The 107,606-nt window shown below is 35.6% G+C and overlaps 10 protein-coding genes across 15 annotated transcripts; 4 read left to right on the plus strand and 6 right to left on the minus strand.

Annotated features, from left to right (window-relative positions):
* Positions 1-13,378: 13,378 nt before the first annotated feature.
* LOC110377183 (4-galactosyl-N-acetylglucosaminide 3-alpha-L-fucosyltransferase 9) lies at positions 13,379-19,957 on the minus strand. Its single transcript, XM_021335904.3, has 5 exons — positions 19,123-19,957; positions 16,088-16,239; positions 14,800-15,057; positions 14,344-14,595; positions 13,379-14,176 (listed from the first exon to the last, which is right to left on the minus strand). Exons 1-5 carry the CDS (start codon positions 19,321-19,323, stop codon positions 13,681-13,683), a joined length of 1,359 nt encoding a protein of 452 aa, XP_021191579.3. The 5' UTR covers positions 19,324-19,957; the 3' UTR covers positions 13,379-13,680.
* A 3,899-nt stretch (positions 19,958-23,856) lies between these two features.
* On the plus strand, positions 23,857-32,671 carry LOC110376441 (uncharacterized). Of its 2 annotated transcripts, none has more exons than XM_021334914.3 (10): positions 23,857-24,022; positions 24,460-24,653; positions 24,991-25,169; positions 25,270-25,461; positions 26,063-26,199; positions 26,806-27,060; positions 27,678-27,809; positions 29,879-29,980; positions 30,427-30,599; positions 30,835-32,671. In XM_021334914.3, the coding sequence occupies exons 2-10, from the start codon at positions 24,466-24,468 to the stop codon at positions 31,670-31,672; spliced, it is 2,196 nt and encodes a 731-aa protein (XP_021190589.3). In that variant the 5' UTR covers positions 23,857-24,022; positions 24,460-24,465; the 3' UTR covers positions 31,673-32,671. The 2 variants fall into 2 exon arrangements, with proteins under 2 accessions (XP_021190589.3, XP_021190607.3); XM_021334932.3 differs by lacking the exon at positions 23,857-24,022 and adding an exon at positions 24,233-24,363.
* LOC126055272 (histone-lysine N-methyltransferase SETMAR) lies at positions 28,192-29,712 on the minus strand. Its single transcript, XM_049843859.2, has one exon. It carries the CDS (start codon positions 29,341-29,343, stop codon positions 28,315-28,317), a length of 1,029 nt encoding a protein of 342 aa, XP_049699816.2. The 5' UTR covers positions 29,344-29,712; the 3' UTR covers positions 28,192-28,314.
* A 156-nt stretch (positions 32,672-32,827) lies between the features above and the next one.
* Positions 32,828-39,836, plus strand: LOC110376562 (uncharacterized). 3 transcript variants are annotated; one of them, XM_021335066.3, is made up of 11 exons: positions 32,828-32,983; positions 33,459-33,576; positions 34,368-34,552; positions 34,890-35,090; positions 35,181-35,317; positions 35,470-35,566; positions 35,722-35,885; positions 36,156-36,284; positions 37,002-37,094; positions 37,493-37,665; positions 38,151-39,836. In XM_021335066.3, exons 2-11 carry the CDS (start codon positions 33,479-33,481, stop codon positions 39,352-39,354), a joined length of 2,481 nt encoding a protein of 826 aa, XP_021190741.3. In that variant the 5' UTR covers positions 32,828-32,983; positions 33,459-33,478; the 3' UTR covers positions 39,355-39,836. The 3 variants fall into 3 exon arrangements, with proteins under 3 accessions (XP_021190741.3, XP_063894527.1, XP_049699736.2); XM_064038457.1 differs by lacking the exon at positions 32,828-32,983 and adding an exon at positions 33,032-33,153; XM_049843779.2 differs by lacking the exon at positions 32,828-32,983 and adding an exon at positions 33,185-33,339.
* Positions 39,837-40,099: 263 nt separating this feature from the next.
* On the minus strand, positions 40,100-42,761 carry LOC110376569 (uncharacterized). The gene is made up of 5 exons (XM_064038489.1): positions 42,499-42,761; positions 41,902-42,077; positions 41,422-41,524; positions 40,698-40,885; positions 40,100-40,258 (listed from the first exon to the last, which is right to left on the minus strand). Exons 1-5 carry the CDS (start codon positions 42,562-42,564, stop codon positions 40,168-40,170), a joined length of 624 nt encoding a protein of 207 aa, XP_063894559.1. The 5' UTR covers positions 42,565-42,761; the 3' UTR covers positions 40,100-40,167.
* A 495-nt stretch (positions 42,762-43,256) lies between these two features.
* LOC135117931 (uncharacterized) lies at positions 43,257-44,501 on the minus strand. Its single transcript, XM_064038492.1, has 3 exons — positions 44,257-44,501; positions 43,837-44,010; positions 43,257-43,488 (listed from the first exon to the last, which is right to left on the minus strand). The coding sequence occupies exons 1-3, from the start codon at positions 44,386-44,388 to the stop codon at positions 43,279-43,281; spliced, it is 516 nt and encodes a 171-aa protein (XP_063894562.1). The 5' UTR covers positions 44,389-44,501; the 3' UTR covers positions 43,257-43,278.
* A 642-nt stretch (positions 44,502-45,143) lies between these two features.
* Positions 45,144-47,529, minus strand: LOC110376926 (uncharacterized). Its single transcript, XM_021335583.3, has 3 exons — positions 47,380-47,529; positions 46,932-47,103; positions 45,144-46,744 (listed from the first exon to the last, which is right to left on the minus strand). The coding sequence occupies exons 2-3, from the start codon at positions 47,095-47,097 to the stop codon at positions 45,279-45,281; spliced, it is 1,632 nt and encodes a 543-aa protein (XP_021191258.3). The 5' UTR covers positions 47,098-47,103; positions 47,380-47,529; the 3' UTR covers positions 45,144-45,278.
* A 146-nt stretch (positions 47,530-47,675) lies between these two features.
* LOC110376907 (uncharacterized) lies at positions 47,676-50,576 on the plus strand. 3 transcript variants are annotated; one of them, XM_021335564.3, is made up of 3 exons: positions 47,676-48,109; positions 48,665-48,845; positions 49,008-50,576. In XM_021335564.3, exons 2-3 carry the CDS (start codon positions 48,683-48,685, stop codon positions 50,513-50,515), a joined length of 1,671 nt encoding a protein of 556 aa, XP_021191239.3. In that variant the 5' UTR covers positions 47,676-48,109; positions 48,665-48,682; the 3' UTR covers positions 50,516-50,576. The 3 variants fall into 3 exon arrangements, with proteins under 3 accessions (XP_021191239.3, XP_021191230.3, XP_021191247.3); XM_021335555.3 differs by having other exon boundaries at positions 48,668-48,845; XM_021335572.3 differs by having other exon boundaries at positions 48,668-48,815.
* A 63-nt stretch (positions 50,577-50,639) lies between these two features.
* On the minus strand, positions 50,640-76,838 carry LOC110375653 (mucin-22). Its single transcript, XM_021333866.3, has 5 exons — positions 76,440-76,838; positions 57,759-57,905; positions 57,471-57,646; positions 51,576-57,389; positions 50,640-51,445 (listed from the first exon to the last, which is right to left on the minus strand). Exons 2-5 carry the CDS (start codon positions 57,844-57,846, stop codon positions 51,164-51,166), a joined length of 6,360 nt encoding a protein of 2,119 aa, XP_021189541.3. The 5' UTR covers positions 57,847-57,905; positions 76,440-76,838; the 3' UTR covers positions 50,640-51,163.
* Positions 76,839-88,651: 11,813 nt separating this feature from the next.
* LOC110376715 (28 kDa heat- and acid-stable phosphoprotein) lies at positions 88,652-92,972 on the plus strand. Its single transcript, XM_021335289.3, has 6 exons — positions 88,652-88,823; positions 89,068-89,158; positions 90,594-90,693; positions 91,380-91,507; positions 91,935-92,120; positions 92,492-92,972. Exons 1-6 carry the CDS (start codon positions 88,814-88,816, stop codon positions 92,493-92,495), a joined length of 519 nt encoding a protein of 172 aa, XP_021190964.1. The 5' UTR covers positions 88,652-88,813; the 3' UTR covers positions 92,496-92,972.
* Positions 92,973-107,606: the final 14,634 nt, after the last annotated feature.

Raw genomic sequence — 107,606 nt, forward strand, 5'->3', positions numbered from 1 at the left:
TGATAGACAAAACCGACATTGATTTATTTTTAAGATATGTTAATTATAAAGCATCTGTATGTACCAAAGGCCGTATTATTGTAGGAATGAATGACTTTTATTTTTCAGATGTGGACCCATCCCGCTGTGAGAAAGAGAGAGTTAACATTTTACTGAATGAATCGCAAAGTTAATCTAGTTTTTTTAATTTATTTATTTTAAAAGCGAATATTATTTTTCAATTTCAGTAGCGATTTTTATCCATCGGGATGGATACATACATAATGTGTGTCTGATAGATGATCTAATACTTTGGGGGGAAAATCAACTTCACTATGACCAAAAGATGTCGGTTTGTAGACACGGGACCAATACAAGCGGCGGACCGAGCACTTAGTTACTAAGCTATTTCGGGCGTTTGTTCAGAAAATATTAAGAGAACCCTTCTTATTATTCGTGGCGACGGTCTAAAGCGTTATTCGAGATAATCCCCAAGCCTTCAATGTGAAAATTTAATTAAAACGAAATACCTAGCGAGTCTATGTCACGTTACTAAATTCTTAGTTAGTCTGCGTAATTTCATTATGATGTCAAAAAAGACACAAAATTCTCTAAGTTTCAAAAAATAATTAAGAACCTACGCAAATTTTGGTTTGGCTGTCTATTTTGTTTCTTTACAGAAAATTGAACATATTAAAAATCAAAAAATGACTCCGAAACTGCCTCGGTAAAATGCCTGTTCCATTTAAATTCTTATAGCCAAAGGAGTTTTCTATTTTAATTTTCAATAAACTAAATGTTCTTACAAACAGCAAAGTGCAATTTAAACTGGATATAACTTTAATAATGTGGCTTTAAGAGGACATCTACTACTAACCTAACGTGACAAGAAATTTTTCATTAAACTGTCTCGGTTTCTAGTGAATAGACAATGCTCTGTCTTATTAGCAATTCTAGTTGTTGCATTGTTCACTGAAAAATATTCTCAATCTTGTAAGTAGCGGTTTGTTTAAGGTCGTCTCCCCAAAGTGGCCTAAATTGAAGGAATATAATAACTACTAATACAAATCGACTAGTTTTATTCTTCATTTATTAGGTATTTTTATTTATCTTATATATTAATTCAACCCTAAAGTACCTATTTGTGTACGTATGCATTCTTAAAATTCCTTAACTTTTATAAGTAAACCAGTCGTTTGCCTTGTTATCAAGATATGACGGTAATATCCGGGCACGGATTCAAAACTAAAATTAAATCACCTGTTCGTGTATTAACACATTTAGCGGTATTCTCGCAACCCTATTCGACCGAGAGGCAATATGTGCTATTAGATTAATAGAGGTAATTCAATTTTATAACGTGCTAGAGTTCGTACGAAGCACCGCGGAAGAACGAACTTAATTAACCATCTTATGAATTATTTGCTCTTGCAACGGCGGTGGAGTACGCCAATCCAAAGCTTTAATTATATAAAAGTTAGCCTGAAACAGATTTCCAAGGAAATAGAGTTTATTGTTCCGCCGATCCAAATAGGAAGCGAACTTATTAAAAAGTTTATTTGAAAATGTTCAGACATTGTTTTTCTAAGTTTTATGCTGGGAAATAATTGTTTGATTTGAATATCGAATGAACCGCTCGCAGAATAAAGTGAAAGAGTGTGTTTCTGAGTGTTCGAGAGTGATGTTTCTCCTAACATTTCTATTTTTTTATTATCTACCACAACATTTCCAATATTAATCAAATATACATCAAACTTGCAAGAATTTTTTTACTTAAGCAAAAATAACCTTCATTTTCAAAAGGTAAGTCCTTATCTGTTCCTGGTTTTGCTTCTACCTATGGCCTTTTCCTAAACACACATTATATTTATCATTGTTGCAACCTACGCATTAGAAAATGTCGGACTTACTTTGACGCAATTCAGGTTAGGTACCTCTATCGTTTTGATAGAAGACACGAATTCACCTATTAAAGTTGGTTTTTATTCAGAAACGCAAGTCCATCACTACGAAGCCGTATGCTCGGAATGCTGATGGCAAACATTTGCATTGCAGATATGTAGGAACCACGCTATCTACTCGCATACCGCACACACGACATACAGGATTTAGCACTCACAGATTATAGTAGCAAATTAGCATGAACCCTAAACAAGCTGGGCCGTTACCGTAAAATGGCTTTAAACTATTTGCATAATTGAGTGTTTGGTCAGGCTGTTATTGTAATTATCTTTTCTAAATAAAGGCGTGATTGGGTGTCATCGGTTTTCAGGTGGTGTCATTGTTTTCATAGCAAATACGCTTTTACATGTTACTATGATAATGAAAATAAGATAGTGATGCTTCACCGAGCACACACAAGCAATAAGTTATGACAAAGTTCATACAAATTACTTCAGTTTCCAGTAGAATTCAACTTCCAGTACCTAAAACTTATTGTAAATCCAAAAACATAAATAAAGTTATAATATAATTATGGTAATGAACAAATAATGATTGAACTGTCAAACCATCACCTTAAATTGGCAAACGCGAGTACTGTTATAACTGCCCATCTGGATATGAGCATCATATCCAAGTCAAACAGAAGGGAGAATCAACGGTGTCTTCTTAATTAGTCCTAAATGTTAATGTGGTATCCAGTTTTCACGTTGATTTCCCAATAGGACAGGCGCTCTCAATTGAACCAATGGGCAGATGGTGTTTCTATTTGAAAGTCTATGTGTGGTATGCATATGTATGGATTCCTGGTCAGCTTGAAATATCTGGTGCATTTCGGCCGGAGGGATTTCTACCTTTGTTCAAATAGGTTGCTTTTATTATATTTTTCTTCTATTATGTGCAAAATATTCTACTAGATTATAAATTATAAACATTAATTTTAGATCGTAGAACCCACGTTTTTATAGCAGGATATTTTAGGGTTCCGTACCTCAAAAGGAAAAAACGGAACCCTTATAGGATCACTTTGTTGTCCGTCTGTCTGTCTGTCTGTCTGTCTGTCTGTCTGTCTGTCTGTCTGTCTGTCTGTCAAGACCCTTTATCTCAAGAACGCGTGGACGTATCAAGCTGAAATTCACATGAAATACTCAGGTCTGTTGTCCCTTTAAGCTGTGAAAATATCAAACTTCTAAGCCAAGCCAATCAAAAGATACAGCCGATTATGTCGATATTTTCAACAAATTTTCGACACTCGCAAAGGAATCAAAACCTACAGGATACTTCCCGTAAACTCAGAGTCTTGAAATTTGGCATGAAGCATTGTCATATAATGCTAATATAGGAAAAATTACGAAAATCTCATTTTTAGGGTTCCGTACCTCAAAAGGAAAAAACGGAATCCTTATAGGATCACTTTGTTGTCCGTCTGTCTGTCTGTCTGTCTGTCTGTCTGTCTGTCTGTCTGTCAAGACCCTTTATCTCAAGAACGCGTGGACGTATCAAGCTGAAATTCACATGAAATACTCAGGTCTGTTGTCCCTTTAAGCTGTGAAAATATCAAACTTCTAAGCCAAGCCAATCAAAAGATACAGCCGATTATGTCGATATTTTCAACAAATTTTCGACACTCGCAAAGGAATCAAAACCTACAGGATACTTCCCGTAAACTCAGAGTCTTGAAATTTGGCATGAAGCATTGTCATATAATGCTAATATAGGAAAAATTACGAAAATCTCATTTTTTTAGTTATATAATGTAAAAAAAATATTTTAATAAAATGAAACTTACTACCTTATTTCTCACGAACGAATAAAGGTATCAAATTGAAATTTATACCAAATACCTAGGTCTATTGTCCCTTTAGGCAGTGAAAAAATCAAACTTCTAAGTTAACGCGATCAAAAGATACAGTAGTTATACCGACACCTTAGACGAATTTCCGTCACACGCTAGGGAATCAAAACCTACAAGGTACTTCCCGTGAACTCAGAATCTTGAAATTCGGCAAGAAGCACCGTTATATAGTACAGATAAAGGAAAAATTGCGAAAATGATAAATTTGAAGTTACATAAAATATTAAAATATTATCAAATCAAATCAAATATTTTCCTCATTTCAATGGGGAATTTAAACGACCAAGTTTGACGGATTTGAGAAAACATTTCTTTGTAGTAAAAGAGTAGACTCGCCGTTTATTTCCATTGTCATCAGGTCAGGATCTGATGATGGAAATCCTGAGAAATCGAGGGCAACTATCAGAAATTGTAGGCATGCATAGGATTAAAACTTGATTCTCAGATGTATGTCTGGTGATACTATCAAACAGTGAAGGTTTAGAGCTTACCTGATGATGGAGATGTGAGAAAGTCGAGAGAACTCCTCAACGGTATGTTTTAGTAACGTCGTGTTTGGGCTTATATTATTCGTATTGACGAGAACTTTTCACAAAAGTTAAAAATAAAAACTTTTTACAAAAAAAAACAACTTCTAAAAACAACAAGAAAACTGTTTATATGCATCGGTCTAGATCTCGGTGTTTAAATAAATATAGATGCATTCTCTAGACACCGACTTCTAGACCGATGCACCTATCATCTTTTTAATTTATTTCTTGCTTTTGGTTTCTTGTTGCTTTTTTATATGTTTGAAGTTGGATTTGTTTGAAAAATGCTACAAAATAAAATAAAGCCGACTTTATAAAACAAAGAAAAGGACAGAATTACACTTTTGTCAAGGCTCTAGAAACGTAAAGCCAGCAGCCCCGAATCCTACACTCTAGCAGTCGTTGTTACAATTCGACAGTTACAAGTCGTCAGGCAGTTTTGAAAAAAACCTGAAACTGGGGCTCGTTAGGTGATTAATCCCTCAAAAATAAAAGATCCTATTAGTACTGAATTCTCATCACCTAAAACAAAATAAGCTCCAACACGGTTACGTTATAAATTGTAAAGGAGTTCCCATAACTATATCTGATCTTTGCTATCGATCCCACAATGGCAGTCAAACTTATCTATGTGGAAAGTCTTCGCCAATACGAATAAAATAAGCCCAAACACGTGGTAGTTGCAACATACCGTTCAGGAAATCCCTCGACTCTCTGTAGTCTCCATTATCAAATCAGCTAAAAACCTTCACTGTTTACCAGTACCCTCAAAAATACACTCCCATGACTGGTTGTGACTCGATGCGTGCCTACAATATTCAAGAGTTGCCCACGATTTCTCAGGGTTTCCAGATCCTCATCAGATCCTGGTCATCCGAATTGACATCCTCCTTCTTTATGAAAAGTTTTAACAATAAAAACTAGCATTGCAACCTGTACAATCCTCTGAAACTGCTTGTCTTTTATATTTTTCAAACGATCCTGGACCTTCTCCATGGAATTTTGATAAAATATTTATATTCAAAGAATCGTCATACCATTCTCCACGATTTAAAACTACTTTGATTCATGTCCGCCAGTTTTTACAAAATGGGTCAGATATGCCCAATGACCTTAATTAGCTATTTTCAATCAGATTTCTGAATGATGACTACAAAATGTTGTATATAAATAACTTTAATAAAATAACTTTTACAAGGTACTGGCCTACTATTTTAGTTATATTATAAAATAAAAAATATTAACTATTTTGGTCTCACAAAATAATCATAACTATGATTGTTCTAAACTGAACGGTTGGCGCGAGACTCACTTTTTATCTATACAGGATTTGTACGGAACCCTCGGTGCGCGAGTCCGACTCGCACTTGGCCGGTTTATTTTTGTTACCTTTTATTATCAAAGGCGGATTGGTTATTAACTTGCATACTATTAAGTTTTTTATTTCCTATTTTCTTTACTCCTATTTCCTTTACTCACTCCTTTCAAATTAATTAATGTTGTACATCGTATTAGCTTATAGAAAAACCGTAACACATTAATAATTGCCATTCCGTATTACACACAATATATAAATGAGTTGAGTCTCTTCCTACATACTTACTTCAATTTGTCTGTCATACCAATCAAGTTATATTTTAAAGCGTATACTTACATAAGTGGGAATCCTCAGATGTACGTTCGATGTAACTAGCAGTTCACCTTCTTCCCCGCTAAGCTGATTACTTGCTTCTAACAAAAAGCTTTGTGCTCCATACCTTGGTAGTACCGAGACCTGCGCCTATTGCGGGAATTTTAAGTAGTTAAGTACTTCTAAGGAGATTACTAGAGATTACTAGAGAGATAAGTGTTACAGTTTTCTTTATATTGTGAATTATTCGATAGTTGTGACGTGTGGTACTTATAGATTTTTACAATTTTAATTCGAATGTATGTACCTGCTACCTATTTATTACATCGACTGATTTTTAAACTCTTTCAATCAGACGACGACCATTACCTGATATCATTTTTACTCGTTCAAGGACAGATTCTCAATTTGGTCCAATTCATTTCTCCTTTATGACTTTCAAGCAGTTTCTTTGAAAACATATATCAACATTACATACATAAAGCATTTTCTAATGCCAAGCATTACAGTAGATCGATCACCGCACAAGAAAATCGTAAAGAATAAAAATTCATTGTATTCAAAAATCGTTCTTCGTACGTAGTATAAATCACGGGATTAAAAAGCTGAAAACGGCAAGAGGATCGGGTCAGCTATACATTATCATGGCGAAGCGTGATCGCCTATTGAGAAACAGGAATAAACTGCAGAAACTGTCTTGTGGTGCCATCTGTTGGTTACGTGACTGACTTATTAAATGTAAGGAAAACGGCCTATTTTTACGTGGCTTCCAAGGAAGGATTTTCCTTTAATATTGTCCAAGTAACAATGTAAAAAATATATACTTATCTGTTTCGCGGAGCACTCCAAAATACCTACTTAAACATACATAATTATATTTAAATGAGAAAACTCCATGACACTTTTCAAAAATCAAACTCAGTGCGTAAAACTGAGTTACTTTTAATAAAAATTGCGGTTTTCACGCCAATATCTAATCTGAAAAGCCAAGGTCAAAGATGCTTTGTCATTACAGTTATCAAAGCAAACTCCCTCAGACTATGAGGCATTGTGTAGTAATGTCTCACGAAGGAAAAGTTATACGAAATCTAATCTCCTTTATTGTTATAAGAAAGTATAAGGCCTCGAGATAAGATGGCTAGTTTTGAGAGAACAACACGCACGCTACGAGTACACACCTAATCATTTACCCTCTGCGATATAAGTGTAGGTTCTGTAATTCAGTCTCGCAACCGTCCTATATAAGTTGACCCCACGACGTCTTCGCAGACTCAACATTCTCTGTGTATCTCATATTTCAACATAAACTGGCTCCTTGGTCCGCCTGTTTCGGAAACTATAACTATGTTACGACTACTTTTTATTGAAGCAGTGAAGAAAAACAGTCACAATTTGCTACCATGAGTGAAATTGTATGGAGTATTGAATTTATTTATCGATGTACAGATTAGATAGTGTTGATAATTATTGAATGACGATTAATGTGCGATAAGTGTTATTATCTAGTTATTTCGCAACAGAAAAACCAAAACAGAACATGCTTTAATTTTAAATCGATAGTAGATAAGTAGGCGTAAAATAAAATCGATGTTGATACAGGTACGATAATTTCGGAATTAATTATGATGTACTTAATCAAATGCAAAATTCCTTTTGAATAAAAATGTTATAATGCATAAAAAATAGGCAGTCAAAACAAAAAAAAAAAAAAACAATAATTGTTTTCTTACCCGCTCATAATAAAGCGAATAAAATAAATAGAAGTCTGAAAAGAGAGCCGTTAGCCATCGAACAACAAACAAGTTTTCGCGATCGTTCAAAAGTTATGAACTTTTCCAAATCTTGAGCATAACAAGTGAAGTTCGGCCAGGTATCCCGCAAGAACTCGAAACTTGGATATAAGAGCAATTTTGTAAATCGCTTCAACGAATACGCATGGCTCGTAAGTTAGCGAGAAGTTTGGTTCAACGGTGTTTTAATGCCCATTTAGCGAGAAATTGATCGCAAACGTTCGTGTTGAGGAGCTGGGATAGCAAATAAATAGGCCTAATGCAACTTGGTGTGAAAGAAAATCCATTACGCCTTAAGTGGTGGTAACAAGATCGGCCCGGGGTCAATAAAGGGGATTGGAGCGTTTATGGTGCAATGACGAGGACCATTTGAATGAAAATACATTTCATGACCATCCTATCCGGCTGTAAGCAGTAAAATCATGTCGCTGCTATCTTTATTAGGGTAGTTATGACCCACACTGTAATAACAGGAATTTATAAGAAGTTTCCAACAGTTCTTCTATAGTTCCGGTGCAAACTATAGCTAAACCCATAATGCGTCATCATTAACTTAGACATATAGATAACTAGCTTCTGCCCGCGACTTCGTACGCGGATCCTGTCCCTTATGCCAGCGACTACGGGGTCAGCAAAATCAAAGATCTAAATAGTCTGATATTGAATTTTAAGGGACCGAAGAGAAACGTTCTATATACTTCATTTTTGTACTTTAACAGCAAAAGCACAGCAGACTAAACAAAATGCTGAGAACTGAACCGCAATAGACGTGACCATAGGGATAAAAGTAGTGATTCTAATTAGTCCGCATTTGTGTGTGGCAAAAATATTACACAAGTATTATTCCGTAAAAAAACATTAAATAGATGACAAAGTCGTGGTGACTTAGTGGAAGTCATGGTGGTTTAGTGGGTAGAGAACCAATCTCTCAAGTATGAGCGTACGTCTTTGATTCCAGGTCTGGCAAGTGCCTGCCAATGCAACTTTTCTAAGTTCATATGTACTTTGTACGTATATTTTGGATACCAATGACCGTCATTTGGAGGGGATGTTAAACTGTAGGTTCCGGCTGTCATTGAACATTCTTGGCATCCTATAGTCTCGAGGTCTGGAAGAGACATACAATATAATAATGAGATATAACGCAACAAAGTCGGAGTGGGGGCTCGTGACGCCACGTCTAGGTATGTAAAATTTTTACTAAGCAGTGAATTCAAGCGTTGTTGTATCTTCGTTATTATTTGTTTGTGAGAGAGAGAAAAGAAAAATACGTGTCTAAAAGACGGACTAATTACTTTTTTGATTCACCATACCTATTTCATAATGTTCATTTCTATTCATTTCAAGTGTAGTATTGCTCCTGAAGTTCCACATCAGGTGTTCCAGATTTTCGATGTTTATACGTCAATAGAGAGTACATCAGATTGAACCACTTTTGCTAAAACGTCATATCTTCATATGCTATAGTCTAGCTGGGCTCCTGGAGTTTCACATCAGGTGTAGGTGTGGTTCAATTTTTATAAGTCAACAGAGAGTGCTTATCAGATTGAACAACTTTTGCTAAAACGTCATACCTCTATATGCTATAGTCTAGCTGGGCCCCTGGAGTTCCACATCAGGTGTTTTAGATCTTCAATTTGTGTAAGTCAATAGAAAGTGCTTATCAAATTGAACAACTTTTGCTAAAACGTCATACCTGTATATGGTATAGAGAAGCTGGGCTCTTGGGGTTCCACATCAGGTGTTCCAGATCTTAAAATTTATTATCTCATCTGAAAATGCTCATCACATGAAACAATTTTTGCCATGGCACCATTGTTGTATCTCTAATAGTTTTGTTGGTCTGTAGGAGTTCTGCATCAGGTCTTCAAGTTTCGAAGATAAATTATAGCCTATATGTTGACCAGGCTTAATACTGATACAACAAAGAAAAAATCATTGAAATCCGTTCAGTAGTTCGGAAGATTAGCGTGTACAAATCTAAGAAGATGTATACAAACTTTCATCCCCTATTTTATCCCCTTAGGGATAGAAATTATCAAAATCCTTTCTTAAGGGTTGCCTACGCCATAGTAGCTTTATGCATGCAAAGTCTCAGTCCGATCGGTTTAAAATTGACAAAGTTTCATACAAACTTTCATCCCCTATTTTATCCCCTTGGGGGTAGAATTGATCAAAATCCTTTCTTAGCGGATGCCTACGTCATAACATCTACCTGCATGCCAAATTTCAGCCCGATCCGTCCAGTGGTTTCAGCTGTGCGTTGATAGATCACTATGTCAGTCAGTCACCTTTGAGTTTTATATATTTAGATTGTTTGCTAACCTAGGCAACATAAATTCTTGCAATTTTGAAAACTAACTCTAGTCGTGATTTTACACAAAGGAAAGCAGTTAGATACCATTAGTATCATTTCCTAAAACTTAAAACTCCCAATTACTAGAATCTAAGTACCTATCATACGCGCTTTTATATCTAAAACTATAAACCGAAAGAAATAAAATTGAATTTAAGCTAGCCCCCGTATTACGTGTGTTCACAACTATTATGTATCAAGAGGGTTTGGGTTTGATTACCGAGCATTGTTATTCGGATTTATGGCGACAGGGTCACCCTGTATCATGTGGAAAATGTCACGTGTTCGAAATTGTATTTCTTCGTCGATTTTTGAGATAGATAGTGTGAAAAGAAAATTTGTAGGTATTATTTATTATTCAATGCCTTTTATATAGGGAACCGTAAAGTAAATTATCTTAAGAAAATAAAATCATAATCTGACCAAAATTGCTACAGAAATATGAATTAATTACCCCCAAATCACCATGCAAAAAAAAACTTGAAAATAGTTGCAGCCGTTTTCGAGATTCAGATTACAAGTAAGTAATATAATTACAAGAATTGCTCCTTTTAAAGTAGTAGATTAAATTTATTCCATTTGGAAGTCATAATAATTTTTAATAAATAGTACCGCAGTAACGTTACCTTATAAAGTTTCACGTTACCCTCAGATCTAAGAGCATGCACTAAGGAAACACGGAATTTGCGAAATGAACTAATCGCACAAACTTGGCTGGAGTATTAAGCTAACGTTGTTGGAAACTTTAATGCAATGTTTGTATGGAGCACTACGAAGTACCTACATTTTTCAAGCTTATTTATATCCATTTTCATGTAGCTATATTAATCTCGGGAATAAAATTAATGTACGGAACATAAAGTGTAGGTAAATGTGTCAACTTGTGGTAGAGTTCACCAGACTATTTTGCAATTTTCATTTGCGTTTGGTAAAATACATTTTCATCCCACCATCTCGGAAAGAGTAGTTTTACCCTTTGATACCTGAGCGCAAAAGTCGTTTTTATCCTCTAGAGCGGCAAAGTGATTTGAATTTAGAACATCGTGTGCAATACTCCATTTGTGACAATCTTGATAAGACTTTTCAAACAAATACATATTAAACAAATAAAATACTGCTTAAAATAATTATTCAATTAATTAAGCATTTTTTATTATTGTTTTTACACAGATTTTTAACGTCGTTTCATTTTTAAAGTGAGTTTTCAAATATGTGAACTTTAATAGGTACTAATCTTTTTAATTTGATACTCGTATGTGCGCGCCATTTTGTTTTTTTGCATTTAGTAATTTCCTCGATGAGGTGGAATGAAAAGTTACGTGTTGCACTCGAGTGCAAAGATTTTTCACCTTGTGCTCTTTTGATTCCCTCGCTATCGCTCAGGATTCTAAAATTGAAACACGAGCGTAGCGAGTGTTTCATTAATTGGTGAATTTTAGAATCCTTCGCTTGCTCGGTCATCAAAATTGAGCCCGCGGTTAAAAAGCAACTTTGCACTCTTGTATAACAAATAACTATTTTATCATTATCATCGACCTACATATTTAGGTTTTAATATATCTATATTTTATCTAGGTACTCAACGACCTTTTTAGATTACGTCCATCAAATATAGTTTTTATCATTGAATATAGAATTAACTTCTATTAATTTTATTGATTTTATCTATTTACTTCTATTAATATTAATAAAAGAAGCTGATGTAATCCATTAAGTGTAAAATGATGTATCACAGGATGTGTGATTTGATTGATTATAATAATCATTTTTGAGAATTTGTATTTATGATATCGCGTTTATCAAAACATGGATCAGTATTTAAATCGCTTGACCGCCCGATGTATAATTTTGTGATTATGTAACTGAAGCTATCAAAAAATATCACAATAGGTACAGTGTATCATAAAATAGATTCTTATGTGGTACAATATTATAGTAATTTAAACGTTTTGTTTACTTAACTGAACAAATTTTGAACAAAATCTTCGTTTTTGAGGTAAAGTTTTAATGTAAATAGACTAAATTTATTTTTTAAAATATATATTATAGAGTTTTTTAACTCATTACTGCGGAGAAACGTAAAAGCACATGTAGCTATAGGTAGGTATTATGCGTACCATGTCACATAAGGCTACTGCAGTAATTTGCATATGTTTACCATAAAAATGATATATTTTAACAACACAACGTTTTTAGCATGCAGAGGCTATAGAAATTAAATCTGAATGTAAATCCCGGTAATATCGTTTAACGGCATAATATGCGTTTTCCCAGCCTTTCACGGACAGTCCCTTTTTATGTTTTAACTTTAATGTGATACGACGGCCAAGCGCGCTATTATAAAAATATCCCGGGGCTAAAAGGATAATTAAAGTGTGAAAATGTTTTCCACGTTATTCAGGGATTGCTTTAATTTAATAAATGAGTGAACTACCTCCACATTTCTGTCTGTGTAAGATCCTATTAAAACTGGAATGCATTGTGATATGTTTTCTCTCCACTTTTTTATATTAATAGGAAGTCAATTAAAGAAATATTTATTTTCAACGCTTTCTTACTGTAGAACAATCTAGTATCTACTGTTCGCAGTTTTGTATGGTTTTGTGTTTTTGATATCCTTCGTTTAAGCGCCGTGAACACTGCAAAAAAACCGAGATTTTTTACCTAAACCTGTTCTCAGTTTTTTGTAACATATCAGTCTATTATATATTAAGATACTTTTATGTACTCCGTCTTAATGTTCCTGCTTATTTACTTCTCACTTACACAGAAATCCTTCGCTTAACAAACAAAGCTTGCTATTTTATCCTTAATGTATTTGCACAAAATACCGCACACTTCCAAAGAACTTTTTCTTTCTTCAAAAGAGGCCTAATCCAAGTAAAAATAACGGCAAATTACATTAGCTAAGATAGTCCCAACAAACTGAGCCTGGCATTAAAATCTTTACTTAAGCCGGGCTCTAAAATTAAGCTCTCTCTAAGCCTTTTATGAGCAGCCGTGTATTTCTTAAAACAATTAATGTTGTTCCATAGCTGCGTAATGCTGGGAGAAGTTTTCTCAAAGGCTTAACGTGGCTGTCGTTTCCTCTGAGGATAAGCCAAACTACTTTGTTACTGTTGCTCTAATGTGATATTTGTTGGCGCATTGTTGTAGTCAAATATGTGCATAATTCTATATATTTCTTTAATTAGACTAAAATGTCAACACTATTTATTGAACGAAAAATATTTACTCAGTACCTACCTATGTTATATGTATTGAGAATTTAATTAAATAACTCACAAAAAAACTAAGTTCAAAAAACTTTTTTATTAAAACAACCTAAATCTTAAGCTACGTTTAACTCGTCCTCTTTAACACCTTCAACAATACAGTAATAAAAACAAACTTGTATCATAATTCAAAGGGACCATCTCTCCCTGAATAACAATGCGATGAAATTTATTACTCAATGAACAGTGGATTTATATTTCTCCAGCAAGATCCCGGGAGGGAACTTTCAAAACTCCGAAATGATTTGCGGACTCAGACAAATGTTGGTCCAAAAAATACCAGTTTGACGCTACGGAGTGAACACTTTTTGATATTTAAAGAATTCATAATACTGAAGCAGTTGTATTTTTTTTAACAGCGAATTTGCTTTCATAGCAGGCACTGGATGGATCCAGGAACAGATCAAGACGTTCTTTGTCATAAATCTTCTCACTTTCGTCATTATAATTTAGTGCTTCACACAAACGACACAAATGGTATGACTTTGTGCCAAAATACCCGTGTTCATTGACTACTTTAAAATGATTTCTCCACATATGCATGCCTAGTATAAGATCATTATTATCAGCTATGGCTTTGATATTGTTTGCTACTGTTTCTATACTCGTCTCCGCATCTACGAACAAGTATGAATGTGGCGGCAGTAAACTTTCGACGTCCTCCATTGAAGGGCCGAATATAACAGGAATAGCACCTTTTTCGTATGCATGATAGAACCCCTTCTCAGTCAAATATTGAAAGCAACTAGTATTTTCTAATACTAAATAAAATAAATATTTCGCTACTGGGTCGCAGTCCGCTTTAAAATGTCCAGGGCAACTGAAATAAAATAAAATTGTGTTACGGAGACATTTATAGCTTGCATTTCCAGAGGGTGATTCCAACATCTTGTTACTTTGTTGTTCTATCACATCTTGAAACTACTTGAAACAACTACTGATTAAAAATACTAGGTATGTCTTTAAAATAAAACAACATTTACTTACCTCATTCTGTATCCCTGATTATCTGAACATTTTCCATAAACATCAACATGAATATATTTCTTCAACTCTGCAACAAAGTCATTTCTAGCTTGTACTCCGCAATTGGACATGAGCAGCGCTACTGGTCGGTCTCGTCTCTTTCGATTCCAATTGGGCACCATTGCCGCAAGTTCCGTCATGACAAATTCTGATAGTACTGGTCTTTCCAAAGCTACAGTTCGTCCATACGGCACTGGTACATCGGCATCACTCCTAGAAAGTAAGAAACACAAGAATAATGCTGGTCAAAATGTATGTCAGCTTTTTTTTTCTTCTACCTATTTTATTCATGCAATAGGCCACAGACTCTTTGTATAATATATACTGTGAACTAACACAAAAAAGATGAGTACACACCACATCCGTTAGACCAGCTCATAGAAGTTATTTGGTTATCAAACATTGAAAATATTGTACCTGTAGGTCATAGACCAATTGAATACGTCATAAAAATTCTGCAAGCTCGGGTTTTCCTTTGCTAGAGAAAATTTATTTTTTGGAGACTCATCATTCAAAAATATCCATCTTTGTTTGCGGTTTCTGTGTTTTACTTCAGGAATCAGTCCTCTTTGCAAATGTATGAGCACAGCGTCTGCAGTATCCATCTGGCTATCATCTCCAGTAAAAACGCAATTTTTCACACTGCAGCCTTCTAGCAAATTATCCTCTTTATGTCTGAAAACGACAAAAATATATGTTTGTGTTATTTGTTTAAGTACAACCTGTTTTCAGAACTAGTTTTGATCAACTAATCGTGTTTCATAAACTCTCAATTTAAATATAGATGTTGAAATTGCAGCTGCAAAGCAATTGTAAATATGAACTATATTGCTCCATAGTTTATTATATTCTACTGGATATCTAACAAGAAACGCCGTATGTGTGTGACCACAACTGAATAAGCAAAGAGCCACGTGGTGAGATTACATGCTTTTAAATTCTCATGGACAGAACTATAAAGTAAATAAGGACTAGTCCCTTATTTACAGTGAGGTAAAGCGTTCGAAAACAGGTAAAAAACAATGTGTAGGTATTCTTAATTCCTAACGTATATTATAAAGTATGATAAACTACGGCCATAAGTTTTACTGTCAGTTTTCCTTTCACCCTCGGTACAATGAATCGGAAAGTTCCTATACATATAAAGAGAAGTTCATTAAATAAACGAGCACTTTGTCCTTTTTACATAATTTTAGGACGACTCTTAGTTCAGAGTATTCCAGCTCTATCATTTCTGAAAGGTATAAAATATGTTCACATATTCATGTCAAATGGCTGTAGCTTGGTACCCGTATATTTTGCATAATCTGGTTATGCATGACCGCATGAATGATACACATTACACGCGTATAGCGAATACGACATAATCGTACGTGAGTGGCGTTTCAAAACGACGATTCGTTCTGATGTGTGTGCCATGTTTGTTTGTCCTGTTTTCGAGAATAAACTCGTATGAATAAGATTCAAACCCTCCTGATGTGCTATTCTACAGTATCACCCTCCCACAGACAATGTTTCTCACTAGTCAATACGTAAACCGTACAAGTACAGACCTGGCCAGAATGAACCTCCGGAACTACCAAATTGTCAGTCCTCCATCATCCATCATCATCTCAGCCATAGGACGTCCACTGCTGAACATAGGCCTCCCCCTGAGACCTCCATACTTTGATCAAAATAATGAAGAAAAATAAATTTTACCAACCGTGCTTTCCCATAGTTCAATACGTGACGATTTTTGAGCCAATCCCAATATTTCCACACGAGGACTTTGTACGTTCTGTTAGCATTAGGATTAGGATTCGGTATGGGTTCACGATGAAATAATATTCCACCTAACTTTGATGACGGCCATTCCTGGAACATACAAGATAGTATTTTTACGTACACTTTTACAGAAATCATTTTTATTATTAAACAATTTTAATCATCTGCCTAGCCTTTTTTCTTTTGGGGTCGGCTTCGGTCGGCAGTCTAACCGGGTGCAGCTTAGTACCACTGTTTTACATCTACTACTATAGTCAGATAATCTGACTTCCGGTACCCTTTGGTAAGACTGGTTGTTAATCTTTCTGGCGACTGCCAAAAAAATGCAATTAACCGCCCTTATGGTTAGCTATCATTAAAGTCAAAGTATGTCAAGATGCCAGTAAGTCATGCGAATGATGCGACCCACCCTTACAATAACAGACTTGAGAACTAAATCAAAACAAATCTTTGTCCAGCAGATACAATCATGGGAATAGGCTCTCATAATAACAATAATATAATTTTTATATTCACACGTTCTTCCTGATTGTATAACCTATCTTTTCTGTGTTTTAATAACATTTTCAGAATTGAATAACAGTACGCAGTCAATATCACACGCTAACATAATATTATGACCTGCCTCAATTGAATAAGAGCCGTCCATCTCTTATTTAACCGAGTTAGATTAGATAAACTAGGTAAGAAGACACCTACGTTTTGACATATATCTCTACTTTTAAATTACCATGGTACGTTTCCTCTTAGAATGTACCTACACAGGACATATTATAGTGCACAAGCATTTGGGCAAACATAGGTGCACTCCCTTTCCTTCACTCTCATAGCCCGATGGGATGGCAATCCGACACGACCGGAGAGAGATCAGGGGCAGGACCAACATTAACGTGCATTCTGATGAGTGCTGTGAGGATTCAATTTTGGTTGAACTATTATTAATATGGAATGGGCAAATGAAGTACCTATCAGTACAAAACATACTTAATTTTTTATACATCTGACCTCAATTACGCTTATTGATAGTTTATAAAGAAGATCAATTAGATTTTAATTTTTCAACACTTTTTACTGGCAGTCGTGAGTCGTGACGGGACGCTACCTGGTTCTATTTACATGAGATCATCATTTATATGAAGTTATGATGATACTAAACGTGATAAAGTATACCTACCTATTGATTATTTATTAACCAATAGCAGGTAATTATTTTACCTTAGTGTAGGATCATTACCGATAATGCTAGTTGAGAGGTTTCTATTGAATTGACTGATAAACTACTACAAAGTTAATAATACCTTGCCAGTGTCTAGCTGGTCGTGCACTAATGATTGCATATTAGTCTTCCATCCATAGGATGCGTACTCACTTTTTTCACAAAAATATTTCTAATCCAACAAGGGTAAGGAACCAACCTCTCAGTTATGAGTGCGTGGGTTCGATTCCAGGGCCCCGATTCTCCTAAGTTAATAATGTCAAAATCGAATAGAAATCGAATCGCAATATGATCGTAGTAGCAGTTTTAACCATATCGGGCATTCTGCTACTAATAAAAGACCAATCGTATCCGATTGACATTTGATTGGTGTGTGATTGGTCTGCTATTTTGATGATTTTGGTCTATACGGTAGTTTGCTGTACAATCATTTTGCAATCGTAAATATTTCGCAGACAAAATGATTCATTATTGAATGACAGAAAAGGATAAAAACGTTTATTTCAAAGAAAAAATAGCGGAATGCCACATACGCTTCAATCGTAATCGAGCCGGGATTGGATCTCAGTCGAATCGAGTCGAACGTCAATCGAATGGCGCTTAAGTAAAATTAGGAGAATCGGGCCCCAGGTCGGGTAAGTACGAATGCAACTTTGGCAAAAATGGCTACCCGGCTGTCATTGAACATCCTTGGCAGTCGTTACGTGTAGTCAGAAGCCAGTAAGTCTGACACCCGCCTAACCAAGGGTATTGGGTTGCCCGGGTAACTGGGTTGAGGAGGTCAGATAGTCACTCCTTGTAAAACGCTGGTACTCAGCTGCATCCGATTAGACTGGAAGCCGCCCCAACATAGTTGGGAAAAGGCTCGAAACATCATGAATAAAAAACACTGGTACTGGGTACAAAGTACTTAGTTTCTCATACATTTTATGTCTAATAGCGCCAAGAGTTGAACATATTTGATGGGCGGAATTGAAGTATAGTAAATGGGATTTCTAACAATGGAATTATTTTTCTAATCGGACCGGTACCTTGGTACCTTGGGTTAACGACTGGATTTCATCCAAAACAAAAAGTCATATTATTTGTCAAATAATTACCCCCCTAAATATGAGTAACAATTGTCTCTAATTCCTTAATATATTCTTAAAATTTTGATCATTATTTGTCTTAGTTTTGTGAGCTGTAATAAACAGTAGTACAGTTTTATACATACGATCCATTTGCCCCAAGGCAAGCAGCTGATTACTTTGTATAACGGGTATTAGGTATCACAACTGATAAGCCCACAATACGTTAAAAATTATATGTTTGTAAATTCATATATTTTGACAACCACCACCAACTAATCAGCTAACAAGCATGCTCATCACACAAATGTCGAAAGTACCGGGAATTGAACCCGGGACCCTCTTCGCGCCACGGGGTAGTCTAAATTGACAGAACACCATAACACCTAAACGTACCTACCTATATCGTATATATATTATCTATGTCTAGACTAATATACTAAAACTAATTACCTACTGATAAACAAATTACTAATATGACTAATAATAATAAAGAGGAAACATTTTATTTATCCGAAACTACTGAACTGATTTGAAAAATTCTTTCACTGTTGGGAAGTTACACTAATCTCGAGAAACACTAGCATAGGCTGTATTTTGCCAAGTTACGGGAAGATCCCCGGGGACGCGGGGAAACACCTAGTAGGTACTTAATCAACAAATAATATCGGACCTAAAAATACTCACCACACGTTGTTCATAGAAATTTTCCACAGTAGAAATATGCACTCTGTCCATCACACTTGCACTATCCGGATCAGGTGAAGCCAAATTTTTTACATAGTCTAAATTAGATATAATGGGAATAAGAGAGCACATGCATAAAATTAGAAAAATAGCAGCTTTCACTGAAACTCTTCTTCGTACTGCATTCAAAATATAAGGCATTTTAAATATCTCCTTAGACGTAAATTACTCGTAAGCTAACACTAAATTTCTAATTCCGACAACTGTTGTTACCGCATTATTAGGCTCATTATTCTGTGCTATTTTTCCAAATTCATTCCGAGTATTATCGGAGAGAGCTAAAATTACATTAGTCCAATAAACCGACTTTTATTCCTTTACATCACAAAATTAATATCTACGTTTAACTTTGCCTGAAAAGGCTACACTTTTAACACTTACATTAGAAAAAAATCCGTTATCGATTTTAATGATCTTCTTAAAAAGTCTATTAAAACTGTTGATCGTATCGAATCACTTTTTGATAATAACTTCGACATTTGAAAACGGTCTTATCACGCGGCATTGCTATTACACCGAGAATTACTGAATACGTTCAGTACTAACGGCTTTGGAAAACGTATTGGCGTATCTACATGTGTGTTAAGGCAGGCACATTACGAGGTGTTGTGTACGTCGAGTTGACACGAAATATTACGCACTGATAATAACATACTCGTACATTGTTACCAAAATGTAAACTTCCAATGGATGAGCGACACTCGAACAATGGTGTTGAAATCATTAAAATTTGACCGAGGACGTCCTGTTTCGATGATAATCAGTACGAGATGATACGTTCGCATGGGTTTTATATAGTACCTATCCATCTAAGTGTGACCTACGTAACTAGCCTAGGTAGAACCTAAGTTTTGATAACATAAAGTTCAGTATTAATTACTAGATTTAAGTACGTACTTCTGCAGCTAGCTAGGATCTATAGGTAGGTAGTTAATTAGATGCATTTTGCTACTGATTACAATTTGATCGCGTCGTAAAATTTTAACTATCGAATACGATAAGACGACATAATTTACCCACACTTAACTAGGTAGGTACCATTCTAACAGAATGTAAAAGAAGAAGTCTATATTAATCGGGCTATATTATTTATCTTATTTGTCTATATTTATAACTAGCTTCTGCCCGCGACTTCGTACGCGGATCCTGTCCCTTATGCCAGCGACTACGGGGTCAGCAAAATCAAAGATCTGAATCGTCTGATATTGAATTTTAAGGGCCCGTTGACTTGAAAACAACGGAATACGAATTAGAAACGTTTCATATATTTAATTTTTGTACTTCAACGGCAAAAGCACAGCAGACTAAACAAAACGCTGAGAACTGAACCGCAATAGACGCGACCATAGGGATAAAAGTAGTGATTCTAATTAGTCCGCATTTAAGTTGTGTGTGGCAAAAATATTACACGTATTATTACGTAAAAAAACATTAAATAGATGACAAAGTCGTGGTGACTTAGTGGAAGTCGTGGTGCTTTAGTGGGTAGAGAACCAATCTCTCAAGTATGAGCGTGCGTCTTTGATTCCAGGTCTGGCAAGTACCTGCCAATGCAACTTTTCTAAGTTCGTTTGTAGGTACTTTCTACGTATATTTTGGATACCAATGACCGTTTTTTGGAAGGCATATTAAACTGTAGGTTCCGGCTGTCATTGAACATTCTTAGCAGTCTTTATGGGTAGTCAGACCAGTAAGTCTGACCAGTTTTACCAAGGGGTGTTGGGTTGAGCGGGTAAGCGGGTCAGATAGGCAGTCGCTCCTTGTAAAACACTGGTACTCAGTTGCATCGTGACTGAAAGTCGACTCTAACATAATTGGGACAAAGGCTCTTGAGATAATAACGACAATAATAATGAGATATAAGCACCGCAGGACATCTGAGGCTGATGACGGGGAGTAGCTACCCCGCGGGGCTATATATACTGAGTTCCGGCCGGTCGGAGTGAACCATGACGGGGGTAGGTCTCACGCCTCTGGCTTGGCTTGGCCGTCCAGAGTGGAGTCGCTAGAGCAAGGTTAGTAGCCCTGCTCGGAGGATAGGTGCCTCGTGGTAAGTGACCCACAGGGAGCGCGTAATCTGCATTTAAAATCCGCCGAGGTATTCTCACACTTCAACCGCTCATGTCCCTGCTGGCGATGGTGATGAGCTGGCGAAGTCTCCACCTGCAATTTTTACATGTATCTAATACATTGTCATCGGCAGGTGCCATAGTTAACGTAGTTTCCCCATTCCTAGTCCATTAGCATCCCATCACAATATCCCAAGTAGTTTTCATCCACCGTTAGCAATAGTATAGCACAGAACCGGGGATTGTCTTTTTTTTAACGACGTCCACCGGGGATTGTCCTTGGGTTCATTTCTATAGTGTATAAAGGGATAATCGTCGGTTTTGTGTCACCATACCTATTTCATAACATTCGTTTCTATACATTTCAAGTGTAGTATTGCTCTTGAAGTTCCACATCAGGTGTTCCAGATCTTCGATGTATATACGTCAATAGAGAGTGCTTATTAGATTGAACCACTTTTGCAAAAACGTCATATCTTTATATGCTATAGTCAAGCTGGGCTCCTGGGGTTCCACATCAGGTGTTTTACATCTTCAATTTTTATAAGTCAACAGAGAGTGCTTATCAGATTGAACAACTTTTGCTAAAACGTCACACCTCTATATGCTATAGTCTAGCTGGGCCCCTGGAGTTCCACATCAGGTGTTTTAGATCTTCAATTTGTATAAATCAATAGAAAGTGCTTATCAAGTTGAACAACTTTTGCTAAAACGTCATACCTGTATATGGTACAGAGAAGCTGGGCTGTTGGGGTTCCACATCAGGTGTTCCAGATCCTAAAATTTATTATCTCAGCTGAAAATGCTCATCACATGGAACAATTTTTGCTATGGCACCATTTTTGTATCTCTTATAGTTTTGTTGGTCTGTTGGTGTTCTGCATCAGGTCTTCAAGTTTCGAAGATAAATTATAGCCTATATGTTGACCAGGCTTAATACTGATACAGCAAAGAAAAAATCATTGAAATCCGTCCAGTAGTTCCGAAGATTAGCGTGTACAAACAAACAGACATACAGACATACAGACATACAGACATACAGACAGAATTTTTTTTTTGGATTTGTGCTCCATTACTGTTTCTAAACCCCACCCAATTATTATTTTTTTAATATATTCAATGTACAGACACACTTTTTTTACAGATTTATTATATGTATAGATTGAAAATCCAATTAATGTATTTCACTTTTTACAGTAACTATGTTTTTGTCGAACATCTACATTTCGTATATACCTAGGTTTATACAAAAGTTTCAATTAAGTAATTACTATACTATAAGGTATGTATTACACACATATTTGATGACAGTATCATATCTAAGTACCTACAGTATCAATATCTGATATGCCCACGTATGTCCATCAAAATGTTATCTTTACACGTGCTTTAACCATATTTTCAAACTCAGTGGACGTTATCCCCTCTGGCTCACTGCAGAAGGGACATTTTCTAACATTCATTTTATTCTAATTTTTGACTAATCTGCAAAATGTAATAGGTGTCTGCTCAACTCTAGATTCTACCGATTTAGCATCATTGCCTCCCCTATTATAAGGAGTTCGTTGTAAAGTAAGTACTTCGTCTCCATTAAAGAGCCGATAATTTCAGACGAAGTTCAACCCATCGCGGTGTGAGTTCCTAAACTAAAAATAAGCCTAAACACAAGGTAGTAAGTGCCTACATAGGAATATCCTTCAGGAGTTCCTACGACTCTCCATTTGATTTGTCCACTGTTCGACTCTGTCCACTGACTCCGTCATTAGGTCAGCTCCAAACCTTCCCCATTTTGTATTGTCATCAAATATACACCTGAGTCTAGTGTATAGTTTAGCAGAAGCGGCGGCTGTTTAGATTTTTTGTTGAAAGAAACGCCAAAAGGATTTAGGCTAGGTATTTTATTTTTAGGTAATTAATACACCTTAGAAAAGTTATAACTTTTTTGCAATCAGTTTTCCAAGATGTTAGCAATAAAACTTTCAAATCGCCTAATCTTTTCAAGCCATAGTTACTACCTCTACAAACAAAAGATAAATAAAACAAAAAATGTAAGCATAATTTGCAACACAGTCCAATTTGAAAGGAGAATCTCGAAGTAGGTATTAAAAAAAAATACAGTTAAATAATTATTTAAACTTGGCGCATTTTTATTATCAAGCTTGTATCTTAGACTATTTTTAAGCTGCAGAAAAAAAAACATGTGATAATTAATCATGTTTATATTTAAAAATACTATTAGATTATTATAAATAATGTTTAGGATAAAAATAGTCAAATGCTGGTCCTCTTTTTATGAAATGAAAACAATTTTCTGAAGTCTATGGTCGGGAATCACATCATCAAAGTAAAAGTGTGGTTCCACTAGTCGAAATATGCTGGATTTTATTTATCATCCTGTAATACTCCAAAGAATACCAAACTCCAACTTTAACGACGTGGCTGTATATCAGTATTCAGTCAAGTTTTCTAAGCATTTTGTAAAACTCCCAAAAACTTGGAAAAAAAATATTTGCTAGAATTTGGTGAGATCAGTTGTTAACCTTGTCTATGACTTAAACGTCACAATGGAAAATTATCAGTGAAAATGTCAAAACAAAGCAAATGTCAAAACTTGAAGAATCGAATAATTACACACGCTGAGTTTACGACGATCGCAATATTATGTTGGATAAATGTTCATAGCTTTAACCCGGACATTCCTGTGACATTGTGCATGGTCTTTCATTGTGTTAACATAACTATCGTGGGCGAATCGTGAACCGCATTTTGTGGTAAGACATATTGTAAATAAAAACTCGAGTACTCTTTTATTTAATTTAAGCTAATTAGTGACATATTAGAAAAGTTTACTAAGCTATAGTTGGTTTAACATAATACCCTATAAACAACCAATAAACAGAAACAAAAGAATCCCTCTTTCATTGGTACGCCTATGTACACGCGTACTAAGTACGTAGGTACATAATAGGTATATGTGCACTTATGCTGATTAGTAATGAGTCACTAAGTACACGCATGTCTCCATAAATTTATAAAATAATCTTAAAATTTGAAGCACAACATGCTGTTTGTTGCAGTTCCCAGACAATGTTAGACATATTGCTTGCTATAGGTACTTATGATCAATTTACGTAATTGCTCATGAGATCATGGCACTCTTATAAGTATTAATCATGATGCAATAATTATAATTAATTATAAATTTCAGATAAAGATGGCTTCCCAGCACTCGGGTATACTACAGCAAGTGGAGAATTTTGAGATTCTTCCGGAAGCAGTTACTTTACAAAATGAGGGTGATGATGTACATATTGAAAAGGCTGTTGAGGCTATGATGCAACTTTCTCCAGTACAAATACAACAAGAGTACTATGAAAATTTAGGCGACTGCGACTGGGTGAAGTAAGTTATGGCGTTATCAATTTAATTATATTTAAAATTATAAAAATTGAATCTATACTAATATTATAAAGCTGAAGAGTTTGTTTGTTTGTTTGAACGCGCTAATCTCAGGAACTACTGGTCCGATTTGAAAAATTCTTTCAGTATTAGAGAGCCCATTTATCGAGGAAGGCTATAGGCTACTTTTTATCCGGGTTTGTGCCGAGGTTCCCACGGGATGCGGGTGAAATTATTATCATTAAACACTCACTAAATATTATTATAAACATGCCAATAGTGTTTCCGATTTTCCTCAAATCTTATGCAGTTATTTTTACAAGCAATATTTTTTTTATAGGTATGAGAAAAGTAATAGAAACTATTTGCTACAAAATGTAGCATTTGCTCTTTTTGGTGGTCCAAGCTATGAAGGTGAACTTTCAGAAGTTGAGGACGATCAGCACGCACATCTTGAAGGATATACTTCGAGACAAAAGGAACAAGTCATGAGAGTATATGAAAAATTATGTGAACAAAGTATGTATCATAATCAAGTTATATTTTGCTGCTATTAAATCCAATTTGCAATAAACCAAAATATTCAATATGTACTACAAATATTAAAATTATTTTCCAGGTAAATATTCCCACAATGACGATGACATAGTAATGTCTGTGCTTCTGATTGTGTGTGCTAAACCAAAACCTCTGAAGTTCTATCAGATACAACCGTCAAACTACTGGTTGGACTTGCATGAAAAAACTGACAGTGATATATGGTGCACTGCGGTATTCAGAGTCAGAAAGTGCATACCTACAACTGTTGGAAGTAAGTATGGTCGCTTACTTAGTAAAATCATATAAAATTATACTGCTCATACTAGGATTTTTCATAAAATGTTACATTATTATTTTTTGACAAAAAGTCAATCAGTTTTTATCAGATGAAATATTATATTATGAATTGTAGCCTCATTGCTGACGGATGTAGGTTTTCCTCTTAGATTATTGAAATATATCTGTGTTTCGGATGGTACGTTAAACTGTAGGTCCCGGCTGTCATTGAACATCCTTGACAGTCGTTGCGGGTAGTCAGAAGCCAGTAAGTCTGACACCAGTCTAACCAAGGGGTATTGGGTTGCCCGGGTAACTGGGTTGAGGAGGTCAGATAGGCAGTCGCTTCTTGTAAAGCACTGGTACTCAGCTGAATCCGGTTAGACTGGAAGCCGACCCCTACATAGTTGGGAAAAAGGCTCGGAGGATGAGGATAATTATTGAAATATATAATTTATTTCAAAATATTATCCTATTGTACACAGAATGCGGGGAAAATACAAATATTTTGCCTGTTTAACGTGGAGTACAACATTATGTAGTGTACAGAACCTTTCTATAAATTATGTACTCACAAATTAATATAATAATTACAGTGAAGTCGTGCCGAGTCTACATCGATGAGAATGCCCGAGTATATCACGACTGGGACTCGTACCTAACAAACAATACTCTGCCAAAATGTGTCATTATTGTGCCTGAAAATGGAGAGTACACTGGAACCCTAATAGAGGTGAGGAAAGAAAACTTATTACTTAGAACTTCATACATAGTAATTTATTGTAAATCCCCTGAATTACTGCACTATTCATTGAAAATATGTATAAGTAATTTCACGGATTTCAATTTATATATCAAACTCAAAATTATTTAATCAAACTAGGATAACAATCAGTACTTTTTTAATGACAAAAAATACTCAAAAACAGCCCCCAAAACGGCCACCTTACACCACTTCCTATGTCTTATTGCTGGGAAGAAGTGGCGCAACAAATTGCCCAGAATTTTTATTGGCATGAGTTGAATCTCAGTAATAAATCCCAGAGACCATTGCCTTTTACACGCCAATAAGTAATGAATGATCCATGTCACTTTATGACTGACTAATAAAATGTATTGCGTATAATCATCGGCAAGGACATTGAGCCCTGACGTTCACCTGCACAGAAGTGATTTATTGGTTTATTGCCTTAAGTTTACAGTGCGCAAATCGATCCCCACTCTTCCGCCGAGAGCTCATTATCCATGCCGATAACTATACCTCTATTTTCAATTAATGAAAAAATAAAAAGAATATAATACTCTATTATTTAATCGGCATATTATTTTACTTTTTCAGGGAGACGAAACTTTCGCAGTAAAATTGACAGTGGCACCTTCTCCGACGCTCGGTATAAAAGCGCGGGTGCTAAGCACAGTCGACACGGCTAGCACAGTGGCTTCTATCGGTGCTATTGGAGTTATTGGGGTGGCAGCTTTCACTCCAGTAGCCCCGGTCGTGCTGGTGGGTGCGGCGGCTGCTACGGTAGCCACCGGGGTCTACGGCCTTGTACGGTCCTCTCTTCACTTACATGATAGAAGTGTTCATGAACAGGTAAGAAAAAAAAGGTGAATATAGTTCTCCCCAATCTTAATGGCGGCCCGCAACTAACTTCATGTAGGTACGCGCGTCTGAGCGGTGTGCCATATCCTTCGTGCATATCCCCGTACGCTAGTTCCTACAAATGGTTGGCTGCCACTGGTGGTTAAACAACTAAGCAACAATATTATTAACAAGTGATGCTCGTTTGTTTTTTCGAACGTAAAGCAGTCTGTTGACATTTTTTTGTTTGAGAACGAAGTTTTAATTAGCATTGCTACTCATTTGGGTCAGTGGGTCATCTGAGGCGGGTTTTGTGTTTTCCTTTTGCCTTCTAGAATTTGATTTGCTGCGTTTTTTATTTTGATTTTCTACGTTATGAGTGTCCAAAAATAAATCACTCACTCAGCATAACTTGCTGAAACGATTTCCACGGCTAAATACTAATATAGCATTTATGTTAAGTGTAGTATAAATAAGTAACTAAGTATTATGTCACAGGACCATGGAATAGTCTTTTAACGTAATTACCGACCATGACCATAGAATAATTTCACAACACATAATCTGTTAATGTCACTATTCATGTCATGCAACGATTATAATGTTTTATTATATATTTTTTGTTATAGACCATCAGTCCGACAGACGCTGAAGCTCGAGGTAGTTGGTTGAACATCGCGGCGTCGAGTGTAGGCCTGGCCGCCGGCGCCGCTAGCTCGCTTCTCTCCCGGTCCGCTGCCGCCGGCACCAATATGACAAAGGTACTATCAAGTTTTATTGGAAATTTGCACGATAGTAACGTAATTAATGGTGCGTCTACACGATACATGTAGCTGGAGCAAGTTAACATGCACAATTGACAAGAGCACGCAGGTGGGTATTTTGCTTTGGTACATTCGCGAGTCGCTGGACCCGCACGTTTTTAAAATGCTTGTAAAGTGCGCATGTGCTTCAACTATGCACAAGCTACTTGCACCGTGTGGATGCACCCTAAGAGTTCACGACCCCCACGGGCCTGAAAATAACAACAACACAAAAGAATCGCCATAGCGGCGTACATTATATGGAGTCGCCGCCAGCCTAGAAATAAAAAAAAATACAAAACTAAACAACTACAGGAAATACGCCCGTAGTGGCATTTTACCTCGTGTGTTCATAAGTTTTGAGACGAAATAAAAGTTGCATATCTTTTTAAATAATAAACTTACATTTATAAAAAAAATAGTAATCATCAAGTAGATAGTAAGTAAAAATTAAATATAATTATTATTCAAAATTACCGCCCCTGTTTTTAATACATGCCCTTAGACGATTTGGCCAGTCATCAATGGCGGCACGAATCTTTTCCAGCAGAATTCGCTTCGCTTCTCGGACGAGAGCTCGCTTAAGTGACTCCAAGTTTGGGTGGGACTTTCGGCAGGCTCTGAGCTCTAATTCGATCCATAGAGAATAATCCAGCAGGTTGAGGTCGGGGCTGGAGGAGGACCATTCATACGCCGCAATGAAGGCCGGCACATTTTCCCTCAACCAAGCTTGGGTGGTTTTAGCCTTATGGGATGGCGCCGAGTCTTGCTGGAAAACCCAATTCTTGTGATGGAATAGGGTATTAGACAGGGGTTTCACAACAGTCTCTAGAATGTCACTTTGATAATTTTTGGCTTTCACCTTGACGCCTTGTTGGCAGAAATGAAGCTGAGTGACACCTTCGTACGAAACTCCCCACCATACCATGACACTAGCCGGATGATGAGTACGCGAGACATTCCGTGCTGAAACTGGGACATCCTGGCTACTTTTGGCATACACTTTATTGTTTTGTCGGTTGAACTTTTCTTCGACGGTAAAGATTTTCTCGTCGGTGAAGAGTATCTTCCTCGCATCGTGTCTCCTAAGCAGTACTGGACAACGTTCGCGTCGCAATTGACGAAGGCGATCGTTTAAAAAATGTACTTTCCTACGGCTATACGCCTTAACCTTGAGATCATATTTCAGTATTCTGCTGACTGAAACGCGCGAAATATTGGTCTGCAGAGCGAGTTTCTTCTGAGTGCGACATGGATTTCGCCGAAGTCGCTCTCTGATGATTTTAATGTTCGCAGGCGTCCTCACAGAGCGTGGACGACCGCTTCTTTGCCGATCTTGTAAAGAACTTGTCTCCTTGTATCGTTTAACAGTGTAATACACGAAGTTACGGCTCACACCAAAACTTTCCAGCTCTCGGAAAATGTCCATAGGTTTTCTTCCCACCTTAAATAGTGAAATGACGATCGCACGTAATTCTTTTGTTCCCTCCATTACGAGAAAAATTAAATAAAATAATATTCCAAATGCAAAATTCAAAATTAGACATTCCAAATTCAAAATTAGAAAAAGAAATATACAGCAGCCAGTGACATTTTGTTTATTTTTATAAGTAAAAAGTTTGTCTCAAAACTTATGAACACACGAGGTATATATTATATTCTAGTAGGTAATGACATCGATTGTAAAATAAAGAATAATATGTTTCATCATCATCATCATCATCAGCCTATCGCAGTCCACTGCTGGACATAGGCCTCTCCAAGTGCACGCCACTGAGATCGATTGATGTCATAATATGTTTAGAAGAATTTATTAAAATCATTGAATAATTTGACACAATTGTTAAGACTGGTTTGGAACAAATTGATTATTATTTTGTACTAATATAAATGTTAAAATGTTATGGGATATTTTGTTTATACTAGGTTAGTTTTTTATGTTTATTGTAAATATAGATCTATGTAAACAAATAGATGTATTTTTATAATCTTAAAAAAGTTTGTTAGTAATGAGTTTTTATTTGTAGACAGGACAAGCGCTGGCTGTGTCTGTGGAAGTATTACGTCACGCAAACATGGTCACCGGTGGCGCGGGCGTCGTCAACAGTCTCCTTCATATTATACTGAAAGTAAGTTCACAAATCATTATCATAATATCCGAAAATTGCCGTCCATTGCTGGACGTATATGCCTCCCCCAACGAAAGCCTACCATCCCGGTCATAGGCAGACCACATCCATTATTTTCACAAATACGTACTTTCGTTTATTTTGTGTAAACTATATACTATCAACATAAAACACCTTCATCTGTTCTAAGTAATATAACAACTATTTTATATTTTCCACCTTATGTTCTATCAACCAAAGAAATTTTTGACCTACCTTCAGAAAAAAAATTGTAGAGACGAATGTCATGCACTGTTTTTCGACAAAGTGGGGCATACATGACATCGGTCGATGGTGCGTTATGGAATTCAATAAACGATATGTTTTTTTTTTTCATTTTATTTATTTACGATAGATTTCCATTATATTGATTTGTGATGTTGTAATACTTGTTTTTTTTTCTCTAGTACCGCAAACATGGAGAGAAGCCGACTAAGTTAGAATTGTTCCAATTCGCGTCGGCGACTTTGTTCTTCTGTCACGCCGTAGTGTCAAACCGAACGGCCCAGAGTATTATAGAGGATGCTCAGGCTAAAGCGATCAACGAGTACCGGGCCACTCTTAGGAGCAATAGACACAGGTGAGGTTTTACTTTTATTATCTTTGGCAGCAAATGTACTCCTCCTTCTTTAAAAACTATCAATTTTAAGCTTATGATTTAAATTGATACCGTAATTTTAGTTTTATTCACCAAAAACATTTGTAACCTTCTGAATTTTATTTTAAAAAATATGAGTGGAAAAATCAAACCATAAATGTAGTTTACTGGAAAAATCATGCGTATCCAATTTAATAACAACATAATTTATTTCCAGAAAAATGTTCGACAAGATCAGCGCTGAATCGAGAAGGATACAAGGTGCCATACAAGGCAACACGGAAGTCATTAGAGGCATTCAGAACATCATCGACAAAGACCAGTACTTCGCCGACGTGCTCCGAATCAACAAAGATGTCAACCAACACAAGCTCAGAATATCCATGACCTCTGATGGTCAGGTTAACTTGAACTCCCAGCACAAATTCAACCCTGCAGAGCTCTATAACCTTGGTAAGGAAGGAAGGGCACAACTGTTCAGTTCACTTGGACCAGCCTCTGTCAACACAAATAATGTACCAACACGGATTATGCCAACAACGAATGCCGTCTCAGGTTACATAGAAGGCGAGGAAGAAACAACACTAGTAGGAATTCACCCCGGTGAAATACTAAGAATTGGATCACTACTAGTGAGAGTAAGTGCGTCTGGCGCCGAAAATGTAGCTCTTATGTTAGAAAATTTAAGCCAAGATGTATACGCCAACTTGATGACTATATCCTTCAATGTATTATCCAAACTCCTTCCTGAAGACATTGCCAGGCTGAGGCTGTTGAGTCCCGAAGAAGATCTAATCGTCCAAATAGTTAAGTTTGTATTCAACTATATGAAGCACGAGAGGCCACTGGGCGACCCGAGCAGAGATAACGACAATGGCATCGTAATAGTGCTCAAAGAGTTCTTCCAAGAAGGTGTTGTTCGTCAAGAAACAATTTTATATTTAAAAGATCGTTTGTTAGGATGGGTCGACGGTGAAATGGATCGCAGAAGGCTAGAATTTCCGAACAAAAAGTCAATTGTATGTGAAAGTTGTAGGGGTATAAGATATGCTTAAGAATTAATATTTTTGAGATCAATTTTTTATTGTCTTGTTCTACGAAAATACTGTTTCATATTTTCTGTGTACTAAAACTAGGTAAATATTTATTCAGTGGCTTAAAACATAATATCTTGTATTTACCCAGTGTGAAAAAGGTATCTATTATTATTAAATTGTAGAAAGCTTAACCAAATAGCCCATTGAAGGGATTTTAGATTTTAGGCACTCAATCAGATCTTGCTAAGAGTACTATTTTTCTATTATTTAATTCAATAAGACGATCTGGATAAATGACAAAATTAAAATAATGTCTTCATAACTTAACCTACAGACTGGTATAATGCCATTATTGTCCTTATAAGTATATTATTAAACACAATTCGTGTAATTAAGCTTCGATTATACACTTATATAATATTTACCTTTTATAAGTGTTTTAGAACATTGCACATAATTTACTAGTAAAATCACTTTTAAAAACATTGAAAATCAGACATATCAGAAAAGTCCAAATATTGTACGTTAGGGATAAGTACTCATAAGGCTTAATTTGTATTGCTTTTTAATAAAATATCGCAGTACCAAGTGAAAGTTAAAGATATTTATATAAACATGTGATAGATTATGCACTGTGATAACATAACTGATTGCTTATTAGGATTTACGAAATATTACTGCACAAGATTATAGTGCCTTTTGAATTAAAATCTCAAGAAATGTGTACTTAAATACAGACAATGTGATTAGATAGAGATATTACTGAAAATTATAGATGCCATGGAAAATCACTGTAAAAAAATATAAAATCGTATATTGTTGGAGAGCTTGCCTACCTAAGTTCTATTTTATCACAAAAATAAAATAGTCACAACGGAGAAACTCACAGCTAGATAGTACCTTCCTATCCAGATTTATCACTTTGGCTGTAATATGTACACAAATATTATACATATAGTATATAAATGAAAATAAACAAACTATGTAATGTTGTTATAATAAACTATCTGATTTAGAGATTTCTTTTTAATTTTCTTCCAATTAGTAACCTTCCTTGCTTAGTCAAAATTTAGAATTCTGGGTTAGTCTTAACAAGCCCAAATCTTATCAAAAGAGGGGAAGCCCAGAATCCGAATATTACTATAGATGTTAGTTTTTTTAGCTGACAACACAGTCAAAGTTGTCTATGGTCGGTGATTATTTTGCGCGATGCGAGTCCTTGCAAATCCGGACGCGGTCTAAGTATGCAACAGTCTGCATTTATTCTTGCGAGTGATACGTTGTGAGTACGTAAACGAGTGGGGAATTCTATAAATAGATCACAACAAGGTATGTTGAGTTGTTTAGTTTAGTTAATACATTTGGTTACGGTGATAATATAAGTAATCTTTTATGACTGTAAGATTATTTGAGCAGCTTTTAAAAAAATAAGTCCTCCTTTTTTCACGTTTTGCATTGTAACGATTCATGTAATGAAGAACGTCGTGTGTTTGTGTTATGTAAGTACCTCGCGCTCATGTCAAGCCGCCATTTTATGCGTGTGCGTGGCATAAAATTATCTCTATATTTAAGGTTCCATATGTATTTATAAACTAAAATATAATTTCAAATTATTATGTAATTGGAATCTTGTAATAAAAATACAGAAAATTGAGGTGGTCCATTGACCATAAGCAGTACTTAATGTAAGTTAACATACTTTTTTGTTTTATACTATGATATTTTTACGCCCTAGGAATCGAACCCTGAACTCCACTTACTTATTTGGGACTGTTAATAGATTTTTTTATTCGTCCATTTTCAGTAGATACCTACGTGACAAGGATGGCAGACTCGCCGAGAGAAAATAAACGCCTCGATATGAGTGCAGTAGAAATACAGCAGGAATATTATGAAGCTACCGGCGATGCCGATTGGGAATTGTAAGTACCTACCTAATTGAGTTTGTTGCTCGTTTGTCATTGTAACCTTGTCCCAGCTATGTTGGGGTCGGCTTCCAGTCTACATCGCACGCGGCTAATATCGCAGGAATACGCGATGCAAATGAGATCGGGCGATCTTATGATGCATCAGTGTGAATTCGCAGATACCTATTTGCGATGCGATTTTGCAGTTTTGTGTGGGAGTTCTAAGTTTCTGCAACAAAAATAAGTAATCGAACGTCAAGTGCAACAAAGAATTCAACTTATTGAGTTCTAACAGGGCCTACTTAATTGGTGGGTGCTAACAAAAACTTTGATAAAATCTTTCTAATAACTATTTTTATCAAATTAAATAAATGGAGTATAAACCTACATAAAAGATTGCTCACGTTATCTCTTTGACAGATAACATTAAGTAGCACGAAGGCATTTTAATCGATTATATTGTCTCGGATCTTGAATCTGATTGAATTGATCTGATTCTATATATTATTATGTACCTACTTAGTTACAATTTGTTAAGTAGTTAATTCTGTTCTTCGCTTAGCAGAAGTTTGAACTTAATCGTTTTAGATATTTTCTTCTTTTTTAAATTTAAGAAATATCTGTAATAATTACTAAGTATACAAATGGTTGTATTATTAGAGAAATTTCCCGCCGCACACAATTTTCTACCAAATACCTAATAATTTTAAGAGTGTGAAAAAAAAATCATACATTTATCTGTCCCTGTATTTATTGACGTACCTGCCTTTTTATCAATCTAAGTCATTACCTTTGTTTAAAAACAGGTATGAGAAGAAGGACCGAAGATTTCTGTTGCAAAAGATAGCAGTAGCTCTCTGTGGACCTCCCAGTGTCGAGGGTAATTTGACCGACTGCTTAGGGAACAGTGACACCGAACTGAAACTACAAGGCTACGACGCTCGTGACGAGGAAACATGCATGAATGTATTCAAAAAGATTCTAGAACAAGGTACATACATCGTTAATATAAAAATATATTTATGACTTCGTAGGTACCTACCTACTGGTTATCGTTTATGAGTTCTGCTGGTTCAGTGTAAAGTAATTTGCGATGTTTGGTACATTGAATTATTAGTTTTGTATAACCAGCAAAATATGTTCGCAGTCTATAGTAGGCACCTAAGCATTTTCCCCTGAAATACCTGCTTTATGGGACATTTAGCGTACCCTCGTTTGATTTAAAAGCTCTGGTGGACATCCTAAGTATGCGGTAGTTAATAGTAGCAATAGATTTCTTAGCTTCTTAGCCTTAAATAAAACTGATACTTTTATGTTTGTTCTTCCAGATAAATATTCTCACAATGCCGAAAACTTGATCATATCGGTGTTACGAGTGGTCTGCGTCATACCAAGTAGAGAACTCAAGTTTTATGAAATAACACCAAGAGATTATTGGCTTAATCTGCACACGAAGAAAGGGAAATCCGTCCATATCTTAGTATTTCATGTGTTCAGTATTAGGAAATGTATTTCAAAGAAACCTGGAGGTACGAGTTACTTACTTTCAAAAAAATTTATTTATGCAGGTATATCCTTTTCAAACCGAATCAACTCATGTAATTGTCATTAATTTGCAGTGAAGGGCTGCAAAATATTTATAGATCACGACGCGCGAGTTTATGAAACCTGGAGCGATTATCTATCGCAAAACAAACTACCAAAATGTGTGATGGTTGTACCCCAAAATGGAGAATATAGCGGAATTATTACCAAAGTAAGTACTTACCTAACTTTATTTATTTAACCATTTAAAGTAATAATATAAAATAGTACAAAGATACTGCTTATTTTTTACTTTTATTTTTATAGCGAAAAATGATTTTACAAATTCCAGATATTTACCTAGAACCCATTTTTTTCCGACAGGAAGGTGAAATGCCGAAAGTAGTTTTGACAGTCCAGGCTTCACCCGAACTGGGCCCGGGCGCTCGCGTGCTCAACGTTGCTGACAACGTAAGCACAGGTACATATGACGTCTATCATGTTTCGTGAAGTAGTTTTACAACATCATCATCTCCCGAGCCTTTTCCCAACTATGCTGGGGCAAGTTGGGAAAAGTGTTGATTTATCAGCGTAATTTGAATAAACGTTTTTGAGTTTGAGTTTGTATGCTTACAGCCGCTAGTGTAGGTGCTATTGCAGCGGTTGTGGGTTCTGTGTTCGCGACTCCTGTCGTGGCACCCATGCTCGTTGGCACAGCTGTAGGCGTGGCGTCAGTCACAGGGGTCTACAGCATCGGTCGATCCATTGGAAGATTGGTCGATAGAGCTCGACATGAACAGGTATATCTATATAAGTAGTTTGGGTAAAAGTACCTTAACATTTAAAAGGAAATGTTTTATTATTGCTTAAGATATACCGAATTATTAAAACACCCCCAATGTACAGTGCAACAGTTTTAACTTATCGGTACCTGCTTTAAATTCAATTAAAATAAACAGCATCCTAATCGGCTCATCCATTTAGGAGGACCTCAGACAAGTATACATAGCAGCGACACGCATTATGTCAAAAAGAGCTCATTGTATTCAGCTTTTCTTTCTTGGTTTTAGAGTATCGGCCTAAAGAACATGGAAGCTCGCTCCAACTGGATAAATATAATAATATCGGGCGTCGGTATTTCCTTTACTACAGCAGGGAAGCTGTTGTCTTGGGCCGCTGCATCAGGCAGAAATGTAAAGGTACGAAGTTAGTCTAAGATGCACCTATTCGTCTATAGTCACCCAGGGGCCAGGGACTGACTGACTCAAGCGTTGCTTAACCTTATTATCGATGGATCCGCATGACTTAGCCATGAGCTTTTAAACATTTACTTAAAATAAATAAATTAATATCTAAAACATTGGAAAATCGCCCTTTTATAGTACCTATCTTTCCGCTGCATCATCAGACCTTGAAATACAAAATTGACAAAGTTCACAGCTATGACACGATGTTTCATAATGAATTTCCGGTTCAAATCATCGTCAGATCAGATCAGTTCGACAGTGCCATCTTATGGAATTGTCATCAGAACTACATACTTACAACTGCCAACTTTCGTGACGCTACGATTCTTGGAAGATGATTGAGTTAGTTACCTTAAATTCCATTAGGTAAGTAAGTTCCATGCAGGTCGACCTAATAACAGCGTGATAATAATATAGCGTGTTAATAGTGTTCGTGTTCGCCTGATCTCTCTCCGGTCGTGTCGGATTGCCATCCCATCGGGCTATGAGAGTGAAGGAATAGTGAGTGCACCTGTGTCTGCGCAAATGCTTGTGCAATATAATATGTCCTGCGCAGTTGGCTAATTTCCTTACATGAGAACAGCCGCCGTAGCTGATAATTAGCTAGGAGGACATCATCAATAATGTAATCTGTGATTAAAAACAAATCTAAATTTAAACTTTTTACAGATCCTTATGAGCGCATTAGACTTCTTAAAGTTCACGAATATTGCAACTGGATTCATTGGCGTAGTCAATGGATTGGGAGACATGATCTACAAGGTGCGTACCCTCCTTTACATTAGAATCGACATGGATATCAACATAATATTTACAACTAGCTTGCGGCCGTGGTTTTACCCGCGACTCGAAGGATCTACTTCCGTCTGATTGATATAAAGTAGCCTAAATGTTATACTGATATATATAAGCTGTACTATACTACCGAATTCCTTCAATTACCAACCAGTAGTTCTTGCGTGAACGAGTAAAAAAAATACATCAACACTAGTAGTCTCGTAGATGTGCGGTCACCATTAGAAGTCCTATAAGGTAAATCAGAAAAAAAATAAGTTATAGTAGGCAAACAAACTTTTTCCTAACTCATGGTAGCTCTTAAAATCTTAAAATATATTTTTACTAACAGCCTCTACACATGATTAATGTCTTTAATGTTTCAGATGGCTAAGTATGGAGAAAGACCAACGAAACTAGAAATTTTCCAGTTCACAACATCCCTGCTTTTCCTCGGTGTCGGAGTCATGTCCAATCAGACTGCACAAGACATCGTGCAGGATGCACAAGCTCAGAAAATTAACGAATTCAGAGAATCTTTGTCTAGCAACAACAGAAGGTACTTTACTGTTACTGCCTTTTTATCGTCCCACTGCTGGGCACAGGCCTCCTCTCTCACGGAGTAGGATTGAGCATTAATCACCACGCTTGCTCAATGCGGGTTGGTGTTTTCAGACTTTATAGTCCAGGTTTCCTCAAGATGTTTTCCTTCACCTTTTTATCAGCCATTGGTGTCCAAGTTATACCAACTTAGAAAGTACATACAAACTTAGAAAAGTTCATCATCATTTTTTCATTTAATAATTTTTTTACAAAGTTGTATAAAAGTCATGTGTAGGTAACATTTGCATATTTTATTATTGTTTGAATAATATCTGACAGTCCTATGAATGAACCTAGATTAAAATTACAAATTACCTGCATTTTTATAGGTTCTAACTTTAGTCCATGTTTAACGCTTTTTATTATATAGGTGGGGTTTTAATTTAGAAAATGATGAAGAGATTGAAACCTTATCAAAATATGTAACATTTTCACTTTCAGGAAAATATTCGACAAAGTAACAGCTGAGACGCGAAGAATTAAAGGTACTATAGAAGGTAACACTGATGTTATAAGAGCTATTAAGACAATAGAAAATAAAGACCAATTCTTCGGGAAGCTGAGCTATATGAACAAATCATTCAATAAAAATAAAGTTAGAATATCGCTGGCGCCGGATGGCAAGGTTTTAATAAATAATCAGCATAGAGTTAGTGCTGGCAAAATGTTCAGGATGGGAGAGCAGGCCCGGGCCAAACTACTTGCTAAATATGGACCCGCAAAAGTTACCACAAAAAATGCACCTACTAGAATATATCCATCATGTGGTGCGGCAGGCTCCACAAATGTATCGTTAAAAGAATTGGTATGCAATATCCGCCCTGAAGAGATTATTAAGATATCTACTTTCATCATCAATTTGAGTAAAGTTGACTTAGATTTAATTATAGACCTACTTTGTCAGATAAGTGAAGATTTGCATAATGCGTTTCTCTTGGTGTGTACTGAACTAATAATCTCGCTCATACCCTCAGAACTAGACTTCATCAACTCCATTTTTCCTGACTGGAAGAGGCGTTTAGTATTATTTATATTTAATCATTTGAAGTCAAAAATTACTATAGATGATAATGACAGTGAATTCGTTGCTGGGCTAAAAACCTACATTCGCGATGGCAGGGTTAACAGAGATACGTTATTAAACTTGAAAAAGAAGGTTTTGGAACACTTTTCGAAACTGAAGCATGATAAAGAATCCCGAAAAAAAAATTGGGTCGAGGGGGACGAGTATATGAACAAGTTTTCCGGCGATATCAATACACTACAAGTTGGACAAAGGCTGATTGTTGGGCCGCATACAATCCTGGTAAAACAAGTGACTGTAGATAACTTTGAAAAGTGGTTTGAGGAATATTCGCAGGAGGAATGTGATTTTTTCACCGAACTCTGTTTTAGAATAATATCACTTTTAACTGTACGTGACTTTAGTCGTTTGAACGACATCAATCCTGATGAAGATGTACTTATGAGGGTGTCTACGTTTCTACGAGATAGATTTCAGTCGTACATATCGAGTTTGTCAGATATAAACGACTACATAGCTATTTCAGCAAAACGTGAAATTATGATCTGGTGTGGTGAGCAGCACCTTAGACCTCGATTTACTTGCGTGAAATGTGGAGGCATGACTTTTTTTCAAAAATAAGTCTTTACTTATTTAAGCTCTTTAGCTTTATGAATCCAAAGCATTTTAGATTTAAAATTGGTTCATTAGTTTTGTCCAATAGCTCTGCAAACAGATCCCTTCGCATTTATAAATAAAGGATGAATACTTATAGAAATTTTAAAATCTGATCATGAAAAAATATGTATTTTAAAAGTGCCTTAACAAAAAAGCTATCTATCAATCTTTATGTGTCATTTTTTATATTTTTTATGTTTATATTATTCTCACAATGAATTTACTATTTTGCAATCTTATGAATTAAAGTACGTATATTAGCAATTAAGAAAATGAGACTAACTTTTTGGTGCATTATTAATTGTATAAGAGCAATAATATAGTGATATGCTTATCGGTGTTTAATTTTGTTGTGGTCTGACCACGGTCTGACCGAATGACCAGTGTATTGCAATAGTTGTGTGTAGGTTTTATACAAAATTATATTTATTTTATATTGTAACAGACATCTGTGTTTTACTCTAACCATTTTGTTATTAACATGTACCTCTAACTAAAGAAATATAATCTACCGTTGAAAAACTCCTGTTTAGATGAATTCTGTGGGACACATAATATTATGTCTTATGGTCGGTTTAAAGAGAACATATATTGGTGCAAAATTTTTATAGAAGTCATCTTTTCTGTTTTACTTATTTTTATTTTCAAGATCAATTACAAAATCACGCCAATATAACTGATAATATAGGAATAAAATAAATATCACCTCTTTTTAAAAAGCGATTTATAGATATAAAATATCTAGATGTATGTGTATCTATTACTTGTTGAATTATTTTATTGTGGCATTGATCTCATTAGGTTTCCTTTTTCTCGGTCTTCGGCTGTCGGGGGTGGATTATACTCGAAAAATTTCGCTATGAAGTACCTGTAAGTAGCAAACTATAGATGATGAGGAGATACATAAAAAGTTACCCCACGAAAGCGGGTCAGACTCTAAAGCAAGTAAGCAAGTGATTCTTGCGCCTTATTCTAGTTCAAGTACCTTCGGTGGGTATGACTAAATCGATCAGTTAAGAATGACTAATGCGGCGTTCGGGTTCTTTGGAACATCTATCAACGAGTTTTGGTAAATATTACAAAAAAATGGGCAGGTTCCAAAGAAGGTCCGGAGACGGTTAGGTTCCTCGGCCCCGAACACCCGTATTTTGGCGCGCTACTTTCTTAGGAAATTTTATGTTATGGAATCTCTGTTAGTCATTTTGTTCTCCATGAGATGTACCAACAAGTCCGTACTTTCGCTGTAGGCTGACAAAGTGTAGATTCACTAAATGACATGTCATAGACACGAAAGAAGAAGAACCAACCAGACTAATATCTCGACGGTGATGAGTAAGGCAGCGGCGGCGGTTTGTACCGCGACGCGGGCTGGCTCAGCAGAACCTCGCAGAACGGCCGCAAGCATGGCGTCGCTGGCATCGGAGGCGGTCTCTAGCGCAGCCACCAGCAGCGCGGGTGCGGCTAACCATCGAGCCCCACGACGCCACCAGGATTGCTTCGACAGGAAAGTGATAAAGTGATTAGGTGACAACAGAAGTTGATGGGGAAGAGCCAGCTATATTTACACATCGGGTTTCGATAGGTAAGTGATTAGGTGACATCAGAAGTTGATGGGAAAAGCTAGCTATAGGTACACATCGGATTTGCCAGACAAACGTATCCGCCATGGGCTGCAACCACTCGGGTGCCAGGCAAAACTGTGTGTTATGACCATACAATAGCAGTTTTGGCGGTCGGGCAGATCCAAACATATACCTATATATCGGTCTTGCGCTCCCGTGTCTGAGAAGACACGCTGAGGCTGATTTCAGATTTTTACAATTAGACTTCGGAGGTAGTCAGACGTGTTAAGAATTAAACCTATGGCCAAATAGTAAGAAGAACTTTTAAATTTGCCCCACACATACCTACCTATTCCCTTTGCAAATGAACTATCGTTAATTTAGAACCGGGTATTATCTCCAACTACATTAAATAGCCAAACATTTTCTTAATTTAAGCTTACTGAACACAGATACCATACAAACACACCTTAGACATGACAGCCACCAATAAAAGCAGTGATGTGGTTGCGGTGACAAATGCACTGAGCTTCCCATATCCCATGACAAGTCGAATTGTAGGCTTAGTGATCCTGTAACATGAAAGTTGCGTTACTAGTCCATCATTCTAAATTTCTTACATTGCCTGCCATATCACATCTCTACAAACTGAACTTGCACCGTAAATGCGGTAGTGGGACGCGTTATTTCAGCTTAGACGAGCACCGCTTCGGCATCGCAGGCGGCCGTCAAGAAACGCATAAGTTGAAAGCGCCCTTATTTATACTAATACGGAGCCACGGGATTTTTCGAAAGAGTTTCCACTTTTAGTCCTACTTAATAATAAGTAATACTAAAATCCACTATAGTTTAACACAATATCGCCCCGCCCTCACGCTGCATCCGCAGAACCGCCGAACATTTGATGATTCCCAAAAGAAAACTACTCTAGTATGGATATGTGACATACCGCCTAGCAAAGCTGACATTGTTGAGTTTCTGAGCGACATCGTCGTCATCTAACTCCAGTTCGACGGGCTGGGAGGCAAACGCACATGCCGACATCGACACGCCCAGTAGCGCCACAAGCAATGCTCGTAATTTTATTTTCAGGCCCTCTGAAGCTTCGCCGCTGATGTGTGTTAACTAAAAAGAGAAAACCAAAACTCCATGACTCTTTAAAGTACCCATAGAGTTTGACTGGTTCTGTCTGCATGAAGTCATTTTCTAAGCAGAAAGAAAGTATTTAACTTACCTACTGCTCTCGTATCAGAGGTAATTCTAATGAATGATATGTAAAACAGTTAGAAATGCAAGTCAGGTGTGTTTCTTTATTATATATTTTCTACCTTATATGTCTTATTCATAAGAATCAGAGTCTATAATATACTAGTGAAGGTACAGGAGACAATCATGTTCTTATACTTTTATCTTCTGCTTCATGAGCTGCAGGTTCATTATACCTAACAAGCACTGGTGTCAATTTTCTCAAGTACCTACGCCTGACGGCCTGTGACGTGGAATTGTAACGACTGCTACTGAGTAGTATTCGGGGCATTATACTTACAGCATTCGCGTGATTCTCATGTTTAAGCCTAAGCTGAGTCAATAATGTATTACTCTCCGTTTCCATGCTGGTTCATTTCAACCACTATTAACCATCATGGTAGCGGTCGCGGGAAAACTATAATAATGGACATTCCATGAGTAACCGCACGAATTTTCACGTAAAATGTTTATAAATTATTATTACATAATGTGGCGCATTCAGAGGTGTGAATAGGTAATGACAGCCGGATGGCGTACGATATGTTCATTGCCATTGTCAATGTCACAATATTTTATTTTTAAAATAAGTATAGAAATAAAATAAATAGGGTCGTCACTACTTGGTTTAAACCTACAGCTTCAAAAGCATAAAAAGGAAAATTACAAAGATCTTCGTCATTTCCAGCTCGTTTAATGTATAAAGAAAAAATCACTAGGCAGTAAATATAAAGTTCATAAACATCGATTTATTCTGAGGCCCTACTTGCCCATAAATATACCTACTTAAAAACAAATTTGTATTTGATAGTTTACGGTACCTAAGTCTTTGATAAAATAATATCACCTAGGTACCTGAAAATAATAATATAAGGGTCCAGGGATATTATAATATTAGGGTCTAATAAAACGAAACATTGGATACGTAAAAGATTTTGGTTGTTGATCTTAGGTCATCGCACAGCTCTTTTGCTACGAAAGTAAAAATATATAATATGCCTACACAAGAAAATGTCAAGAGTCGGACCAAAACGATAAATAGAAAACACACGCTCAATATTCTTTACTTTTGATTTATCCATCATAAGTCACATATACATAAGTATTGTCTGAATACGCAGAACTCTTGGAGCCAGTTGAACATCATCAGCAATATTGCGGGCACTTTGTGAGTCAACTTGCCAATTGCTTTCTTGTTGACCGGAGCAAGTAGAAGGAGAGCGTTCAGTATCTTTACGGAAACGATGAGCAATTGTCCAGATAGATGTGGAATAAATAACGACGGATTCTCCTGTAATGGAAATTATATATTTTTACCAGCTTCTGAATTCGGAAACTATGTGCGAAATAGAGTAGGTATGTAGTAGATATAGTTGACGTAATCACTTGTAACTCTTAATCGTTTATTTCATTTCGGTCTTTACAAGCACATAGCAAATTAAAAATTAATATATACAAGAAATTGGCTCTTAATTGCAATATACGGTGGTATGGCTATGGTTACTTTTTTTAAACTAGTTTTAACAGTAACTTCTTTAAGATATGCCCTACTTATAGGATCCAAATTGTTTCTAAACCATAATTTACCACTGCATAACATATGGAATTTTAAAAAAGAATTGACTATTGAGTAACTTACAGTCAAACAGCCCGCTAATAGACAAGCATACTGGACCAGCCCCATAGCTGTGGCGATGATCTTCAAATCGTGAAGCAGCATGAAGTGTTGACCTTCCTGTACTTGAGCACTCGATGCAGTCCAATCTGGAGGCAATTCTCCCAAATGCTTCCTCAAATGATTTGCGCTTATTAGCTGTAATAGGAAATATTGATATCGCTTTAAAATATGCCTTTTATTATTTTATATTCATCCCTTATTACTATTATATTTGTATCAGGAAACTAAATTGTATTTTTACAGATAACGGAGAAGGTCAGTGGGTCGTCTTAGGGGGTTTACCTATGCTAGGTACCTCTGAATCTAAAAAAATGACATTTCCACTAAATTCTTGTGTTGTAGGGGCGACATCTCAGAAACATAAAATCTGTAGGTACTTACAAGGCCGAGTAATCCATACAGGTAAGTATATAAAATGCTCATATAAAACGTCGGATGGTGGCAAAACATTCGTGTGCGTCCAAGATATGGCTTCAGCATTGGAGCCAAAACCATGTTAAAAGGCAACTTCATTGTAAATAGCTATCCGTGATCTAGCTGTGGATTTAAGATCTGTTTTTCAGAAATCATTGTACGAAATGAGATGTTTATAACCCTCTGATTACCATTGTGACAATGTAGGTATAGGTGCCTACGTAACTGTCAAGTCCATTCTGGAAAAGTATCAATTATAGAGTAATTAAATACTCTTTTTGAGTTTTATGCATATTTTATGTAAAAGTCCATTTTTCGCATATCTATGGACTTTATGAATAACTGAATGTAGCCATGTAAGCAACTAGCTCCCTTCAGAGATTCCACCCACGTACTATGGAAACTATTTCCCCTTACCCGAATAAAAGGTACACAACACAGAAAGTTGGTAGGACAGAGATCCCAAACGTATGGTTTCACCCGGACGGATCCAGTGTGAACTAGGTACCAAGAATTTTGAGTGGGGGTGGGAACTACTTTTCTTTGGTAGCACCACGGGCAACAAACGATATTTTTACATACAATTATTTGTGTGTACCAAGTTTCACTTTTTTGATTCAGTAATTTCGGCGTAAATGCGGGAAAGATAGATAGATAGTGACCTAGTCACCGGCGTTGTTTCTTTCATTCTTCATTTTGCTTTTCATAGGACACCAATACCCGCAAACTGAAAATGAAATCACTCCCAGAAAATGTTTTTTACTCAGCTGCATTCCGTTGAAGGCCAGCGAAGCCGCCTTTTTGAGAAAACCCGAGTATAAGGAACTGTTTGAGTTTAGAAATGAAACAGGACATCATAGAAATAGGAACATTTTAATACTAAAATTGTCTAAATTCAGTACATTTTCCATGCTAACTGAGTGAAACCAATGAAAAAAACAAGAAATAGAAGAATATTAACAAACATTAACGTAAACAAGAAATTAAAACTAAAGTAAATAAATATTGTTGCAGTATGTATCTTCCTTAAATATTCCTGAACATTGCGTTAAAATTGTATCTTGAATAGCGAATTTAGGTTGCATACGTTGACAACCGGCAGTTATCAGATGTCCTAAAAATGGATGCAGTCTAGAGGAAGCCGCTATGAACGAGCCTTCAGAATCAATAGAAAGAAGATGTGCCACGTTATTCCCATATTTTCCTGGTTTTCCAAATTCCGAGATTCGATTGTTTTGTCTAAAATCGGTGCGAATTAATGGTTCAGGCAACACAAATGAAGGTGCCATGCCATCAGAAAATAAGGAAAAGTCGTAAAACAAAACCACTTGAGGAGTGTCGGACTTATTGAAAACTTCTGTTTGTAGTTCAGTTTTATTCAGATCTTCAGTTTTGTTTGTGGTGTTAACATTACTCAAGTTGTTATTTATTTGCAATACTTTGATAGCGTCGTTTATGTTATCCTTTAATTTCTCTAGATTAACATCTGAGCTGGATAAAGTTTGATACTCGTTTTTCTTTAAATCGGTGTCGTTCGTTGAATTCATAATTTCAACATAGACATGAGAAACGGTGTCAGAGTTATTATTTTCATTCATCGGCATAGAAACATCACGCTTGTTCCTGTTAGTGCGAATCAAGGGTTCGTTTTGTAACAGGCCCTTTTCGGTAGACACTTGAGGGAAGGGGAAGCTTTTTGTTAAGAATGTTCTCGTTTCGTTTAAAATTTGATGGATTAGCCCGTAGAATATAGTGAAAAATTCACTTTCTTCTTCGCGATCTATTTTATTTAAGGCATTTGTGTATTCTTCAACTTTAATACCATCATTGTGCTGTTTCAATATCGCGGTAATTCTACGATCGTCATGCTGGCGATTATTGTAATTGTTATTGAAATTATTTAAGTCCATAGACACTCCCCCATTTTGCCAGACTGAGAAAACCCTAGCATAGAAGGGTAGATAGGAAAGTGGTATAGTCCTCCACTTGTACTTCAAAGGTGTCATTGCCATGTACTTGCTAAGAGACATAATCGTGACGTTAACGTTTTGGTATCTTCTTTCAAAGTCTGCTATTTCACGCTTGCTGCTATCATCCAGTTTTGTGAACGAATACATATTGCCAGCAGTGTATGGTATCAGTTTATTGATAAATCGTGCATGCCTCGGTCCTCGGAACGCAGTTTGTAGAGAGTCGTCCATCAGAAAGAAAACATGGAAATGAAGTTCAGGATACTGTGTCGCCATATTTGCCAGGTAATCAGCATAAAGCATGAAGGGAGCATAGCTGCCACGTTGAACAATGTGGTGGTAGTACACGTCACTTGCTGGTTTACTTGTATTGCATTTAATGATTAAGACGGGCTGTTTTCGGTACACCTCCATACCTAAAGCATAAAATACGAGGAAGGATATCCCCAGAAGAATTAAAGTCATCCAGCACGCCGAGATGTATTCTGAAAACATAAACAAATGTTTATTCATCACTTTACAACCGACGATCAGCACAAGAGTCAAGAACATGAATAAACGAATCAATATCATTGATTTCATATTTAAGAACGGGATAATGGCTTTGCTCAAATTCTAACAGCTGACGTTTCTCTGTCTAGAACTGTAAGAAGAAAGTAATAGAATATTAACCAGGCCAGCGGACAAGCCAGGATTGTTTAGGGGAGCAGGTGACCCCCCAGCCGGGGGCGACGAGGGTGGGCGACGCCTGCTGGTGGACCCCGCCATCACCCCCACCATCCACCTTCAGCAACGGATACTGTTCGTCCTGTTTTGTTTGTGGAGCACGCTCCACCATTATGTCCTGTAAGTTTTCATATAATTAAGCCGATATTTGTTAATTTATTCTTTCTGCCTTATTTAATAGATCAACAGGACTCAAGTAGCTCCTAATTTACAAGATCATGCATACCTAAGTCACCTTTTTGTAATTACTGTAATATTTTTACGCAGTAGTGTTTTCTTTGTATTTTCGGTGATTTAAGCCTCATATTTTAAGGATTTAAACATACAAAACTTTTCAAAAAAAAAAGATAGGTAACCGTTAATAAATAAATAAGAAATGGTTGCTACAACTTACCTTACACTGTTCCACGGAGTATTATCGTAATAGTTCTTTTTTAATTTAAAACTCCGATTTATCAACGTATGTGAAAAAATTAAACTGGGAGAACGACATTTGCAACAAATTTAATAGACATTCCAATTTTGAAATACAATGTCAGTTATTTTTTTTTTAAATTGGTATTGGAACAAACTCTTTGGTTTGGTGAAAAACTAAGATGGTTTTCAGACAACAATATTTTTCATACAATTCTATCACAACTTCACACCAAAACTACTTAAACGATTTAAATGAAATTTGGTAAACGGATATTACCTACATTTTAAAAAGGGAAGTATTTCCCTTTGGACGCGGGTGAAACTGCGGAGAACAGCTAGTTTAGCAAACTATCACAAACACATGAAATGCGGCAAAACTGGCCGTTCATTGTTAGCAGGCAAAACAAGAAGATGATGCATAACAATGTCATAATTCACCTTCACAAGTGCAAAATCGGCAAAATTCAGTAACAATCGCAACTGCAAGGCGTATGTACGTGAGACGAATTCAATGTTGAATCAACAAAATTATGGCGGAAAATGTAAACGTGCCACTGCGACATTTATATAGGAACTTACGTGCATATTCGGTTAAATGTAATTTATCGAGTTCTACGCAACACGCTCAGTAAACTTACTTCTGTGATTAGAACAACGAATAAAAGTTAACAAAAATAAGTGAATCATCAAAGGAAATATAAATGACGGTAGGTGTTTATGTTCGCAACTATTTTTTGTGTTATCAAACTTTGTATGTACAATGCATTCAAAAATCATCGAGCATAAAATACAAATTAACAGATAACTCGAAATAGTGATTTTCACAACCAGTTCTTTGTTGGCGTAGTCTGAAAATTTTATTTTCCGATTTGTAACGTACATAGCTAACCCTGGTTATTTTTTTTTCAATGTCTTATCCGCTTTATCAAAATGTTTGTTACTTTGTTGATTCATCCTTAATTTTAACGTTAAAAAGTAAGCATGTTTTTAATGTGTGTTTGAGAATTATTGCAATATATCATCTTTAATTGGATACGACAAACTTTTTGTGACGAAAACTTTTTAGTAGAAATGTAGCCTCTTTCGCCCCTAACATAAATGAGTGCCCTTAAAATTTCAAGTGATAAAATTCACAACAAACGTCATTTGTGAATTTGTCGATTATTAATATTTTATTAAACGTTTTAATTTTCGATTTGCTGATAATAGTTTGTCGATCTCATATTAGAATAGTACGATTTCTATTTTGTTTTTGTTAATAGTAGAATCAATGGCAAGTGATGAGTGAGTACTACAAGGAGCAACACCCGTTACTATGTGAGGACATTTCCGAAGAGGAGCACTACAGCCCTAGATACCCTCGGAGGCTGCGCTCCTCCAACTACAGGGGACGGACCAGAAACAATCTGAAAGGTGCAGCCTCCATTATCACGCGCTGGCCAGGTACCATGCACTGATATGTCATTAGAATAGTAGTAGGTTTGCGTGTAACATTTTCCATAGGTACCTTCATTGTTATAAAACACGATTCAATTCATCTTCGGTGGCAGTATTGAATTGACTGGATGCGCAGAAACTAATTGAAATATTTTTGTGTCTTTACAGATCACTGGTCATCTTTCGTTGCTTACTGGTGGATAGGACTCGGAATGATTAGTCTTATGACATTTGTAGTTTATAATAGCCTTTTTGCATTTTCTATGCTACCAACTGCTAATCTAAAACCTGCAAGTCTCATAATCGCAAATAAAAATGCAAGAATATTACCAAAAACTTCATGTCCCGACGTGTTTATGCACATTTTTGCCAAGCCGACTGAAGAGGTAGATTTTGGCCAATACATGCCTTACATTGAAGCGTTATCAGATAAATATCCAAACGTCAAGTACCATTTAATGGTAGTTGTAAATGACACCACAAATCTAGGTTGGTTGAGTGCTGAAGAAAATAATGAAATAGCTTTGAATTCACTCTGGAATAAAAATCCTAAGAAAGAACCCATATATTCGAATATTGCTATTGAATATATCACGCTATCAGCTTACATGGAAAACTCACCTTTGAGAAAATACTGGAGGTCTTTGCCACATCAACTTATTGAATTCTTATCGCGAGCTATTTCCATTTGGGACAAAGGAGGTATCGCTTTTGATCCTATCATTTTGACACCAAAATCTCAACATACCATATATACAGAGAAAATACAGAAACTACTTGACAAATATGCAGAAGTTGACAAAACTGTAAGTGATTTTAAACTTATGAATAAACCAAGTAGGCCGTCTAAGAAAGGGAGGAAATTAAACAATATAAGGGACATAATCAACGCCTTGGAAAATGAAGACGACTCTATGAATGCCTTTTCTCAAGAAACTCTAACAGAGGCAGAAAATATAAAAGCCCCGATTGTAACAAAAAGTGATCGCCATTTATTTACTGCCACAGAGAACAAAGTAAATAATGTATCGGACAAAAACACTGAGCCCTTTAATAAAATACAAATCCATCCACAAATGAATGCCTATTCAAGTGATAGTGATACTAGAATGTCAAGCCATCGAATGGTCAATAACAGTACGGAAACTGCCGTAACTTTAGATGTTAGTCAAAATACAACTAAGTTGAGTCTGTTACCTTTATTTTTAGAATTCCTATTTCATAATAAACTTAATGTTAAAACAAGCCCTACAGAAGCTACAACAACTAACCGAACAAGGAAAAGTGTCATACAAGTACCCAAATCTGAAGAGGTTGAAACTTCTTTGTCAACAAGTTCACTGGAGAGAATTGATAAGAGAATCACGGATACTTACCAACCAGTCATTATTTCAGCGGCAGGTATCTATAATAAATCTGAAAATCCCAAGTTGGCCATAGACCCACCCAATCAAGAGTCTGATGCCGTCATAGAGAAAAATAGATTAACAATTGATTTGAAAGGAAATATTATAGCAACGGATACTGCATGCCATGCCTTCTTAGGAACTATATTTAGCAATGCGATCCACCACAGTCAAGAAGAAAGTGTCACAGATTTTATAATTGCTGAACTGACAATATTTTGTAAAGGACTTTTGTCTTCGTGTATGGGTATTGATTTGATTTTATTATAACTGTATTAACTTTAATTATTGTTATTTTAGGAATGAGTATTAAATTATTTTATAAAATGTTTTTCGTATTTTATTTCTTCCTTTGGTATAAATATGATATTAAGTAAAACAATTATTTATTTGCTAATAATTTATTCCATTGGTTATTTATTACATGGCTTACATTCTAATGAAGTCGTGATCAAAATATTGTTTTTATTGACAATTCACAATATTTTGTTCACAAGTTTTGATTCCCCTTAATATTATGGCAGCAAGTATTGTATGTCGAGAAAATATTCAATAGACTAGATATTTCGTAAAACATATATACTTAGTTAATAATTATATTTCGTTAAGAAATCCTAATTTAATCAGGCTATCAAAGTAGAAAATAAATATAACATCTCTTGTAAAAATAGAAGATAGGCCGAGCTGTCATGATGAGTTCTATGAAATGAACTTTTATTGGAACAAAAAACTGCTTCGCTATAAGGCGGAATAACCGTTGTACTCATTAAATATGAATACTATGCTCATAATATGTTCAAATACCTACTGTAAAGCTTATTTCCCTAAATTTTAAATTCCTATTAACCATATTGCACGAAATGTACATTATGTTGTATCACAAAAAATGCCACTGCTTATATTATGATAGAACCTAATTCACGCACTGGACGGCGCTACATTTCTTCTTTCCACGGGTATCTCCCACCTTTCAGACCAGTCGTTGTTAGAACGTTTGCAATCTCTTACTCGGTTGATCGGTTCACATCGCTTACTTATTGACCAGTAAACGTAGCCATTTGGACACTGGTACACAAAACCTCTTATCTTGTTAGTTTTATCTGTTTTACATTTCAGGAAAGCCGGTGAACATTCGCTGTCCTTTTCAAATGAAAAGTATCCGGCGCTTGAACATTTGTAACTTTCTTTTGACGCCACAAGCTGAAAAAAAGTTACAACAATTAGTGCAAAAAAAATATAATCTTAAAATACTTAGTTACGAGAAGGTTTATTTTTTGTTAAGAATTAGCTTTTTTCAAGAGCGGTAAACTAGTTGCAAATGAATACTTACTGGTTCTTTGTAGTGTTTATCCAATCTTTTAAACCTCCTTTTTTGTGCAATTTGACCATCGCACTTTTTATCAGCTTTGCTTTCTTCGACGCAGCGTGTTTGATTCTCGTCGTAAATAGTGTTATTAGGACAAGTAAATACTGCAATTTTCACATCGTGCGTATCATTGTTCTCGTCACATTGGTAGAAGAGATTGCAATACTTGGGATGTCTTCTAAATGACGTGGGACATACAAATAGTGATTGATCGTCGTTTGTTTCGGGGCATTTGCTCTCAGATGTATTTTCTGTGCCACTCTCCGTTGTGGAACTTTCAGTAGTTTGTTCTGTAGTGGTCTGTTCTGTAGTCGACTGTTCGGTAGTCGTACCTTCACTGCTTGTCGACTCCTCGGTCGTACTCTGTTCAGTGGTAGTTGATTGTTGGGTTGTGCTTTGTTCTGTTGTAGTGGATTCTGTAGTTGACGATTCAGTAGTGGACGATTCAGTAGTTGATGATTCAGTAGTTGACGATTCAGTTGTAGATTGCTCGGTGGTAGATTGTTCTGTAGTACTTTGTTCAGTCGTGGTTGATTCCTGTGTTGTCTGTTCAGACGTAGTTGATTGTTCAGTAGTTGGTTCAGAAGTTGTCGATTGCTCTGTAGTTGTTTGGTCTGTTGTTGTTGATTGTTCCGTTGTTGTTGGTTCTGATGTAGTAGAGGATTGAGTTGTTTGTTCTGATGTTGTAGAAGATTGAGTTGTTGATTCTGATGTAGTAGAAGATTGAGTCGTTTGTTCTGATGTAGTAGATGATTGAGTCGTTTGTTCTGAAGTTGTAGAAGATTGAGTAGTTGACTCTGATGTAGTAGAGGATTGTGTAGTTGCCGGTTCTGATGTCGTTTGTGCCGAACTAGTCGATTGTTGAGTTGTTGTTTGTTCGGAAGTCGTTGATTGCTGAGTTGTAGGTTCAGTAGTTGTCGACTGTGTTGTCGATTGGGTTGTAGATGAAGATTGAGTTGTACTTCCTTGGGAACTACTTGTTTCCTGTTGTGTTGTAGTTGTTCCTTCAGTTGCTGGTGGTTGATTTTCACTTTGCGATTGGGTTCCGCTGCAGTCCCGTGGTGGGTAAACTGACTCTTCATAATTACATGTTTCAACAGCTGGGTCCCATATTGTGCCCTCACCGCATTCAAAGTGATAGACAGAGAATCGTTTACCGTCACCATCCCAATCCACACACCTATAAAATTTCTTGCAATCATTAGGATTGGGATAGTAGCCTGCTTTATCGCATGTAATATTTTGATTTACGGGTTTTTTGGAGGAATCTTCCTGAGAACAGTTTGATGTGCTCTGTGTTGTTTGAGCTGACGAACTTTGTGTACTTTCAGTTGATGATTGAGTTGATGAGCTTTGTGTACTATCGGTTGATGATGATGATGAGGAAGAGTCACTTGAAGATGCAGTAGCCATCGTCGTTGATGTTGTGCTTTCTTGTTTTTGATTACAGGAGGGATTGACAACGTCTTGTGGATGGTTACAAGTAGTTATGTCTTGATCCCAGATTGTACCCTCGCCACATACATAGTCATACTTTGTGTAGCCTCCTTTGCCATTATCCACACATCTATAGAACTTTTTGCAGTCTTGTGTATCTCCAAAGTAACCTTCACTATCGCAAGAATTTTTATTTGACGACGATGAACCTTGACTTGTTTCAGAATTAGTTGTGCTAGTTGTACTCGAAGACGTGCTAGAAGCCGCTGTACTAGATTCTGGTGCACTAGAAGTTCCTGTTGACTGAGTATTATCTTCATCATGCATTACAGGGTGTGATTCACTGGTACCATGACAATTTTTAACTTGATCGATATGGTTACACGTTTGAATTTCGGAGTCCCATGCCGTGCCTTCACCGCATGTAAAATCATATTTAGTATATCCACCTTGACCATTATCCACACACCTGTAGAATTGTCTACAGTCATTCTCGTTTCCGTAAAATCCTTCTGATGAACAAACACCGCTTCCTGGTTGGGTTGGTTTATCGGAAGTTCCACTATCATATTCATCTTCCAATTTATCAGTTGTCTGTGGCCGCGATGTAGAAATGCTCGCTTCTACCTTTTCAGTAGTTTGTGGATGTCCCTCGGATGTTGAAGGCCTGGTCGTTGATTGTGGAGAGCAAGTAGTTTTGTCGGTATCGTGGTCACATGCCAAAATATCTTGTACCCAAATTGTTCCTTCACCACAAGAAAATTCGTATTTTGTATATCCACCCTTCTCATTACTTACGCAGCGAATAAACTTTTTGCAATCATTAGGATCTGCAAAGAATCCCTCAGATGTGCACTGGTTACTGCTTGAGACAGATGAGCTATCTGTTTTCTCAGTTGAGTGTTGGATCTGTGTAACCGTAGTGGTTGAACTACCAGCTTCTGGAGATTTTTCAGTTGTTTGAGACGTACTTGTCGACTGAGAGGAAGAACTAGATGAACAGTTTCTGTTGTTTGATTCGTGATTACATGCTTGTATTTCTTGATCCCAGACTGTGCCATCACCACAAGTGAAATCATACTTCGTATAACTTCCTTTGCCGTTATCCACGCATCTGTAAAACTTTTTGCAGTCGTTCGGATCACCGTAGAATCCTTCTGATGTACATGCTCCTGATGACATGGGTGGTTTTTGAGTTTGATATATATTTTCCTCGGTTGATGAGCTTGTAACCTCTGTATAAATTTCATCATGAGCCGGTTCAGATGTTTGTGTACTAGAACTACTTTCAATTTCTCCACACGGTTTAGTAGAAGTAGCGTGGTCGCATGATAATATTTCTTGATTCCAATAAGTACCCTCACCACACGTAAATTCGTACTTAGTGTATCCACCTCGACCATTGTCTACACACCTGTAAAACTTTTTACAATTTCTTTTATCGCCAATGAAACCTTCTTTAGAACATTCTCCACTGGTACCTTCATCTGGATATGTGCTAACTGTTGTAGTGGTTGTTTTCTCAGTACTTTGAGGATAACCTTGATCTTCATTATCTGATGTCGATGTAACGTGTGCGGGACTTTGGCTCGATGTGTGTATAGTATTGATTCCAGTACCACAATCTTTAACCGCCCATGCATGATTACATGCTTCTATGCTCTGGTCCCATAATGTACCTTCACCACAGCTAAATTCATAACGAATAAAGCCACCATTTCCATTATCGACGCATCTATAAAACTTCTTGCAGTCGTTTTTGTCCCCAACAAATCCACTAGTTGTACAACTGTTCCCTTCACCGGCAGCTACTGAACTTGACGGTACAGACTGCGTTGTTGTTGTCTTTTGTGTACTTATTTCATAGCCCGTGTCAATGTTTGAAGGATAGCCATTATCTATCTCATCATTCATAGTAGGACGATATAGAGTAGTTGTTTCGAGATGAGTAGGGGAGGAAACTGCAGTTCCACCACATTTTTCCACCGCCCATGCATGATTGCAAGCTTCGATTTTTTGATCCCATACGGTTCCTTCACCACAAGAAAATTCGTATTTTGTAAATGATCCTTTTCCGTTATCAACACATCTATAGAACTTCTTACAGTCCTTTTGGTCTCCCATAAAACCATCACGTGTGCATTCATTACTACCCGAAGATGTTGATTCTGTAGCAGATGAAGTGGATGAGGAACTTGAACTAATCGTAGATGCAACAGTACTATGGATGCTTTCGGTGGTACCTTTGTCAGCTTCTTCGACAGTGGTAGCAGGTTTAGCTGTGGTAGCTTCCTGATTGTTGATCGTTGATCCACCACATTTTTCTACTGCCCATGCATGATTACAAGCTTCAATCTTAGGGTCCCATACTGTGCCTTCACCACATGTAAATTCATAACGAATGTAACCTCCATTACCGTTATCCACGCATCTGTAAAACTTTTTACAATCGTTTTCATCACCCATAAAACCACTTGAACGACATACGTTGCCCATATTATCTTCTTTCTGGGGTTGTTTTGTTGTCGTCGTCGTTGATGAAGAAATTTCAATATTTACAGATCCATAACCAGTATCGTAGTCATCATCCTGTGTTGCGGCAGATTCGGTAGGTGATTGAGTAACTACGGTAGTTTGAGTGTGGACAGTAGAAAGAGTTGGAGCTTTTTCAGTTGTTGTGTCGACCTTGTGATCATCAGAAGATGCATGACCACCACATCTTTTTACAGCCCAAGCATGGTTACAAGCTTCCAGATCTGGATCCCAAACAGTGCCTTCACCGCACTTGAACTCGTATTTGGTAAAGCCACCTCTGCCATTCTCAACACACCTATAAAATATTTTGCAGTCGTTAGCATCACCAATAAATCCACTTGATTGACAATTTCCATTGGATGGTAATTTTGCTGTTGTTGAAACTACAGTAGTTGAACTTAATGTTGTCGAACTTGATGCTGTTGTGCCTGCGGTGGGGTTTTGATTAGGTTGACCATAACCACTGTCTTCGGTGTCTTCCGTGGGAATAAAGCCTGACGTTGTTTGATAATTTTCAGTTGAAGATGTTGTATAATAATTTTGTGTAGACGTAGAAGAACTCGTAGCTGCCTGCGTAGTACTTGTAGTGTCTACAGGGACTTTACCTCCACATTCTTTGACAGCCCAAGCATGGTTACAAGCTTCAATACTCTGATCCCAAACAGTTCCCTGTCCACACGAAAATTCAAATTTAGTGTAACCACCTCTGCCATTATCAATGCATCTATAAAATTTCTTGCAGTCATTAGTATCTCCCATAAAACCAGACCTAGAACACATGTTACTTTCCTGTGAGCTGGCATGAGGTGTAGACAAACTTGTGGATGTGGATGGTCCTTTTGTAGTTGATGCATGAACCTGTACCTGAGACTGACTTGATTGTTTCGAATGATCAATTTGTAATTGTGTTTGTACCCCTTTATCACTGAAATCAATCTGGGTCTGCGATTGACTAGTTGCTGAACCATGGCTTATTTGAGTCTGGTTTTGTGTAGCTTTTGTGCCTTTGTTAGAATTTAGGCGATCACCAAAGTTAATTTGAGTTTGGTTTTGTATGACCGATCCATTACTTATTTGTGTTTGAGTTTGGGTAACGTCTGATCCATAGCTTATTTGAAGCTGTTGTTGAATTGTTTTATCTGTTGAGGTAGGTTTTTGAAGTACGTCTTTATTTGTTGCATACTGACTGTCTTGGTTACTCCTACCGCATCTACTTCTCTTTACAGCCCAAGCGTGATTGCAGCTTTGTGTATCATCATCCCATATCGTTGATTCGCTACACGAAAACTCGAACCTGGTGTATGTACCTCTTTGATTACCTACACACCTATAAAACTTCCGACAATTTTCACTGTCACCCATGAAACCATCTGATGTACAAATGTTATCTCGAGAACTTATTTGGGTTACCGTAGAGGTTGGTGGATGGGTTGATCTGGTCGTATACTGTTGACTCTGGGTTTCTGATATTTCAGGTAGTGCAGCTGTCGTGTAAGCATTAGTGAATCCTGTTGTATGCGCAAGCGTTTGGCGTTTTGTTGGATTATTTATAGTCGAACCAGAAGTTGCCCAAGGATACACAGTAGAAAAAATTGTTTGAGCACCAGTTGTGGATTCTATACGAATAGGCAGACTTGTTATCGGTGAAGGTATTTCGTTTTGTGCTCCTTCGATTTCATTGTTATTCAAGCGATCAACTGTTGGTGCTGGCGTTGACAGACCGCCACATTCTATACGTTTTGTACTTCTAGGATGATTACATACTTCAGTTTCAGGATCGTAAACAGTGCCAGGTCCGCATTGAAACTGTAAAACAAACGTATAATTAATGACAACACTGCTAAAACTTATTTAATTGGTTAAAGTTATTTCATAAAATTCATTTACCCTGAAAACTGTATATTTTCCGCGGCCTGACTTCATACAACGATAGAAAACAGCACAGTCGCTAGGGTCTCCTTGAAAACCTTCACCGGCACACAGTATGGGTTCAGGTCTCGTTCCTGAATAAAGTTTGACTATTCTACCGGTAACTCTAGATTGTCGATGTTCGCTAGATGTTTCTGAAAAAAAAATATCGGAAAGTTCTTAAAAACATTATATTATAGAAAAGAAAAACTATTTTTTAATTTATTTCCTATTGATGTTAATATGAATAATTTCTTGAAAACCTACCATTGCTATCATGGCACCTCGACTCGACGATTAAAAGAAAAAATATTATTGTATATAATTTGCAGTATCTTCTCAATATATTGTCCATTGTGTTGTTAATTCGTTAAGTGCTGGTTATGACTTGCAGAACATTTTTGACATAAAAACCTGAAACATGAAAAAATGATTATTACTTTGGGTTTTCAGTACATACTTCTTCGTACTAAAGTGATCTAGAGCGATAAAAATTGTAGTTTAAAATACATTTTTTATTTGAAACATAGATTGCCATATTTTTCCAGTATGCATCATACAAATGAGTCATTAGCGGCAGAAAAACGATTAAACACGTAATACGTGTCACTTACTGCGTTTTGTAAACAATGACTTATTTTGATTCATTTACGTCTTAATCTGGTGGTCTTTAATCAAATTACTTCACAATTTGATGTAAATAAATATATGTTTAAGGGCTGATTTTTCAATTGCCTGATAACTGTTATCTGAGGAATATGTTTGACGTTTTGACAGCTTTTGTATGGAAAAAATGTCAAACCGCCATATTTATTCCTCAGATAGAAGTTAACTGATGATTGAAAAATCAGCCCTAAAGTGAATATTTATATAACAAAATACCTTTCTTTATTTTATTAGAGATGTTTGATTCATTTAAAAAAATGCTGTATCGAACTTTAGCTTGAATTGGGTACTATTTTCTCTTTACTATCAACTAACTGTTGCTTCTTAAAATATTATGAAACTATCATCATTTTATTTGTAGATATTTATTAATGAAAATGAACCTTTTTGGAAATTATCTCCATTGAACCTTTTAGTACCGACAAATCGCTCATGACATATTGACAGTGCTTAACAACCACCATTAGCGGCAAATAAAATCGGTCTGAACCTACAAATTGCAGTCATTTGTCACTAATGACTACCGAGTAATGAAAACTTAAATATAGGTATTATAACGTTGAAGTATGAATGACAAAGAAGATCAAATAAATGGGAATAAGTTAAACAGGTTGAAGTATTACAAAATATGCATAACATACTTTTATAAAATAAATATTGATATTTATTTTACTTTATATTTGTACTGTGTTTAGTACCACTTAATAGCGTGATGCGGTATGATATGAGTATGATGATATAGCTAGGTACATTTTACATGGTGCATTGTCCATTTAAAATTTTATACAGTCATGCAATACATTCCATCTACTATTTTGCAGACATATACTTATAAAACATAATATTCATCATTTAATAAAAAAAAACAGTCCCCATTTTTTTTTCGTAAGTAATGTGTGTACTTCATCATCATTATATCAGCCAATGGCCATACACTGCTGAACGAAAGCTACCCCGCATGAATGTGACATATAATATAAGTCGACTTTTTACTGCTTGTACTAGATATTACGGTTATGGTCACTTCAGAGGGATTGTATATCCAAGCGGTATGGTAATTTTATTCTATTTAATTAGCATAAATTAATTGCTTTTGTCGGTATGAGTTCGTTATCAAATGAATCTGTTATTTTAATCCATGTTATTTTGTTACTGAAATTATGAGCACCTATATATTTGACTTCCAACTGAAAACCTATGTAATTATGGACTACTGTTAACAAACACTATTGTAACAATCCAGAAAAATAATCCTTAATTATAGAGCTACCAGGTATTTAATTTCTATGTAGCAAGCATTTAAGAAAGCTACCATATTATCTATTAAACAAGATCTTAATAGCGGCTAATCTCAGTTACTTACATTTGCAGAGCTTTTTACTAAAAATACCTAACAAAAAAAGGCGTAAAAGTAACACGCGAGCATAGTACTCATTCGCAAAGAATTCCCAACTATACCTCGGGCATTTTTCTAAAGGTCATGAGTGAATAACCAGGCAGCCTTCATAAGAATAAATTGATCGTTGGTCTGTAGTTCGTTGCCACTAATAATTACAACTCTCAAGTTGTTAAAAATAAGGCAATACGATGATACGTCGGGGGCGAGTTTCTTTTTGTACGCGATCTGGGCACCGTCATTACGCGTAGCGTATGACGCGAGTTATGCAAAGCAAATGAGCTGAATAATCATTTGCAGACACAAAAAATTATGTACACACTTAATTGGATTGTTATTAAACCGTTTAATGTATGATGTGTTAGTTTAGTGCGGTATGGGCGGATAAAACATTGCACCTAAGTTAGAATTCAGTTGCATGGAAGATTCCTACCTAAGGAAATTCTGTCTGTCTTTGACTACTTAATTCTGTTTAACTGGAAAATATTATTGGACTTATTAACAGCTAATTGCCATTGAACCACAGCGTTTGATTTTTCAGCCTAGTTATTTTGCGTATATTTTTTTGTGCTAGTATTGCCTAAACCTGACCATGCCTATAGAGTATTACCTATTTTTTTCGAAAGCAATGTTTACTTCATCATTATCATCTTATGAGCCATATGATGATGATGATAAAGAGAGACCTATAGAGTAAAAACCCATAAATAAGTAGTGCTAACACACTGACCTAATTAATAGGAACTCTTCACATAAGCACATAGATACAAAATGCAAATGGTCCATAAACTTTTACTTTCATTACTTGAGTAAATTGCATCGATGCCTCTGAGTAACCGAAGCCAATACTTATTACAACTTATTGAAGGGCGCAATAACATAAAACTGGTTTCTTGAAGATTCCCTTTCCAGCAGTTGTGGTAGGGACTGGACTGCATTCTTGCGGTTGCACCTCGATTGAGTCCCGATATTAACGTCTAGAAATAAATTGGCTAGCCAGTGTAAACTGTGTACGTTTATCGGCCCCTAAGTGTACGAGTTTAAACTTATGTTATGTTGGCGCACCTGTTATTTACTGGAGGGATTATGAAATATAGTTTTCACTTGCTACATAATACGTGTTTATCGTAGTTATTGCTCTAGCGATAGTAGCAAAGAATACAAGCTGTCTACTGTCTGCATTACGTCCATGCACCCACGCAAACCTAACCAGATACGAGTGCTAAATAAACTGATATCTTATGGTTTACAAACACGCCTATACATACATTGTTAACGATTGTTTTATGTATATTTTTACGTGATTCATATTTTTATCAACTTGAAAAAAAAAAACAAATAATTAAGTAATAAAAATTGTTTACACAAACCTTGTGTATCCAAAAATCGGTTATGTACAGTAGGTACACTTCAAAATTAATATACATCGTCCTAACGAATCTAACGAATCCTAACGAATCCCACGCTAATGAAAATTCGATGAAACGGCAAATAAACTAATTTTAATACCTCGTCCATAAGCTATACCTGGCATAAAACAAAAGAGTCAATATGCTTCGTGGGATACAAGATTAACGTCAGCTTTGCGGTCGAAGACCATGCTATCAGGATCTTGTGGTCAGCAAGCAAAAAGGGAGCGTGCTCCATCGATTTCCTTTATTATTTCCTTAATACCCGTACCATGGTGCGAACTGAGGAGTCATCATCATTATCTGGTTACATATAGAGTTCAATGGCATGCCCAATTGATTTAATCATACGTTTAATGGTAAATTGACAATGTGCTATGGTAGATTAGCTGCAATGAATCCTCAATGTGGTAGCTATATAGAAAATATAATCAAGTCGGTTCTTAGGTTACTCGGAAGTTCTTGAAAATTTTTGCGGCCGCATCATTAATATTTTTTTATAAAGGATATTATTAAACGCCTGAAATTTTATCAATAGCAAAACTACAACTTCTTTAAGAACAACTAGCAAGATATGAAAAGCAGGAAAAATATGTTCATGTCCACCCAGCGGATATTTTCCATGAAAGATTCAATTAGCTGCCACTGGTATTCATATCACTATACGAAAAATTATTCATTAAAAACCTCACATGTTTTCATAAAACTGTTTAAACATAATAATGAGAGCGTGAACATTACGTCGGTATGACCTTGAACTTGTCGTTGCACCTGCACTAGTTGATGCCAAGTCGGCCGACTTACTTTCCAGCAAGACGAGTCTCAACTATAAATATATTCGCGAGTCACTGTCTACATACATAAGTTTATATAACCGTAAAACTGTGAGGGGTTGGAAAGAAGACCACGTATCAGGGAGTCTGAACTATACATAAATATAGCCACTCTCTAAACTTATGTATAAAGACGAATAAGTACCTATTGGGTTAGGGAAATGCACATTAGAGGCACTTACTGTTGTCGCTACTTCATTTCTTCTTTTTGTGGGTTTGCTAACCTAGCAACCCTTTGTATCACAATCTTCTGAAAACCGTCTAACAGCCTCTGACATGGAGAATTTATTATATAGACACCCACATGAATAACACACTCGAAAATATTTTACGTGGTGCTGTTTCAATCCATTGCGTCCTCACTGTGTCACCTCTATACTTTCATGCCTTAATCTAAGAGTTGGACCAAGACTTAAAAGACAATAAATCAGGAATCATATGAAAACATTGATCAAATCAGTATACATTACATCAACTACACACCGCACTGAACACTAGAACGCTTCATCTACCTACATAATTGTCTACACAACGTCTATACGTCATTGTAGGGATCTAGCATAATGCCAGCTTCTGGTATTCTACCTCTATGTATATGGCAAAATGATGAGCTGGATTCCAATTTGGTACAAACGTATACTGCGGGTATTCTTTTTCTTTCAAAAATGGTCACGGATTCTGATCCGGGGCGGTCACGGAACTACCCCAATCACCCGGATAAAAAGTCTCCTACGTGTTAAGCTAGGTCACAGTCTACCTTTATGTTGGCCTCAACTTATTTTGTTCGGCCGTTAAATCTTAATTGAGGAACAAATATCCCTTTGTTACACTTTGTGGGAAATATATTTTTTCTATTCATATACCAATCAAAGTCCTCGAAGTACAGGCACCGCCTGGATGGCACCACAGTACTCATAAAAATGCCTCCCGTAAAGTGGTAACAGCGCATTTTTGGACTCACCTACCTTATTTACATTAGGAAGTGATTTGTTGTAATTGTGGATTAACAAAATGTATCTATTATTCATGTATTACTATTATCAATATGATAGAAAAGTGAAATTAAGTGGTTCTTAGTTGTTTAAATGCCTACGGTAATGAATTGCTGATGCAACCTGACTCGCTACAACGTTACTAGTTCACGGCCAAGGCTACGTCGTCGGCTACGCGCGGACGTATCGTGTTAACTCACTAAATGCGCAAGCGGCGATTATTGCTCGTATCGCTACCTCGCGATTAAAGGAGCTCTGATAGTCATGTGACATGAAAAGTTATGATCTTTTGATATTTTCGGCCTGAGAGATGTAATTTTTTAGGCTTTTAGAATAATGGTAAACGTTGAAGGAAATGTTTTGTGCTGGATTCTATTGTCAAGTTCTGAATAGCAAGTTTTAAGACACATCAAATTTTTGGTCTATTTCAGTTGGTATCTTAGTCAATTTTCGGCTTAGTGTGGGTTGCACCATTCAACTTTAATGATATCCGAACTATTTTCAAGTCTCAAATGGGTGATGGGTACTAAATGTGTGAAACAATGCAATCATACTATAGAACTTCTTAGCTAACGAAGTGCAGGCTCTCAATCGGCCACTATATCAAAAAAATCAAACTTTAAATAATGAAAATACCACTTAGCACATTGTAAGCAATCAGATACTGGTGTAGTTCCACCGGATGTATCTCATTTCTGCAAACAATTAGTCGGCTGCATTTGCGACACAACTTAATGTCTGTGATGATAGGTGTGATAGGTGTAATAGATTTAATGATGCAGATTGTAAAGAATCTTGTAACTTAAAGTACGTTAAGCGTCTATTTGTTTAAACTTACCACTTATTTTAGCCTACTTTGTGTTTATAGAAAAATATGGATATAAATTACCTACATTTTTTCATTAGAGTCGGTCATATGTCAATTATAGGTATCCTTTCGGCAATCATAGTTTAGTACAAAAGTTCCATATTACCTATCACATAAATAAAAACTTTTCTGCTAGGTAGGTACTTCCCTACTGTATACAAATTCTAATCTGTATCCCAAGTCAATACTAAATTATACAAAGGTATATATTACAATAATATAAACACGTGCAAACCATTAAAAGCGCAATCTCCATGAAGATTATAACAGTATGCATATGTAACTACTTCGAATAACATAATTCTCATCAATTAAAATTTTCCCAGACCACAAAATATGACTCACTGATACATATTCAAAAAAATCGGTACATAGAAGTGAGAATTAATGTACATTAATTAAAATAAAAAAATGTGACACTTCTAACTAATATACAATTATAAACACACATTAAAAAGAACGTAACGTTAGAATCTTATGAATCTTAAGTATGAAGATATTTTTTCTATCTCAACTGTAGCAGTAAAACAATTATTTTGTAAGTGAGGAAGACGTTTTATAATGAGTATATTATGCATGAAAAACTTCCTGTAATATTGTTTGTGATAAGTGAACAAAGTTGTTTATTTTTTCAGGTTCAACTGATATGAATCTCATAAAGTTCGATGTAGTCAATGAGGCAATATGAGTAGTAAGTACCTAGTCTTCATGGTGTTGTGAACTACTGTGTAGAAAATATTATAATTATAAAGCACACGCGTTTTAGCAGACCCAGGTTGATGAGGTTGAGTCTCTTTTCATCCTACAAACAAATGGGATGGCAATCCGATACGACCGGGGAGAGATCAAGCGTAGGACCAACATTTAATTGCTCCCGATGCTCGGGTATATCACTACCGACTTTCAGCTGATTTCTGAAATATTTTTTCAAAAACCCACATACCTATTGTAGGTCGTACCAATAAATCGAACCTCTTGCACAGCAATCGCGCTTTGCGAACCCTAGACCAACATGTTAAAATGTAGCTCAAGTTTATAACTGATGCCCTAAAACGGCAACAATAACACAACTACCTATATTGTAATATATTACATCTAACTAAACAATAACACGCCTGTCTGAGAATGTGCATATAAAAGAAACATTCGCAAATAATATTTACACACGATGTTTATAAGTTTCAAAGTGACCTATTCGTGCTGAGTAAAGACTATTTCTTATCATGTCAATGTACCTTTATCTTCACCTTTTTATTTAGAAGTAATTATCACTATTTAGAAGTAATTCAGTCTAGATATAATTTTGTATCGTTATGTGCTCTAATTTCATTTTCGTAGTGATTGATGACTCGATTGATTGTAGGTATGCAGATTAGTGAGATCCTATAAACTGCAAATCTTAAGAATGAACCCAGTTTCCGTTGTTTCCTAACCAAAATACCGTCATTATTACGTCCTGAAGAAAAGCATATTAACAAGTCATTCTTTGCGACTTCAGTCATTTTCTGACGTATCTACAAACACGTGTGTAATTAAGCTCATAGCTTAAGTTCACAGGGCCTTGACTTGTTCGGGCACTAGAACAACATGACTGACAGACAGGTAAATAAAATTTTCCCTCGCAATCACGATTTTCATGCGGATAGTCATGACTGATCATCATTATGATGACTTCAGAGTCATTACCAACGGATTCCTGTCAGCAATTATGTTTATACGTAACTACTGTCGTACTTATACATCGGTAACGTTCCGGATATTGTTCTTTTTTTAAAACAAAGACTGCCTAATGTATTTTTTTTATAGAGATGATTTAATAGTTTGTCTTGCCTGTGACTACCTGTATTCATTTATTTTTACGGTGAGTTATGGGGTTTGGCAGTATTTATTGTGTCTCGTTTTGGGTACACAAACATAAAATATTGGAAGCAATTTTCCTTCTGTAAGCACAAATCAGAATGGTAGGTACTGCAGGGTAAAATAATGTATCTAGAAACAGCCGTGATATGTAAACTTGAAGGAATAATTCTGCAAAGCCCTGCTAAAAAAAGTATCAAACGGCCTTAAACAACCTCTAGTGAAACCCAATAAATTCTAGCCATAATCACTCCATTCTCTAAACAATACAGGAGTTAAAGCACAATAAATCAATCGCGTACAAAATCATTTAGTTTGGCAACTCGCGTTACGGGCTGCTTCTCGAGATGGTATCAACCATCCGGCGATTCTGAAGTCTTATCGTTGTGCAACGATATCTCCTGGAATCTACTCACTTTCTTATTGTTTTGTCTTAATTATATGGACTGCGAACGTTCAATGGCACGCGAGGCAAATAGAACGAGGTTTAAGGTCAAGTTAACGTCTTGTTGATAAATTAATTAATTTACACGCAGTCTATACACGCATGAACGAGTCAGCTGAAATCATGAAATGTATAGAATTAAAATAAAAACTTATAAGCAACTAATGATTTATGTTTTGACCTGATTGATGGATTAATAATTAAAAGTCAATGAAAATGACTTTTAAATTCACGTTTATTCTATTTTTTTAGTAAATTATTTACAAACTCGAGGTTATTACTACACAATAAAAAAATATAATAGCGACGAGTTCATTGATACCCAATTTTTAATAATAGACCATAAAGTTTACGATGCCTAATTGCACTTCAAGAACTTGATATTTTTTAAGTTTTTTTTTATAATGTCGTTCACCCTAAACCACAAAACTGAAGTGACGCAATATCACTTGAAGAAAAACTGCACAAGTACCTAGCAAAAGTACGGGAAAATACGGTTTTATTTTAACCAGAATTCCAAGAACACAGAACTATCCCAAAAATCGTGTACCTACTTGAGCAAGATTTAGCTTACATTGCAAAGAAAATTTCAAAATAAGGCCAGGACAATCGAATGGAACATTGTTTTATATAGAAAGTAAACCCTAACTTTTCTTAATAGGTCACTATCATGAAATCATATCAATAACAGGTATATAAACTTTTTGGTTTAATTGTAATGTTTTTTTTTTCATGTAAGCTTTTACAGGACTTTATTTTTCAAAGGATTTCTTGGGATTACCTCTTAGAATTACCTACCATGCAAACATATTATATCTACTGTTAATATTAAGGCAATAAAGAGTTGCCGTTACACAAACTAACATAGTATACAAATGGCTATTTTAATTAAGTAATCAAACACTAAAAATAGTCACGGTCATATATTTGTTTTTATAAATCATCTAATTTCGAACTGTGTCAAAGAATTTGTCATAGTGTAAAAGAACGGTATATTATGATTAATTGAATAAAAAGTCGTAAAACACTCCACAAACGGAATATAAATTAATCACGAAACAGTCACTCCGTCATTATGTCTAATCAATGAATAAGATGCAAAATATTACTTGTTTATTTTACGGTATAATTTTCTAATAAATAATAATATCTTAGTAAAGCCAATGACCTGGAATTTTTCGGTCTATTAGATCTTCATAATAACTTGCAATCGGCAATTATTTTTTGTTACTTCGAGCTTAGGAAGAAAAATGCAAAGTCGTGTATGTAATTCTGAGCAATAGTTTAACTTTGTATGTAATCTATAGGGTTATTAACTTTTTTTTACTGAGTAATAAAATTGATTTACGTACGTCTAAATTGGTATGCCAAGTCAAGTAAACGGTATTTTAATTACTTTTCACTGAGACTCTTAATCCCTGTATGTAGATAGTCCTTTTTTACGTCATTCCTAAGAACTTAATAAAAAGAAAAACAAATGTTTTGATGCTTCTCAAACCTAATAATCTTTATTTGACAGCACTAAGGTGGCTTTACCAGACTTAGTAGCACCTTCCAATACCTAAATACCTACACATCAACGAGACGAAATCCCTTCCTCAAGATTATTTATTTCAATAAAACAAAAGCCTGCGATCTTCTGCAACACCGAATTATATTTGGCTACACTTGACTTTAACTCACGTCATGGCTTAGCCAAAATTGTCCATAAGCACATCCACTGTTACAATATAAGACGTAATAAAAATACCATATGCGCAACGTCCGTCGGTAACAATTATAAAACAAAGCGTTATTGTTAATACGTAGCTTAATTTGGTAGGACAAAAAACTTTAGTTGTTCGCTCCCCAAGCAAGAAACAAAACATCCTCATTTAGTACGAAGTTTGATAGTAATCTTAGTGTAATTATATTTGAGGATTTTTAATACGGTTCAATGACCCTGTTGTGGTCCTAACAAAGAAAATATTTGACGAAGAATTTTGGATTATGTACTAAGGACAATTTAGACCCCAGATTAATAATTTGAGTCCAGATTTGCAATTTTAAAAATTATGTAAATTCTACCTACTTTGCGTAATTTGAGCTGGTAATTCGCGAGTTGGTACTAAATATAAGTTTGGTGCCCATGTAAATTGCTATGCAAAAAATGTAATAAGTATGAGTAGGTAGGTATTTTCCGGACCATGATTGCCTGCACTCAAATGATGAACTGAAATACGGTGTTACAGCATTACTTTCGGAAAAGACTAACCAACATGAGTTTAGATAACTAATGAGAAGAAGAAATACACAAAAAAATTACAATCTTTCTTTACTTAATAATAAATATATATACAACATACAACTAACTTATTACCTAATATTTTTACCAAGGGCTGGTTTTTATTTTGGCCAAAAAGTTAGCATTGCCATCCAACGTGGCAATGCTGCCAGCCTCTTGGGTACACTCCCGGTGGGCAGCGATGAGGAGTTTTTTGATGCAATTTTTTAAATATGAGAAGAAGTAAATAACTTAATATCAATTAAGTTTAATGTCAATAACGTTACCTTCAGTCGTATCTAAATTGTATCATTTTAAAGAAACAACGACTTTTTATAGTTTTGAATAAATTCCTTATTACTTAACAACGCTGAGCTATTTATTTTTTTGTAAATAAACCAGATGTTTTATTAACTGACTGAATTCCGTATAGTTTTTATAACTGCAATGCTAATGAGTGATCTAATTTTATTTCACAATTATGCAAAGTTTTGTTATGTTTCTTCGCACTGTTTTAAATATTGTTGTTTTTTGTTTATTTACTTCAGATCTGTGTATTTGAAGGTTTGAATGATGGACGATTTCCGTGACCTTAGTATACATACATTTACATAAACAAGTGACCAAGAATGTTCCAATCTTGTTCTAAAACTTAACTTTGATACTCAACAGTACTACCTATAAGTTGAGTGGTTATTCGAAAGAAAGTCTGCGCCTTTAGTATGAAGAGTTTGAAGCTAACAATTGAAAGGACATAGGTAGATTTTAGTCATATCCGTGTACGGAATAAACTTTTCTCGGAATCCTGACGAAGTCCAAAATAAAGTACCTAAGTACATATATCAAGTATGAAAAAAAACTCTCTAGGTGGATAAAGTTGTAAATCTCTTCAAAATTTCGCCAAATCATCTCCCACCATTGTTATTAAAAAAGCCTCAATACTGATGATTGATATGTATCGGCTGATGAGTCACACATTCAACGATTGTAGGTACAGTCAGCTGCACTGACTGACAAACACTTAGTTTATGAATGAAACCGTATTCATGTAGACTTTCCTGTTTATATAACAAGTTAAATATACAGGTACTGTTGAAATTCTTTGAAGCTAAACGGTGCCTAATTAATTGTTTTAATGCTGAGCTTACAGACACGTTTATTAAGATCTCACTTAACTTAGAGTGATTTACTTACTACTATAAACTATTTAGTCATAAACAATTTAGTTATAAACAATTTAGTCTATCTAAATTTAATGTTTATTGTTTAACCTGCCTAACTATTGAAGCTGAACTGACAGCTGAATTCTTTTAAAAATGAAATGAAAAGGAATAAAATTATTTTTGTTTTCCATTTCTGTTCTAATCACTATGTCGCCGACTGTACATTTACGATCACCACTCCTCAAACGTCGTGACAATCTTAATTTATAATCCTTTGGTCTAAAGATACCGTATATTAAAATACGGTTACAAACTATTCTTGGACTTTAGATAAATTCTCATTGTTTTATTTTCTTACGGTTAACTTAGATAAGTATACTAGCTTTTATATTTATTGAGTGAGAAATTGCAGCAAAAAGAGTATTGATTCAAGATAGGAAAAGTTACAAATGCATAATTTATTATGCAAATTGGAACAGACATTGTATAAGTAACTGATTTGTGGGATCATTAGTTTATCGTAGACCGATAAATTATTATCATAACAATAGAATACAATTCAAAGGATATGCAGATATTATGCCTTATCCATATTAGAAGAAAATTAGAATACGTATTTGTACCGTAGAAATAAAATTTCCTATTACTCTCAGTAAATGGAATTCACAGTTTGTCGTAACACTAGCACCAAGAATGTGTAACAATGCCCACATTTTAGAAGCCAAAAATCTAATAAAACTATGTGTTCCGAATAGAATCGTAATACATTGTTATTGAGGAAGATCAAACGGATTCTTGGCATTGAACTTGAGAGGAGCCCACTTGGCAAGCTCGCCAAATGTGCCGAATACATCGTGAGCTCCGTTTGCGGTTGTTACAGCTGGTTGTTAGAATCCTTAAATATTCGTTGACCTACTAATTACCAAAAATGACTAACCCTTTGGAAAACGTCTGCGTAAAAGATGCCTCTATAAAGGAATGGAAAATAACTTTTATTTTTCCTGGCATTGGGCATTTTGTAAGTTGTAGTTTTTTTAAGTTTTGTTTTACCCAACAAGCTTGCTGTACAATCATCTTTTGCTAAATCGCCCACTCTTTTGCTTGCTACACGGTACCTAGACAATTTTATTAAATCGAACAGTCCACTACAATATGAGTATAGGTACCACGTCCAGAACAAGACAGCACTTTGTTAAATGGTACCACGCCTACACAATGGCCTGACATTTCAACTTCACTCTTCAAATAATCTCATCAAAGAACTGCTTTACATTTCAAACAAAAAACGGATTGAATTTAGTTTGATAGGATCTATTCATGTGATGATTTTACATATCAAGTACATGTTAAACGCTATTGTAATTAATGTATGTATTTTTATTGGAAGCGATTTGTTGATAGCTTATAATACATATCGCTTTTTGATAGTCAAAACTGTATGTAGGTATAACACATTAATTGGTGTCGGAAAGTTTAAAATAGGTTCCTATATTAGCATGTGCGCTTAAAAGTTATCTGCACGCTAGATACTATCACGCAAATATTAAAACCAGTCCTACATGTTACCTACTGAGAAATTCTGATCAAAATAATCGAGAATAATTTACCAGACGTTAAAAAACCTATGAATAAGAAGTCTAGCGCATTCTAGTCTAAATAACTCTTTGAAGATTGTAAAAAGCAATAAAAACCACTTTTCTTTAATTCACACATTTCTGTAAAAATATCGCACTTCTATATTTTATTTGCCCAAGAACAGTTACAGCGGTGTTACTGATCGAATCAGCTGTAATGATATCGGCACACATTGTCCAACTATTAGTTTACTTTACTTTACTGAAAGATGTGCAAATTGAACACAAATGGTAACATTTTATTACGGTATAATGTGATGCTTTTTCAGAATTACGTTTGAGCTACTGTAAGTCATCTCGTCATCTACCAGAAAATGTATTATCAAATCCATTTTTTTTTAATCAAAGGGGACAACCTTTTTTTTGGGCCCATATTTCCTTACTTCTGTTAAATTGAAATCGATGAAATCATGACTTTGATAAAGTTAAATTAATATGAACTTTAATATAACGAACCTTGTAATCTTTACAAAGGTAGATACTAAACGGATGGGCACTTAAAATAAATATTCTGCCTAGCAAGTTCAATGTGGTTCAGTAACTCAAGATCGAACAGGTTTTACTATTGACGAGGTACTATTACAACTTGCAGCTTTTATTGTAGGCTCCAACGAAAACATTGTGCTTACCATTCAGCAAAAAACAAATAAAATGCAGTAGGTACATGTTTATGCAATTCTGCATAGCACCTGTTATAAAATAAAATGCGTAAAGATAAAAACAAGTAACATTGGTAGGCCGATTATAGATGGTATTAATCATCTTTGAAACTTAATATTTTGATTCGTGGCATAATTCAACGGAGATCGCATCTTGATCATAATCTTGATACTTTAATAATAGATGATTTGCTATTATTACTGTTTATTGAACTGATCGTACGTTTGTATTGTTGGTTTTGTGGCTGAAACTTTTTTATGTGAATCATTGATGAAAAGGTAGTTATTGTATTTTTTTTATTTAAGACAGAGACTCCGCTCTCTAATTTTGATAACCGTCTCTATATTTATTTCACTGATTAAGACATTATCGAGAAAAATATAGTTTACTAGTGTTTTTTACATGATAAACATATGTGTAGACAGTATCTATAGAAATACGGTTTTTGTGAAAAGACTTCTTATGTCTGTGGTACCTGTATGTTTCAGAATAAGTTCTTAAGCTCTTATGCGATCTTAGGCTATCTCTAAAACTATCTTAATAAACATCAACAATGTTCCATTTAAGAGATAAGAACATACAAAGTGTTCAAGAACATCCCGGATAAAAATAAAAGATAGACAAATGGCCGGGAGAAGATAAGTTCTGTTTGAAAAGGGTGTCTTTGCTATTTATATTTAACATTGTATTATAGTTAAGTTATTCTGGTATCATATTTTTATCAATAGTAGTATGTTATATGTTTTATTCATAGACGAAAGGTCTGCAGTAGAAAAGTTTTTATGAAGTTATGAATGACTTTGTTTGTGGGTAAGCTTTTTTCTCGAACAGTGCAAACTAAAAAATTGTTTGCAAGATACATAATACCTATTTTTTCTTCCTTTTGTAACTGTTAATATAAACTTTTAATGTAGGAATACATTTGCATTTTACTAAACAATATTTGCTTCATGCTTTTACTAAACTTTTTTTATAAGTTTATTTTTTATCATGTATGTGACAGAGCTATAATTGCTTTCATAAGAACTCTATCACATATAGGTACATGTTCGGTTTACTTCAGATATAAAAATATCTTGTTTCTAGTTTTCTCATCATCTGGTTGTTATAACAAGTTAAATAAATGCACGCATGTAGGATCGAGTAGTTAAGTTTATCTGTTCTCTACGATCTTGTAAGCATTTTGCTATGGTGAATGCCAAAGGCAAGAATTTAATGGCTATAAATAAAATAACTTTAATTAATTCACAACCTTACCATAGTATAGCGTTTAACATGAATTTCAAGCCTGGTTCAGTAAAATATTCAATAAAAATTATAAAACAATGCATTACAAGAAAAAGTTCCCTTTACTAAGTATTGTCCAGCTTTCTTACTACTAAACAGTACTCGATTTACAATTTTTAATTCTTTGCTTACTTGATATTACCTTGTCTACCGTACACAACACTGTTTTGCTTTCTATCTACAAAATATTGTCGCCGTAACCAATCAGAGGTATTTTCTTTTATAGTGCATTATGTCAAAACTATAAAAGTCTGTATGATAACTTAGGCCCAAGTTCACGGACAAAATTAACTACCGTTTTTATTCAATCAACTATCTACTATGAACTTTCAAAATAAACGGTTGTTTTAAGAAAACTAACATTATGTTGTCTAACTTCATCCTTAGTATAAATACTTGTGTGTATCTAAACATAGATCGTCAATTGTTACCTGCACATCTATCATCAAATGCTATCCATGACAATCCTGATGCCATGACGAGTGTGCCAATGAGAATCGATGGCGCCTATCACGTGCCTTCGTAATAGTCACACGATTACAGAGCGGGTTCATAGAATAAACCTAGGTCTATGTATTCGATATACAGTTTGAGATAGGACGGAGGACATATTAATGAAGATCCTTTTTAAATAGGTCGGTATTGGTTTTTATTACAACTCTTTAGTGGTAAAATTAGCTAAACCTTTCTTGTCTAAGTACTTTACTTCACTTAATTAATTGTCTTTTCTTGCTAGAATCTGTAAATGTTATGCTATATTGAAAGATATATTTTTATATACCTACATATGTTCATGCATAAATAAGCATATGTATAAGCCGACTTTAAGTAAGAGACACCACTAATTTAGCTGCAAAGGTACGAACTAATATTACAGTTTGTAATTTTGAAAATAAATAATAAATAAATCTAGATTTTTGTTCCACTCGCTATGTTGTTGCAGATTATATTCTTGAACAATATTTTCAGGCACCTCTTTTTCAATTAGCGTGTCTATATTTAAGTTTACTTTTTGTTACAGTTATCGCGAACCATACCATTGTTTTAATCTATTAGTGTAGTTATTACAGGATGTTACACTACTTTTATTTCTTCTTCAGGTTTTTGTTCGCAGTTTTTGTGCGTCTGTACGTGCATTGTTCTTAAACATCAGTTACAATGATTTACAAGTATGTTAAAAAAAATTATTGGGGATTAGTGATGGTTCTTCTTCCTTTACCCAGAGTCACTCAACGACTGGTCAGAGGCCTATCAGGCTATATTTTGAGTAATTTCATCATCAAACTTTTTACTGTCCCACTAAAACCTTTTCTTATAAAGAGACGGAATGAGGGCTAATTACCACTATTGCTCTAAGTGATTAGTAATTTCAAACTAAAGTCCAAGTTTGTTGAAGATGTTTTACTTCACCTGAACTCATTCATTGGTGTCCAAAAGGCACTTTAGACCTGGTTCGAAAACGGCAACACATACACACTTTACAATTGCCTGATCTTGAATCGAACCCGCACACACATACTTGAAAGGCAGATGTTTTAACCACCAGACTACCCATTTAAAGGTTTATGTTAAATGTTTGGTTTCGGTGGCTACAGAAAATAAAAAAAAACTTACATAAAATAGAGAGAGTCACCAAATAGGTTTCTTGTAAACATCGATAATTCAGTAAAAACTGTTTGAGACACCCATTGATTTACAAAGTATAAAAACGGTCAACAAAATTGCTAATGGCCATACAAACTGCAATTACACATAGATGTTTTTATTTCAAAATAGACTTCATTGACCAAAGGCACAATTAGTAGGAACCGGTAGAATAGTTTTCAAGAAAATAAAGCAGAAAAAATCAATGGCAATAATCTATAATTGTGCTATTGTGAGTGCAGTCATTGTTTATCTCACTAATAGTACTAATTATAAAGCTTATGTCCGCTACTTTAGAAGTCTAAATATAAATCCTCCTGTAAGAGTCCACGCTTCTTTGTTACTCTATTTTACTCAATATGGGTTAGATAGGTATGTGAAATAATGTTATATGAGAAAAGAGGCAGAAAGAGCATAATCATAATATCAATAGAACAACGATAGAACAACCCAACTGAAGAACTTTTTCTATACTCTATGTAATGTCAAAACTATCGTACTATTATAAAAAAGTTTCACCAATCTTATCACTTATATTATAATGGAGTATTTCAAGTATAGGTACACCTAATGCATAAAGGCAATGCCATAGAGAATCTTTCACGCATTTTTGTCATCTGCAACTATTTAATTTACCATCCAAACTATATAAAAACAAATCCAATTAAATAAAGCAAATTCCAATAAACAGGATAGCACAGGCATCCATTACAAGCAGTTTAACTATCTGGCTAGTACGTTCACTATCGGGCTATAGATCGAATTAGCATGGGCCGTGCGCAAACGCAGTATCAACGCATCTCCTGTACCCTGAGCTGTGCGCTAACAATGTTGATGTACTACAAGATTCTTCTCTCGGATAATATTGAGCAATTTATTGGACAAAGGCTTATTTTGTGTGGTATCACTTGGAATCTTAGAAACTTTTTGTGGGAGATAAGACCTAGTAAATAGGTGTTTTTTTTTTTAATTTTTCCTATTTTTAGACTCGACATAAATTATTCGATTTAAGTATTCAATCATTTTTTAATGAAAGTGAATGAGAATCGCTTTTGTTACTGTATTTAAAATTACTCATATTTGAACGGATGAGTATTTAAAAACAATAGCGTAGGTATTGTTTAAGAAATATTTTTGCACGTTTAAAGAAAGTTTTGCGGTTTTTAAGTACATATTTTAAGAAATATTATGCTTACTTTTAACAGAATTTTCAAAAAGGAGGTTCGAAACTCGAATGTTTAAATGTTTTTAAGGTGCCGTTCTTTTTACGAAGAAATTTGAATTTTGAAGTCCCGTTCCAGTTCCAGTATTGTCTTTGCAAAATGTTACTGGCCAGTTACATTGTGCGATCAATCGCGTTTGCTGCAAAACCCTTCGTCACGACCGATGCATGCATAATGGAACGCAAGCCTACTCCTTCGACAATTTTCAAATATCCTTCGCGTAACACTTATGCAGTCTTCGATCATTCTTTAACGGTACATAAAAAGCCTTAATTGTGATAAGGATCTGTGCGAGTCAAGGGACGAGCTTAATTATTTTTTTGGCTCAATTTCAAGTAATTTTATACTTGGTTCTACTGATAACGCTTGTCAGTTATTTAGACTTCAACGAGCGTTTCATACTTTAGTAATATTCTTATTTTAACTGAGGGATCTAACAGATAAAAAAATATTTAGCATTACTAATAAATAAATAATATATTCATGTTGTTATGTGTCAATATTAAGTGACCGTTAATTCTGTTTCCTTAAAAAAATTAAAATAGAGCTTCAGGCCTGCAAAAATTTTCAATTTCATAATATCTAAAATAATGTTCACTGGTACTCACCAAAAATCCTTCAGCACTATTCAGATATATCACAGACACAAACGTTCAGTCTTATTCTTGTTTAGAATAATGAAAACTTAGATTATAAATGTATAAAAAATTCGTTGTCGAAGTGAGCTTCTCTGTTAGGAGTCGGTAAGGAAATGGCTAGTATTCGTAGGGGCTGGAATCGTCCTTGCGTGGCGGGCAAGGTCTCAGCGAGTCAGTAAGACTATGTATGGATGCGCGCCGCGGTTCCTCAGCCTCTTATACCAACACATGATACACTTGGCACTCTTATCGATACTATTTACCGCGTCATGACATCCGTGGGGGCTCCGCAACAGTGTTTTGTTTTTTATCGACGATTACAACTCGAGTGTACATTGCCATCTCGATTAAATAGTGATTACCGATTCTTATTGTGTGCCAGTCATAACGAGTATGGGATTATAATGCTTTTGAATAATATTATTAGTTCTATGGTGGATAGAACGTTTAAAGGCAATCTAAGGTAAGATCTGGATAATATGAATCTAAGGGAGTTATTAATGAAATTCACCGTGAAAGTTATGGGTGTTGATGTCATTTAATTAAAAGATAATTGAGGTTTTATTAGGTAAGTATTTGTTGAGGTTCAAGGATTGTTATGTTCAGGTACATAATTGTATTACAATGCAGATATAAAAGAAGTAAATACAAAGTATTCAATAGATGGGTACGTATAAAATAATTAAATGTTATTAACTTAATTACATGACTGTGTAACTAGAGGAAAAAGCTGCAATTTTGTACAAGCGGCTTCTAGAACTTATAATAAGAGAGTTTTTTTATATCGTTTGTTTTCTCACCTTCTGGAAATTCCTACAAATTTCAGGTATGTCTTTTTTTACAGAAATTAATTGGATATTGTGCTCAAATGATCGCAAGCGTCAATTGCAGGAACACGAATGTACATGATCAAAATCCAGTGGGTAACTAACTGAGAAAGTTCTTTTTATATTTTGGAAGTGTTTGTATTTACCCGTCATGGAATAAAACAAAATTGGTGGGGGTTAAATAAATACTATCACCTTAGAACTACCGAATTCTATCGTCATACCTTCATCGATACAGGTAGTATTATGACTGCACCGATATGCATATACGTAGTTTAAGTAGTCGCTGTGTGACCTCTTTAACTCCAAAACATAAATAAAAACACACCCACGAAAGAAAGAATCTCTAAAGTAGGACAAACTTAAAAATACTGAGCTAACTTCCACAGAATAATGGCACTTATTTTGTTACATTCTCCATATAATGTGAAAATAATCGTAAATATTTTCGAAAAAAACCATTCGGTCGAATCCAGGACACACATTCTGCAAAAATGTTATCATTATCAATGAAGTGAATAAACAGCTTTGTACGACATACGGCTTACAAGAATTACCGTTACAAATGCATGAAAAAACGGGATAAATGTGGACCTTACTTGCGTATTACCTGTGCTGGTAATAAACTTGCAATTTAACTGATAAACGATTGTACATTGTCAACCCAGCAGGGAATTACTGAGATTCGAATAAGATACGTACGTTAAAGAAATGGGTTATTAAATGATTTAAGCCGCGTACGCACGTACGAACACGAACATAGCGAACACAAACACCAGACCCGAACATTTGGTTCGTACGTATGGACGGCATATTCGAACACGAACGCAAACATAGTTTGAGTCGAGTTCGCGAACAACAGTCGTGAACTCTATCTTAGTAGCCATGACGGCGCCGTTGGAAGTGGTCGATTGTGAAGTTATTAAAGCGCTTCGAACACCGTCCATACAGAACACACTACAAGGATCGCCGCGAACATGTTTGACGAACAGAGTGTTCGATGTTCGATAGTGGTACGCACGTGCGAACCAAGTTGTTGCATATCATGTAACGCAACAAAGGAGATTGGGCAAGAATGTATGAAGTTTGGTCCAAATGTCCACCACGAACGAGACCTATATAATTAAATAGTCCACTTAATTTAGAGTAACTTTTACTAAGAAAGTTAAAAAAAAACAATGCCAAAAAAAAGTTATGGCCAAAAACGTATTCTTAATTTTCGGTAGTTTTTGTATGTTGTCATAATTATTTTTTTATTTTATTCCACTTCCATTTCCGCACTTTATCTAAAACTAGAATGAGTAAGATACATTTGCATATAAACATCCCATATTTTTTTGCCCGATGGATGTACGAATTACTAACCAATTGAGGCGCCAGAAGTACTTGAATATACTCAGCGTTTGCTGGATCTAAGAAAGTTCGATGTAACTGGTGGTGTCTTCTCTCTAATAATGAACAATTCTATTTTGTCAGAAGTCACAGAAAGTATGAAAATCGAACATCACGAAAAGTAATTGAAAAATTGAATTGAAAAAATCTATAAAATGTTTAATTTGATTTTGCTATAACTTTTTTCTGGCATTATATTTTTTTTTACTTCCATAACAAAAAATGATCTATATTTAACGGGCTATCTAGCCATATAGGTCTCGTTCGTGGTGGACATTTGGACCGGAATCGCCCATTGTCCTTTGTTCGTACGTGCGTACGCGGCTTTAGATGATCTTATTACAACATCGATAAAGACACAATTCATAAAGGCAACAATTAAATGGATAAAGGCTGTCATTTGAACATCTTTGGCAGTCGTTACGGGTAGTCAGAAGTCACTAAGTGTGACAATCTTACGTAGGAGTATTTGGTTGCTCGGAGAACTGGGTTGACGAGGTCAGATAAACAGTCACTCCTAGTAAAACAATGGTACTCAGCTGCATCCGGTAAAACTGGAAGCCGATCACAACATAGTTAAGAAAAGGCTAGGCAGATGATGATAAAGTCACAATAATTGCATGTGACTGTATTGCCGATTTTGTAATACTGGCTAAACATGCGTGTCCCCTTTGAGAAAACCCAATTTTTTATTATCCCCTAATGAGAAGAACCAAATCGAACAGTTACCTAATTAAGTTGAGATTTTTATCGAACAACAGAGGAACCGTTAAGTATTTGCATTTTTGCTTCCTTAATTAACGTATAAATTTTTATGCACTCAGAAAAACATGAAAATCCAGGCGCCGGGTACCAATAAAATGTAAAGTTAATCCCTTTTTTGGTTTATAATTTTTGCAAACCAAAATTGGGCAACTAATTTTGCGCTTACCATTCGAAAAGGATTGGGTTAGGATCACGTCGAATCTTAATCCGTTCCATTGCATTCCGTTAAATTTTGAATATTATGTTGTTTCTTCTATCCGGGTGCGGGATGAAGTTTGGAATAGCTAGTACCACTTATAATAAGTACCTAATTATTTTACGCATGTTTCGCATTGCCAATCTATTAACCGGTCACTACCGGTCCCACAGAATCCTACTGGATCCTAAATATATGGTCTACTTCTTCCTGAAACCTACTTCAATATCTAAACCTATGTATGACGTCACGCACAATTGACCCAGTACTAAACACGATTACCAGTCATGCAACAGTAATTTGTAATCATCCTTTAACCAAGTGAATAGTCACGAGATACAATCAAACATATGTATTAACAAATACAACTATAGATAACTACCATTAGAAAGATATTTAAATACGACTAACTTCTGCCCGCGGCTTCACCCGCGTCCCGGATGGCGAAAAAATCTATATCTTTCTATATCCTATGCCGTTCTCCCAGGTCCCAGCTACCTCTTCTCTACGAATGTCAGTAGCATCTCAGCCTCTCCTAAAGTAACTTGACCAAAAAGGATTTGGCTTTATAGGCATTGTTACTGACCATGACTACTGATAAGAAAATTGATTGACTATTGTCGGATATGCTCTATGGTTCATATTTGGACCTTGATAAATGTCCAAGGCCTAAAGCCAGCTAAGCCAAAAGATGAAAAAATATTTTATGACATTAAAATCATATTTTCTTCACTTTTATTATTTACCCCCCAATAAACTTAGAAGCTTTTATTTATGTGAGAATAAACAAGTAAATTAGCCGTATGTGACATGTTAACAAATCGCATCTCATAATTTACATAGAATTAAGTGTTAACTGCTTGATTGCGCTAAAATTAATTCAAAGCTCCTACAAAAACAAGACCAAAACTTATTATCATTAAGTGAAACGTAAAAATAAGATTTAGATTTGGACTGATGACTAAATCGCCAAGATAAGTAAGTTCCGATGCCACACTCCCGTTACAACGCGGTTGACAAATTAGATACCATCCTTCATTTTCTTTAATTAAAGATTTAAAATAGAAACATCAAATTATCTGCATATTTTTGGCCAACTTAGCACCCGTAGAATACCAAACACGTAACCTCGGAGGCACGAGCTGTCATTTTTTTTAAGGATTAAAAATCACTTTGGCCAACGTAACAGATAGCATAAGAAACTTCCGTGACGTATACTTTAAAAGATGAACGTTTTATACGACAAACCGTTATGCGATAATGTCGTCGTAATCTGCATTTTCGCGAGTCGCACGATCGTGCACAAAAACACGCACCTACTTAAATCGGACCTACATTAAACACTTTATTATTTTTCTCTTAATTGAAAGCAATTTGTCATATCTTTGTTGAACGGTAACCGAATATGATATCGCGGTGTACAGTATACCTTTAAAGGGTCAAACCGATTTTTCATGTGAACGTTTTTATATTAAATATTGGTAATTTTTCATTCTGTTTTTGCCGCCTAAATGTCCTCGAGGCTCTGACCTTAAAAGGATCATTTTGGCATAGTGCATTAGGTATTCGTAATTTTTCCTTATTTAACACATTCTTGCAGGCCCGCTTCCCTAAACGTTCTAATAGGAAATTGGTCTAGTTTGCATAGATCTAATCGCATTCACGTGCATGTCTTTTCTGAAACAACAATGTATCAACACTGTTATTCTAGAAGAAAGAGCAATGTGTAGGGATAAATAAACCCCACTTTTTATAAAAATAAACTTCGTCTTGATGTCCATAAACATCCAATTCCAAGTTATTTGCGGCGAGCAGAATTATTTTCAAAGCGCAGATGACACACATACTCTGCCGACACTGATGTGGGCCCACAAGAGTCCCTTTTTGCATCTTTTTTACACGCAATAACGCATCTCTAAGATGTTTACTTACTTCACGCTCAATGGCTTAAGTTAATATTAAGCGAGTGCTAACATCTAATTTATTAGTGTATTTTTCCTCGGTGACTAAGTCATAATAAAGTGCATTTTTATTATTGATGGCATATTTATGTAAAAAATCTATTGTGGCCAGCATAATTTAAGATCTGTTTCCTTGTCTCTTCTCTTTAAATACATTATGAATGGTACCTACTTTGGGCTACCAAAATATTTGTTACGATGAACGCAAAAACTTACAACGAATAAGGTCTGAAGTGACTATAAAATGTAACGTTCCACGACGCTGTAGTTAATGACTTACGGCGAAAATACGCCATTTTGAAGCCGGTAATTATTAAAAATAATGATCGAAGAACCGTCTTGATGGCAGAAGGTTTTGTCGTCAACCGCAGAATGGACTAGTCAAACGTATATTTTTTGCTATGTTATTATAACTCCTGGTTGAAATATTTTCATTATGAATTAAATTCGAAATTATCAGAGCACTCTGGCAGCTTCATGACAGCGTCAAGACAAGAGAGATGCAAGGGTGCCTATATCAATGTGTTTCCTGCTGTTGTAGCCAGTACAGCCTTCGCCATGTGTAACGCGACTAACCATTACAAACAATCAATCTAGGCTGCGCATACACATCCCCAAGTACGTACTACTTACAGTTCCGTATGCGTATTTACAGTATATACATGGCTAGTACGCAAGCGTGTGAAACTAGTCGCGAATAGATTGGAATTCACTTTTTTTACAAAGTCTTCCGATGTATACAGCAGCAGTACGCAAATACTCGCATATATTTTGTAGTGGCCAAAGTAACTTGCTTTGTTCCATAATATACAGTGCTAGTCCGCATGCAAACTAATCGTGTATACACTGGAATAGGCGCGAAAAACTTTACGATTCCAATCTATTCGACTCGACCTAGCATTTAATGTTAGTTTAAATATTAATAATGCTTGTAAATTCATTTTTTTTTTGTATATTTTTTAAAGTCAAAGTCAAAGTCAAAGTCAAAATCGTTTATTGAAAATAGGCTAGATTCTAGCACTTTTTCACGTCAAAAAAATACAAACTGACAGCACCCCCAAAACGCCCCCCTTTCACCACTTCCTAGTGTTATGGCTGGGAAGAAGAAGTGGTGAAGAACAAACTTCCCAGCAACACAGCTGTCTATTACAATTTAATTATAATTAAATTACAATTATACAATTCAATTCAATATTAGTCACAAAATATATATATATATATACAAAACACTTGTTGTCCACTTCAGAGCTGCCATCTGCGTGTATCTGTGAAATAATCATTAATGTTATAATACGCCTTTTTAATCAGAATATCCTTAATTTTGATTTTAAAAGAACTGTCCGTTAGTTCTAGCAAATGAACTGGGATTCTATTATAAATGCGTATACAAAGGCCCACAAACGAACCGTGCACTTTATGCAATCGATAGTTGGATGCGGTTAATTTATGTTTATTTCTAGTATTGAAATTGTGCACGTCACTCTTTTTACTAAATAACTCTATGTTTTGCCTTACATATATTATATTGGCATAAATATATTGAGACGCCACAGTCAGAACACCAATATCCTTAAACCTTTCCCTTAGGGAGACTCTAGTACCTAGTCGGTATATAGCACGGATAGCACGCTTCTGTAACACGAAGACATTTTCTATGTCGGCAGCATTGCCCCACATAAGAATTCCGTAAGACATAACACTGTGGAAATAACTGAAGTACACTAAACGCGCCGTGGCTACATCGGTGAGAGCTCTTACCTTTCTGACAGCGTACGCAGCAGAGCTTAGTCTATTCGTGAGGCCAGTTATATGCTCACCCCATTGAATTTTGGAGTCTACAGTTATTCCTAGAAAAGTGGTAGCTTGGACCGTTTCAATTTCCTCATTGTTTAAAACTACACTGGGGCCGAGATTTTTCACGTTTGGCAAAGCAAATTTAATACATTTGGTTTTCTTCGCATTCAAAACTAAATTATTGGCTGTGAACCAGTGCGTTACTAACGACAGACACGAATTCACGTCATCAAAATCTACTCTATTCCTATCAACTTTAAAAATTAGAGACGTGTCATCAGCAAACAAAACTACATCACACAATGATTTTAAATAATATGGCAAGTCATTAATGTACACAAGAAATAAAAATGGCCCCAGAATCGAGCCTTGCGGTACGCCCAAACAAACGGGTAGATTGGAAGATTTGACACCATTAACGTCAACACATTGCATTCTGCCGCTTAAATATGAGCTAATAACACTACAAGACAAAAACAAAAACAAGTAGATTTTTTATGGGAAATATAAGTGTAGCCACAAACATATTTAATGAACACATGATTAAGCTTCTAATTTTACAACATTATTTATACATTGTCATCTAATTTACTAACTCGGCCTCGTTTTTAGTATATTGCCATTTATAACTTTCAATTAAAAAACATTATATTAAAAATTGAAGTTAGTGACGAAAACGAATCGCTGCAAAACCGACTCCACGTAGTCTTGTCTGCCCTACCCCTAGAGTGCAATTCAAAACCGCGTAGGCGCGGAGGGGCGAGATCTCGATATCGTCGCAGATGGTTTTCACGCTCACCGCCGCGGCTGAGGCTGGCCGGCGGAGCGTTAAAACTACCTGCGGCTCAGCTCGCAAGGGACCGCCGGAGTCCCGCAGCACCGGAGCCGTGACAGAAGCGATGCTTGCTGCATGTTGCTTGTTTTCCTTTTAAACGTACTGAGTTAAAAAATTAGAAGCTAATTAAATATATTTTATGGTGTCAATTAATAGTATTTTAGAAGTTTACTGTTAGAATGCATGCTACAAATTTAGATGCTAAAAAATAACCATCATGCTGAGTTGTATTTAGAGTGGTTTACTTAGAAGATAACTAGTGGCTGAGATAGTATTATTTAGATGCTCATTAATTGCGGCTGACTTAGTAATTTAGAAGGCAACATACATTTTTGGGGGCGAGTAATGATATTAAAAAGAAGCCTGTTTAATTAGCACCCATTTTTAATAGACAAATTCCGATTCAAAAGCCTTTTTTATTTAATGCTTTACCTAATATTAATTTTGTATAGTTAAATTTGACCGTGTATAAATTGGAAAGATGCATGTGCACGTCTCAGCTACGAATTATACTCGAGCAGTACGCAAAATTCGTGTATACTTTGAAATCACAAATTAAAAAACAGCATTACAAAATATCAGCGAGCAGTTTCCTATGGATGCGTTTTGGCTATGTACACTCTGTAAATACGCGTTCCGTATTGTTTTCGAGCTCCTCAATGTAGGTAATAGATATTCGCGGAATCGCTAAGTTTCTTTCCCATTGTGTCGGATAAGTGGTTCAAAGGTAAGTATTGTTTACCTACATAAAAAGTATTTAAGTACACTATGAGTCACAGTTTACAATTCGTCAAAAACATTAGGTTTGTGTGTCGGCCGTGTCGTACATAGTAAGGTGCTGATCAGCCTTGACTCGGCAATAACCTCTCAATCGAGGTGAATGATTCGTGTTTAGTTTCTATAACAGGATATTATAGGATAATTACTTTTATGGTAGCAGTCTTTTGTTTTGGGACCTTGACGTCACATTGTGATCGAAGAGGACAATTTGGTACGACAGTAGGTAAGTCTTAAACAGCTTCAACAACATGGTAATAAAGGGTTATAATAAAATAACCCTTACCAAGCTTGTAATTTTACTACATTCTGTCTGCATGCCTTGAAGTATCCTAGATGAGACCACATGATGACATTAACTTTTTGTGGCTCCATAATATATTAGGTATATCAAGGCACGAGAAAAAGCTATAGACTTTCGTGCCACACGTGTCTTTAGGTAGATAGGTCTTGATCAGAATCAGCTTATTACCACAGGCATTATCCTAGGAAGATACCTACTCTTAGAATTTAATTGTTCGTAGACGCATATAGGGACTAACCCAAGTAGCAAAATGTAGCCCTGTAATTATCCTAGGAGCACGTATTTTTTAATCCTATAGAAATCCTGTAAACGATAATATAGCCGCATTTGGGCGCAGTTTATTGGACTATTTCGCCCTATAGTCGCTTTGTTATAATCCGGTAAAGTGCTATTTGATTTTATAATTACCTTATCAAGTGCTTTAACAAAACATATTTGACCTATAAAAATCCGGTAAATGCATCCAAAAAGAGCGATTGGTCCTTTTATGATCTGGCGCGTGCCGCTACTAGAGTAATTGGTCCTACAGTGATCAGCGTAATATCATTAGTAGATTCATTCAGTCGATCATTCGTTCTTTTTTCGTTAATTCATTGTACTGTGCTTGTGCATGACATTGAATCCTCTTTTATTTTCAAAATATAAGTAAAGTCACATTATAATAAGGTTTGTCATTATGTAACATTTGTCGTGTGCCTGTTTCGTAAAGAGTGCCTACACAACTTGCGAAAATAATTTTATTGATTAAATGTTAGACGATAATAAACATATCTTCATACGCCTTCAAAATTTAACATTTTCATTATTTGTTAATTCAGTAATAAATTAATAAATACCTGTCCTACATAGGGCGCCATTACATTGCATTTATCAGAACCTTTATATGACTTTTAATCTAAGTTAAGACGCTTACATGACATACCTACGCCACCATATTTAAGTTTCAAGGTTCCTTACTTATAAAAATCAGAGGCTATGCTAGCTTGCTGCTAAGAATCCGTTAAGGGTCACGACTAAGATAAAATTGTTCTATAATATCTTTACCTCTAGCAGCTTTATCTGTGGCATTTATAGGAAGTGCATGTCTTATAGAAGAATGAAACAAGACGTTAACAAGATAAAACAATCTTACTAAATGCGATTATCGGATCAAAAGTCACACTTTGCTAATAACTTTTATAACTTGCATTTATAAGACTGATCCTGACTGACTGCTCTAGTAAGAGTCGTGTAAAATAATCCTATTGACATTTATAAAACTAAACTATACGGTCGAAAGTACTTGTAGTGCAAATCATCTTAAAAGATGCTTTAGCAGGATCAGTGGCCTAAGTTAATGCGTCTACTAGATTTCTATAAGGCGTGTAATCTTATTAGTCAATTGCTATAGGAGAATTTTGCTAGTTGGGTAAATGATCAAGCTATCTTTCTCTAAAGCCTGTGAGAAAGAGCTTCATCATTATTATTTACTAAAGAAAAGAAATAGCTTTTCCTTCATGTAGGTAATTAAGTAGTAGGTACTGGTCTCGGATGTAACCTTTTTTTGAAAATGGTTCAGTAGTTAAATCAAAAAGGTAAGTAGGTACTTTCCACATCGCAAATCAAAAGCTATAAGTACCTAAAATGGTTGTATCCTCTTGTAAACATGCCCATAATTTATTTTTACCGGGTCACATGTGACCCAAAAGTTGACGGCAAAAAAGTGATAAAAGAAAAATGTTTTGACCACACACTTGACCTATATAGGATTGTTTATAATGGTGGCAGTTTTGTTTAACGGCTGATGGTAAACGGAGCGCATTAATCAAATTGATAAGGCTCTGAGGCGCACTTAAACGCATGTCAATGACCTCGGCTTCGCAAAACGTTTAGGGTGCGGTCACAGTTAGCGCAAAAGCTTTGTAGGTCTTACAGACCAGCTTCGGAGAGATTATATTGATAAAATATTGTTTTCAAATCGCATATCAATTCCTGCGATTAGTCCGTCTAAACAAACAAGTAAATGGCTCTAAAGCTGCTAAGTATAGAAAGGAAGTGTCAAGTAACTGAGAATAATAAAAGGCTTACTTACACTTTATTAAGTAACGCAAAATTTTAAAAAATCCACTTCACAACAATTAACCTAATATGAAGACCTATATTTTTCGCAAAAAGTACTTAAGTAACTGAAATGTCAAAATGTGCTTGTTTTTGTTACTTTCCCGGGCTTTTCATGCTAGTCGACGGATTGGCAAAGACACTCTTCAAAACAGCTTATTATGAAAATGATTTGATGGTGATGATTTTCGAATGTTTTCTTTTTTAATAAGAACTCCGATATTTATTGTCTGCTTAACTAATAAAGTAGCCATAATCGTAGTAAAATAGGTAATATAATCTATCTAGGGATACAAATGTGTCTTTATTAAAATTAAAGTTTGAAACCATAATAAATGTCCTTTTTTATCTGAATAAAGTTTTTTGGTTTAATTCGAAACCATTTTGAGAAACATAAATTGTTTCGAGTTCAAAACAAGCTCGAAATGTTTTCAATAGTGCGGTAAGTGCCACTTTACTTGCTCCTAGAGGATGTATTAGGTAAAGTCTCAAGTATAAAAGAATGTGCGTATTGAGATGAAATATATCCGAATTGAGAACCTCCTTCGGGCAGTGGGTTTAATTAGAAAGATCAAATTTATCAATAGATGGCGTTAACGTCCATAACTTAAATTGAAATAAAAGTTAAGTATTATTGCATGAAATATTTAATTATGTTAATGTGTATAAAATATTAATAAGAAATCCAGTAATGAATAGGATTATTTTAATACCTAAAAACAAAAGTTCATGTTTGTGCTGGGTTTTATTATCTGGATTATTTATACGATGTTGCCAAATAATAAATAATATTTTAGTCGATTATTTTCGCTTCATGTATGCCTACTTCATATAGTAGACTACTTCGTCCCAGTAGGATTGCTATTATATGAACAATTTGAAAGCAAAGAACGACTCAATAAGGCCAGAACTTGTAGAGGATGCCATGATGAGCTTATACTTTACCCAGACTTAAAGTCTGAAATGAGGCGTGATCTTATTTCGTCTAATAATATACATCAACTCCGACAGTTCTTTAAAACAAACATTAAGAAAGAAAAAATAATCTTTCAGACTTGTGATAATCTTTGACTTTCCTAACAAGTCCTTCCGAGACAGTAGAGAATACAGATTACATTCATAATTTTGATGTTATTTACACATGACACAAAATAAATAATTTCAGGGCGTGGTTATAAAATCGACTAAAGTATTGCTTTATTTAATATGGCAACATTTGATTTTTATTATCTATACTACGTTTCGATTTCGAATTCCGGTTCCGACGAGACGTCAACGCTAAATTTATCCGATTTTTATTAGTATTTTGCTTACTAATTTCCTTCAAAGAATAAAACTGCAATTCATAACATAATCTTTAGTCACTTAAAACATTCATTAATTCATACACTCAATCATGCCACGCGGTAAGTTGATTGTATACGTGTTGTTTTTTCTCAATGTCGTCCAATGTTATGAGAATGTGCTTTTATCAAAAATTCCTCATTATTCATTGCAGCGCAGTTTTAAATAAATTAAAAAATTATTGAATTGTTCATAATGATACTACATGTCGTAGCAATAGTATGCATACAATGTCTTCTACAATATTATTGATTGTTTAGTTGGCCTAACCTTTATGACGAATATTTTGTTTGTGGAATGTTACAGGTAAGTTCACGAATCACAAGGGCCGTAACCGCAAGTTCACGAGCCCAGAGGAGTTGGAAGAGCAGCGGAAACAAGAAGAACAGAAGCAAAAGTGAGTGGCTCATTAACTATTAGTGATTTGTCTATGATGCGTTAATTACGCGACTCATAGACTCGACGACAAAGGGTATACAAAAGATAGTTTACATTAGTCTAGTTCCTTGCAGGTAAACTGTTATTACCTTACAATAAATTATCATCTGATAAAATTGCAATATTATGGTTAAAATTTTATGTTTAAGGTCATTCACTTGAATTTCCATAGTGTATTTTTAAATAGTTATTTGCTAACTGCATTGTAAACAACTATATCAGGGTTGTGTGTGTGCATTCATATCTTACAATAACAGTCTGTCATTGAAACAATGTAATTATTTTATTATGTGATAGTGAAAAGGAACTTAGTATAGTCTGTTTTTTAATCTCATAGACTAAATTGACACTTGCAAAATGTCAAACTTTCTAATAATTTTGCTAGCTCTGTGGTGCTGTGTTGTACTTACGATACCGGTTCGTTGAATCGTAACTTTTTACAATAAGTCATCCTGAAATAATGGGCTTATCTTTGATGATTACGCATGGCTTTGCGTGGTCAGATATCCCTGGCAGTTTGTAGCACGTCGTACAGCCATGTGTACGTATGTGAATTTTAAATATAAAACTTTGAATGAATATTAAATTCGTCTATTATAGATAAAAAGTTACGATTCAACGAACCGGTATCGTAAGTACAACACTGCACCACAGAGCTAGCAAAATTATTAGAAAGTTTGACATTTTGCAAGTGTCAATTTAGTCTACGAGATTAAAAAACAGACTATAGAATCCCTGTAAGAAACTTCAACAATGTTAATCAGATACATTTCTTTTATTCTTTTTATATTCTATTTTTACTTACTTAAATGCTTGGTTCCTATGAAATGAATCAATTTGTTTCTTACGGATTGTGCATTTTTGACAGGCTCATAGAATAAACATCAAACATTGCCATCCACAGCAAAATGAATCATTTCTTTGGGCACAAGGTGGTTCTTTACCTATGACTCAAATCATGCTGAAATCATGACCATCATTCTAATAATAATTCTATTGAGTAATCCTGATAGTTGATATTTAAGAAATTTGTAATCTTGGACTCAACACTTCATGATTCTGCGATATGATAATGATGTGAACTTCTCTTGCTATGTTACCTTATATAACTATGAAAATTTGTAAATAAGTATTTTAAAATTTAAAATAAATAAAATTATAATACTAAAAAAAACGATATAGCTTGACAAAAATTTAGGTATTGATGAAATAGGTAGAAAATAAAATTTTTATTTTCTGGAAGCAGAGAAATCGTAAGTCAGAATAAATCATCCAGCTGTTCTCTTCTAGTTACATATTATTATATCTAAGTGCTTGAACAAACATGACTGTTTTATACCTCAAGATAATATTTTGTAAACTGTAACTAAAGTGAAATGTCATATCAATTACAGATGGAGAAAAGAGCATGGGAAAGAGAGCTCCAGTGAAGAAGAATCTGAGGAAGAGAAGTCTGGCTCCGGCAGCGATGAGGATAGTGACTCGGATGATGATGTAAATATGTTTTGTATGTTGTTTAGACTTGACTTGCTGCTTCCATTGTTGTCGTCCTGTGTGTTTGTATGGGCTTATTATAAAATTCATGATATTGTCTGCATTAATACTATGGCAGACACTACCTCATTCATTAAGTAATAGGCTAGTTTCCTAAAAAATAATAATTAGTCCGTCTTGTAGATTGTCCAAAATTAAGCGATACGTATTTTTTCTTTTTTAAATTGGATCAGAACTTGTTAAGATATAGCTTGTTAAAGTTGAGTGTGACGTCACAAGTTGCTACAATTTTCAGGACACTGTGACGTAAAAGGCCCCCACTCCTAATTTTTGAAGCGTTTAATTTTTATTATCTTTGTCATTTTATGTTTAATTAAAAAAAGAAAAAATACGCATCCAATATTTTTTGATTATCTAAAAAGCGGACTAAATATTATTTCATTATTTCGACCCTGGAAACTACCCTATTGCGTAGCTTGGCTGCTGTGCATGGGGTCTCATGATCTATGCCTGGGTTGCTGATCTCCTCATATAAGATCAGCTGTGGTTGACAATTGGCTAAGACATCATCATATTATTAGAGAAGAGTTAAACAGTGTTGTGTGTGTCATATGTGTAGTGTAGCTAAAAGTTCTGTTGTGTTTTTGTTCCATTCCTGTTAAAAACTTAACATGTTAATGTTTCAGAGACCATCCAAAGCCAAGGGTGTGTCTGGCCTCATTGAAGTAGAAAATCCCAACCGTGTAGTGAAGAAAAACAAGAAATTGAACAACTTGGACAATCTAGGTGAAGGAGAGAAACCTCAATTATCAAGGTATGATCTTAAAAATAATGTAGTTGAATTAAATAAAAAAACATTCAATTAAAATTCCATTACATTTTTTTAACAATTTGTTTTGGGATTTCTTGAGGCTTGAACAGTCAATTTTATAGCAAAGGGTGCTATCTGATTGTGATTCCTAAAGACTAAATCCATTTAACTAAAGCTGGTTGTGACAATAGTCATAGTATAAAAATGTATGAAAACTTTCGCGACGCGAAACCTGTGTCCGGTTTGATACATCATTTTGATATCGACTCAAATCACATATGAACGGCGCGCGGATTTCGGGAACCGCTGACCAAACACTTCCAAACTACCGGAAAAATCAATATTAATCCTATTTTATTATTTTTTAAACAAATTAATGATTTTATTTTAACTTTTAGTATTACATTAACACTTGAATTATATGTTACAGGCGTGAAAGAGAAGAAATAGAAAAGCAGAGAGCAGCTGCCGCGTACCAGAAATTGCACGCCGAGGGTAAAACCGAGCAAGCGCGAGCCGACCTCGCGAGGCTGGCCATCATCCGCCAACAGCGGGAGGAGGCCGCTAAACGCAGGGAGGCTGAGAAGAAAGCTAAGGATGAAACACCTAAGAAAAGGTAACATAGATTTTATATTCGACATACTTTGTAGTGGCGAGGAACACGACTCTAGTCGCTGTTATGCACAGTGACCATTTTTACGATCAGGACCATTTAAATCTAAGTTTTTTATCTGTCTGTCCATCCATCTATCACCAGACACCATCTGTCTATCACGAACCATGATAGTAAGACAGTTCAAAATCACAACAAAAAAATGATAACTAGAATAAATGATATTTCAGGGAGCTCTCGAACAACAAAAATTAGAGCTGGCTTCCAGTCTAAATTATTGCAGCTGAGTAGGTACTGCGTACCGTGAAAACCTGTCTATGTTAAACTTAAGTTTTGGATGTATTTTAATTAAATTGTTTGATTATTGATTGCAGGTAGACTAATGAGGTGACGAGGTGCCGTTTCGCTGTTTCGCATGCTCATAATCTCAGGCTAGGTGGCTTTCCGAAACACACTCCTATTGAATATTGTGATCTTATCTTATACAATTATTTGCATATGGAATTGTTTGTTCATGTGTAATGCATAATATATTTCTACATCTCTGATTTTGTGAAGCTTTCCTAGCTGTGACATACTTCTAATTGTGTGAAATCTAATTGTTTCTTCTTATGACTGGACAGATAGCTTTGTCTATCAAAGTGACTGGTCAACAAATTCTGGGTCAAAAATTGAATACTGAAAATCAAGTGTTACACCAAAGTGGTGAATGTTCATGTAGTCTTGTTGTTTTTATATAACTAGGTAAATTAAATGTTATATTTTACGTCATGATGTGAGCAGCATTATTTTAATGAAATGATTTATAAATGTCTACATTGAATAAAGGCAATATCGCTGTATCAGATGCATATACTATGGTGTTTTATTGACGAGTGACGACGTCCTGGCATGATGACACCAAGATCATAACTCCTTTGCATGCCATCAAAATGTAGACATTTATTAAGCTATCATGATATCATATTACTTATGTATTATATGCCATAAATACTTAATTCCGTCAATGTTAAAGTTTCAATGAATTATTTTAACAGCAATATTATATTGATTTCGCAATGAAATGTCGTTAACATAAATAGCTGATATGTAAATTTAAATTTATATATAACGTAAAGTATGTAATAATGAAGGGTATGATGTCTACATAATTATTTTTGATTCCACCGGAATATGAGTTGTTTTATGAAATGTTCATTGTATGTAACAAGTCTTGATGTTTACTTCTCACGACTTGAGCAAAAACTGTCGAATATATCTAACCAATGAGCATTTCATAAAGCATCATAAATGTATGAATTTGCTTAGGACTAATTGTTAGATAGTCTCACTAGACAATTTTTATAAAGCAAATGTGTATCTATATAATAAAAATTGAAAATGATCCTAATTCTCGTTTTCTTGGTTTTGTTGCCTTACCATAACATGACATTTCAACTAATCGATTACAACAACATTACGATGTTTCACGTACTCTATTTTGGAGTGGGTATAATTCTAGATAGGTACCTCTAGCACGTACCCTTTCATATATAGGCTTTCATATATACATTATAAACCAGTTTTATTTATCAATTCCTGGAACTTCCCATTTTTATTTTTAAACAGTAAATTGGCGATGATCGAGTATTAAGTTGTCAATTTATAAAACTCCAACGAATGCTTTAATTGCGACGGGACTCGATACGATTCTAGTGACTGTAAGTATAAACAGTTTTACAAATGAATAGCCACACATCTCCAACTTGGCACATTATAGCTTTTCTTAATAGGTCTTTGAACTGAAAATGTGTATCTCCTTAGTTCACGCATCATTATCCCCTGGGAGGGTAATGTGGCATCGTACAATACTCCTAGATATATGCGCATATTTACTTGCGACCTCGTTTGACGTATACCTTATCTATTTTTCTTTTTTCATGTTTTATTCTTTGTTTTTTGGGGACTTATGTTGAAGATTCGGAGTCTTGGTCAGAAGTTTTCAGTAAAATTTATCTATATAAATCAGGTACAACGGCGCGTTCACACTGGCGGATTATTGACACATTCCGGCGATATGACCACCGACTTCTCACCTACTACCTATAGTTCCAAGAACAAAAATTAAAAAAATGGTGTTCCGAAGAAAGTATAACGACCTATAAATATGCATGGGTCAAGCAACTATTTTACAAATGATATCAAAATAACAAAAATATTAGCCGTTCGGAAAATAATTATCCTAATCCTTATTGAAACCCTTCTGAAAATGCGCGCATTATTTTAATGGACCATCCCCCGCAAAACGTATCAAACAATTACCAATCTATTTGTTATTCACCAATCTCCCCTAAACATTTTGTTTATTCAAGCCACTTATACCGTTATACATACTGTCCAAACCTCAAACCCCAGTATCTAAAACACCCTAATACCTATCTATCACGCCATCCCCAAATGGAACGCATTTGGGATCGAATTTACGGAGTACTCCATTACAAAGTGTAAACCCTAACACGGCCGTAAGATATCGGCTCCTCAATTTTTGTAACACAAGGGTGCAGTCAAATTGCCGGCCGATAAGCGTAGGGGAGCACGTTGGTTCGGACGAAGGTTGATGGAGGTAAACGGGAATGTAAAACGTACATAATATCGGCTCCCTATTTGCGCATCCTTATGTAGATGATGTCTCGCCTATTTTAAGGCGTCTTTCACTCTTTCAGCCTCAGTAACCGGGTTTGCCACTAGGACCTTCTTTAACCTATAAAGGAGCGCTGTAAAACTGAAGTGAGGCAAGGTTACGACAGTCCTCAATATACTTTCCTTTTGCATTATTAAATTCAGTTGCGTTTATACCTACCTAAGTCTCTAAAATTCTGAAAACCTAATCTACAAGTCAAGTGCGAGCGGTATTACAAGACAAACTTTATAAAGTACAGCTGAAGGTACTTTAGTAACGCGGTGTCAGCTCTGTAAATTTCAGAATTTTTAACAATAATGAACCAGATCTCAATTTTCTTTCCTACATTTTTGTAACGAACTTTTGATGTTCGAAATATTCGCTCTGTGACTAATTGGCAGACCGGGCGGCTGCTGAAACTGTAAAATTGTATTACTATTTCTCGTGCCGGAACAATCATAGACAGTTTTTGGAAATACTTACTATTTTTTTATAGTATGTAAGTACCTAGGTACTTTTCGCCTGCATACAAATAATTTCTTACAGCCTCATCATAATAGTCAAAAACTCAATAGTAGCTTCTTGTAGGTCCTCTAAAATATTAGTTTAGAAACTACGAATAGACTTAACAACAAGAAACAAAGTAAATATGAACTACGAAAAGAGCTACAAAGTTGAGCAACTTATTCACACAATAACTTACTCCAGCGCTAGCCTATCTTATTGTCTGACTATCTAACATATTACGAGTACGTGCCGAATATCTAAATGCGTCCGGGGCATCCGTAAAGCAGTAAATTCTCATTACAGGTTCACCCGTGGTGCGCCATCGAACTATGCTATGCTAATTTAACGTAGGTACATTTCCCAGTCGGCACGGAAGCGTATGCAGTGTGAACAAAGTTCTACATCTGACTTTGAGCGTAATCTCTAGGTACTAAAAAGTTGTGTTGTATGTAGGTCATCCAATACCTTTTACACAGGTACAATTAATATGAATCATGGTTCAACTGTTTCGGTTAATCTGAACAGAAAATTATTGTATGGGACTTACCTGGCGTAAAAATATAATTAATCAATAAAAAATACAGCCCCTGAAATGTGATGACGATGCAGTGAGAAAAACAAGTTTGTTATAAGAGACAAGAATTTTATTTATTAAGAGATAATATCTTCGAGTAGGTTTCTTTTTCATTAAGAAAAATTTCTAACACAACAAGCTTTTCTTTCGTAGATAGTGAACTTTATCTAAAACGAGGCGGTCGGTTCCAGCACTTTCCTAGAATTAGTTTCACCTGTCATTAGTATACTGAAAGTTCGTGGGCGTATTTGAAATCAGAGATCGCATTCATAACTCTGTTGATGGACTTTGCTTTTATGTGGCCAGGAATAAGTCCGTGATATAGCAAACGTGAGTCGTACCGTGAAAAGGTATCTCGTAGAAAATCTTTGTGAAAATAGTGCTACCTATGTACCTATTTAATATGTGGGTAATTTCGAGATTTGTTTTGAATGTTAGTAAGTATTTAAGAAATTTGATAAAAGGGTGGTCACAGCTGTGTTGTGTTCTATACAAATCTGGTTATTTAGGTACATTGTAAGGTAAGCTACGCCCGAATTTCGCCCTATATCCGGGCTAAATCTTTGACCTAGTAAAATTCATAGCTGCAGGCCGCATTTTTTAAACAATGTCGTAGTGCATTCCCTGTAGCGTGTGTGCCGTTACGGAACGAATACCTGGCTCGGTACACTCTGAACAAATATCCGCAGGCCAAATATTTCACGTCATCCTAGCTAGAAGGAATTGTGACTATCTGTGACAACGCAGCATAGCTTTGCACTGGATTTGTACACAACAGAGTATGGCATGGTATCAAATGAACAAACAAATGGTATCAAATCTTTTGAAAAAAAGATTTGCCAGTCGGCTGAAAAACTGAAAAGTTTAGTTGTCAAAAATTTCAATACAAAAAAAACCAGCGTTCATACTTTGTCACATTTATTTCGGTGAACAGTAAAAGCTGTAACTGACTGAAGCACGTATACAGACGTAAAACTTCATTGAAACTACATTTCCCATTTGCATCGCAAAATTTTCATTTTGTGCTAAACATAAAGTAACATGGGATGTGACGGTATCTTCTTTTATGACCACGCAGGTAGGTTCAGTAGAATGTTGGTAGTTTTGAAAATAAATTCCGAACGGGATATTCGCAACAAAGTTCGGTGCAATAAATAGAAATGTAACAGAATGTTGCTACCTGCAGAACATAAAGTAATTTAAACGTGGCGTCCGCTCTGCGAGTTCTTAATCAATACGTGGACGCTGAACCGCAGTGGCTACAAATTAATTATAGGGGTTTAATTGTGTGTTGCGTATTATATTTCATATTAATTGATGGGACTTAACTTTGTGATTTTTTATTATATGGATTCATCGAAATTGAAATGATCATGGAAATTTCTCTGTAAGTATTTTATTTTATATTTCCATATGAGTGCTTTGAAAACATATTTTTAAATTAAAAATTTTGTAGGTACTTAAATATACGCAGATCAACAACTAAGTATTTTCGATTGTTTAATAGCTAGACAGAAATCTTAATTAAATAGGACAGATAGCTATAAAACAAACCACTCTAGGAAACTTCTGAAACAGTTTACCAACAAATACTCCCTAACGACTCAGGTCACAAACAAACCTGGAAGGATAAAAGTATCATGCGATCTAATTGAATAGCTAATAAACAAAGTGTCTAAGTTTCCCGCCGCGCAATAAAAAATAGATAAATTAAATGGCCGAGAGCCGGGCGAAACAGAATTAAAACTTTCCGGGAGGTTCACGTAAATCACAGTTGGCTGATTTATATTTCACGCACCTTCGCCGAGTATGACCGAGTCGGGCCCGAGCGTGTAATTCTATGAACAGTTTGTGATACCGTGTGCTCCCTAAGGTATTGAAGCTGGTATCTTGTTCGTCATATTTTAGTGGGCTGCACTGCAACATGTAGTGTACTTGCCTAGGTGGATAGCTATTGAATCCTTACTGGTGCAAATGAAAATGCAATAGTGAATTTGCTTATCACTCTCTCGTTAAACTTTGAAATTGCTCACATATGGAAAATAATGTAGACTTCATGAGAGCATTGAAAAAAAAGCAATGGCAATTTTTCTTTCCATGAATCGATAAGCGAGACATAATACTATTTTTAACCGTGTTTCCAAAAAGTAGGAAATTCTCATCAAACTTAAAGATTTTCCTATAAATAGATATACCAACTTAATGAAGAAGATACTTATATTATACCTACCTATATTTAAGCAATTGAAAAGTTGAGGCACGTAAACCAAACCAGTGTTATCAGTTCGCGAATGTTTCCAATCGGATGAGTGTTTATCCATCCGAAGTGCCGTAGATAGTAGACGGATTTATAACACTTCCTCCTTGCTTCGCGATGATAGGACATTCACTTGTATCCCCCTCCAGCGGTACTCTTGGTTGATAAGCTCAAACTGATTTCGATTCCATTTCATCTGTGGTAACGTGAGGTAGAAATTGTGTATTTGGCTGTGTGGGAGAGAAGTGAATAATTTTTACATGGATGGTGATGATTGGGTGTTCAAATCTAAGAACAAAATGAATAGCTCATAATACCTACTAAAATCAGAGATTTTACAAGTCCAGGATCTGTCTAAGCACTTGAGCTTGATTTCCTAAAGTTGCCTAATTGCTCCATTCCATAAAGTCATTATGCTAAAGACAACTCACAAAATACTAAGATTATCTCTCTAGACAAGCAGACTAATTTACACCATAATTTCACAAAGTAAATTGATAAAGACATCACTTAAAAGTAACTTAATTAAGCCATTGCGCTACCCTTCCTATTTCCCAGAGTTTCTTATTTGTCATCTCTTAACAAGTTCGCGGAATATAAAATGCGAGTACATTATAGACACGTAGGCATTGCCTAAAGCTGTGTGCAGAATACACAAATTTAGTTGATGTCAGTTTAACCGTCTGAAGCGAGATGAACCCGTAACTCAGTGTACACAAGGGTTTATTTGTTCCTTTTCGAACTGTAGCGAACTAATTGAGCTCGAACTAAACTTCCGCTCAGACTGTTTACATTGTGTACACCATGCTGTTTTTTTATGGAAAAAGGAAGAAAATGGTTGCTCAAAAAGGTACAAAAAAGGAGGCGGTCTACACATTTTTATTTAAACATGTTATATTAAGACAAGATGATATAATAAAGTCTGATAACGTAAAGGCTCATGATAATCTGTACACCACTAAGTACCTACTTTCATCTTTACCTACATTTCCCAATCAACGCAAACGACTGACTCAAATTTCTATGCGCAATTATCAAATAAATGTTGCAATTACTCGGGCACAGACCTAGTGATGAGAAAATCGCTGAATTTGCATTGAGTTGGGCCAGACATAATATTTCTGAGTGGGTTGAACATTTCCAGGCAAATCTGCCACGTTTGAATATAAAATGAATGAAGGTTAAGTCACTTATGCAAATGGGAAAAGTTCCGGAACTCGCCTTTGATACGAACTTGTAGTTCCTCATAATAGAAATGGATACCTTTGACATACTCGGATTTATATTTCTATTTTAGACAATTTAATTTCGACGACTTCAAGTTTTCGGCTTCTTCCAAAAGTTTTGCTCATGAGATACTTGTTTGAAGAAACATTTTGAATATTATATGTGCAGGGAGATGTGAAGTGTACTAAGCTAAGAAAACGAATGAATTTGTTTACATCATTCATAAGCACTAGGTACACATTTAATATTTTTGAACGAAGATTTTGACACATAGTCCATCTTTACTCTTTAGGTATATTATTGTAATTTCCCCCATACAAAACTACTATAACCTGATCTTAAAATGGTTTCATAAACATCAATCTATCCGAACAAACGTGTACTTATCATATTTCCCGACAATACACCCAATTTCCTGCTTTCGCTTCTATCGTGATTGCATAATTTTCTTTTATTTATCATCGTCTACGGAAAAAAGAAACAAGTGAGGCAGTGGCGAGAGCTTATTCAGCCACCATTAGTGAGCCCGCCCGGCGAGGAGCCGACAAGTCAATAAATCATTTCTCAGCATCGGCATCTCTTATCGATTCTATTCAATAGCGATTTATTCGCTCGATGCTTAATCGCCGCTTTTCAAATATGAGTAGGCTTTAGGCAACTAAGTAATATGTCTGTGGGAATGAAACCTGCGCTCTTGACTCAAATGAGTTTCATTTTATGTATTATGTAAGAACAATTTTTGTGTAGGTATATGTAGTAGGATATCTGTTAAAATATTTAGACCGCCTTTTGTTTCTTACATTATGTAGGAAAAAGTTAAGTAAGTAGATACACCTATTTATATTTAAAAAGAAAATACACTTCAGTAGAAAAGTGTATTTTCATTCTTGAAATTACTTACATCTTTTAAAACACTTAAATAGAGAGGTTCAGGTTGATTACATTTTTCTTTCATCAAGGATGAAAAAAGTTATTTTCTAGCAAAGAAATATGTTCACAATGCTTTAGAAAATTCTTGGAGGTACTTTTAAGACATTATTTTTGTAGAAGCTTTTATCTCGTTGGAAGGCAAGTCTATTAACAGTCCATTTCTTTATGATACCTAAGTAAAAATTATCAATCATTTACCCGGGTTAGCGTAATTTATAGACTTTTTTTCTTATCAGCTTGTGACCTAAACTATAGTGTGATGATCTTGAATCGTTCAGCATAAAATTATTGATTCCTTTCTTCTCAAAGAAACACTGAAAAGCTCTGAAAAGAATTTATGAACTAAGTTAAAAATGCAATTCTATTTAACTCCGTCTAGCTTTTAAATCATTTCTAAGTGGCAAACATTTATTTAAATGGAAAATAAATTATATTGCGCCAAGTAAATACTGGGTTCGTCTATATAGAAAATATGGAGACTGTTGCAAATACCATTTATAAACAAGGGTCCATTAGTATGATGAAATTAATAAGTCCTAGGTTCACCATCTCCATGAAGATAGTCCAGATTATCAAGAATAATAATATGGAAATTGTTAGAATTAGTGTTCTGAACTGAATTGCGAAACACCCCCTATTAAAATATAGGACTTTCATATAACTGGTGAAATGTGGCTGTCCTGACAGATAAGCCTAATGCTAAGAGGAAAACAGGCAATGTGTTATGTTAATTTATTACAGAAATCCGGCTTCGTGAAATTACCAGGACCCTGGTGGCCACTGACTAGACATGATTACTTGAAGACAAAATTGCAAATTGCCTTAAAAAGCTATTACTAACCCGCACCCGTATTACTTTACGCATGTTTTATTTTCTGTTCAGTAATGTGATTCTACTCTTATAAACTGTCTGCGTCAGGATCACTGTCACTCCTCACCGATCCTCTCGAGAACAAAAAGAGAGTTGCTACCTAATTGCTACCAGCTACCATTAGTTGCTAACCAATTGCTACATTTCCATTACCTAGGACTTTAATTCACATTTGAGGAGGGCCCATATCTGCCGGGGCTGCGGGTTGTTCGAAAGAGAGGCCCTGGCACATAAAAGGCCTACGACGGAACACGACGGTTTTTAGTCAGTGAGAGTCTGATACTCCCTTATCGCTGCTAGCTAAACCACAGCGGGAGGGGTCATTTGATGATTTTTGACGTCGTTAAAAAAAAGGAGGGCCCATGTGTTAAACATAAATAAGTAAGTACCTATTGTATTTTACTTATATTATCTACTATGACTCAATATAATAAGGGTGCACATCTAATATGCTTTTTCCAGTATCGTTACAGATAAACATACACATTTCTAATAAGTATGACGTCAGCTTAACGAGTTTGTCCCAGATAAAAGGAAAGTGAGCCATTCTAAAACCATTAAAGTTTGTTGCGGGAGATGTGACTAGGGATTGTATTGGATATGCATAAGTTCCACGTGAATACCGCTCAGGTACGCCCTCGGGACCAAGTTGCATTCGCAAGTAATATCTGAAATTTTACTCGGAATGTTCTAGAATACCGCCCCGAGAATATTTCGTTATTAGGTAGGATTTAGGACCGCGATATCGAAAATCGCTTAGGCTAAGTGATTTTATTACAAGTGGTTATAAAACTTCAGTTAGATAATGTATTTTGATAAAATGTGTTTGTAACTTTTGTTGATTAAACACTGAAAAAAATATATAAAAAAGGACTTTTACATAGTCTACTTAATTAATAAAATAATTAATTTAAAAAAAACACCCATTCTGTGTAAGTAACTGAGTAAGAACTTATATACCATGTTTTTAACAGTAGGCTAGGCTACCTAGTATGTTCAAATAAATTCTAGGTTACTAACCGAAACCCGGTATAAATCAAAATATCCGCTCTTGCATTTCAGTCTGACCTCGCGGGCAACTAACCAAAATCTGAATTTATTGGGCGGCGTCGCAGCAAAGAACGCGAATCGATCACCGAGTATCGGTAATCGGATCTTTTGCCCGCATGTCTCGATACATAACGTTTTGCGGTGTGACAGAGGGTTTGCTACGTAAATAATCGCTCCACATTTATATCTTGGTACTTTCACTGTTTCTTTTTAGATTTGAAGACAGCTATATGTTTATATGTGGGAGATTTAGAACCTATTTGCTTGTGCAGTGACCGGATTAACACCAAGTGAATTTGAGTGACAATCTCAAATATCATCATCCTCCGAGCCTTTTCCCAACTATGTTGGGGTCGGCTTCCAGTCTAACCGGATTCAGCTGAGTACCAGTGCTTTACAAGAAGCGACTGCCTATCTGACCTCCTCAACCCAGTTACCTGGGCAACCCGATACCCCTTGGTTAGACTGGTGTCAGACTTACTGGCTTCTGACTACCCGTAACGACTGCCAAGGATGTTCAATGACAGCCGGGACCTACAGTTTAACGTGCCATCCGAAACACAGTCATTGGTGTCTAAGATATACTTAGAAAGTACATACAAACTTAGAAAAGTTGCATTGGTACTTGCCTGACCTGGAATCGAACCCGCGCCCTCATACTGGAGAGGTTGGTTCTTTGCCCACTAGGCCACCACGACTGTTCCAACTGACTGTGCCAATCTCAAATAAATCTATACATATAATAAATCTGTAGAAAAGTAATTTTTGTACATTGAAGAATTTGACAAAAAAAATAGCCAGCATGTTAAAGGATAACTAACAGAACCCATTTCCATCATTTTTGTCTGTTTGTCTGTTTATCTGTTTGTTTGTTCGGGATTCACGTAAAATCTACGAATTTAATGCAGACAATGCTTATATACAGAAATTCTACGTAACTTGGGGTATTACTTAGTTTTTGTTTCATCGAAATCGATTCACTCTATCAAAAGATATGATTAATTTTGTGAATTCAAGATGTAAAATATTACGACACGCAATCTGTTTGTCAAAACTGTACATTTGAATGTTGTACTTATATTAGTTGATCGGCCTATTATTAACCTTTACACAGAAAATCACACCTTCATAAGTAACTTCGGAAGAAAAAAAAATATGAAAATTGTGTTTAGCCAAGGTTAAAGTAGCTCCATCTGTGGTAATCTGTGTTAAATAAAATACATAAAATTTGTCAAAGGAGCGAGGTGGTAAATGACAATACCATACATTCTTTATAGAGGATTATTATTTCAACAGATGGAGTTGTGTATTTTCCGTAATTCACCATATTTTAACACGTAGTGTAATTTTTCGATAGACATTTCAATAGTGTTTGTCAGTTTGCCGTGCCACATCAAAATCCAATTATAATTATTACCTTGATGAAAGGAAAATAATAGTTCTCAGCCCAATTTAAAACGGTGCCATCTAAATTATTTTTTGAACATTATGTCAAAAATGATGACTTTAGTATAACAATTAATTATCATTTAAAGTTACAGATGGAGTTTATATCAGGATTTTTTCATAAATATAGTTTAGCTTATCTTCCACTAATGTGGTGGCCTTAAAACAAATTACTTTGAGTGAGTAGTATTAAGTAGACCTTCATTATTTTTTCTGATGCAAAATATGTAAACTTAATCCTAGAAGAAAGGAGGATCTGTCTCTCGCAAGCGCTGCTAAGCGTGAGGTAGGTAGGTAATGTAGGATTCTGTAGCTTTAAGAACAAGCCCAGATACAAAGTGCAGATAAGAAATGGGAGCTTTCTCGATTTAATACCATACACACGTAAAATGCTTTATGCGTCTGAAAACGTACAAATTGCGCGTCGCATACCAGGGACATGCTTACTTTCAACTTCTGATCGCAAATACACTGGTCACGATTACGAACAGTCTCAGTAAGACCTGAGCCAAGTCTAAAAAAACACCTTTTATATAAAACTACGTTTGATGACATTCAATCACAAAGACAGAATTGTTTTCTGTTGCAAATCCTATCCACCTGTATCCTATCCTAATCCAGCATGCATTGCAGGTGTGCATTGCACAAAAACCAATGGTATCCTATTCGAGAAGTCAAAAGAGTCGACCTGCCAACGTCAGCTTCTGCGCTAAGCAAGTGTTCTTAATAGTACCATCAGAATTACATTCATCGTTGAATGAGGTGAATAAATTTTCAGAAACCACAATAACAGTAGGAGCCAAAGCATATGATCGCTTCATAGAGCTCTGATTGGCCCCAGGTGACCAAGTCAGGTCTGATTTGTTCCTTCATCAGATCTTTGAAAGTGTTTCGGTGGATACTTACTGTCGTCCTGTGTGACACAAAATATGGTATATAAACGTACATTTTGAAAATCTTGGCAAAACTGCAGGTTTCAAGTACGAACACATGAAGTGGATTCTCACAGATACGTACATTTTGCCTATTCGTGAACTAATGCAAACATTTTGGTGGAGTCCCGGCTTAGGCCTCCCCCACATTAGGCGTGCGTGATCCTCGGGCGTGTGAGTAGCGCGGGCGTCGCGAGCACGCTGCATGAATGTCGCGTTTTGCTGCCCTGCTTGACGTTTAACTGCTAAGGCGTTTAGCGGGCGGCGGGAATAGCGGGCGAAGGGGTAAGAACGCAACTCGAGCGCCGCGTGCTCGCCGCGAGCGCGTCGCTTGCACTCTTCACACATGCCGCAGGGCAGCAAAACGCGACGTTCATGCAGCGTGCTCGCGACGCCCGCGCTACTCACACGCCCGAAGATCGCGCACGCCTAATGTGGGGTCAGCCTTATCATAGTGAGTAAGTGCACAGAAAATCAACGTCATACAAGTGTTTCTCCCCAGTAGTGAAACTATCCTACCCTATGCGCCTACTGATGATGATGACTCATTTTATCATCCATCCAGCTATTCCCCAACTATGTTGGTGTTGGCTTCCAGTCACCGAATCTGTTTGAGTACCAATATTTTGCTTGGAGCGACTACCTATCTACCTATCTTCAATCCAGTCAACTGCACAAGCCGATATCCATGGTAAGACTGACAGACTTTCTGGCTTCTGATTAGTCGCAGCAGCTGCAGAAAATGTACAAATGACAGCTTTGTCAGACTCAAAGCATATAGACATAGATTATAACTGTTTCCTGTGAAAATTACTTACGCACCATACGTAATAATTTTCCAAATTGGCTGACTAGATCCAAAGATATTCACAACGTCACAAACTTTACTTCTTTTGTTTAGATAAATGGTCACATCCACAACAGAACCTTGATCAATGAATCTATGCGACTGCTAAGTGCTAATCCTAATTATACTGTCACGTGAAAGAATGCACCTACGGGATAAGTAGTATTTTGACTATTCTATATTGCCCACGCAGACGAAGTTGCGGGCAACAGCTAGGAATGTAATAAAATCAAACTATTACTCTCCTATCGTAGTCTCTTATGTACTCCACTTATGTACTCTCTTATGTACTCTCGTATGTACTCTTCTTATGTGCTCCTCTTATGTACTCCACTTATAAATGTACTCTCTTATGTTCTCATCGTGTGTACTCTCTTATGTACTCCTCTTATATCCTCTCTTATGTACTCCTCCTATGTACTCTCTTATATTCTCTCTTATGTACTCCTCTTGTACTCGTCTTATGAACCCTCGAATATTTTTTTTTAAGTAATTTTATTAAAAATTGAGTAATTTTACTAGCTAAAATTACTCTGTACGTAACTTACAAAATCCTCCCATGCTGTTTTATTACGTACGGCATGAGATAATTGCTTTAGCTATTTAATGATAGTACATTTATGAATTGTAAAACACCACCAATATAATCTGAATAAAGCCCAATAGGATTAACTCTATCTAAACCCATACGGGTATACTCGCATTCAGTATCTATTATATTTTAACCACAAATGGGAAAATACTATTTCTGTACTGTGGCCTGTTATTACATAGTTACAGCTATAATGTCGATGTAGTCTCGCTATTCATGAAAAGCTAGCCATTCCCATCAATTTTACACGTAAACTTTAAAACTAGGTATCGTCCACAAACCACCAAATCCGTCAAGTTGACTAAGAATGCCAACATGGTTTAATAGTATAGCTAAAAACACTCATAACTTAAGGGACATTCAAGCTTCTTGTAGAAAAGGATAGATATCACTCTTTCAAACCGATCACGAATTTGATTTCATAAATAATGGAATTTTATAAATGTAGGTACAAAGATATGAAGAGTACCTAGGTATCCCAATATTTCAACGTTAAATACGTGGATACATAAACGAGTAGTTACTCGATTTATTTATAAAACATATCGCAAATAAATCATTTAAATTCTCTGTGAGCCCTTTCTCGGAAAATATAAAATTCAAAAAGTTTAACTGCATCTCATTTTCAGCGTTAACGAAAATTAAACGTCCCATTCGCATTATTCGACTACGAGCAATATTAAATTCCATATGTATCATCGCGTTCCGGATTATATTAAAAAATTTAATTCGTCCGTAATTTTTTTGCTTTATTACATTCACTTTGCAGTGGGATATAACACCGCTGTATTAATACGGGACCGATTTTTATTTTCGCCGCTTCGTCGTGGGGTGTCGCGACAAAATTGCTTTACAATATAATTACAGAGTACAATTGTTCAGGAATTCGCTGGCTGTGCTTCGATTTACATTCGAAATGGGAACGAATTTTGTAACAAATTGTTCGACTAGTTTCGTTAGTGATGAAATTTGAACGTTTCCCACTGAATCCTGGTACGGTTCGTTATTAGATTTCTTGGTTGGCTAATTGGCACTATCTTCGACAAGGAACCGACTAGGTATCGCAAGTCCGCACTGTGGTAAAATTGTTATAGTGTAGGAACCTGTCGGTATTCATGTATTGCTTTTCTCTTTTCTTAAAATATCGGGTTTTAAATCCTACGAAATAAATGTGCAGAATTTATTTCATTATTCTAGGCCATTTTATTCATGAGTGAAATGAACAAACTCCGAACTATAGTCATGGATTCCTTCGTAAAGTCGGATTATGCAAATGTGAGATGAAGACAATTACCATACATGTACATTCGCACAGTGTCGCCAAATAAATACCTATTACCATATCTTGCATTATTTTAAGACAAACTAACAGCCGTTTGTCTTGTGATGTGATTTGTGAATAAACTAGTTTGGAACTTTCCCAGCAATATCAATTTTCTCTATTCAAGCTGCATTTTCTTTGTTACTGGATTTCCTTCTATGGTTACAACAATAGAAGAAGTTTGGATACTTGAATATTGATTCTGTAGCTTTATTGATCACAACATATTCAGTTGTTTTCACTTAGTAGTGAGTTTACGTAATAGCAACTTTCAAA

The sequence above is a fragment of the Helicoverpa armigera genome, chromosome 2 (assembly GCF_030705265.1).
Source record: "Helicoverpa armigera isolate CAAS_96S chromosome 2, ASM3070526v1, whole genome shotgun sequence".
NCBI classification, from domain to species: domain Eukaryota; kingdom Metazoa; phylum Arthropoda; class Insecta; order Lepidoptera; family Noctuidae; genus Helicoverpa; species Helicoverpa armigera.

What these genes read in the sequence shown, in the direction of transcription:
- LOC110377183 (XM_021335904.3), bottom strand. Translation starts at nt 19,323, where the DNA reads ATGCCTTATATTTTGAATGCAGTACGAAGAAGAGTTTCAGTGAAAGCT. An exon ending in ATTTCTATGAACAACGTGTG is followed by an intron (nt 16,240 to 19,122) that starts GTGAGTATTTTT and finishes TGTATGTTCCAG; the next exon opens with GAATGGCCGTCATCAAAGTT. An exon ending in AATTGGTCTATGACCTACAG is followed by an intron (nt 14,596 to 14,799) that starts GTACAATATTTT and finishes CTTACTTTCTAG; the next exon opens with GAGTGATGCCGATGTACCAG.
- LOC110376441 (XM_021334914.3), top strand. Translation starts at nt 24,466, where the DNA reads ATGGCTTCCCAGCACTCGGGTATACTACAGCAAGTGGAGAATTTTGAG. An exon ending in ATAGAAGTGTTCATGAACAG is followed by an intron (nt 27,061 to 27,677) that starts GTAAGAAAAAAA and finishes TTTTTGTTATAG; the next exon opens with ACCATCAGTCCGACAGACGC. An exon ending in CCGGCACCAATATGACAAAG is followed by an intron (nt 27,810 to 29,878) that starts GTACTATCAAGT and finishes TTTTATTTGTAG; the next exon opens with ACAGGACAAGCGCTGGCTGT.
- LOC126055272 (XM_049843859.2), bottom strand. Translation starts at nt 29,343, where the DNA reads ATGGAGGGAACAAAAGAATTACGTGCGATCGTCATTTCACTATTTAAG.
- LOC110376562 (XM_021335066.3), top strand. Translation starts at nt 33,479, where the DNA reads ATGGCAGACTCGCCGAGAGAAAATAAACGCCTCGATATGAGTGCAGTA. An exon ending in CATCAGGCAGAAATGTAAAG is followed by an intron (nt 36,285 to 37,001) that starts GTACGAAGTTAG and finishes AACTTTTTACAG; the next exon opens with ATCCTTATGAGCGCATTAGA. An exon ending in TGGGAGACATGATCTACAAG is followed by an intron (nt 37,095 to 37,492) that starts GTGCGTACCCTC and finishes TTAATGTTTCAG; the next exon opens with ATGGCTAAGTATGGAGAAAG.
- LOC110376569 (XM_064038489.1), bottom strand. Translation starts at nt 42,564, where the DNA reads ATGGAAACGGAGAGTAATACATTATTGACTCAGCTTAGGCTTAAACAT. An exon ending in AATGTCAGCTTTGCTAGGCG is followed by an intron (nt 41,525 to 41,901) that starts GTATGTCACATA and finishes TTCATGTTACAG; the next exon opens with GATCACTAAGCCTACAATTC. An exon ending in TGGTGGCTGTCATGTCTAAG is followed by an intron (nt 40,886 to 41,421) that starts GTGTGTTTGTAT and finishes TTCCTGTCGAAG; the next exon opens with CAATCCTGGTGGCGTCGTGG.
- LOC135117931 (XM_064038492.1), bottom strand. Translation starts at nt 44,388, where the DNA reads ATGAAGTTGCCTTTTAACATGGTTTTGGCTCCAATGCTGAAGCCATAT. An exon ending in TGTATGGATTACTCGGCCTT is followed by an intron (nt 44,011 to 44,256) that starts GTAAGTACCTAC and finishes TTCCTATTACAG; the next exon opens with CTAATAAGCGCAAATCATTT. An exon ending in TATTAGCGGGCTGTTTGACT is followed by an intron (nt 43,489 to 43,836) that starts GTAAGTTACTCA and finishes TTTCCATTACAG; the next exon opens with GAGAATCCGTCGTTATTTAT.
- LOC110376926 (XM_021335583.3), bottom strand. Translation starts at nt 47,097, where the DNA reads ATGGTGGAGCGTGCTCCACAAACAAAACAGGACGAACAGTATCCGTTG. An exon ending in CTGGCTTGTCCGCTGGCCTG is followed by an intron (nt 46,745 to 46,931) that starts GTTAATATTCTA and finishes TTATGTTTTCAG; the next exon opens with AATACATCTCGGCGTGCTGG.
- LOC110376907 (XM_021335555.3), top strand. An exon ending in CATTATCACGCGCTGGCCAG is followed by an intron (nt 48,846 to 49,007) that starts GTACCATGCACT and finishes GTGTCTTTACAG; the next exon opens with ATCACTGGTCATCTTTCGTT.
- LOC110375653 (XM_021333866.3), bottom strand. Translation starts at nt 57,846, where the DNA reads ATGGACAATATATTGAGAAGATACTGCAAATTATATACAATAATATTT. An exon ending in GAAAATATACAGTTTTCAGG is followed by an intron (nt 57,390 to 57,470) that starts GTAAATGAATTT and finishes TTTGTTTTACAG; the next exon opens with TTTCAATGCGGACCTGGCAC. An exon ending in ATAAACACTACAAAGAACCA is followed by an intron (nt 51,446 to 51,575) that starts GTAAGTATTCAT and finishes ACTTTTTTTCAG; the next exon opens with CTTGTGGCGTCAAAAGAAAG.
- LOC110376715 (XM_021335289.3), top strand. An exon ending in CAAGAAGAACAGAAGCAAAA is followed by an intron (nt 89,159 to 90,593) that starts GTGAGTGGCTCA and finishes TATCAATTACAG; the next exon opens with ATGGAGAAAAGAGCATGGGA. An exon ending in GAGAAACCTCAATTATCAAG is followed by an intron (nt 91,508 to 91,934) that starts GTATGATCTTAA and finishes TATATGTTACAG; the next exon opens with GCGTGAAAGAGAAGAAATAG.